The 144,179-nt window shown below is 40.5% G+C and overlaps 1 protein-coding gene across 4 annotated transcripts; it reads left to right on the top strand.

Moving 5' to 3' along the window:
- The first annotated feature begins 57,991 nt into the window (after positions 1-57,991).
- Positions 57,992-142,051, top strand: nlgn2b (neuroligin 2b). 4 transcript variants are annotated; one of them, XM_056247829.1, is made up of 9 exons: positions 57,992-58,760; positions 89,777-90,494; positions 110,336-110,389; positions 119,617-119,766; positions 132,009-132,194; positions 137,552-137,817; positions 137,931-138,084; positions 139,698-140,064; positions 140,175-142,051. In XM_056247829.1, exons 2-9 carry the CDS (start codon positions 90,008-90,010, stop codon positions 141,094-141,096), a joined length of 2,586 nt encoding a protein of 861 aa, XP_056103804.1. In that variant the 5' UTR covers positions 57,992-58,760; positions 89,777-90,007; the 3' UTR covers positions 141,097-142,051. The 4 variants fall into 4 exon arrangements, with proteins under 4 accessions (XP_056103804.1, XP_056103803.1, XP_056103806.1 ...); XM_056247828.1 differs by having other exon boundaries at positions 137,540-137,817; XM_056247831.1 differs by lacking the exon at positions 110,336-110,389.
- Positions 142,052-144,179: the final 2,128 nt, after the last annotated feature.

Raw genomic sequence — 144,179 nt, 5'->3', positions numbered from 1 at the left:
AAAGTGAGGACTATTCATGCCTTGTAAAGCATTTATAAAGGAGATTTAAAGGCTGTTAAATATTTCTATGTTCTGTATCACTGTGTTGTGTTTGTTACATTTTACTGTTTAGAAGATTGATGAGCCTTTAAATCTACTTTATAAATGCTTTACAAGGCATGAATAGTCCTCACTTTAGATTAGCTCACAAAATAGTTAACTGACCACTACTAAATGCTGTATTTACTACATTTACTTACACTTTCTAAGTGATCTTATGAATAACTGACAACTCTTAAATAACTGGTTTATAAATAATGCTATACTTCATTTAGAAATTATTAATTGATCATTAACAAAGTATGAAAATACAATTATTAAACGCATTATAGATATGCTTATAAATCAAGAAAAAAAGTGTTTATAGCTGTATTTATAAACTGCTTATTAATGTATATTAATGCTTTATAAATGATGAATTAACTGTTTACTCATGCTTAACAAATGATTAATAGCATGCAGTTATTATAAAGTGTTACCGTCCCTCTGACATGGAAGATGGGTTCTAGCTATTCATGCATGCAAAAATGTGTACACTTACAGACCAGTTAATATACGGTGATGCGATTTTGGAGTGGGATCATCTTTGCTGGTCCAGGAACAAGAATTTCTGTTAATCATTTTGTGGTTGTGGTTATGGCTGGGGTTAGGGACTTGTACAAGATTCTGATTTTAGCGGTAGTTTGTGCAAGGATTAAACCAAATGTTTTGAGATTTGGTATGCCAAATGTTAATGTTTAAGAATCTGCCTGTAAAAACCCAATCTTGATAACCATTAATCTAAAAATATCTGTCTCAATCCAGTAATATTGTCCCAACACTAAAGATGTTGATCTGCCTTAAAGATTTGTTTCTTGCACTCTCACAAAAATAAGTTTGCACACAAAAACATGCAAACACAATGTTTAGCAAATTAGCTCAAAATAAAAATATGAATAATTATAAATATTTGGAAACTTGATGTAGCTGAATTAATATTACCATCAGTTAATCTGTTCGTCCAGCGAACACTCAGTATTGATCGTCTATCAACTCTCAGAAAGAATATTTTTCATGGCAACAGAAAAATAACTTTCTTTGCATGTAGCTGTGATCATTGTTAAAGGGACGTTAATTTACAAAGCAGTGATCAGAATATCGCATGAATGTGCACAAAAGTAAAAAAAAAAAAACACGAACACATAATCTAAACAAACGCATACAGACACAATCACGCATACATGGGTAAAGTGAAAGTGAATGGAACCGAAAACAGAAACGGGAATAAAGCTATGGAAAAGAGTAATTTAACCATCTAAACAGAACCATCAGTTTCTTATTTCAAAGCACCTTGTTAATAGGGGTCTATAGCTCATACTAATCCTCTGTTTAGCTAGTTAAATGTACAATACTTGCAATGCCGGATGCAGTCTCAGGAGGAAGTCTTGATGATTCAGTAAGTTGATGGTGTTCAATTTGCAATCAATTTCTTCCATGTTGAACGAAATAAATGATGAAGAACTGTGATGTTAGCCTGACTTGAGGCCTCGAAGGAAAGGTCTGGTGGTCAGACTCACTGGCGTGCCTTTTTGTTGCCATTATAACCAGGGTTTCTGATCTATCTTTTTGGGGGGTTGTCACAGGCACCTTGTTTTGTGGGGGGGTGAGGGGGTTTCCTGGATAATTCATTAAATATAATGAATAATTGTGTGTCTGAGTCGGGTCCAGTCGCTACAATCACAAAGAAGTCTATAGATTATTCATGAGGGACCACCCATGACCATGATCTCTGAGCCAAACTGCTCTGTGATTATCATTGATTGTATGGATATGCAGTGCTAAGAAGTTTAAAATGTGCCTAGTGTAATTGAATCTGTCTTGGCTGTTTACCGTGTAGTGATAGCAAGATCCTTCCACAACATAAAAAAAGCTTTTCAGTGCAACCTCAATAAATCAGCTATTCAAGGGGCCAGTCAATCAATCAAATTTTATTTGGCAACCACACAGAAATCTGCTGCGGAGGCATCTAGAAAGTACCGGCTTGATTTACCTTCGGTTCAGAAATGACGTTGCCTCAACAGACAAGGTCACAATCCGTCTACTGCTGATTGTCAGATGACAACCAAAGTTCCTGGCCCTTAAGGAAAGGGGGTAAAATGGGGATAATTTAATTAGTATTTTCCAAAAAGCCTTGTAACCACATCTCCCTCTCAGTAGCTCTCTAAAGGAGTCAGGACAGAGAAATGTCAACTATTTTAAATTCCTATTTTACAAATAGTTGGCCACAAGCCAGTTGCCAATTTGATTTGTCAGTGCAGATATGTAAGAATAACAGTCAGATCATTTTGTTGAAAAGTCAGTGTTTTATGGAACTTTCTAGAGTTGTGTTCCTCTTGTACATAGATAATTCACAGAATATTTGTGTTCCCATTACTTACCACTGATATAACAGGATATTTAATACATGTTTGGGAGAGTAGGTTTGTTAAAATAAAGTATCCTATTAATAAAGTGAGTGATTTTTCACTACATGATCACCACATCATTTTCTAAGCAATTCACCATGAAATAATTGTGATTTTATATCTTGCTTGAAAGAATGTATTTTGTTGGAATACTCAAACATAAATTTCAGTCTCTGTCCCTATTCACTTATATTATATGGACAAGCCAGGGCTGCATTTCACAAACGCATTGTTAGCTAAATTGATCGTAGAGAACATTGGTGGCAGTGCTCTTCACGATCAACTAGGGCTCGTGATGCTTTTGGGAAACGCAGCCTACAATATTCTCCCCCTTTTTTCTTCTTTTGTATTTTTTTCTCCTGAATGGATAATGATAATAATATTGTTCAGTTTTCATTAGTCTACGCCTATCCTAGGCATCCAGTTCATGTTTTTAGGTTTATTTTGCTGATTTAAGAGTAGTTTCCGTCATGGCAATGGGTGTGTTTAACCTTCCCCTCCTTTCCCAAGCAATTACTTTCCACAAAGGTCTTCCTGACCTCCCTGACACGGACAACCCTCCTCTGTGTCTGCATGGCTAAGACCTAGCTGGCCCAGTTCTGTCTTTATGTCTCTCCCAGTACCTTTTCTCTTTTTCCGTCTGCCTCATCTCCTCTCTAGTTCTGTCTTTCTGTCTCTCTACTCTATTCATCATTGCCCATACAGATGACAGGAGGTATTCTTCCCTAATCCCAACTTCCATTATGTAAGCAAAATATCTCTTCCAATGTTTTTTTTTTTTTTCAGTTTCAGAAATGATATTTATAATTTGCATGACCTTTTGGTCAGGATTTCATTAGAGGAGGGGGATATGCTTTTAATTTCCATTTGCTATTACTATTTAACCAGACAAGCTTGTAATTAGGCTTGAGTCCTAAATGTGCTTCACTGACTTAAATATTAGTGATGTTTGTGTGGATTTTTGTGAGCAATTCCATTCAATTGAATGTTTTCATGCGTCCATGTGTGATTTGTTAATCATTCTCGTTCCATGACTCTTTAGTTGATAGTGGTTTAAGTCTCAGTTAGGAATATGTGAACATAAATTTGAAATTTATCCATCACATTTGATTGCACTCTTTCAAAAGGACTTGACTATAAAGAGCAATTGAATCGGTAAAGATCTTTAATGACAACATATCTCTCTCACTTCTTGCGTCCATTGGCCGCCAGACCCCCTAATAAGAGACTGATAATGAATTAGTCATTTAGTCACTGAAGGTGATGAATCACCAAAATGCTGTTGCATGCTGATTAACTTTAACAATCATGCTGGACTTGTATTATTTCAAAAGTGTTCCTCAATTGAACTGCAGAGAGGCCATGTATGAGAGAATTGTCCATTTTGATTTCATAGTGACTGTAATTTAGACATTTCAACATGAAGCATGTTTTTTAAGGTATTGTATTTTTGTGATAATACGATACATTTTTGTATTATGGCAAGCAAACAGTGTACATTCTTTATCTCACTCTAAAGGTTTCTACGCAGAGAGATTCACAACTTCAATTGCAATTTCAACCGATGGACCCTTGCCCAAGAACTGCTATCTGTGGATGCCCTGACTATTTACTGCAACTTTATATTTCTGTTATTATGATTATGTTATTGGTTAAATTCCAGATAGAGGATAACCACAGGGGAACACCTAAACTATGTCTGGTATTCTAACATTGTGTCCTAACCAGACGTGATGCGATAAGATTCCAGCGACAAATAAATTGTCTGTCCACACTAGAAGCGACACAACTGCGAGATGCGTCAAAATCAATCAAAACCCACAGCCAATCAGAACAGTGTGGGCGGAGTCTCCAAGCAAGTGCACAGCACCTGAGAGTAATCTTGACGGCACTCGCAAGAAAATGGATAAGTGCTATATAATCAAATTCACAAATATCACACCATTTAAACATTATTACAAATATATAGGCTACTAAAACTATCTTTGTCAAAGAATACACTTGTTTTGTTCACAGTTTGAACGTTCTTGTTTTCATTTGTTTAATTTCAAGGTCTGAAAAATAGAAACCGTTTCTTAGATAGAATCGTCACACGTTGGTTAGGACAAAAACTCTGATTAACATGGAAAAGAAACCTTTTATTGCGCGGCGCATCACGTGTAGTTAGGAAACGGTGTAAGGGGATAACATTTTATTAGATTCTTTAATTCTTTTTTTGGTGAAAATGCTACACCCTGTGTCTATCAGCATCTGCACACCCTAATCCTTCATTCACTTAAGAATCTTTAGATTCTCATTTTTTTTGTCCATTTAAATTTTCTGTGAGGAATTTAAAAGAAGAAAGTGAAAAAAGTTAATATTAAAGATCAATTTGCTCAGCCCTTCGCCTTTAGAGTGTATGATATCTCTGTTATCAGGGTACATCTAGAGAACTCTTTTATCCCCTCCAAACAACCTCAGCAAAATACTGATGGAGATAGAAGAGAGGAAGAAGCAGTTAAGTCCCGTGGGTGGAGATGTGTGTGTTTTGAATGTCTGTGTGTGTGTTTATATGTGTGTGTTAGAGAGAGAGAGAGAGGGTGAAATGGGGAGACGGTGGTGTGATAACACAGTGCTGTGTTGTAACTCAACATTTCTGTGATGTTTTGGTATCTAAGGTACCCAAATAAAGTAGCGCACCGGAGACAGACAAACAGATCAAGAGATATCATACAGCTCTGAGACAAAAAAGTAGAAAGAAAGGAAGAAAGTGACACTCTGAGACAGATATGTTGGATGTGTTACTCTGTGTACTTTAAAGCAAGTCTCTCAAACTACCAGCTTATTTCAACCATACCTTTATGAGAGGTTAATATACCCAGCATGAAATCAAAATTGACAATTCTTATATTTTATGGAATGTTGCAGTGCTTATAAATGATTTATCTTAGCAAATCTTTTTAATTTTTTAATTCATGTATCCTCGTAAACTTGAATGAAAAACATTAATTTCCCATCCCCCTCGCAACGACATCTCTTCTCTTATCACCTAAGAGTATACAACAGTTTGAGTTTAGGTGAATTTGAGTTCTGATCAGGTCTCTTAGACTATGCATCCTGTGACATAATGGTTTGGCTCAATGATGCTCAAATTCATAGAGAATAATGTGTGAAAATTAATATCAAAATTCAGTTGAATAAAACGTTTTTTTTTGCGGGTCTTAATTCACCCTTGGACAAATTAAGGCATTTAAAAGGTCTTAAATCAGAGCAGACAGTCTTGAATTCTTGAAGTCATGGCATGGATTGCAAAAAATGTACATCCTCCTCTGTATCTGTGTCCTGTTTTCCAATGCAAGTATCTAAACATCTTTAAATCAAGATACATTTACATTTATGTAAAATTAAGTCTTTAAAAACTGAACAAAATTAAGTGATGTTTAAAACAAGACCAAATATATGAATCTGTCAGTGAGTTATGAGAACTTTCCTTTTGAATTAAGCAGATTTTTTCTGAGCCTGCTGGCAGATACTGTATTTGTTCTTGTTTTAATCATAAAGTCACTTCATTTTGATCAATTTCACATAAAACAAGACTTTATATTTTGTCATTTTGCTTCTCCAGTAAATGCATCTTGTTTTAAGACACTTTAGACTGGAAAACTAGACAAAAATACTGAGGAAGAACATAACTTTTTTCCGATGTCATCAGAAGGTACAGTAAAAGTAATTACCATATTTTAGTGGTTCTGAGCAGGCTACTTTTTTTTTTCTTTTTTTTTTTTTTGTTAAAATGAATTAAAGTAACGAATATCTGTTGGAAGTTGTATTTTCAAATTCTGAAGTGTTGCTAATACAACTCATTGTGTTTCTCCATAGACATTTACATAAAAAAAAAAACCATATTGACGTATTGTGTTCCCGTTCAATTAATTCCTTACATTTTCTTTACTTGGTCTTAAAAAGGACTTAAAAAGTCTTAAAATTGCCTTTATAAAACCTGCAGAAACCCGGATAAAAGCATTTTGTTTTTTAGTTTCTGTCTTTTGACTTGTATGGGTGATTAGTTTATTCTGCCTTGTTTTTAGTTTTGGCACACAGCACGTATTCTCTAATCACTTTATTTTCCCTGTCCATCTAAAAAAAAAATGCTTTATTTGCAAATACCATATGTGAATTGTTTGCTGTGTAATTATTATCCACCTGCAAGGAGTAAATTGCAGTTCTCAAGGAATACAATCTCTGGTGTCACTACTAAACATACTGAGCAATTGTTAGGTTTGAAAGAATGGTAAGTCACTCAACTCCTGTCCATGCATCATTAGCTGTAGATAGCTGCAAACAATATATATTGTTGTGACAGACCCATCATTTGAGTTTGTAATGCTTGTCTTAGGCATGCAGGCTGCATAGTGTTTTAGAAACCTTTAGTCATCACAGAACAATTTACAATTGTAACCGCAATTGAAAGTTTTGCTGCATCTTGGTTGTCCAATAATTCATCATCAGTATCAAAGTGTCTTTGAAAAATATCTGTACTTTGTCATCAGAGATCATCAGATGACAAAAACAGACACTTGCCATATATTGGGCATTATGACACAGCTGGTATGTTTATGATACGTTTATTGCTTGCCTGTAGAAATGGATCAATCAGACGTCCAATAAATCAGTTTCCTCCTCAGCAGAAAGAGCTGAGGTTTCTCTTAAACTCAGCCATTCTACTACTCTCTCTTCTGTTTGCTCAGAGTCTGCTATGATGAATACTGCGACTGCGTTGCTTCAATTGTAATATAAAGCCTTATAATGGAAAACTGAATTTCTCTTGTTCCAACAATATAGGCTTAGATCTTTCTTCATGACACGATCATGACATTGCACTCAGTTGCATGTAAGGTATCTCCTAAAAAAAGCAAACTGTTTGGTTGCATTACATATCAGTCAGGCAGTCTCTTCCTGTCTGGCATTTCTTGGCCAAAGTCAGTTGCAAGGTGAAATTTGCTTAATTGATTCTACAGCCAACAAAAACATTCATTCTCTGTCACTTGTCAATCTCTTCAGGTTGCTTTCACGTCGACATTAATTTATTATAGTGATTTCTTAGCATTTTAATTAACCATTAAGAGTGAAGGGTATTGGTATATCTTGAAATATCTTACTGGTTCCCCTTGAAATGATAGTGTTCCTGTTGTTGTGAAATGTGTTCCTGTAGTTCAACGGGCAGAGCATGAGGCAATGCCAAGGTCACGGTTTCGATTCCCAGTGAATACTCGTATTGATAAAATGTATACCTTGAATGCACTCTAAGTCACTTGCTTGGCACGTCTGCCAAATGCTTGAATGTAAATTAAGGTGAATAGAGACAGGCAGTTATAGAAACATGTTTTGTAGATACCCCTCCCCCTAGAACACTAAGCTAGGGATAAAAAATGTGATGGAACATCTTTATTTAAAAGCATTAACAACACGCACACTCAGGCATGACACAAGCTGGATTGAAGAATGTGAAAGTGGTGGGAAATCCAGACCATTGCAAGTCTGGTCAGCATTACCGAAGGAGATTAATCTTCACAATAGCGCGGCGCATCAGATTGTTCATGGGAGTGCGGATGTAATTTGCTGTGATTGTGCAGGGCCTTAGCTTTAATGTGGGTTTAGACGAGAAGTTCACATCTGTCTAATCGAGTACAAGCATGACTAAATGCCACTTGTAAACACCGCCATGGTGCTCAGCTATTAATAGACGAAGGATGTTCTCAAACAGTCTAAAACTATCCGCCATTTGCTGAATGTCAACCACCCCCAATTTATGCTTTATTTTTCATTTAATTAAAACATTTGAAAGGTGTTATGTAAAGGCATTAGCCTGGCATGACGCAAAGCCATTTTTAAGTGAGATTTTTCAGAAGGAAATCGTGTCATAGCGATACAAGGTCTAAACAAACAGTAAAAAGAAAGTTGTAATGGAAATGATAAAGGACAAAGCATTATGATAGTGACAGTGCGAGGAAAAAATATTATGTACAGAGACTGCCACAGTATTGTGCTTGTGCGGTTATTTTTAAGGCTGATTCCAGTGAAAAAGCAGAATTTAAACTCTTTATAGTTGCACTCTCATTATAGTTGACGAATGTTCTGTTGCCAAAAAGTGAAAGATTTGTGAATCTTTAATGAGTTTGTAAAATCATCTGTGTTTGTGTGTGTATCATTATCACTTTTAAATGCTTGTTTAATCATCCTGTTATATTCTTATTTGCTCATACTTGTGCATTCTTTGTATACATTTTCTACATTATTATTGATTCCAGTATTACTATTTACTGTTGTGAATAGTGATGTCTCTTGTCATAAAGTTTCATTAATTTCTCATGGTACAGGGATACTTTCTCTGCTGGAGTGTCTATTAGCCTCAAGGTTAGTTGATAAGTAGTTGGACCCTGAATTCTTTGTTTTGTGTTTGCTATAAAGTGGGTGTTTTGAGATGATGTTGTTGAGTATTATGTGCTCTGGAGCATCTCTGAAATCACTTGAGGATGGCTTTTAGATTTCTCATAATAAAGAAGCTTTGCATCATCACACTCTGTTTGAAAATTAGACATAAATACAGAGGAAATACAAGTTTTTTTTTCCATGACAACAGGCTGAAAGTTAAAAGAAGAGCCGTAATGAGGACAGGATTTTTATGCCCAGTGTTGTGTAAATTCACAGGAAACTCAGGCCTGAATCCCCAGAGTGAGGTTAGACAACCTGAAACTCATTTATTCTCTCCGGCATTCATTTATTTGCTCTTTTTCTTTGATTCTGCAGTCTCTCTCTCCATCTCTGTCTCTCTCACTCCTGGCAGGGTTTTTTTTTTTTTTTTTTACTCTGACTCAGGCATGAATAATTCAAAATGACTGGGCAAATTCACCTGGCGTCTCAATTATCACTAATGTTTTTCCTCTGGTGTCTTTTCTCCTTAACCACTGCTCTTGCTTTCTCTACCACTGCTTCTTTCAGGTCATTCTTTCATCATTGTTCCCTGACCCCCTCATATCGTCCAAAGCTACCTCAGTCATCTGTGAGTCAGTACAAGATGAGCAGTACTTCACTTTCTCGTCTATTTCAACTCTGACAGCTTCAGCGTCTGGTCTCGTCTCCCCAGTCGTCCCACGCATCTGTGGACGCCCACACCAGCACTCTGCAGACACTCTGAAACTCAAAGGTGAAAAATAAACAGGCACAACACAGTATAAACTACATACTGTACGTACAGTACCTGTTCAGAACAACGAAACGGAACACTGCTTGATGTCTGAAAACAAGAGTTTGACAAAGTAGAACTTAAATCATTTAAATGCTCTTCTGAAGCTTTTTTTTAATTATTTACTTTAGGTTAAACACCAGGGAAAAAGTCAATTACTGGTAATTAGCCTTTGTGCTGAGTAAGAGTTTTTCAAACAGTTGCTACAGTGCCTGCGAAAATGTCACATTCAGTATTTGTCGGTGCTGGGAAAGCTTCTTTAAAAATGCAGCTTTCCAATCTGATACTAATCATTTAAAAACAGTTAGGCTTCAAGCATCTAATTCTAATACAGTACAGCTACCTGCAGCACAGCTATTTGAGGGAGCAAAATAATTTTGAAAATATAACTTTCAGATTATGTAATTTACCTTCAGAAGAGTTTTACCTGTACAAACAATGAGGATCTCATTTTAGTCAAAATGATGACACAGTTGCAAAAGCTGTAGTTAGTTGCAAAAACAATGCATGTTGTAAATGAAACCACAGAATTGTGATGCTTTCTTTTTTGTTTCCAACAGATTTCATGTTGCAATTCTTTTGCAACACTTTCTTTAAGTTTAACTTTGCGATGAGTTTTGGTTGCAATTTGTTATAAGGTGACATTGTGACTGTGTAATTATACAAAAAAGTACTTATATTAATTAACTACATTTACTTACTATATGGTTATGGTTAAGTTTAGGGTTAGTTACTTATTTAGTAACTGTATTTATGCATAATTTACTTTTATTACCATAGTAAGTATATGTAACATAAATATGTCACCCTAAAAGGTTAGTTCACCCAAAAATGAAAATTCTTTCATTAATTACTCACCCTCATGTCATTCCAAACCCGTAAGACTTTCGTTCATCTTCAGAACACAAATGAAGATCTTTTTAATAAAATCTCAGTGATTTCTGTCCCTGCATTGACAGCTACGCAACTACCGCTTTGACGCTTCAAAAAGTTCATAAAGATAGTGTAAACTAATCAAGACGATGTAAACTAGTTTTATAAATTGTAATTATAATTACAATTTATAAAACAATAAATTGTAAAAAACCAATTCTGAAGAGGCTTTTATCCACATATAAACATTCATCAACTCACACATCAGTTATCATAAACGGAAGCTCAAGCATGTTCGCTTGAAGTGCGAGAACCAATGAGGTTTGTTCTTGTGTGATACGCAGAACGTTTGAGCTTCAGCAAAAAACGAGGTTCATCCTCGTGTGTTACGCAGCATGTTTGAGCTTCCTTAAGAACCAATGAGGTTCATCCTTGTGTGTTACGCAGCATGTTTGAGCTTCCTAAGAACCAATGAGGTTCATTCTCCTGTTAGGCAGGGCGTTTGAGTTTCAGCAGGAACCAATGAGGTTTGTTCTCGCGGGGCAAGCATGTACGGTTAAGCCTCTGTTTGTGTTTGCTGATCAATGTTTATATGTGAAGAAAAGCCAAATTCAATCTGTTCATCATATAAAGCGATCGATTCATATGGATTAGTTTTACGATCTCTTTATGAACTTTTTGAAGCGTAAAAGTGGTAGTTGCATAGCTGTCTATGGAGACTACAGAACTGGCTCAGATTTTATTAAAAGTATCTTCATTTGTGTTCTGTAGATGAAAGAAAGTCTTGTGAGTTTGGAACGACATGAGGGTGACATGAGGGTTTTCTAACTTTTTTTTTTTTAATGCTTCTTATAATTAGTTTCTCTTTAGCGCTTCACTTTTCATTGTTTACTTCTCTGTGGCATTTCTTTAATGGGGAGGTAGAGGAATGTGGAGTGCCCACCTGGGTCTGCATTACTTGAAAGAACCTGTGGAAAGGAACTTTTCACACTTGTAACTAGAAGCAGGGTTAGCACTGCTTTTTACCTGAGGTTATCAAACTTGCTCCAGAGCATGGTTAGGGCTGCTTTAGCGGCACTTTGGAGGGTCACAGAAACACAGCGTGTTGTATAAACAGTTGGCTATGTTAGAGAGTTTGAGGGAAAGAAATGTCAAATGGTGACAGTAAACGTGACAGTCGGAGTAAAGAAGACACCGTTTCATTCTTATTTTGGAGTCTGAAAAGTCCATTCAGGACAAACTTGATAGTACACGCGGCAATATATAATATGAGGATGTGCAATGCTAGAGCCTTTATGTACACTGGTCACGTGCAGCGTTCGTCCAATCAATGACAATGACACTTAACCCAGGGTTTAGGAATGTAGTACAGTGTAAAACGTCAGCAGTTTAAAACCCAGGTTTAATTGTTACCCCCAGATAAATTATCAGCAATGTGAAATGTGAAGCAGGATGACCCAGGAATCCGTGTACCCTGGGTTTTTAATGACCCAGGGTTAACCATTTCAAGTGTGAAAAGCCCTAATGTAATACTTTTCATTTCTTTGTAATTCTTTCTGAAATTTACTGGCAATTTCTGAGTGTAGACTGTTTTAAAGTAAATCTTGTACTAGGGGTGTCCCCGACTAAGGATTTTCATAGTCGAATCAGAATCGTCAAGTCTTGCATATAGTCGACTAATAGTCGAATCGTGTGTGTGGGGGGCGGGTAGTTAACATTTTAAAGCCGCGATGTACAGAACATCACACAAAGATATAGAAGAAAATGTATAAAAACATTTTGGATCAATAAAACTAAGAAATAACTTAAATAACTGCAGAAAGGCCACACTGCAGACAGGATTTGCATTTCACATGCAAATCAATTAAATCAGCTAAACTGCCTATGCGAGCAGGCTCTAAGTACAGCGCAACATCGATGCACCGAAAAAAATAATCAATTAATTTACAGAATTAAAGTAGAACAGTATATACCTGTCTAATAAATAAAAATACAAAACGAAATAAGTCAGAATCAAGTCCCAAGAGAACAAATGTGTGCAAAATGCCTAAAGTGGGGAACATATATTCAAAACACAAGCCACAAATAGTTAAATTAGATAACCCTGAGTGATCAATAAATAAAATTAAAATAAAGTATAGCCAGAATTGTCAACTTTGTCTTTTTAACTGCAGAAACAACAATAAACGCTAAACTGGAGCGGCAGTCTTTTTAGCTAAACATGTTCACAGCATCCAAAAATCAAATTAGAGCCGGCTGAAATGTTTTGAAATCACTTGTACCCATACCTGATCGAGAAACAAAATCCAGTCTTTCACTCGGCCTGTGTCCGTTTGAGTCTTTTCAAATTGTGTGCGCGGATAAAATACATTCTAAAACGCTTAACGTGAAAAACGTTTAACGGCTTAATGTCCTAAGACAGTTATATTTAAAGATCAAATTCTGTACACACCTTATTAATAAAGCATACTATATAGCCTACAGAAAAGCAGATGAGCCCAGAATATGAACGCAACAAGTTTAATTACACGTTAAGCATTTTCCTCCCATAGAAAACCGTTATTATAAAGAAAACGTTACGTGACTTTCTATAGGAGAAACGCGTTGCGTTCATATTCTGGGTTCATCTGCTTATCTGCACATAGTATGGTTTCTTAATAAGGTGTGTACTGTGTGCATGCGTAAAAGTGCCCTTTAAGCGTTTTAAAAGCTTTTTTCACGTTAAGCGTTTTAGAAAGTCCCGAGGAAAACGAATCGGTTACCTAACGTAACCTCGGTTCTCTCTAGATGAGGGAACGAGTATTGCTTAAGCTAGCTTACGCTACGGGAAAGATTCATCTTTTCTGAGAAATTGAAGCCAAAAAATTATCCTATAATTTTGTATCCATTGTCAACGCAGTTCAGCTGCAGCAGACCATGAGCGGGCTAGCTAGCAGCTCATTGGTTCGCTCACAGAGAACTGCTTAAGCCTATGAGGAGACGCGAATGAACTCTCGGCCAATGAGAGTCTGACATGCTCTCATTGCGTCAGAGCCCGCCGAAACGGGCGTGGTCAGAGAGTATAAATATTGGCGTCCTAGGCTGTAAACTCTGGCTTTCATAGAATGAAGCGAGAACGCTAGTAGCACAAGCACGGCCAGGAACGCAATACTCGTTCCCTCATCTAGAGAGAACCGAGGTTACGTTAGGTAACCGATTCGTTCTCTTACGAGAGGTTCTCTCGTATTACGTAAGCTAGCTTACGCTACGGGAACACCTGGTCAACGCCGTGCGTGCTAAGCATCCACTATGAGTCCCAGGGGAGACCCCAGGGAACCCTTATGAGTGGGAATAAATATATGTACATGTGACAAAGGCCAGCAGAGCAGGCCGGAGATCGTGTAGTACATAAGCACATGATAGAGAGGGACAGAGCTAAACCGGTCTGTGTGAATACTCCCTATAGTGCAGCTCAACCAGAAGAGCTGTAACATACTAGACTGCTAGTAGTTTAGCCTGCAAGGCGGGAACTTCCAGATTGTAAAATCTGACAAAGGTGGAGGGGGAAGCCCATCCCGCTGCCACACAAATGTCATGAATGGAAATTCCGCTGGACCATGCCCACGATGAGGCCATGCCTCTAGTGGAATGAGCCCTGATGCCCAGAGGGCATGGCAGGTATTTTGATGCGTATGCGGCTGCAATGGCATCAACTATCCATCTGGATAGAGTCTGTTTAGAGGCGGCCAACCCTTTGGTGCGCCCACCGAATGAAACAAAAAGCTGCTCAGATCGTCTGACCGGAGCAGTGCGAGTAATGTATAATCTCAGGGCCCTGACCGGACACAGGAGATTAGAGTCAGATTCGCTATCGGATGCAGGCAGAGCCGATAGGGAAATAACTTGTGCCCTAAATGGGGTACCAATCGCTTTTGGGACATAACCATGTCTAGGTTTGAGAACGACTAAGGAGTCATTGGGCCCAAACTCGAGACAGGAAGCGCTAATGGACAGCGCGTGAAGGTCTCCCACACGTTTTACTGACGCGAGCGCGAGCAGAAAAACGATTTTGAGCGAAAGGTATTTGAGGTCCACGGTGTTTAGCGGTTTGAATGGGGGGGCTTTCATAGCTTCGAGAACTATGGAAAGGTCCCAAATCGGCACCGAAGGGGGGCGTGGGGGGTTCATCCTTCTAGCTCCCCTGAGGAAGCGGATGACCAAGCCATCTTTGCCCAGTGACGGGGTTCAACGAACACCTTGAGAACACCTTGAGAGTGGACGGGGACCTGCCCTTGTCCAACATCTCTTGGAGAAAAACTAGCAAGGAAGGAACCTCGCATGACCGTGGGTCCAAATTTCTGTCGGTGCACCATTTAGAGAACACAGACCATTTAGACGCATAGAGCCTTCTAGTAGAAGCCGCTCTAGCCTGCATGATCGTGTTTAACACTCCCTCTGGCAAAGCAGCGGGTAGTTGTTGATCACCCACGCATGTAGCGCCCAGCGCTCTGGGTGGGGATGCCAGATCGTGCCGCGAGCTTGGGAGAGGAGATCTGCTCTGACTGGAATGGGCCATGGGGCTGTCTGTGACAGCTGAGTGAGCTCCGGAAACCAAGTCTGACCCTCCCAACGCGGGGCTATGAGGAGCACCGAGTGGCGTGTTTCCCTGATTCTCTGAAGCACCTGTGGTAACAGAGAAACCGGAGGGAATGCATAAAGCGGGCGGCTAGGCCAGATCTGGGCTAGCGCGTCCTCGCTCTTTGATAAAAATATTGGGCAGTGGGTGTTCTCTTCTGAGGCGAAGAGGTCCACCTCTGCTCTGCCGAATATTCGCCACAGCTTTTGGACTGTAAGAGTGTGCAGGGACCATTCCCCGGGGGGAATGGGGTTCCTGGACAGACTGTCTGGACCGTCGTTCAGATGGCCCGGCACGTGCGTCACTCTGAGCGAGAGCAGGTGACACTGAGACCAAACTAAGATGCGTTCTGTCAGCCGGAAGAGATTCCTGGATCTGACTCCGCCCTGACGGTTTAGATAGGAGACCATGGCTATATTGTCTAAACGGATCAGCACGTGGTGACCGTGAATGCGCGGAAGCGCGTGAGCGCGTTCTCGACCGCCAACATCTCCAAACAGTTTATGTGGAGGAGGCTCTCTTGAGCTGACCAGGGGCCGAAGGCCGGTGAGCCCTCGCAGACCGCACCCCAACCGCGCGCGCTGTGTTGACAGACGAGCCGTCATCGTGACCGAGTCTAGCTCTATACCCAAGAAGGTGATAGTCTGACTGGGTTGTAGTGCGCTCTTTGTCCAGTTGACAGAGAGGCCCAAAGCTTTCAGATGGTCGAGGAGAACTGTACGATGAGACAGTAGCTCTCTCTGTGATTGTGCCAAAATCAGCCAGTCGTCCAAATAGTTCAGTATTCGCAGCCCCTGACTCCGCATGGGGGCGAGCGCCGCATCCATGCACTTCGTGAGCGTACGGAGTGCTAAGGATAGGCCGAACGGAAGGACGGTGTATTGATAAACCTGGCCTTCGAAGGCGAAACGTAAGAATGGCCTGTGAAGGGGATTTATCTGAATCTGAAAGTAAGCATCTTTCAGATCTAGTGAAATGAACCAGTCCCCCTGGCGCACATGCGCGAGGAGTTTTCTGATAGTGAGCAGTTTTCTGATAGGTCTCTTCATGAGAACTTTGTTCAGAAATCTGAGGTCTAAGATTGGTCTGAGGCCGCCGTCTTTCTTGGGAACCAGAAAATAACGGCCGTAAAACCCCGACTCGCTTATAGACAGAGGAACTCTCTCTATAGCCCTTTTGCACAATAGCTTTGCTATCTCTGAACGGAGCAGCATCACTGCTTCTGGGTTCACAATAGTTTCTAGCCGCGCTCAAACGTGGAGGGCGGCGGTAAAACTGTAAGCGATAGCCTAGCCTTATTGTGTTTAGCACCCACTGGGAAATTCCCGGAATAGCTTCCCACGCTTTGAAGCGTAACGCTAGGGGGTGAATGGCTACATGGTCCCCGTCGCTGCACATAGCGGGCTGCGTGAGCGCGCTCATAGTGTTTATGACAGCGGGACTTACACTCAGAGAGGAGTTTATGGGCCGTGTAACAGAGTGAGCAGAGGTGGGACTCGAGCTTATGCACTCTGAAACTCGAGCGGGTTGGAACCGCTTTATGAGAGTGGACTCTGTGTGAGACACGGGAACTGAAGTGCTTTTGTGTATGAGTGAACACAGTGTTGTGGGCACATTTTCTACACATGAGGCTTTTATGCTCTTTAAGAGATTTCTCTGGGTCGCCGTGAAAACGGCGTTTGCGCTCATGCAAGCGGGAAGGGAGACCGGCTTGGTAATGGCGGAGTACACTGCTGTAGTAGCCGCATGAGCGGCGACTAACAGAGGGCGAAACTTTGACGGCGGTCCGGCCGCGGCGGGAGAGCGCCGTCTTTTTCTTCGAGTGATCAGGTTTCAGCGCGATCCTAGGCCGAGCCCCCCGAGGAGGCGGCGGTCTGTGGCGGCTGTCAGAGCGAGAACGAGGGCGGCCGCCCTGGCGTCGCTGAGAAGTCTGACTGTGCTGAGCTGGGCGCTGGGGTGGGGCTCGTGCAGGAGGCTGGTCACGTGAGCGGCCTGCAGAGGAGCTAGTGCGACGAGGCAGAAAGAGATTCATGGCCTGGGAGGCTTTCTGCACTTCGGAAAATCGGTCGACGATACCCGTGACAGCAGATCCGAAGAGGCCGGATGGAGAGAGCAGGGCGTTGAGAAAGGCGGCGCGCTCAGAATCTCCCATGTCGGCGAGTGTGAGCCACAAATGTCTCTCAGACACACAAATGGCAGCCATGCATTTCCCCAGGGCTTGAGCAGCAGATTTTGTAGCGCGAAGGGCAATGTCTGTGGCGCTCCTCAAATCCGCGACTGGAGGGGGATTTTTTTTTTTTCGCTCTCGTCCCATTCACGAAGTATGTCACCCTGTAGTATCTGAAGGACGGACATGGAGTGAAGTGCAGAGGCTGCTTGGCCAGCGGCTGAGTAAGCGTGGGCGTGAAAGCTTGAAGTCGCTCTGCAGGTTTTAGAGGGAAGCACAGGTGATGAGCGCCATCTCGCGGAGGGCGGGCATAGATGTGCGGCGACCAGGTCCTCTACAGGGGGAATGGAGAGATAGCCCTTCTCTGCGGCTCCGTCCACAACGCGAAGTGGGGTGGAAGAGTCAGAGCAAGTTCTATCAGAGAGCGGGGCGTTCCAGGACTTCGTGAGTTCCGCGTGCAGTTCAGGCAGGAAGGGCACGGCCCGTTTAGTGGCGGGAGTCGAGCGCTGACGGAATTAGCTGCCGTCCATACGGTTGATGGTCTGCTCGGGGGGGGGGGGATCAATCGAGCCCGAGGCGTTCGACGGCCTGTGAGAGGAGGCGCACTAATTCCTCCTCGATTCCAGCGCGGGTCCCGGTGGATTCTCGGGCCGAGGAGGCGTGAGAACCGGACCATTCCTCACTGTCTGAGGCGAGAAGCGAACATGTCTCCTTGATGTCCGCGGCGTCATCGGAGGCGACAGAGCGGCCACTCGGCGGCAACTGTATGTCCGGAAGCGGCAGAGGAGGAGAGCGGGAGGCGACAGGCTCCGGCAGGATGAACGCTTCTGGCTGGGGTTCCGGCGGCCTCTGAGAGCGGCGTTTCTTCTTCCGCGGCGAAGTCAGAGGCGGCGCGGAAGCAACTTTAGTGGCCTGAAGTCGAGCCCGCAGGGTCGACAACGGCATGTCTTCGCAGAGATCGCAGCCGCCATTGGCGAGGGCGAGCTCGGCGTGCTCCAATCCGAGGCAGAGAGCGCAGATGACGTGGCGGTCTCCATCCTCGAGGGGAGCACGGCAAGAACCGCAGGAAGATTTAAGAGACATCTTGAAAAAGACGCTCGGCTCTTTTAGATACAAAATGTACAGGAAGTGTAAAAAGGATACAAATCCGTCGGATGGCGCTAGCTGGCAGGACGGCTGAAGGTGGCGAAGACGGCCGGCTTCCTCAGTCTCCCAGATGCTCGCTAGAGTTGCCTTTTCGACGACGGCGGCTTCTCTCAGGATCAGCAGATGCGTGTAGCCTCGCTGAAGAGATGAAAATCAGAGTTTACAGCCTAGGACGCCAATATTTATACTCTCTGACCACGCCCGTTTCGGCGGGCTCTGACGCAATGAGAGCATGTCAGACTCTCATTGGCCGAGAGTTCATTCACGTCTCCTCATAGGCTTAAGCAGTTCTCTGTGAGCGAACCAATGAGCTGCTAGCTAGCCCGCTCATGGTCTGCTGCAGCTGAACTGCGTTGACAATGGATACAAAATTATAGGATAATTTTTTGGCTTCAATTTCTCAGAAAAGATTAATCTTTCCCGTAGCGTAAGCTAGCTTACGCAATACGAGAGAACCTCTCGTAAGAGAACCAACTTGTTAACGTTGGCTGGCAGAAGTGCGATCATGGTTTCCTGATGCTAAATCCAGCCTTGGAGAATATCCTTTCTGATGGTGTGCATCCACACTTTATATTTTCTTATCCCAGACATTTTTAAAGATTTAAATCCCTGCCGCCAAGATGCTGCTCTGTCGGTCACGGATCCAAAGTGAAACTTAAATCTGTCACGGGGTGGTTGGATTAATTAGCGCACGCTAAATATATTTATTAAAAGCTTCTTTCTTTGCACATTTTTATTTACAGCATTATCATAATAGGCTGTATATTAACGTATTGACAGAAAACCGGTAGTTCTATGTGAAATCAGACATTGAGCACACTCATATAGCCAAAGTGGCATGATCCTCGTTTCATAACACCTCTGCAAAGATTAGACCGTGAGATTGGTAGTCGAATCTGGCTCCTCCTATCGAAGCATCGAATCTTTGACTATTCGGGGTCACCCCTATCTTGTACCAATGTTTTTTTCATTGAGTATTTATGGTTACGTTTGTAAGGATAGCATGGCAGAAAAATAAAACACCAGGTTTAATAGGGTTCAAATTAAACCCAATGCCTGGCAAGCTGGGTCAAACAGATGGCACCCAACATAAGATGGGTACAACATCCTATAATCCCTCATTCAGCTTCAGTGGGATTCTGTGGATTATGAGGCTCTCAAGTGTTGTAATAATTCACCTTTGATCCTGGGTGCAGAGGTGAAATTAATTCCCGACAGACTAGCAGTCAGTTTCCAGACTTTGTGTGAGTGTAATCTGTGTGAGAGTCTAGGCTGATATGAGCTGTCTATTAAACTGTTTGCAGAAAACCCTATGTTTCATAAACAATATCTCTTCCATCTCCTTATTAACAGGACTATTACATAACCTGCCATAAACATAATGTGAATAGAGTGTCCAAGGGAGTCACAAAACGGGAACAGCGAGCATCCTGCGAGGTCGCCATGACAGTACAGAGCCAGTGCAGAAACAGCTGCCAAGACCCTGAAATTTAATACTGTCATTTACTCTGCAAGCGTAAAGTCTATTAAATGATTTCAAGTTTGAGAAATTAATCTTATATTGCACACCATTTGACAGCTGCCTCATCTTTTTGCTCCTTTTGGCTCAGATTTCCATTTTAGAAGGCAATTTACTTGCGACTTATAAAATGGAAATCAAGGTATTTTACATGATAAGGTCCAATGCTTAAGTTCAAAGATTGGTACACAACCAATTGCTGAATTTGTGGAGAAAGAAATGTACCAATTTTCTGTCAAAAGATCACTCAAGATTACAGAACAAAGGCAGGATGTCCATTTTCAGCTGGTGTTTCTCTTTAAGGCTAGATGCTTTCCTTAATTGTGCTCCTTTTGCCCTTCACGTGTTGTGCCTGATATCTGATCACCTCTCAGATCCATTAGAGAACACCCACCCCCCTCTGTCACAGTCTATGAAAGAAAGAACACCCCTCATACACACCAGGAAAGCCATTGCCGAACAGACATACCAGCAGGGCCTGTGAATATAGATTCTAATACGAGATATTCAGATTCGATTGAAAAAATGCAAATAAGTCTCCAGATACTTAGAGCTCCACAAGAGTGCGTGGGTGAGAGATAGCTGCCATACTGCGGTAACCGAAAGAGAGAGAGAGATTTTCTCAAGGGCTTTTACAGGATGATTCTCCATCCTCCCCCTGTCTAAGTCACTTCCTGTTACCTGTGTATGAAGCCCTTACAGACATGATGAGGTGATTCAGGCTGTCAACCCCCCGCAATCTCCTGTCTCATCTGCTCACCACCAGCCAAAGTGTGTAGAAATCATTACATCACTTCACATCCAAAGCTAGACTTGGACACGCACTAAGGACACATTTCTGTCTGTGTCCTCAGAGTACCCTTTGGTTCAGCCCATGTGTGTATGAGACATGTCAGACTTTAAAACGGGTTATTTTTGGTTACTGATTACTTTTTAAAGCCCTATTCGGACAAGACTAGTTTTCTTGGAGGACGTTAGAGAAAATCGTTTTTCAAAGATGTACTTTGCGATTTTAATCTTTCTAGTTTGTTTTTTTACATACAACCTTTTTATAAATTCCAGAGGAAATTACTTAGTTTTTCGCAAACTCCGTGGTCCTCTGGCCATTTTAATATCAACGTCAGGTAAGACAATATATATAGATTTCTCTGTTCGTTTATTAAAAGCAGCCACTTCTATAAAATTATGTAAAGTTTACTCAAGGTTTTAATTATAACTTAAAATATCACACATTCCCACCTCTGTAATTAACACGGAGATGATATTTCCATACGGATACGTGATAACAATTGTAACTTACCCCTTTAAAAGAATACTTCTTCCCAAACTGAAACTTTTCCTTTTTTAAAAATATGACTTGTTGACTACCCTGGAACACACAATTGATTTTTAGTATAATTTCCAAAATTCTCTTTCATACAATGAAAGTTCAAGTTGAACACATCTGTCAAGCACGATATTCAGTGAATTAGTGTTAATTTTGTCAGCTATTTTTTTATGTAGTCTTAGTCCTGTGTCCAATCGTTTTTTTTTTTTTTTTATCATAATTAGTCAAACTTGTTTTGTTTTTGTTTAGTCTAGTTTTAGTTCATGAAAACAGTTACATTTTTCAGTTACAGTCATGCTGCATAATGGTTAAAGGGTTAGTTCAACCAAAAATGAAAATTCTGTCATTAATTACTCACCCTCATGTTGTTCCAAACCCCGTAAGACCTTCATTCGTCTTCGGAACACAAATGATGATATTTTTGATGAAATCCGAGAGGTTTCTGACCCCACATAGGTAGCAACGTCATTGCAGATTTCAAGGCCTAGAAAGGTAACATAGACATATATAAACAACATTAAACACTAAACCACAGCAGGACTTTAACAAACACTGAAAAAAATAATAAATCCAAGTTCCATTACAATTTCTAAATATTTGAATGCAAGTTCACTTTTTTTTTAGACCCACTATGAATCATGGTATTTTTAAGATGCTATGGATTATGATGTAAAAACCAAAGTACAAGAGTCTGGTAATCAATGGTATTCCCAAAGTATTATACAATTACCACCTGGTACCATGACCATGGTGCCACCATTTTTTTTGTTCTTGTTTTATTTGTGGTAGTGTTAACTAATGAAGTATTAATGTTTACTATAGTGAGACTTATAATGCTATTACCAATTTTGGAAATGTTAATGCTTTAAAGAGCCATTTTGGTGTAACAAGAGGTTTTCTATCATATCAAAGAAAGAAAATATCTTCTTATAGTGTTTTGGTACTACTTTTGTAGCCTCGTGAGACCATCCTGATCTCGCGAGCTTTCAAGGTTTCACTCGCAGATCAGTCTGGATACTTTCCGTTAAAGAAAATTTGGGAGCAGTTCACCAAACGAACGTCCAATCAGCGTTGGCTTTGAGGCGGGTTGAGGTGTGACGCAACGAGAAGCGCGTCAGTTCAGTCTAAAGAACATGTCGGCTTCAGCGGATGAAACTAGCATCAGCGTGGCTATCGAGCAAGTTTTATCGGAATTATTTCTTCACTGAAAGAAGAGCAAAACACTGCTCTGGAGGCTTTTCTCAGAGGAAAAGATACACTCTGTTAGTACGTCATATGCTTCGTTGATCTGATTGGTTAATTTGGCCCGTCTATCACCAACATAGGCCAATCAGCTAACCAGTATTTTCGCCCCTTACCAAAACTACTTCAACGGAAGGTTTCCAGATGGATATGCGGAGCAAATCCATCTGGCGGAGTCAGGTTACTACTTTTGCAGTTGTTGGCTAAATATTTTCTGCTTCCTTCCACACAATCTCACACAGCATACTCTAAAGCCTATATATAAGCTCTGCTGCCCACATTTATCTGTACCCAGAGGCACAGCTGTGTGAGTTCTCACACCAGTGCGGCAAGTGTACCCTCCAAGGGGAACACATCATGCCAAACTCAGTGTCTCAGAGCCGTAGAGGATAGACCACTGAACTAGAGTGATGGAAAATAGATTTTTTCTGCTTCTACCAGAATGGTGAATTCTTCATCTCATCTGTGAAGCACTAAGGAGAAGTAGAGAAAAAGAGAAAGGATGGTTTAGGGACAAGTGCCATCTTAAAGAGATCAAGTGGAAGAACGGAAAAAAAGAAAGAGACAGGAATATCCAGACAAATCATAATCCAGTTTCATCCAACATTACCCAAGCAATTTTACTTCAAAGCTTTAGAGGGCTGGCCAATTACTGCATATCCCTGCGTTTCCTCTGGATGTGAGAGAAATATATTATTTAAGAAATTTTAATTAACATCTCTCATCTCCTTATGAGGGCAAGTAGGAGAATAAATGCCAGTCACTTCTGCCCAGCTTTAAGACACATTATATTGCTCACACACACAAGTGCTCCTTCATTTTTTTAGGCCAATTACAGAGGGGCTGAAGTCTCTGAATTCAAGCCAAACCCTTTCAGAAAAACGAGTATTAGGCTGAAGGAACAGAAAAGGCGACACTGGCAGTCCTAAATGAAATATGAGGTGAGACCGAGAAAACAAGAGAAGGAAAGAGAGGGTAAGGGAGTGTTGTCACATCATTGGTTAGACGAATTATAAATTTACTACAGGGGTGAAATCACCTACATGCTAAATTAAAATGTTTAAAATGACTTTAGGGTGGGTGTGGTGATGGAAGATGGAAATAGTTATGAACCAGGACATTTGATCCCAAAAAAATGAATGAACAGATTTGAATATCCAACGCTTTGTGTGTTACAACAAATTCCAATTTTGGAGGAATACACTGTTTGTACTTGACATTAAAAACCATTTAAAAAGTGTAGTGGTGAGTTGTCTAAATGACTTCATCAGTCATAGTCAAATCAGTTACAGACATTGAAACAATGTCACAACACTCCCTGGTCTCCCCTACACCACTCGATTATAGCGTTTATTTGCTCGGTAAATCCCCGTCACCCTTCTTCCCTCCAATATGTACAGTAGCTGCAACATCCTTCATATGTTGCCCTAGAAACTATTAATACTTTTACTCTGTAAATGAAGATAAATGCACAAGACCAACAATGCTCCATAGAGAGAGGGAGAGAGACAGCATGATACTTGCAAAAAAGAGAGTAGAGAAAGAGAGGGGCAAATTAGGGTGGGTAGAAAACAAGGACAGAGTGAAAGATGGATGGATTACATTAGAAGCAGAGGGGGGAACACTGGCTGGCTCTGTGAAAAACACCTTGATAAACAGGCTGCGAACACCCCCACCCCCCAGCAAGGTGTCCTCCTAATGATTCCCATCCTGCACCTGCTGAGAGAACCTGAGTCATACTTACACACCACTGCAGCTGGTGCATGGAGAGAAAACCGCACAGCACAGGGTTTTGCCTTGCTGAATAACACCCACTATACCTATTCAATAAACATTTTATTGAAATAATTTAAAAAAATTTTAGAGGATAGAATAATTTTGAAGGTGCATATTTCATGAGAAGGTTCTGAACAGGTTACACTGCAAGTTCTTTATTTATTTAAAGGATAATTATCGATTAACAGTTTTAGAAAACAATAGCTATGGTTCTCTTGAGGGCATCAAATGTTATTTACATTTTCTGAAGCAAATGTGGGCAGTGTTTGCCACAAGCCTACACTGATGTGGGAGGTTATTTTGTCCATACAATGAAAGTCAAAAGAGTCCAGTGTGGTTTTGGACCCAATTGACTTTCACTGTATGGACAAATACAGTTGAATCATTCTTCAAAATATTGTTTTCTGCACAAGAAGGAAGACAGACAGGTTTGGAACAACTTGAAGGTGAGTAAATGTTGACAAGTTAAATTTTTGGAGGAACTATCCTTTTAAGTCTGATTACTTAGAAAAGTAATTGAACGCCTCTTCTCCACAAGTCGCATGATTTGAGGTATCATTCACGGGAATTGTGCACCAAACTGCTAACCCTAAGTATGAGCAATTGTAGTACTTGCTTCGGCAAGAATCAATAAATATTTTGCTTATAAACATGGTTTATATAGAGAGTGACAGAAAAACTTATCTTGCATTACATCTGTACATCTTGAGAGAAACTCCCATATATCAAGTGAGCGACTGAGAGACTATCTGTTTTGACTGTTTATCCCATCCTGTCTCTGAGGATTGATGGCCGCTCTGAATTCTCTCTGGGAATTTTGATCACTCTGCAAATATGTGGAGGCCATTTTTAACATCAGGCATGGTGCGATTGTAAAGAGAGAGAGGTGGAAGCAATTCCCCACACTGGAGACACGGCATAGTGAGTTATATAGTGAGTGAGTTAATTTTTTTGAGTTGTTAATTCTAGTTGAGCTGAATATATTTAACTTTTAAAGCAGGGAAATCTTAACGATTAAATGAAATCTAAATTATTGTAATATGTGGTAATTTGTGATTAGTATTATTGTCGTAATTACACTGCATAACTAAAATAATGAAACCAGACTTAAGTTGAGGCAGAATTAGAGACTATAGGCTGACTCTCTAGTGGTGTTTTGGAACTGTGGTGACACTTAATGTTTTGACAGCATGGTAACTGAAACATTGGCTGGTTACATAACTAGGACAGGCTGGTGGATCTGGGATGTCAGTGGGGACCACTCCCATCACATTCCAGGAAACTCTGTGTATTTAATCTGCTTATCATCAGCAGCTTTGTGCCATGTGTTTGTGTGTGAGTGCATCATGTTTGTCCCAGCCATTCCTCCAAACTCAAACATCCTTCCTCTATCCTGTCAGTTCTTTCATCTCTTTAATATATACAATTCCACTCATCGATCATCAATTCATAAACTCTTGGCCCTTCTATTTTCTTTGTTTTGCATCTTTAAATATTTCCATTATGCTCTGTGTACAGATTTAGCCCTGCTGTTAAATATTTTTATAATTTGACGCCCATTTGTGTTTAAACCAGGGCTCCGAACTGGTTCAAGGAATGAAAACAAAAAACGGAAACTAACAAAATTTTAACAGGAACATAAACAAAAGTGAAACCGAAATCAAGTTTAATCGTTCGGAAAAGAAATGCTTATTTGAAATGACCATTAACCGGTAAATAACGTTATTTTATCTTTCTGTTTTTTAATTTGGCAGTAAACCAAATGTGAATTCAAATAGTACGTCCTATGCAAATGTGACATTGACGCATCCAATGTGAGTGAAATGCCCGTGCTCATCTTTCAAGTCCTCATAGGTAAGTCGCTGGCATTAGCTTTTGGAACTCAGGAGTTTTTCCAAGGATATCTCACCAACCTTTAAAGTATTATAAAAATTAATGACAGGTAATATTCAGTGTGGTCTGTGTTTTGAAACGAGAAAAACGTCTGGTTATACTGTTGTAACCACGGCTCCCTGAGAGGCTGGAACGAGACATTGCATCAGCTTTGACACTGTGGGACCTCTGCAAATACTTACGAGCAGTATAAAATGCGGAGGAGCGACAATTGCTTCAGAATCTAGACTGAACGCTTGCACAGCTAATCGAGTGGCGAACACTGCGGCTTATGCAATGTCCCATTCCCGCCTGAATTAATGAATGAGGCATTTATATAGCGCTTTCATATGTACTACTGTACACCCAAAGCGCTTTACAACCACCACCAGTGTGCATCTGTGCCAGTGACTGTCAGGTCGACGAGGCCTTCACGTGATTTTCTAGTAGAGCTGACATTCAGGGTTACGTTTCGGTCGTGTCTAGGTGCAAGTGTCCCACCACTCTAGTGAAAACCAAGTATTTATTTGACATTGGCCGTGAGGTTAATTTTATTTATTTATGAACATGCAGATGTTATTATAATGTAACAAAATAACAACCAACAATAGAAAAAATCCATCGGGAAGTCGAAGTTTCAATCTTCGTCATCACGCTTATACAGCTACAAGGCAGTATTAGCTAAAATACCATGTTTGCATCAGGATGATTGAAGACATCTTTCAGGCAAAGAAAAGAAAAAAAAACGTTGTTTTCATGATGAATGGGAGAGGAAGTTTTTTTTTACAAATGTAGGCAAAAGATGTGTGTGCATAATTTGCGGTGCTAGCAACAGTAGAGGCTAGCAACAATAAACAGTAAAATATAATTCAAGATGGCGCCAAGGATGGCCGTCTCTGTGTGGAGCTCTCCAGTTGTTTTACGGTTTAGTTTGTCCTGTTTTTTGTTTTTTCCTATACAGGGATTTTCTACCAGGGATGAACTGCTAAACATTCTGCAGTACACACCACCCAATCTTCTACCGATTTTTGAGTATTCGGATGTTTTGCTTGACATTATAGTTAGAGGAGTAGCAGCAATGCTCGAGCTTTCCAAGATGGACAAGCGTTGGAAGAGAGCCGACGCGTTAGTCAAGCTCCGACAGCACGGCTTTGGAACTTCGCTGCCTAGTATTCATCTAGCGAGTCTCCGCTCCCTCCCCAACAACATGGACAAACTTCTTCTCCACTCCCGTACACATAAAAGAAGTCTGTCCCGATCTAGAAGTGCTCTTTATTCACTGTAAACCCATCTACTTGCCGTGCGAGTTTTCATTGTTCATTCTCGTAAGTTTTTACATTCTTCCGCAAGCATGTGCGAGTGCAGCGCTGCAACTGCTGGCTGATCAGATCACAGACACAGAGCAAGAACACCCAGACTCTCTTAGTATTATTCTTGGGGACTTTAATCAAGCAAACCTCACCCGCAAACGGCCAAAATACAGTCAACACATTACATGCCCCACCAAAAACAAAAATATTTTGGACCACTGCTACACCACAATAAAAGATGCGTATCGCTCTGTCCCTAGAGCAGCTTGAGGACTCTATGATCACTGTCTTGTTCATATTCATCCGACTTACTGGCATAAACTTAAATCTGCCAAGACTGTAGTAAAGCCTCTAAAGAGATGGACCAACGAAGCAGAACGGGAATTACAAGCCTGTTTCGAGTGCACTGATTGGAGTGTTTTTGACTGCTGCCACCAATCTGGATGAGCTCATAGATTCTGTCCCATCATACATCATTTTCTGTGAGGATATGTGCATTCCTACCATGACTTATTTAACATACAACAACAACAAATCATGGTTCACAGCGAAACTGAGATGGCTTCATCAGGCCAAAGAAGATGCCATACAGGAATGGAGGCAAAAATATTTTACAATCAGGCCAAAAACACACTGACAAAAGAGATTAGAGTGGCTAAGAGAAGCTACACTGAAAAACTGTTTTTTAGCCAACAACCCTGATTCAGTGTGGAAAGGCCTGAAAGACATTACAAACTACAAGACACCATCCCCCAACTCTGCAGGGAATCAACAACTGGCCTCGGATTTGAAGATCTCAGTCTTACACCTTACACCCACTCTGATGATCTCTCTACACAACCATCAACCCCTCCAGCAAACCCACTTTCCCCCTCCGGCACTTCGGGTCTGTGAAGAGAATGTGTCAGAAGACAAGGAAAGCACCAGGTCCAGACGGTGTTTCACCAGCCTGTCCAGCTGGCTTTCATTTGATCACAGATCTTTAACAAATCATTGGAGCTGTGTGAAGTCCCTTCCTGCTTGAAACGCCATCAACCCCATCCCCCCAAAGAAAAATTAAATCACAAGACCTAGTGACTACAGACCCGTTGCAAAACTGTAGAGATGCTTGTGGACTTTAGGAGAACCCCCCCCCCCCCCCCCCAGCACTCTCCCAACTCACCATCAACAGCAGCACTGTGGCAGCAGTGGAGTCATTCAGGTTCCTGGGCTCTATATCATCTCTCAGGACCTGAAGTTGGACAATTGTGAAAGACTCCATTGTGAAAAAGTCCAGCAGGGGTTGTACTTCCCTCGCCAGCTGAGGAAGTTCAACTTGTCACAGGCACTGCTGATGCAGTTCTACTCAGCTGTCATTGAGTCTGTTCTATGCACTTCAATACCTGCCTGGTTTGGCTCAGCTACTAAATCAGACATCGGAAGATACAGAGAACGGTTCGGACTGCTGAGAGGATTATTATTGCTCCCCTGCCCACCCTCCAAGAACTATATACATCCAGAGTGAGAAAGAGGACTCAGAAAATCACTCTGCACATCTCACATCCAAGCCACTTTCTCTTTGAACTTTGCCGTCTGGCTAACCCTACAGAGCACTAAGCACCAGAACAGCCAAGCACAAGAAAAGTTTCTTCCCCCTGCAGGCAATCTACCTCATGAACAGTTAAATGTTCTCCCCTTTGTGTAATGATAACTATGTCAAATATCACTTATATTTATTTGACAATACCCTACCTCTTCTTCTATTCCATTCTATTTGTATATAGCACACACGTACATACAAATTTGTCTTTTGTGTTTATATATATATATACAAAATATATCACCAAAACGAATTCCTTTTGTGTGCAAACATGCTTGGCAATAAAGCTCTTTCTAATTCTGATTGTTATAACCTATGAACCTTTTAGAGATAAATACGGTACAAAGATGTTTCTTTGAGGATACTGCCCCAGTGACAAGATGTACCCCTACAGGTTCAATATGTGTACATAATGAGGATATTGAAAACAAGAGATGAGTGAAAGCCCCTTATAGCATACATTGCATTTCACTCTTTGTGTCATGTGCTGTTGTCAAGGACAATTAGTTGACTAATGCATATAACTACTAAAAGTTATTTAATAAATGGCAAGAGTATGCTTCTCCAGTATTTCCACAAGAAAATAGCAGTAGAAAAGTTTATTTTGGATATTCTGAATATGTATGTATACAAGGATGTTTCAATGGCTGTGGAACATGTAAATCTCTTTTTTTGGAATTGAGGCTTTACCAAAATATGGATAATCACAAAAATGATGTGCATGTTAGCATGGTCAATAAGAGAAGCAAGAGAGGGAGCGTTAGGGGAGATGGAAGAATGAAATACAGGAGGTGCCGAATGGTATGCATCTGGCCCCGAGGTGGAGTGAGCAGGGCCTGGTTTGTGCTGATTGTGTGAAATAACATCCCATATCCACACGTATTAGAAAAGAGAGAGAGGATGGGATGGAAAAGCCAGTCCAGACTAGATCAAAGCTTCCAGAGCCAGCAGGACCAGAGCGCAGACACACAGTCTCAACCATGTCCTTAAGGAGAGCAACTCCATCCCCAATCTTTCTCACTCGCTCTCTACTTCCTTACTCTCCCTTCTCTCAGCCTCACTCCTGATAGTTTTACTCAAAGCGTGACTATCTCCAGCAAACAGAGCTTCCAATGGATTAGGACAGAGTGAGAGAGAGGGACAGAATAAGAGAAAGTAAACGAGAGGTATAGATGTACAGAGCGCTGTGAAATGCAGCATGCTGCTGCTGCCCTCTGGTGACTCTTGTTACAGCATCACAGCTGAGCGGCACCTGCATAAATCAATGAGATGGATGACTCAACTTGTTCATTTGATTTAGATTATTCTTTTTTTTAATGATTCATCAGTGACTCTAATCATCAGGACTCTTGGGGCCGACAGATTCTCTGATGGGTTCCGAATTGGTTGATTTGGCAGGTGTGACGGGCATCTGGTGCACTAAGGAAATGGCACTGATGTGCAGTAATTAGAAAGCCTGTGATTTCTCCTGCGAGTTCCATCAGCGTTTGTATTCCCTCACTTTATGCTACTGCCACTAAGGAGGGAGAGAATGACAAGCCTTGGGGAAACTAATCAAGAAACTAGGGAAAGAGTCTTACTGGAATTTGAGAAAATCTGGAAGTGTGTGCGTGTGCGTGTTACCAACTGTCATAACAAAGTTGCACCTGTATGTAAAGGAGATTTGCTGAAAGGTGTTTTCTCTAATCAAACTGAATGTGATAATTAATTGCCGAATGAAAATGTTGTGAAACTGCAGTTCATTCCACACTCACTCCTTCCTTACAAGAGCCTGAGGCTCCTAATTAAAACCTTGTTAAAAAAAGACATTCTGTCTCCTGCCAGCCTATTAGAAAGACCCTGCTGTCTGTACAAACTCAGATTAAGGTCACATGTACTCCCTTAATTCACAACAAACTAATTCTGTTTTCAAAAATCTTGACTAGGGTTCCCAGCAGAGCCTCATAAATTAAGTTACAGCTGTTGCAGGTGTGCTTGTCAGTGACAAAATGATTGACTCAAGGAAAGGCCACAGTATCATAATTTTCCTTTAATATTTCCAGCGTGGTCTGCATTTGGATCGTTTAGCTCTGCAGTTAATCATTTTAAAGCTTGAACCGATTTGTGCCTACACTCAAAAAAATGATATGTTGGCTTTACTTAACTTTTTTATGTAAACAGGTTCCACCGGTTCCACATAACTATGTTTCGTTAAATAAACATAATATGTTCATGTAACTTCAACATCATGGAATTTGGTCATTTTAAGCGACCCAATTAAACTCTGAGCTAATGAGTTAATTAAGTGAATAACTGAGTGATGATTGAGCATTATTGAAGACACCTGATGTTAACAATCAGAATCTCTGAAGGAGAAAACCGGAATGTTTAAGTCACCATTATGGAGATAAGTATTTGTTTTAGTTGGGCTCTTGGCCATTAACTTATTAACATTAGATTTTGTTTGGTTGCTGTACATGAGTTATAACAGCCAGATGAACAATAAACAAAGGTCATCTGATGGTGTTGGTTGTGTTTTAACATAATCATTATTTCACAATCATTTGACCTGAGTCACTGAACTTATATTAAACCGAATTTCTGAGTTAAGTTAACCTTTCAAATAATAGCAGCATTGTCATTGTAGAGCACACTATTTTTAGACTTTTCAATGAAATTCAAAGGATCAAATCAATAAATAAAAAAGAAACTTCCTAAAAAAAATATTTTGAGTAGGCACACACAGACATCAAGAATCAGCCTGTGAATCTCAACAATGGTGACAATTATAAAGCATGTTGCAGTGCATTCTGGGTGCCACCAATCAAAACTCATTCATGGCTCCCATCATGCATTGCTGCATGAATAAATAATGAGCTTATGATCTGTTTGTCACCATTGCTGAGATTCATATGCTGATTCTTGATGTCTGTGTGTGCCTACTCAAAATATTTTTTAAGAAGTTTATTTTTTATTTCTTGATTTGATCATTTGAATTTCATTGAAAAGCCTAAAAATAGTATGCTCAACAATGTCAGTAAGGTAAACTTAACTCAGAAATTGGGTTGAATATAAGTTCAGTGATTGAGGTCAAATGATTGTGAAATAATGATTATGTTAAATCACAACCAACACCATCAGATCTCCTTAGTTCATTGTTCATCTGGCTGTTATAACTCATGTACAGCAACCAAACAAAATCTAAAGTTAACAAATTAATGGTCAAGAGCCCAACTAAAACAAATACTTATCTCCATAATGGTGACTTAAACATTCCGGTTTTCTCCTTCAGAGATTCTGCTTGTTAACATCAGGTGTCTTCAATAATGCTCAATCATCACTCAATTATTCACTTAATTAACTCATTAGCTCAGAGTTTAATTGGGTCGCTTAAAATGACCAAATTCCATGATGTTGAAGTTACATGAACATATTATGTTTGTTTAACGAAACATAGTTATGTGGAACCGGTGGAACCTGTTTACATAAAAAAGTTAAGTAAAGCCAACATATCATTTTTTTGAGTGTACTGTTAAATATATATCACATACTAAGACATACAGTTAGTGCCCTCAGCTGCAAAGCCATCAGTTCCCCTCCAGAGTTGCTAGAGGGATTCTCACTGATTGCATTTACATGCTCAAGAATATACCATTTATTATCAGACTGTGGTCATATTCTGCTTATGTACAGTATGTCATGTAAACCCATTAAACCAATTGGCATAACCGGACTATACCCAAATTCTGGCTTCTATTATTGTGAATAAGACTAGTTATGTAAATACCCCTTTATTTTATTTCTTCTGTAACAGAATGTTCAGTCTGTTGATGTAACAGTAGTTGTAAATAACCGAGCTGTCATAAATTTTAAACGAAGAGGAGTTTCAATTTGTTAATTTTTTTTTACAGTATAATAATACAGTGATACACTATAAACAGTGTTAGCATAAAATTGACAGTTACCATTTTCAACCCCAAAATGTAGCAGACCAAGAGCAACTCAACTGCTGTTGGAGAGTTTTTGTGGCATTGCATTGTGTTTTTGCCATTACATAGTTTCTGGCATTGACAGAATTTTCATGTCTAGAGGGACATGAATATCTTAAACTGATACGGAATCAGAGTTTCCATACAGTTAACAAGACCAGTGAAAGAAGAAAGAGAAGAGAAAGTGTAAGCTCTACAGGGTTTCTCAGCTTAGATTTAAATCCTTTAACAAGATTTCTCTAATCTGGTTACTGTCTTGGTTATGGAAAATTTTCATTGAATGTGTGTCTATGGGCCCTATTTTAACGATCTGAAACGCAAGTATCAAACGCGAAATCCAAGTAACTTTGTGGGTGGATCTCGCAAATCTAAAATGGGTTGGTCTGAAGTAGTTACATAACTCATAGTGTGGTTTGGTCGTAACATGCAATAAACCAATCAGAGCGTCATCTCACATTCCCTTTAAGAGCAGACGTGCTTGTTCCATGGCGCATTGCTATTATAATGGCAGATTTGCCAGGCGCACGCCAGGAGCGGTTCACAGCCGAGGAGACCGACGTTCTTGTCAGGGACGTAAAAGACAGAGAAGTGACATTGTATGGAGATGGGAGAAACCCACCCAAATTAGCTTCGGTTAAACAGGCGTATAATTATTTGGGTAAATGTGTATTTATGCCTATTTTTTCACATCTTCATGGACACCACAATGATTTCCCTCGTGTGGTAATATTTTTCCTTGTAATTATGTATGGTTTGCAAAAATGGGAACTGCTACGTCTGTGTAGATGAGAGAAGCGTTGTGCACATGCTACATTATGGCCAAGCATGCGCCCTTAAAGGGATAGTTCACTTTGAAATTAATTTTTGGTATGTTTTAGCTTACCTCAAGGGCATCCAAGATGTAGGTGTCTTTGTTTCCGCAGTAGTTTCAATTTTGATATTTTTAGGTCAAACCGTTCTTGTCTGTCAGTCGTATAATGCAGGTCTATGGTCACCACCTCAAAGAGCATGCACAGAGAAGTCCAAATTAAACATGATTTAATGACTCGTAAATGTAAGTACACATTGATGGCCTAAGAAACGAGCAGTTTGTGTGAGAAAACGAACAGTATTTATATTGGTTTTACCTCTTGTAGTAAACACAGCCACGTCCAAGTGATCTGAGGGCGCGGGCGCTTCGGTATTTTCCGGCAAGCGCCGGAAAGCGCCGGAAGTGATCTCTCGCGCGTGTACGTCACTCATACAATTTTTTATTTTTTTTATTTTTTATTTTACGACGGTTTAAACATCCCGGATAAGCGCACATTAGTACCATTTCAATTAGCCGTCTTACCTACAAACTCTGTTCTGTGTAAACAATGAGTGACGCACACGCGCAAGAGATCACTTCCGGCGCTTGCCGGAAAAGACCGAAGCGCCCGCGCCCTCAGATCACTTGGACGTGGCTGTGTTTACAAGAGGTAAAAATGATATAAATACTGTTCGTTTTCTCACACAAACCGCTCGTTTCGTGTCTTAGGCCATCAATGTGTTTACGAGTCATTAAATCATGTTTAATTTGGACTTCTCAGTGCATGCTCTTTGAGGTGGTGACCATAAACCTGCATTATATGACTGACAGACAAGAACGGTTTGACCTAAAAATATCAAAATTGAAACTACTGCGGAAACAAAGACACCTACATCTTGGATGCCCTTGAGGTAAGCTAAAACATACCAAAAATTAATTTCAAAGTGAACTATCCCTTTAAAAAAGCATCTGAATGTGCCACTGACTTTAGACTAGGTTTTTCCTGGTCTGTGGCGGAATTGTTTTCTGAAACTGCAAAATAGCACCAGGGAAGCGCAAGTTCATTCCCTGATTTACCGACGTGCGTCTGTGAAGGGAAAAGTCTGCTGTGCGTCGGGTGCCAAATAGGAACGATACATGCGTCGGTGTACAAAGTCATTTGCGCTGGGTGCAAGATAGGGCCCTATAAATATGTGTGCCTGTGCATTAGGATTCATAATGCATTAATGTTTTGATACCAGGATGAGTGTGCTGCATACATTCCTGATTTAGATTTATAGTTGAATTTATTCATTTTCATTCTCTCGTGTTTTATTTGACTTAATATACTTTAATTATGCTTTATACAAATCGTTACAAATTGTTTTAGTTGTACATCTTATTTATATGTAAGAACCTTATTTATATACAAAAAATAATCATCAGGGTTTTTTAATATATAAATATATGGCAATGCATGCCTGTTGTGGTCCTTGGCCCCCCTTTATTTGGTAATGCATACTCTGTTACAATTCAATCCAGATTCTGCTAGACTCTATAGAGAATCCACTGACCTGGGTTTTCACAGCCTCTGATAAATCCTCTCATATTTGTTATGGCAATTAAATTGCAAAGTGATAGGAGAGAGGGAGGGTGAGAGTGAGTGAGAAAATGAAAGGAAAGACAGAATGGGAAATGAGGTGAATGTCCCCACTGAGTGAATCTCCTTTTTCTCTCCTTTGAGAAAAAAGCCCCAACATTCATTGGAAAAGATCCTAAGAGGCTTACAGCTGTCATTCAAGTGATATTGCGAGAAAAAGGGAATTAGACACGGAGAGGGGGATAACGAGTTTGAAGACAGTGGGGAAAAAAGGGGGGAAGAGAATTTGCGTGGGAGGGAAAGATCTTAGAAGTGGAGCACTCGGCAAGATCTGCGAAACGGCACCACCCTCAGGGGAAATGCTCCAGCTATAGTTCAGCTAAAATTAAATTGTTTACTCTCATATTGTTTCAAACATATATGGTTTGGCTCTAATGTGTAACACAAAAGAAGGTATTTATCAAAATGTTCACACTGCTCTTTTTCAAACAATGACAGCATGGCTTCTGGAGACCTCAAATATAGTTATTGGATTGTATGGACTTTTTTGTGATGATTTAATAATGTTTTCTTTTTCTTTTTGGAGCTTCACAGCCCCTGGCCATCGTCCACGTTCGCTATATGGAAAAGAGCAGGGGGGGGGGGGAAAACAACAACTTTGGAATGACATGCTGGTGAGTAACGATATTTTGTAGTGTACTGTTCCTTTAAATTATACCAAGGTTGTTTGTTGTTTGTTGCTTGTTGCTTGTTGCTTGACTCACTCTCCTCTAATAACCCGGAGCTCCGGAGAACACAGACATACTGAGACCCCTATGGTGTGATGTGGAGCAAGACCTTCAATTGACTAAAAAAATCAATCTAGCACATATATTAAATGTAATGAGCGAGGGAGGGGAGATAAACAACTTTGTCATTCATTATAAATGATTATCTTTTTCATTTGCTGGGCCGTTGTTAAGCTAGTATGTTTTGCCATCGCCATCATTACCCCTCTTAAAGGGATACTCCACCAGTTTTTCTTATTAAACTATGTTATTCCCTTAACTAAGACGAGTTGATACATACCTCTCTCGTCTCAGTGCGTGCACTATATCGCTCTGTATTGCCGCAAAACTATGTTAGCACTTAGCTTAGCCCATGCATTAAATATGGGCCAAGCAGAGAAGCGACCAAACACTTCCACGTTTTCCCTATGTAAACACAGTTACTCGAGTAGTGTAACTTGACTGGGCTGGTGACACAAAATAAACCGTTGCGCTTTTCTAAGCGTTTAAAATTGATGACTATATTATATGGCGGAATACCATAACAAGTGCTTTTGAGCACTTCGACTTGGCGCAATAATATCTTCACTCGTGAAAAGTCCCGGCTCCCGCTTCCTCTCCCCCTCCCTCTGACATTTCCGTCAATACAACCAACATGACTTTTACTACCTGTGCTGTGCTATTAGCAAACTGTAGATCATTTGCAATGGCGGACTTTGTAGATGATTATGACTTCTTTGTAGAAGACCCAGAGCCATATCTGTTTGAACCCGAGTACACGGAGGAGGAATTAGCTCTTATGGACCGTGAGAGGCAAGAAAGATATGATCCAGAACAGACCGGAGCTGGCGAAAGACCACGGGCAAACAGCAATTGGTGGTGCAAGTGTGACTGTTGCGAACAGATGCCGACCGAAATTGAGAGCCTGTGCTAACTAAGCTAACTAGCTTCCAAAAACCTGTTACTTCGTCAACTGCGCTCGAACTACTACTACCGGCGCATGTCACGTTGGTTGTATTGACGGAAATGTCAGAGGGAGGGGGAGAGGAAGCGGGAGCCGGGACTTTTCACGAGTGAAGATATTATTGCGCCAAGTCGAAGTGCTCAAAAGCACTTGTTATGGTATTCCGCCATACAATATAGTCATCAATTTTAAACGCTTAGAAAAGCGCAACGGTTTATTTTGTGTCACCAGCCCAGGTCAAGTTACACTACTCGAGTAACTGTGTTTACATAGGGAAAACGTGGAAGTGTTTGGTCGCTTCTCTGCTTGGCCCATATTTAATGCATGGGCTAAGCTAAGTGCTAACATAGTTTTGCGGCAATACAGAGCGATATAGTGCACGCACTGAGACGAGAGAGGTATGTATCAACTTGTCTTAGTTAAGGGAATAACATAGTTTAATAAGAAAAACTGGTGGAGTATCCCTTTAAGTCTGTTTGAACTTTTTTTTTTTTTTGGATATGAGGTCATAAACTCTTTGAACAAGATAGCAGTGCTTTTCTCTTATCTGTCACGCATATGTATAAGTATATCTCCCACCCTGTCTGGTGTCACTTTCAAATGGGTTCATTATTGAAATTCTAGTTATCTTGAGACATTGTGCATGTGTAGATAGGTTGTGGAAAATATGTCTGGGGAAAAAAGGATCTGTGTCTTTGCTGTAGCTGTAGGCCTGTCTGGTTTAAATTAAGCTGCTAACAAATGCTTGTATGGGTGTAGAATTGATTTTAAATGGTAAAAGCATTTGGTATGACAATTGTATCTGTTTTGTGATAATGATGAGTAGTAATCCAAAATCAATTAAACTATGTTCTTCCCTCTGGCTATAAGAATATTTAAAGGCAAGAGATAAACTGGCTATTTTACGATAATTACCAGCTGGCTACATTATTTGCCTTTTTACTAATTAAATAAATACTTGCACATTGCTAAGAAAGAATAGTCCATTAGTATAGCAAATGATTAGCCTAGCAACAAGACAATACTTTTTTTTTACGAATTTCACTTACACTATATGTGAATAAGCTGCATTTTTTTATGGATTAATTTGATAATGTAGAAAGTATAACATGTCATATACTCTTTTAAATGTTCTCTCTTGCCAATATGTTGTTCTTCCGATAATTTAATTTCATCGCTTTAATTAGGAATGCTAAGGTTCAAGCATCTAGGTGCCTTGTATTAAATTAATATGGTCTATTTTCTTCTACAGGCAGTAGTCATAACAACTGCTTTGAATCACAAGATGGCGACAATTAGTTATTCTAACATGCACTCATCAGTGAAAGAGGTGAAAATAGTGGTAAAGTATTCTGCTCGGTTAGTCTGTATACAGAAATATTTGACTGGTCAATGACCCAATTGTCTAATAGTCCACAATTGTATTCCAGACAGCAATAACTATATTATTTTCTGGAACAACTGGTAATTCATTGTTTGTTCATTTACAACTGATTATTATTATTATTATTATTATTATTATGTATATTATTATATATTATATTATACTTTTTTTTTTGTTCCACAGGCCAAAGAAAGTAATACAGGTTTTAAACAAGGGTGAGTAAATATTGCTGTTCCTTCCATTTGATATTTGAGACCATGTTTTTAAATATAATTTTATTAATATATAGTTAAATTCCTGTCAATTTTATTTGACTAACTAAAAACACATCAGTATTTTAATAGCCTGTCATATTCACTAGAGGGCGACATTTAACCGTATACGTTCTAGTTTTGTTGTCCAAATGGGTTTCAGATCACCTCTGTTTAGACTAGCTTGTAATCCAAGCTAATAAGAATTGTTACAAGCACTGCATTTCGACCTTCATCTGCAAAAAAAAAATCAAAATAAATCAAAACTCATGCACACAGGTGAATTTCTTACAGATATATGTGTGTATATATATGTGGGGGTGAGGAATGAAAGGAAAGTGTGTGTGTGTGTGTGTGTATGTGTGTCATGTTTGTTCTCATGAAAGACATAATTGAATTATAGCCTATAAAGAGTAAATCATTTCTAGGCTATGATAAAGTACATTTCTACTCTACAGTTGTTCTGTCATTTAAAAATATGAAAAATAAGATATGACCATGCTTGTTGATTAAGTGCAGCATACAAATACCATAGACATGTATCATGGTTTCTTTCAGGATATTTGCTAGTGTTTTAGAAGACCATGCACATGGTGCGTGAATTTGGTTATATTTTATTCCCACGGTATAGCCTATACTACATTACTATGGTATACTACAATACATTGTGGCACCACCTTTCTGAATTTCTCTCACACAGACCTAGATACAATTTGATCGAATCCTGACCAGTAATTTAGATGTAGCATCAGTGCATCTGCCACGTCACGGGGAGCTCATGATGCAAGATGAAAAGAGGACTGTTTCACTTTGACGTTTTTCCTGACGTCATGCCGATGCAGATCCTCAAGGCAGGAGAAATGTTTCCCCGTAGAGGCGCATGTCCCAATCATGTTGATTAATTAATTAGAGCTGGATGAGAGTACTTAAAGCAGCAGCACTGAATGTAAATTCAGTACAGACAAAGCGTCAGTATGTGAAAACGTGAACATAAGGGATGCTACAGCCACCGGAGGTAGTGCTAAGAATGGCAATCAATCTGCAGTAGCTGTTAAATGTGAGTGTGGCAAGCTGTTTTTACATTTATTGCTTAAAACACCTGTCAAACTCTGCTCCTGGAGGGCCACTGTAGCTCTAGCCAGCTCCAAAACACCTGCCTGGAAGTTTCTAGTAATTCTGAAGACCTTGATTATCTGGTCCAGGTGTATTTAGTTACAGTTATTACTAATTGCTTTGTATCTTTCTTTCTCAGTTTAATCTATTTATTAGATACTAGTATTTGTTATTTTGCTACTTAGACTTTTCCTTCCAAAATGTTTGTTTGTAGCGGCAAGAAAACGTATTTGTTGTCTACAACATAAAGTAACATCCGTGAATGTCACTCACAAACATTAGCAACCAGTAGTGGGAACGCCCTCCAGCGAACTAACCGCCAGCCACTGGCAAAAAAATAAAAATTGCAACATTTTCTTACTTCTGATTGCGATCTAATGTGGATTTTGGTGATATGAGGCAGAAATATGTTGTTTGTAGCATTTTAGAATAAGCCAATCGCTACACCTGCTTTAATTTTGTAAACATCCTTTATTCTTATAAAAATAGCCTGAATCACATTAAAATCACACATAAATCATATGCTATCCAATTTTATGCAAATTAAATATCTAAAAAAACACATATATGTATTTAATCTCATTTTAATAACCAATGTCTTTGCTACTGACCTTCAATGATCCAATTCAACCATACTAATAAGCAAAAATGACTAGATCTAGGGGAGAGCCGGGACAGTTAAAACACTTTTTAGATCAACGTGGTTTTCTAAGATAGGTTACAGATAGATTTTTTTTTTTGTGATCAACAACTCACATATGTGTTCTCTTAGTATCATGTGTTATTCGGTACAAATATAGAATGATTTAAGTAAAAATTTACTTGGAATGGTAGTTGTGCTTTGTTTCAATCGTCCCGCCTGAGCGGGGCGATTAAAACACAGGGTTGGGACAGATGAAACATAACAGTTTAAACGGCAACTATTCATCTAATGCTTGTTTTTATGACCAATACCTGACAAGTAACTTATGTACATATTGTTACAAACATATTTTGTAATTTTTTTTTAATTTTAAGGTTCATATTAACTATTTTTGTTCTGTCACCCAATAAACAATAGGCAATAAGCCTATGCACATTTTGCATAATCTTTCTAATAGGCTATTTTGACGAAGACAGACAAATCCGTTTTCATTTTCTTACATTTCTTCCTTGAGTTATATTGAGTGTTTGCTAGTTGAATAGCCTGTTATTATGAAGAAAACGAGGTCAACCGGAAGACGATAAATTATATTTATTTATTGAAGATTGGACAATTGATGATTATTAAAGAGATAACGTGTTGCGTAATTGAAAATAAATTTGCATTAAAAAAAACACAAGTCTAGGAACAGTATATGAATCTATTAACTGTATAGGCTAAATAACCATAACCATCTATGAACAGCGGTTTTCCTATGTGACCAGGTTTAACTGCTAGTTAAACCTGCTTTGCCCTTAAACTAAAAAACTCTGATATTGTACACTTAAAGGTGGGGTAGGTAGAAATTTTCTAAAAAATCTTTTTCCCAAATTTGTTTAAACTGTCTATATACCAAGACATAATTAAAATGTAAGTACTCTGAAAAAGAAAGTATAAAAATCGAGTGTCTGTAGTCCTCTCAGTGCTGCAATAAACACAGCTACTTATTTAATTCACTCCCACCCCCTCCCGTCTGGCCTCCTTACAAAGCCACGCCCCCAAAACACATGAACGCGCGATGCCGACCGCGGCTCAGCTGGAGGACGCGTTTACCAGCGCCGCGGAGAGGAGCGCAGTGCATGTAGTGACATGTACCTAACTTTATCATTTTGAATATAAACAACTGACATGGCTGGTAGTACTCACTATCAAGCTAGCATATCGATACTGGCAGGGGCGTTATAGACCCATTTTACTGGGGCACGTGCCCCAGTATAAATCTGCTGTGCCCCAGTAAATCTGAAGTTTGAGTTTAACAATTTATTTCATTTGTCAGTGTATTTAATATAAATTATGTTATAGGCTTGTAAAAGCAACGCAGTTTAACCGAAACAGAAGCTGACCCACGCGACAGAAATCCGCGCGCGTCTGTTTCCTAGCAACAGCAGCGCGCACACATCGGAGCACACCGAAGTCCGGTGTTGGCACGCGAGGTAGGCTATGAAAACATGACGAAACAAAAGTTTCTAAATAATACCAATAATCTTAAAAGTAAAATTGAGTCAGAGTCAAGTGATTGACCGTTTTGCCAAAATGAAGCATATAGGCGGTAGCCTACAGTTTAATGCTCAACAAATAAATCAACTTAGTTTGGACTTGGCTGGGGAACTTTGTTTTCTTTTAGAATATACATGCTCTTTATTTTATATAGTATATATTAACTCTTTATTGATTTATTGAAATGATGTAATTGTAAATTCTTGAAAAATATAAAGGCAAATTATTCATTATTATGTAATGTAGAAGAATGCAAAAGTGCAAGAAAGTTTTCTCTCCGTTTTCTATTTTCATGCCTTTTATGGCACAAAAAAAAAAAGGAATTCGTGTAACATGATTTTAAAGCTATTGTTATCCAATTTGTTGGCATTCAAACACCTTACAATGCACATATGTAGGTCCGAGAAATCCAAATTTTCTCGGGGGAGCATGCCCCCGAACCCCCCTAAGTTACTCTACCCAGCATGGTGTTTTTGAAACAAACACATTTAATTTATCTATCGGTAAGCCCCGCCCTCCTTAGTTACGCTTGCTAAGAACGACAAACAATGGGGGGCCTGTGCCCCAGTAGAGCTTAATGTCTAGCAACGCCCCTGGATACTGGTAATGGTAAAGTTTAAAATATATTGAGTTTGATTCGGTAACGAGCTAGTAACATAAAAACTAAAAACAGCAAAACTAAAAACAGGTTGCATTGATACACGATTTCCCGTTACCATCAGTTACACTGTGATGAAGGTGAATTTCGTGTAAGATTCATAACATACAGGTCCTTCTAAAAAAATTAGCATATTGTGATAGTTCATTATTTTCCATAATGTAATGATACAAATTAAACTTTCATATATTTTAGATTCATTGCACACCAACTGAAATATTGCAGGTCTTTTATTGTTTTAATACTGATGATTTTGGCATACAGCTCATGAAAACCCAAAATTCCTGTCTCAAAAAATTAGCATATTTCATCCGACCAATAAAATAAGTGTTTTTAATAAATAAATAAAAGTCAACCTTCAAATAATTATGTTCAGTTATGCACTCAATAGTCAATACTTGGTGGGGAATCCTTTTGCAGAAATGACTGCTTCAATGCGGTGTGGCATGGAGGCAATCAGCCTGTGGCACTGCTGAGGTGTTATGGAGGCCCAGGATGCTTCGATAGCGGCCTTAAGCTCATCCAGAGTGTTGGGTCTTGCGTCTCTCAACTTTCTCTTCACAATATCCCACAGATTCTCTATGGGGTTCAGGTCAGGAGAGTTGGCAGGCCAATTGAGCACAGTAATACCATGGTCAGTAAACCATTTACCAGTGGTTTTGGCACTGTGAGCAGGTGCCAGGTCGTGCTGAAAAATGAAATCTTCATCTCCATAAAGCTTTTCAGCAGATGGAAGCATGAAGTGCTCCAAAATCTCCTGATAGCTAGCTGCATTGACCCTGCCCTTGATAAAACACAGTGCACCAACACCAGCAGCTGACATGGCACCCCAGACCATCACTGACTGTGGGTACTTGACACTGGACTTCAGGCATTTTGGCATTTCCTTCTCCCCAGTCTTCCTCCAGACTCTGGCACCTTGATTTCCGAATGACATGCAAAACGGAGCAACAGTCCAGTGCTGCTTCTCTGTAGCCCAGGTCAGGCGCTTCTGCCGCTGTTTCTGGTTCAAAAGTGGCTTGACCTGGGGAATGCGGCACCTGTAGCCCATTTCCTGCACACGCCTGTGCACAATGGCTCTGGATGTTTCTACTCCAGACTCAGTCCACTGCTTCCGCAGGTCCCCCAAGGTCTGGAATCGGTCCTTCTCCACAATCTTCCTCAGGGTCCGGTCACCTCTTCTCGTTGTGCAGCGTTTTTTGCCACACTTTTTCCTTCCCACAGACTTCCCACTGAGGTGCCTTGATACAGCACTCTGGGAACAGCCTATTTGTTCAGAAATTTCTTTCTGTCTTACCCTCTTGCTTGAGGGTGTCAATGATGGCCTTGTGGACAGCAGTCAGGTCGGCAGTCTTACCCATGATTGCGGTTTTGAGTAATGAAACAGGCTGGGAGTTTTTAAAAGCCTCAGGAATCTTTTGCAGGTGTTTAGAGTTAATTAGTTGATTCAGATGATTAGGTTAATAGCTCGTTTAGAGACCCTTTTCATGATATGCTAATTTTTTTAGACAGGAATTTTGGGTTTTCATGAGCTGTATGCCAAAATCATCAGTATTAAAACAATAAGAGACCTGAAGTATTTCAGTTGGTGTGCAATGAATCTAAAATCTATGAAAGTTTAATTTTTATCATTACATTATGGAAAATAATGAACTTTATCACAATATGCTATTTTTTGAGAAGGACCTGTATACGGTGTTCCCTTTCGAGGGAACTTCCGCTGCGTCGAAAATCGACACTAAGGGGAACGCCTTCAGCGTGACGCGTCTGAAGCCTGTATGGAACTAGTCCAATCTTGATTGGTGCTGCGTGATGACGTCACTCGTGACGCCGCATGTGACGGTGAACCGGAAACTATAAAAGGACACCGGCAACATAATGGCGCCAGCTTTCTGATCTTCAGCAAGCGTTCTATGTGACTGTGTGTCTTATTTGGTGTTGTTTGTGATTGTATATTGTGAGAGATGGCAGCTAAGAAGCAGTTCAGACAGTGTGCGTCCCCTTGTCCACGCTTTTTGAGCGAGGGTGACACACACTCGCTCTGTGTTGTTTGTTTGGGAATGGAGCATGCACAGGCTGCACTCGAGGGTGCTGTCTGTGCAAACTGTGATCTCATGCCCATGAGTACGCTCCGTTCCCGGCTGTGCCTGTTCAGTGAATCAGGACAGGCATGCGTTCCCCGGGGATCGGGTCCCGCGTCTGCCGAGGCAGCGCGGCGCCTGCATTCCTGGGGATCGCAAAGGGATCTGGTTGGGGATGTTGAGACGGCTGAGGCCATTTCTCAACATTCATCAGCCAGTTCCCATGGTCCCGCTCGCGGGCCGGGAGCCCGCCCTGCGGCTTCTCCCGCCCGTGATGAGGACCAGATGCTCGAATTGTCTGCCTCTGAGGAGGTGGATGATTTGAGCATCGGTGCAGGGGAATGTGGGGATCTGCCACCCCATTCTCCTGCATCTGAGGAGCTGCTGGAGGTTGTGACTAGGGCTGTGGCCAAACTAAACATCAGTTGGCCACTAGAAGTGCAGGAAGCGACAGTAAAAAGTAAACTCGATGAGCGCTTCCTGCAAACCCAGTCACAACCTTCACGCCGGAGTCTTCCATTTTTCCACGATCTCCACACCGAGGTGTCGAGGTCGTGGGATAAGCCCTTCTCCTCTCGACTTTCCAGCCCCAATGTCAATATATATTCCACCATAATGGGGTCGAGAGAGATGGGCTATGGGACGATGCCTCGGGTTGAAGAGACTTTTGCATCTCATCTCTCGCCCGAAGCTGCATCGTCCCTGAGGGCTCCGGCGCTTCCCTCCAAGCCCTGCCGTACAACATCGGCCTTGGTTGGGAAGGCATATATGGCGGCAGGTCGGGCTGGTGCATGCCTGCACACAATGGGGCTCCTGCAGGCGTACCAGGCCGACCTGTTGAAAGAGGTGGACGATAGCGGGGAGGTCGCCCTCGACGATATTCAAGAGATGCGTCGAGCGGTTGACTTGTCTCTCCGTGCTACTAAGGAGACGGCCCGTGCAATCGGCCGTTCTATGGCAGCCTTGGTAGCAACGGAGAGGCATTTGTGGCTGAATTTGTCGGGCGTCGGGGATAGGGACAGGGCCTTCCTCCTCGACGCCCCGATTTCGTCTTCTGGCCTCTTCGGCGACGCAGTCGATACTGTCGTCGAGAGGTTTCAGGAGACAAAACGACAATCAGCCGCATTAAAACAGCTAATCCCCCGCCGTCGTCCCAAGTCGCGTGGGTCTGCTGCCAGGGGGCAGTCCCACGAGGCGGCCGCCAGCTCCTCCCACATGCAACAACAAAGAGAGAGTGTTGCTTCTCGTGCTCCCCCGAAGAAGGCTTGGAGCCAGAGGCAACACTCTCAACCGAAGTCTTCCCTGCCGAAAGCGGATCTGAGGACGGTTATTCAGGCGAGGAAGGCTTCGTCGAAGAGGTCCTGACGTGTTGCGCAGGCCTCTGAGGGCGTTCCCCCCCGCGATCGAGTGTCAACAACTCGCTCCTTCGCGGAGCCCTCAGGAAATCGATGTATGCTTCCCGCCGCCAAAGGCGCTTCGGGACGCATCGGTTTCCAGCGAACGTAGATCGCAGTGTCCACCCGTAATATTGGTGGCCCGGTCGAGTTCGCTTCCTCTCAAGAGGCCTGCAGAAGAATTATTTCGGTTAAGACCTGCCAGTCATCTGCTTCAGGTCACCGAGGTTTTAAATGTAACACCAGAGGTCAGTCTCGAGAGACTGATCCCCCTAGTAGAATATTTAGACACCTGGAAGGGTCTTCCAAATATATCTCAGTGGGTCCTGCATATAATAGAGAAGGGCTACAGAATCCAGTTCGAATATCGCCCGCCAAGATTCAGCGGGGTCGTGCACACACTGGTCAGCTCCGAGCAGGGTCAGGTCATGGAACAGGAAGTTCAGTCCCTCTTAGCAAAGGAGGCCATAGAGTATGTTCCTCCTCAAGAGCAGGAAGCCGGGTTCTACAGCCGGTACTTCATAGTTCCCAAGAAGGATGGGGGTTTACGTCCTATATTAGATCTCAGGGTATTGAACCGGTCTCTGAGGAGATACAGGTTCAAAATGTTGACCATACCTATTATCGTAAGTCAAATCAGGTCCGAGGACTGGTTTGTAACGATAGATCTGAAAGATGCGTATTTCCATGTTTCCATCCTTCCGCAACACAGGAAGTTTCTAAGGTTTGCTTTCGGGGGAAAGGCTTACCAATACAAGGTTCTTCCGTTCGGTCTAGCACTGTCACCACGCACCTTCACCAAATGTATGGATGCTGCTCTTGCTCCTCTCAGACTTCAAGGCATTCGCATCCTCAATTACATCGACGACTGGCTAATTCTAGCAGAGTCGGAGGTAGTGGCAGTTCAACATCGAGATGTTGTTCTGCACCATCTAAGGTGCTTGGGACTGAGACTCAATGTCAAGAAGAGTTCATTGACTCCTCTGCAAAGGATTATGTTCCTGGGAGTAGTTTGGGACTCACTTACGATGGGGGCACAGTTGTCTCCTGCTCGTGTAAATTCCATCTTGACCACAATAAGGAGTTTCAGGCTGGGCCAAACCATCACTGTCAAGCACTTTCAGAGAGTGCTGGGTCTCCTGGCGGCAGCGTCCAACGTGATTCCTTTTGGCCTGCTGCACATGAGAGCCTTACAGTGGTGGCTCAAGACCAAGGGGTTTTCCCCGAGGGGGAACCCTTTTCGCATTATCAAGGTAACGCGCAGATGCCTTCATTCCTTGATAATGTGGAAGAAACCTTGGTTTCTCTCCCTAGGTCCTGTGTTGGGGGCACCGTGTCAGCGAAAAATTGTGACCACGGATGCTTCCCTAACAGGCTGGGGTGCGGTTATGGAAGGCCGCTTCACCAGGGGGCTTTGGAAAGACCACCATCTGTCTTGGCACATCAACTGCCTGGAGATGTTGGCGGTAGTTCTGGCTCTCAAGCACTTTCTTCCGGACCTCAGAGGCCATCATGTTCTGGTACGAACAGACAATACGTCAGTGGTCTCCTATTTAAATCGGCAGGGGGGCCTGAGATTGCGCCCTCTATGCAGACTGGCGCACCAGGTCCTCCTGTGGGCCCAGGGCAAACTTCTTTCAGTCAAGGCTATGTTTATCCCTGGAAGCAGCAATGTGGGAGCAGATATTCTGTCGAGGCAGGGGCTGAGGCCCGGGGATTGGAGACTCCACCCAGAGTCGGTGGAGCTAATATGGAAGGAGTTTGGACAGGCCGAAGTGGATCTATTTGCCACTCACGAGAATTCTCACTGCCCACTCTGGTTCTCCCTATCGCATCCAGCTCCCCTGAGGGGGACCAGCTCGTAAATACTGGTCTCTCAACTGAGGTTGTGGAGACCATTTTAAACTCTAGAGCCCCCTCCACGAGGAAACTTTATTCATTAAAATGGAACGTTTTTAACATATGGTGCAGAGAACTTCAGTTGGACCCAGTTAACTGCCCGGTGGCTTCAGTGCTGGAGTTCCTCCAGAGTCGCTTCTCTGACGGGCTCTCCCCGTCCACGCTTAAGGTCTATGTGGCGGCCATAGCTGCCTTCCACACGCCTCTAGGGGTGGGCACCTTGGGGAGACACCCACTTATTGTTCGTTTCCTTCGTGGAGCAAGGAGGATGAGGCCTGTCGTCCAGTCCAGAGTTCCCTCTTGGGACTTGACAGTGGTCCTCGAAGGGTTATCCTTGGCCCCTTTCGAGCCCTTGGATGAGGTGTCTGAGAAATGTATGTCCTTTAAGGTGGCCTTCTTGCTGGCAATTACGTCCCTCAAGAGAGTTGGGGACCTGCAGGCTTTATCGGTTGCTCCCTCGTGTCTCGAGTTCGCTCCTGGCCGGGTAAAGGCCATTCTCCACCCTAGACCTGGCTATGTGCCTAAAGTGCCGACAAATGTGGCACGGTCTATAATTCTTCAGGCGTTTCATCCTCCACCGCATGTGTCGGATGAGCAAGCTAAGCAACATTTATTGTGCCCGGTCCGAGCCCTGGAGGTCTATACTCAGAGGACCCTGGGCTGGAGAAAGTCAGACCAACTTCTTGTGTGCTTTGGGTCAATTAGGAAGGGTTCTCCTGTTTCTAAACAAACTATCAGTAGATGGATAGTAGAGGCTATATCTTCTGCTTACGAGGCGCGCAGTTTGCCTTCGCCTCTTCTGGTGAAAGCCCACTCGACTAGAGGAGTGGCTTCCTCTAAGGCTCTACTGTCAGGAGTTTCTCTTCAAGAGGTCTGTGATGCCGCAGGCTGGGCCTCCCCTCACACCTTCGTAAAACATTACAGTCTGGATCTGCCCTCTACACCGGGATCTCAAGTTCTCTCGTCTTGAGTATGCCAGATTTCATACCAGGGCGTTTCTCTCAGAGTGGCGCAGTGGGCATTCGTTCCCCTTAGTGTCGATTTTCGACGCAGCGGAAGTTCCCTCGAAAGGGAACGTCTCGGGTTACGACTGTAACCCTCGTTCCCTGAGAAGGGAACGAAACGCTGCGTCCCTCGGCCACTCCTTCGCGCTCCTGAGAACGACTTGCTTCGACCAATTGAAAGCTGGCGCCATTATGTTGCCGGTGTCCTTTTATAGTTTCCGGTTCACCGTCACATGCGGCGTCACGAGTGACGTCATCACGCAGCACCAATCAAGATTGGACTAGTTCCATACAGGCTTCAGACGCGTCACGCTGAAGGCGTTCCCCTTAGTGTCGATTTTCGACGCAGCGTTTCGTTCCCTTCTCAGGGAACGAGGGTTACAGTCGTAACCCGAGACGTTTTACATGTAAGAGCTTTCCGGCTGGAAAGCCCTGCCGATATTGACTCTCGTCTGACTTCTTGCTTTATCCAAAGACTTTTTGGTCATAGCCTTTTCAAATACTGTCTTCCTTTTTTGCCTGGTTTTCCTTTGCTGACTGTATGCAGGTAACTGGGAATTTTGACTGCTCTTTCTCTGCCATAATTGTGATTCTTCTTAAATAGAATGTTGGGTTTAATTGGTCGTACAATGAGTTCTACTATGTTGTTAGTGTCATGAATTTTCACATGAATAAATACATATATCAGCCTGATGTAGGCTACATATGTACTGCAATAGTCCAGTGGCAGAATTTTTGCCAAGCGTGTCGGAGGTTCTGGGTTCTAATCCGCACTCGAATAGTTTTTTTTCCCCTCATAAAAAACGATTATGTTTATCAGTGGTTGTATATCAACAAGCAGGGACACGTTTGTTTGCATTTTTTTTGCGATTTCACCGGAACGAATAGAATCTCCACAACGGATTGAAGCGTGCGTCCGAGTGAAGACATTGCGCTAGCCACAACAGAACACTGTATCCGGACCGCGCCACTGATCGCAGAGGCAACGAGCACATGATCACTTGATTAAAAAAAAAAAACACACGTTAGCTAGATCGCCTGCTAGATCGATGTTTTACTTGTATTGGTACATCCGTACCGTGAGATGTTTCAAAAGTGGTGGGGACAAAATCGACCCTGGCAAATAGTGGTGTGGACATGTCCTAACCCTGTGCCCCCATCACTGTCAAGCACTTTCAGAGAGTGCTGGGTCTCCTGGCGGCAGCGTCCAACGTGATTCCTTTTGGCCTGCTGCACATGAGAGCCTTACAGTGGTGGCTCAAGACCAAGGGGTTTTCCCCGAGGGGGAACCCTTTTCGCATTATCAAGGTAACGCGCAGATGCCTTCATTCCTTGATAATGTGGAAGAAACCTTGGTTTCTCTCCCTAGGTCCTGTGTTGGGGGCACCGTGTCAGCGAAAAATTGTGACCACGGATGCTTCCCTAACAGGCTGGGGTGCGGTTATGGAAGGCCGCTTCACCAGGGGGCTTTGGAAAGACCACCATCTGTCTTGGCACATCAACTGCCTGGAGATGTTGGCGGTAGTTCTGGCTCTCAAGCACTTTCTTCCGGACCTCAGAGGCCATCATGTTCTGGTACGAACAGACAATACGTCAGTGGTCTCCTATTTAAATCGGCAGGGGGGCCTGAGATTGCGCCCTCTATGCAGACTGGCGCACCAGGTCCTCCTGTGGGCCCAGGGCAAACTTCTTTCAGTCAAGGCTATGTTTATCCCTGGAAGCAGCAATGTGGGAGCAGATATTCTGTCGAGGCAGGGGCTGAGGCCCGGGGATTGGAGACTCCACCCAGAGTCGGTGGAGCTAATATGGAAGGAGTTTGGACAGGCCGAAGTGGATCTATTTGCCACTCACGAGAATTCTCACTGCCCACTCTGGTTCTCCCTATCGCATCCAGCTCCCCTGAGGGGGACCAGCTCGTAAATACTGGTCTCTCAACTGAGGTTGTGGAGACCATTTTAAACTCTAGAGCCCCCTCCACGAGGAAACTTTATTCATTAAAATGGAACGTTTTTAACATATGGTGCAGAGAACTTCAGTTGGACCCAGTTAACTGCCCGGTGGCTTCAGTGCTGGAGTTCCTCCAGAGTCGCTTCTCTGACGGGCTCTCCCCGTCCACGCTTAAGGTCTATGTGGCGGCCATAGCTGCCTTCCACACGCCTCTAGGGGTGGGCACCTTGGGGAGACACCCACTTATTGTTCGTTTCCTTCGTGGAGCAAGGAGGATGAGGCCTGTCGTCCAGTCCAGAGTTCCCTCTTGGGACTTGACAGTGGTCCTCGAAGGGTTATCCTTGGCCCCTTTCGAGCCCTTGGATGAGGTGTCTGAGAAATGTATGTCCTTTAAGGTGGCCTTCTTGCTGGCAATTACGTCCCTCAAGAGAGTTGGGGACCTGCAGGCTTTATCGGTTGCTCCCTCGTGTCTCGAGTTCGCTCCTGGCCGGGTAAAGGCCATTCTCCACCCTAGACCTGGCTATGTGCCTAAAGTGCCGACAAATGTGGCACGGTCTATAATTCTTCAGGCGTTTCATCCTCCACCGCATGTGTCGGATGAGCAAGCTAAGCAACATTTATTGTGCCCGGTCCGAGCCCTGGAGGTCTATACTCAGAGGACCCTGGGCTGGAGAAAGTCAGACCAACTTCTTGTGTGCTTTGGGTCAATTAGGAAGGGTTCTCCTGTTTCTAAACAAACTATCAGTAGATGGATAGTAGAGGCTATATCTTCTGCTTACGAGGCGCGCAGTTTGCCTTCGCCTCTTCTGGTGAAAGCCCACTCGACTAGAGGAGTGGCTTCCTCTAAGGCTCTACTGTCAGGAGTTTCTCTTCAAGAGGTCTGTGATGCCGCAGGCTGGGCCTCCCCTCACACCTTCGTAAAACATTACAGTCTGGATCTGCCCTCTACACCGGGATCTCAAGTTCTCTCGTCTTGAGTATGCCAGATTTCATACCAGGGCGTTTCTCTCAGAGTGGCGCAGTGGGCATTCGTTCCCCTTAGTGTCGATTTTCGACGCAGCGGAAGTTCCCTCGAAAGGGAACGTCTCGGGTTACGACTGTAACCCTCGTTCCCTGAGAAGGGAACGAAACGCTGCGTCCCTCGGCCACTCCTTCGCGCTCCTGAGAACGACTTGCTTCGACCAATTGAAAGCTGGCGCCATTATGTTGCCGGTGTCCTTTTATAGTTTCCGGTTCACCGTCACATGCGGCGTCACGAGTGACGTCATCACGCAGCACCAATCAAGATTGGACTAGTTCCATACAGGCTTCAGACGCGTCACGCTGAAGGCGTTCCCCTTAGTGTCGATTTTCGACGCAGCGTTTCGTTCCCTTCTCAGGGAACGAGGGTTACAGTCGTAACCCGAGACGTTTTACATGTAAGAGCTTTCCGGCTGGAAAGCCCTGCCGATATTGACTCTCGTCTGACTTCTTGCTTTATCCAAAGACTTTTTGGTCATAGCCTTTTCAAATACTGTCTTCCTTTTTTGCCTGGTTTTCCTTTGCTGACTGTATGCAGGTAACTGGGAATTTTGACTGCTCTTTCTCTGCCATAATTGTGATTCTTCTTAAATAGAATGTTGGGTTTAATTGGTCGTACAATGAGTTCTACTATGTTGTTAGTGTCATGAATTTTCACATGAATAAATACATATATCAGCCTGATGTAGGCTACATATGTACTGCAATAGTCCAGTGGCAGAATTTTTGCCAAGCGTGTCGGAGGTTCTGGGTTCTAATCCGCACTCGAATAGTTTTTTTTCCCCTCATAAAAAACGATTATGTTTATCAGTGGTTGTATATCAACAAGCAGGGACACGTTTGTTTGCATTTTTTTTGCGATTTCACCGGAACGAATAGAATCTCCACAACGGATTGAAGCGTGCGTCCGAGTGAAGACATTGCGCTAGCCACAACAGAACACTGTATCCGGACCGCGCCACTGATCGCAGAGGCAACGAGCACATGATCACTTGATTAAAAAAAAAAAACACACGTTAGCTAGATCGCCTGCTAGATCGATGTTTTACTTGTATTGGTACATCCGTACCGTGAGATGTTTCAAAAGTGGTGGGGACAAAATCGACCCTGGCAAATAGTGGTGTGGACATGTCCTAACCCTGTGCCCCCATCACTGTCAAGCACTTTCAGAGAGTGCTGGGTCTCCTGGCGGCAGCGTCCAACGTGATTCCTTTTGGCCTGCTGCACATGAGAGCCTTACAGTGGTGGCTCAAGACCAAGGGGTTTTCCCCGAGGGGGAACCCTTTTCGCATTATCAAGGTAACGCGCAGATGCCTTCATTCCTTGATAATGTGGAAGAAACCTTGGTTTCTCTCCCTAGGTCCTGTGTTGGGGGCACCGTGTCAGCGAAAAATTGTGACCACGGATGCTTCCCTAACAGGCTGGGGTGCGGTTATGGAAGGCCGCTTCACCAGGGGGCTTTGGAAAGACCACCATCTGTCTTGGCACATCAACTGCCTGGAGATGTTGGCGGTAGTTCTGGCTCTCAAGCACTTTCTTCCGGACCTCAGAGGCCATCATGTTCTGGTACGAACAGACAATACGTCAGTGGTCTCCTATTTAAATCGGCAGGGGGGCCTGAGATCGCGCCCTCTATGCAGACTGGTGCACCAGGTCCTCCTGTGGGCCCAGGGCAAACTTCTTTCAGTCAAGGCTATGTTTATCCCTGGAAGCAGCAATGTGGGAGCAGATATTCTGTCGAGGCAGGGGCTGAGGCCCGGGGATTGGAGACTCCACCCAGAGTCGGTGGAGCTAATATGGAAGGAGTTTGGACAGGCCGAAGTGGATCTATTTGCCACTCACGAGAATTCTCACTGCCCACTCTGGTTCTCCCTATCGCATCCAGCTCCCCTGAGGGGGACCAGCTCGTAAATACTGGTCTCTCAACTGAGGTTGTGGAGACCATTTTAAACTCTAGAGCCCCCTCCACGAGGAAACTTTATTCATTAAAATGGAACGTTTTTAACATATGGTGCAGAGAACTTCAGTTGGACCCAGTTAACTGCCCGGTGGCTTCAGTGCTGGAGTTCCTCCAGAGTCGCTTCTCTGACGGGCTCTCCCCGTCCACGCTTAAGGTCTATGTGGCGGCCATAGCTGCCTTCCACACGCCTCTAGGGGTGGGCACCTTGGGGAGACACCCACTTATTGTTCGTTTCCTTCGTGGAGCAAGGAGGATGAGGCCTGTCGTCCAGTCCAGAGTTCCCTCTTGGGACTTGACAGTGGTCCTCGAAGGGTTATCCTTGGCCCCTTTCGAGCCCTTGGATGAGGTGTCTGAGAAATGTATGTCCTTTAAGGTGGCCTTCTTGCTGGCAATTACGTCCCTCAAGAGAGTTGGGGACCTGCAGGCTTTATCGGTTGCTCCCTCGTGTCTCGAGTTCGCTCCTGGCCGGGTAAAGGCCATTCTCCACCCTAGACCTGGCTATGTGCCTAAAGTGCCGACAAATGTGGCACGGTCTATAATTCTTCAGGCGTTTCATCCTCCACCGCATGTGTCGGATGAGCAAGCTAAGCAACATTTATTGTGCCCGGTCCGAGCCCTGGAGGTCTATACTCAGAGGACCCTGGGCTGGAGAAAGTCAGACCAACTTCTTGTGTGCTTTGGGTCAATTAGGAAGGGTTCTCCTGTTTCTAAACAAACTATCAGTAGATGGATAGTAGAGGCTATATCTTCTGCTTACGAGGCGCGCAGTTTGCCTTCGCCTCTTCTGGTGAAAGCCCACTCGACTAGAGGAGTGGCTTCCTCTAAGGCTCTACTGTCAGGAGTTTCTCTTCAAGAGGTCTGTGATGCCGCAGGCTGGGCCTCCCCTCACACCTTCGTAAAACATTACAGTCTGGATCTGCCCTCTACACCGGGATCTCAAGTTCTCTCGTCTTGAGTATGCCAGATTTCATACCAGGGCGTTTCTCTCAGAGTGGCGCAGTGGGCATTCGTTCCCCTTAGTGTCGATTTTCGACGCAGCGGAAGTTCCCTCGAAAGGGAACGTCTCGGGTTACGACTGTAACCCTCGTTCCCTGAGAAGGGAACGAAACGCTGCGTCCCTCGGCCACTCCTTCGCGCTCCTGAGAACGACTTGCTTCGACCAATTGAAAGCTGGCGCCATTATGTTGCCGGTGTCCTTTTATAGTTTCCGGTTCACCGTCACATGCGGCGTCACGAGTGACGTCATCACGCAGCACCAATCAAGATTGGACTAGTTCCATACAGGCTTCAGACGCGTCACGCTGAAGGCGTTCCCCTTAGTGTCGATTTTCGACGCAGCGTTTCGTTCCCTTCTCAGGGAACGAGGGTTACAGTCGTAACCCGAGACGTTTTACATGTAAGAGCTTTCCGGCTGGAAAGCCCTGCCGATATTGACTCTCGTCTGACTTCTTGCTTTATCCAAAGACTTTTTGGTCATAGCCTTTTCAAATACTGTCTTCCTTTTTTGCCTGGTTTTCCTTTGCTGACTGTATGCAGGTAACTGGGAATTTTGACTGCTCTTTCTCTGCCATAATTGTGATTCTTCTTAAATAGAATGTTGGGTTTAATTGGTCGTACAATGAGTTCTACTATGTTGTTAGTGTCATGAATTTTCACATGAATAAATACATATATCAGCCTGATGTAGGCTACATATGTACTGCAATAGTCCAGTGGCAGAATTTTTGCCAAGCGTGTCGGAGGTTCTGGGTTCTAATCCGCACTCGAATAGTTTTTTTTCCCCTCATAAAAAACGATTATGTTTATCAGTGGTTGTATATCAACAAGCAGGGACACGTTTGTTTGCATTTTTTTTGCGATTTCACCGGAACGAATAGAATCTCCACAACGGATTGAAGCGTGTGTCCGAGTGAAGACATTGCGCTAGCCACAACAGAACACTGTATCCGGACCGCGCCACTGATCGCAGAGGCAACGAGCACATGATCACTTGATTAAAAAAAAAAAACACACGTTAGCTAGATCGCCTGCTAGATCGATGTTTTACTTGTATTGGTACATCCGTACCGTGAGATGTTTCAAAAGTGGTGGGGACAAAATCGACCCTGGCAAATAGTGGTGTGGACATGTCCTAACCCCCCCGTAAATGACGCCTATGCTGGTGTGAAAGGGCCATTACATTTGCAAAAAACAAACAAACAAGCACAGATGAGAAAAATTAATGGCAAAGCAATGCAAAAGTACTTAACTTTTCATAAAAAGTAACTAAGAACGCATTTAGTCAGGGCCGGCGCTCCGCACACGCACATCACGCGCTGCGCGTAGGGCACCAAGTGCTTGGGGGGGCACCAAAAAATCTGGGTCGTGAAAAATCATCACAATAGGCTACTAGTATAAATAACAAATAAAATATGTCTAAACCATGTTAATATACAAAAGCAATACAAAAGTAATATAGGCCTAGACCAAATTAGTCGAGAAAAAGGTGAATCTCCTTTTTCGTCTCCCTCTGGTGCCCCCCCTTCCCCACCTCCCAGTGGTCTGTTCGATTATGCCTCAATCAATGTCAAATTTGGCAGACACCGATCTCAGACATGGCCTCGGAAAGGCACCAAGAGTCGGGGGCGAAAAAAGGAAAAAGAATAGACAGCGGGATGATACTCGCGCGTCGCTTTGCAGGTAAGACAATTTTTTAAATAAAAATATTAGTTTTGTAGCGCGGGCGCCCTTGCGTCGTGTATGCATGTCCAGGGGGCGTCGCTAGTAGTGCAAATGAAATGATCCGGGGCTTTTTTAGCCCTGCATGTTGAATCTTTTATTTTAACGGGGGTCCGGGGCTTTCTCCCCCGGATAATTTTGAAACTTGGGCTGTTTAAGATGCAGTTAGTTTGTTTGAGAAGAAAAGGAAGACCGCTTAGATACGTTTTTTCGTTGTTGTTTTATGCGGATAATGCGTTCATTTTCAAGAGGTTCATAGGCCAAGGCCCAAGGGCGACATCTGTTGGTGAAACTGCAATTAGAAAAAACAAAACAAAAAAAACCCACAATCTCAGTGTTTGTATATTTTCATATTCACAGAGTTGTCAAATTATTAGGGCTGGGAAAAGATTAATCGCATCCAAAATAAAAGTTTGTGTCTACATGATATATGTGTGTACTGTGTATAATTATTTTGTATATATAAATACACACACATATGCACGTATATATTTAAGAAATATTTGCATGTATATACTGTATATATAATTTATATTATATATAAATTTAAATATTTTATATATAAATAACAAATATTTCTTAAATACATACATGCAAATGTGTATTTATATATATATGCAAAATAATTATACACAGTACACACACATATATCATTCATGTAGACACAAACTTTTATTTTGGATGCGATTAATCGCGATTAATATTTTCCCAGCCCTACAAATTATGTACAGAATTATTATATTGTGCTTCATCAGACTAAGAAATTCTGAATGGTTGTTATTCCTTGGGTGGGGGGGGGGGGGGGGGGTTGGGGGGGGGGGGGGGCACCACCAAGCATTTGTGCTTAGGGCACCCAAATGGCTAGCGCCGGCCCTGCATTTAGTTACATTTTTAGGGAGTAATGCAATATTGTAGGCTAATGCATTACTTTTAAAAGTAACTTTCCCCAACACTGGTTAGGATAGGGACTAATAGCAAAAGAACAAGTGGACCTAGTATCCAATAAATAATTACTAGAGAAACTGATAAATGTATTGTCAATATCGGATTACTTTGAAGACTAATTAGAGAGTAGGCTACCTACCCGAGAGTAGGCCAAGTTAGTTTAGGCGATTAAATGTTAAAACGGCTTGCCATAGCTTGTGCGTGTGTAAGGGAGAGAGAGAGAGAGAAAGAGAGAGAGAGAAAGAGAGAGACGGACATCGGGATTCAGGACTCCCGAATCTTGACAGCTGTGGGTGAAGTACGGAATGGATATCTGAGAGGCATATACATCGTCATTGTTCGCGAGTGGGAATACTAATAACTATTATCGTCATTATTATATCCTTGTGAGAGAAACGAAAAAAAAGAATCATAATTGTTTGCCCACTTGCTCACACAAGAAGAGGACTCGTTTGTGAGTGAGAAAGACTGAGAGCAGATGAGAAGTCGTACCACCGGATGGTTTTTATTATTTGGTGTCTTTTGATGCACGAACGGACTCTGAAATGGGTCGCCATGACGACAGAGCGCTGAGTTAGCGGCTAATGCGTTATACGCATTTGTTTCTGTTATTGTTTTATTTTATCATTTCCCTATCTCCTTTATAGTGCTAAAATATGTGGTAACCTCGCTGTCAGAAGACACGGGTGTTGTCAGATACAAAGAAAGAAAAAGGAGGAGGAGGTGTTAAGAGGTGTTTGTTCCCCTTTCTTTTTTTCGTTTATCAATTTTCCACTACGCTCCTTCCTTTTTATGTCTTCTTTCCTTTCTTTCCGTTTTTCTTTTATTGTTTTGGGGACACGGACTGGCGCGAAGAAGGTAAATTGATGTGCGAGAGCATGCGACACATTCATGACGAATTACCTCAGAAAAAAAATACCGATGGCATAAACACCGGCTTCAGCACTGAAGTACGAATAATCACCTGGAAAGAACCGGAGACGCATCGACAACAACCCTTTCATCGCGGTAAGCACATTTCTGTTGTCTATTGTTATATTACATTTATGTATATTTGCATGACATTTGCGTGAAACTCGTCTGTATCGGTTTGGCGCACCGCTCACGAATGAGATCTCTAATTAGAAGTGTTGAATAGGTGCGCTTTGGTCAGGCAATACCGACTGGCCTGTTTATAAGAAATAGAGATTTTATGATTGACACACTTGGCCAATATCCGCATATCCTACTATTTTATTCTGCCATGTCTCATCTGCTTCAAAGAAAAACGACGCGTTCATCAGATCTAGATCAAATGATCTCGACGCGACTCTGTCGCGTGGCCTTTACCGGCCATTTGCGCCTCTAATTGCATCCATCGCTCGTCCCTGTGGCAACGTGGGGATTGATTTATTTTTGCACCTGATAGATAATGGTAATGCGCCTTGAATGATGGCAAACATCCGCAACCCACAGACTTCCCATCGCCTGTTAAATGTTTAATGGCATTTACGTAAGTGTGAGATAGGATGGAGCGAAGACAACCCACCTAACCCAACTGCACATCACGACGCCCATGCACACATAGGTATGGAGGTGTATAGAAAGCCATGGCTCACATAGAGGGGCACATTTATATGCTGTGGTGGTTGGGCAGTGCTCTGTCAATGGCAGAATTCAGGACAGACAAGGAGTCCTCTGTTCTCCTGAAGGCTGAGGATATGCCCGTTCCTCAGCCCAAGTGCTGGTTTATCGGTCTAATGTCTAATATGACCTGGTGTAGATCGTTTAGTGGTTCTGTCTGCTGTCCTTGTATAATGTAGCAGAGGTGAGTGTTGCTCAAAGCTTTCCGTTCTTTGCTGGAGTTCTGCTGCAGTCCCTCACGTGGATTGAGGAAAAACTAGTAGTTGATTTCAGAGCATGTGTCTATGTGGAGCATTCGGCCTTGAGCCTTCATGTGAGCTACTGTGCACATCCATCATACTGCCTTTCATAAAATAAAAAGAGAAAACCCTCTGGTTGGTGACCCACTCAAAAGAGGACAAAAAAATCTATGGAATTATGGCTGACAAGAGCAAATATTTAAGGATGGGTCCGATCTTTTGATAATTTGCGGAATTTTAGTCAAATTCGATATGTCAAAATGCTGTCGATCATTTTGACAGATAAAAAATAAGCTAATAACTTTCCGGAAAGAAAAGAAAGTTTTAAAGTGTCTCGGACCAGCAGAACTTAAGTGATGATTTTGGTGGAAAAATTGTAATTCTATAAGTAATTCAATACAATATGTGTTATCATATTGTATTTAATAAGCTGACCATTGTGTTTTTTACATTGCAAGAGCAGAATACAAAGAAGCCACAACAAAGCACTTGGTAAGACTAATGGAACATTTGTTATATTAGTCACCTAAAAATACCATTCCAGTCAGATTGGCAGATAATGATCATTTGTTCCACAACCTTGGATTGTTAGGGTCTTGTATTGTTTGCTCTATTCATCCCTCCATTTAATCATCTTTATACTGCACTCAACTGAATGCCCACTTCAAACCTGATTCGGAATGAGTTTTACAATATGTTGATAGATGGATGAAGCACAGCCAGAATGCCCTGAAGTCAGAGCAAATGGTCTTCATTATTATGAGCGGAACAATATAGAGTGCTATATACTGTACCCAGGGCTGGATCATTTGTGACGTAAGAGGGATGGAGAAGTGCTTGTGTTTCAGGCTGGCCCAGGCCTCAGAACAGGTAAATAATGAAGAAAAGTGCAGTGTTAGCTTGATGTAACCCCCTCCATGTGCCCTTCTGTGCTGCCTGTCGTTAGTGTGTGTATGCCGTCTTGGGAAGCACTCACATGCACTGCAGCCTTATTAAACTTTAAAATTCTCTGAGCACTGGGCAAAGCTAAAAGAGATGGGTTTTAGACTTGGCTCCTTTAAAAGGGGGTTTGTGAATAAATCAGAAACATCCTTGTTGTCTTGTGTTACTGTCCGGTCCATGATGGACAGTTGTAATTTTGAGAACAGAACAATGGTTCTCGATTCAGAGTATTTGACTTATTCACGTATGCAAAAGAGTGATAATTATATTAAGAATTCATGATGATGGTAACAATGTTTCCCTTTTTTTCACTCCAAGGAACATCGAAGGTCAGCACGTTTTTTTTTGTTCATTCACACATGCACAACAGTATTTGTCAGACAGTATTCTGTGTCCATGCGGAATTTATTCGAAAGCTTTCATCTCCCACAAAAGACCGACCTCTGCCTAGTCTTGTAAACGCAGTGTCAGTGAAGTTGTGCTAAAATACAGTTTTTATTCAACATTTATCTCTTCGTCCTAGGACACAGCATTTGAGCATGCAATTGTCCAGATAAGCATTTCTGAATGTTTATGCATCACAAAAAAGCGAGCGTTATAAACCATCGGTCTCCTTGAAGTGTCGCACAACCCTTCTTTTCCATCTTTCAAAGCGGCCATGACCTGTGAGTTATCAACGGTTGATTTTCTGCAGCGATGTCTGATCGCAGTACACGCTTTCTGAACTCCGATGTGTTGTTGTAAAGTTGCGATTGTGTTGGTTTGTGTGGCCTGATGTGCTCAGACATCTGTGTGCCGTTATCTCTGTCCCAGCATGTGCAGTGAGATCCACTCACTGTAGACAGCAATGCCACAAGCAATGAATCATCGGCTGAACCTGACAGCCTCCCCCCGTCTAGCTCTAGATTTCAGCCTCCACACATGATATGTGGTGCCCGTTGCCCTGACAGAGTCCTGCCGTTGTTCTGAGCTGTAAATGCACTAATAAAGCTTCCGTGCTACAGGAATCTCCTCTCATAACTTTACCTGGAGCGGAAAGGTGTGTACCTGCAAGAAGGGAGCACCTCGCGTACCTTTCAGAAGAGTGCTGAGTCAGGTTTTCCTGCCTTTCCTACGTGACTAATGCAGAGACATTTTGTTAGAGAAGCTCTGGACTGACTTTATAGCTCTCTCAAATAATCCCTGTCCTTTAGAAGTCTGGAATCCACAGATAGACATGCTAAATGCCACATCTGTGTTCTATCTCGGATAGCAATGAAAAGGCCGGAGTGTCCACTCATCTTGAGTTTTTGCTCAGGTCTGAAAGAACCTGTAATCCGTCAGTAAGATATATTTTTTTAGGATGGGTGCTGAGCTTTAAAGTTGCCTAGAACATGGCGCTCCCTCACTCTTCAGTGCGCTGCATGAATCTGAAAGGAACTGGGAGATGTAGAAAATGAAGAAAAAGGACCAGAGTGAAAGGAGAAACACACAAGTGAAGTCGGCAGCTCAGCCTGTGGTTTTCGGGGAATAACTGCTTTTTTAGATGACAAGTTCAATGAACATTTTGGTGGGAAAACAGATTCATGTCACTTGGAAAAAAAGACCGATGCAGTTTTTCCCTGCTGTTCTGAAAACTGTATTTAATTATTCATTTGTTTGGAAACCCAAATCACAGCTGGGGCTACATTGCAGCTTTAGAGGAGTGATGGAGGTTCATTAGTCGTGGAAAAACTCCAAACAAACCCGCCAGTGACCGGATCAGACAGACAGACAAACGGTCGGTCCTTTTCCGCCCAGTATTCCTTGATTTAGTCAGAATCCGTTCTGTTAAGCTCTCTGGTTTAGTAAAGCTTCTGTGCACTTTAAGTGTACTGCCTTCTTTCATTATCTTACCCTAATGGCATAAATCCAGCGTTACGAATTAATTACAGAATGTAAAATGTGTCCTATTTCAGGCACAGTAAGTTGCCCTGAAGGTGAGCATCTGGCTTTGTTGCAGTGTGTTTTTAGAGTGGAAACTGCACCAAAAAATTATGTTGAATAGTAGGAGTTTGTCAAGGGTGTATGTTTAATGACTCATCCGCCCGGTACAAGAAGACTCAAGTGAAAGGTGACACTCTCCAACTGATATTGACATTATGCAGGTTCATTTCAAGCCAATTATGGACGAGGTGATGATTGTAAAATTGCGTATTGATCTTGGGTTTTAGTGTGGACCCTCCCGCCCTTGAGTGTTAAACATAGTCGAGTGCTGCCCAGTGTAATCACATCAAGAAACCTCCCCAAGATTCCTCTTCACGCTTCCTCTCTTCATTCTGAATGTTGATTGTCTTAGTCTCTCTGCAGCATGATCTGTTTCCCCCTCACCCCTCGTCTTCAATGGTCGAAGATTCCCAGACTGTGCCCACCAAGCTTCGAGAGATTTAAGAGACTTTTGAAGTTTGGAATATGGACCTACATGCAAGACGAACCGTCTGTTATGGTCTCATGCAAAAATGGAACTAAGATCCTCCATTTCTATTTGTGTAGATCCTGTGGCCCTTTTAGGATGTAATGGGCACCAAAAATGCTAAATATATCCTGTAGCAAGTTCAGTTGTCTTCGTTTCTCTATGTATCGCTATCAACATGAGTACTACTGTATGTGCAGCTGTCGCCTTTCTACGAGGATTAAAAGCTTGCAAAAAATTAAGGCCAGTTTTCGTTTTGTAGTTTTGTAATGCTGTTATTTTGTGTCACTCTCAATATGTTGGCAAACAACTCTTGCACTTTTCCATTTATGCTACAGATGGAGTGAGCGCAAGCTGCTCTGGCAACTTTTTTTTTTTTTTTGAAAACAGGCAGTAATGACAGGTGCATTGGATGGTGTGCGAAAATATAGTAGCATTTCACTTCCAGATCAGCTTGAACAACTAGGCTACTTCTTATCATGCGTGCCATCACGCAGCAGGCGTTAATGTCTCCTGTGTTAATGTGAGAATGAAGAATAGTGGCATTATGAACCTGTATTAATAATGAATACTAACTATTGATTATCTTCATGGTTGAGTCATTTGTCTCAGAATGCATCAATTGATCAGTTAACTGACTGAGAGCTCATCATCAACTCGAGCATTGACATTCAAATCCAGCAGAGATTTGATTTATTTAGCATGTGTTCAACTTTGCTGTGCAATATTATTTATGCATTCCCTCAGATTATATTATATGCTAAAACGATCAGTTTAAACTGATTAGAGAAATTTAATCTACAAAAGAGCTTTCGAACATGCTCTGGTGTTGATGCTGAGGAATTTGAGATTTAACTGCATTACTTCTCATTTGACCTTTAAGTCGGGCTATAGAACTAATGGCTCCATAAATTTGTATTCAGTAAAGTGTTAATGTGCCTTGTAGACTTTGGGTTTATTTTTAACAGGCAGCCAAAATTCCATGTGTTCAATTGTCTAGTGTCTGAACATTGTTCAGTCGTGTGTAAGAATCATTAAAATGACCATCGTATAATGCAAGAAAGGTTAAGTGACGAGAGAGAAATTGTTGCACACAGCAATGTTTTGTGTCGTCGGTGCATCTAAATGTTGCGGAAATTATAGCCCGCTGTATACAAGTAATGCAGAATGTTTTGTGACAGAAGCAACTTGGGAAAAAAAAAGATTTCATAACTCTCAAAGCTGGCCAGCCTGGCCATAGACGTTTCAGCACCTCTTCCTAGCTGGACAGCGCCAGATTTAGAGCAGGCATGTTGATGGGCCAGCTCCCGAAATTAAATGAAGCTGCCTAGTTTCTCTTGCTGCCAGAATTGCATTTGATTGCTGCACAACAAGTCATCACTTAGAGTACAGCATTAATTTTTTTCTGGTCACATTTGAAGTTCATGAACAGCGTGGCTTAAAATCTGAAATCTTTCTCTGCGTTAGGTGATGTAGTTTTTGGCTCTTCACTTTGACTATAAAGAATAAGTCTAGACAGACTCTTGGCTTTTCAGTCCCTAATATCTTTGCTAGGAATTATGTCTCTATTTCTTGATTACATGAACAGAAACCGCCTTTTACCAAAGGTGGGGTTTTTTCCCCCATCCTTTTCTTCACTCTCTCTCTCACAACCCATTATTTTGAAAAGGAAAGACAGAATAGCTGAAGTCCCAAAAGGCTGATAGCATATCACCATGTTAGCAGAGGGATCACCCATGTACTTCAATCACTCTCATAGCTACTGCCATTAAACCAGGCGTACAGCATGGGTGACTGACAGCCCTGTCTCTGAGGGAAACAAATCGGGCCGGGCCAGCCTCCCGACCCCCAATCAATATGCCAGCCCAGCTGGGACCAGTGCCACCAATCACTCTGTCTGGAGAGGGACGGAGACAGACAGGACGCCCGAGAACTTGACTCGTGCTGTGTTTAGTGGTAACTGTGTTGAAAGACAACATGGCTGAGAAAGTGTCCAAACATCCCCTGAGGACAGGAGTGTGATGTTTAAGGCAGTAAAGTACACCGTTACAGTTCACTGAGTGATGCTCATGTACAGTGAGTTGAATTTCTCTTCTCTTTACAATGTATCTCAATTGTACACCCATAAACTAAAAAGCTAAGCAACAAAAAAAGACATGTTCTATATTGCATGTCAGTGGTTGCTGATTTTTTTTCCACCTTAAGTTTAAAAACACAATGTTACTGTTAAAGCGCTCATCTCTCTCCCTCTGGCCTGCTACTTGTAGCGAGTGGTGATTTATAAAGCCATGGAGAGGCCGACGTCCCCCTCCAATGGGGAGCGTCAATGCGTAATTACTTTGGAAGATGGATGGGCCCCATCCAGGCTGTCCCAGACCCTGAGTTAAATCACAGCCCCCCCCCCCCCCCCCCCTTTCCTCAGGGTTCACAGACTCTCACAGGAACGGCCAACATCTCAGCAACGTGCGTGGCTCTGTTTCACCTGTTTCTATTGGTTCTCACCCATACACCTTCTCCTCATGCGCCTTACATCCATCTAACAAGACCAGATGCCAGAGATCAGGTTCATTTCGCCTCTGAGGGTGAAAGAGAGAGAGAGGGAGAGAGAATTGAACGAGATGTGAAGTAGGTGCGGAAGATAGAGCCCATAGAGAAGTGATGTGTAGACATAATTTTGGACACATTTAGCAATCCCCAGCTGACTGTAAAAACCTCAGATGTGCAAAGAGTCAATTCATGATTATAAAGTAGCAACTTCCCTTACCAAAAAAGATATTTCAGAGAATATTATGCCATTGCCATTTGATTAACACTTTCATACATCATGGTATTTAAACAGTACTTTCCACCTTAGTTTGCAATGTGGAAGTAAGCTATTTTCTGTGAATGTCCGAGACTTTAAACTCATTAGCTGCTATAGGTAAATAACTAGAAGAGTAACAAAGTTCAGTAAATGGTAAAACAATTTTTGCTACAAACCAGTGTCTTTATGAATATAATGATGCATTGAAATAATAAGATAAGACAATACCAGTTTGCAAAATCAAGCAGCATAATGGGATGTTTTTGTACAGTTAAAATAGATGGAAGTGGATGGCACTGGACACTGGTCTTACATTAAAAATAAGGTGGATAGGGTTGGGTTTTTTGATGCCAAGGACCCCCAAAATATGTTGATTCTTTAGCAATGGAAAATATAAAAGCAGTTATATATAATTTACACATAAAACCCCAATTAAAACTTGCATGTCAAATATAACTAAAACTGTGAAAAAAATGTTTATATTATCCTTTGTATTTATGCATTTTATTTGATATTATCAGGAAAATGTATTATATCTTATATCAATTAAGTTAATCATTTTATTTATTTAAATAATATTTTACTATTAATGTTTTTTTTACAGAACTATTCGTTCGGTTCACATGACGTCACTGTAGCTTTACGCCGCCATCTTGACAACCCAATAATGCCTGCAACATGTTGTGCAGTTGGCTGCAACAACACCCGAAAGAGGAACGCCGAACTGGTATTTTATTCTATACCAAAAGAAAAGGATAGAAGAAATGTATCATATTGTATGAATTTCTCATATTGTATCATGTCTCATCTTTCTGTGCGCACACACCCGACGCGTGCAGCCATAGAGCCCTATACAGCGCGCGAGTAATGAATTGAGCTCTGTTTCATGTCTGAATGGACAAATACACACAGCATTATGTTTAAATTTCCGTTTTGGAGAGTATTCACGTAAAATATGTCGGTTAGAGAGAGAGAGAGAGAGAGAGAGAGAGAGAGACGCGGCCGGAAAAATTATCGAGCTCATTTTTTTTATTGTGCGATTTATTGAGTATCGCGACAGGCCTAATCCAGATTAATGACTAGATTAATGAGCCGCGAGCCGTGGCTAACAACTGGCAAGCTACCAGCTGAGCCACTTAACTAGCTAACAACTCGACCTAGTCAGAGCAAACTACCACCAAAATCATACATTTGATTTTTTTTTATAATACCAACATTTCCCATAATTAAATATAAATCCTTGGTGGCCAGGTGCCGCACTTTTACGTCTTTTACCCATCCAGCAACAGCTGATACGCGTCTGTACTCTTGAAAGCCTTCAAGCGATCCATGGGGAGGGGTTATGCACAAGATATATATATATATCTATCATGGAAGGCAAATTGGGGCAAGTCTGGGGCAGATAATAAAGGACAAAAGAAAACTGGGGGTAACAAATAAGGATCGGAGGCTAAAATTAAAATTGTATCCATGTATCTCTGTCTTTCTCTCTCATTCAAATGGGCAGTTTGGGCGGCCACCGGGCGAGATCGGTCGTCAATATGGCGGCGTTCTATTTCTAGTGACGTAGGTGGCATCTATGAATAAGGTTTGTTCATTTTCCATCAAATAATACATATAATGGATTTCCTGATTTCTGTCTTTAGGGGGAAAAAATGGTATCAAATTGGGTGAACTGAAGTGTAAAAAATAATTTCCTTTCCTCGCAACCCTGGATCTAGTTAGAAACCCCCAGCTGTAAGGTACCTCAAATCATTGTAGCGTCCAAAACAAGTAGTGTTACGTTTTCATGGTTTGGCAGATGCTTCAATCCACATTTTATCAGTATGTACTCAGGACCTTTAGCATAACGGCGCCATATTCTACCAGTTTAGCTTCAGGAACAGCGTACAAAAAACACCATTGTATGTTTTGTAATAATCACCTCTCTAACTGCACAAACTCTTCGATTTTTAAAATCTGCATAATAAGCACGGAATTCGTTCATACGGAAGTGCACACAGATGCAAGCATGTGCCACTGGGGAATTTGGTCTTTTTAGCCAAAGCTCTGTCTTCTGAACTCGTCGGTTGGGGCCAGTTAGCTTGGCTAGCAGTGAAGGTTTAATCCCTCCCTCAGAAGGCTGTGGGTGCCTCTAAACAGAAGAGAGTGGCCTCAGGAGACTGCAGCCTGGCTCTCCTCTCCCGTCTCACTTGCTTTCATGTGTCGGTTAACTCGCTGAGGTGGGAGGATCGGCGAGGGGTGCTGGCGAGGGCTGGAGCTGCTTTTTAAGTCGTGGATGTGTGTGGGGTCTGCTGGGGAATTTGGCATGACTGTCTGCATGTAGTTTGGCAGGCCTATACTGTACAGGGGCTGGATTTAATGATGCCAGAGAGAGAATTTGATACAAAAGACAGAAAAAGAGGAAAATCTGTGTTTGTTGGTGCATAGACAGTCGACTTTCAGGCTTCAAGTAAAGAGTTTTCTTGGTGAATGCTGGTTGCATCAATGTATAACTTAGTATAATGCTATAAATGTACAGTATGCTGTATGTCTGTCTGTGCCTCCAAAGCCTGGATTTAATTTTATTCGATTAAAGGAATTTATGGACTTTAATCGAGGTAGACAGCATTTAATCGAATGAAAATGAAATCCAAGTTTTGGAGGGACAGACATACTGTGAGTTTTTTTTTTTTTTTTAAATAGTGATTATGATTCTCCCATGATAGATAAATAAACAAAATAGCATGTCATTTAATTGAGGTTCTGACAAAATGTTAATTGCTGTAGTCTATTTAAAAATATTTAACTAATTTAAAAAAATCGGTTTGAATTAATGATTCAATGACTCATAAAGACTTCACTTGTTTACTGTTCAATGACAAATGCATTTTTTAACTGAATTGTCACTGGTGTAGCAATGTAATTACCGGTATACAATCTTGAAGCGTTGTGTTAAAATTTGAAGTATTACTGTAAGTTACTTTCAGAAAGAGAATTTTGATTGCTGCCTCTTCAATTGTATATACCTAATAATAGTACATGATGTGCAGTTAGGATTTGATAATCTGTTTTATGCATGTTATAGTTAATAGCTAGCTAAAAGTTATAGCTTTACAGTTATAACAGCACAAACACTGTTTCTTTTCTTTTTTTGCGCATAAACAGCACTCTAACCGTTTCACCGTATGTATCACTCCGCTTGCGGTTAGCGGTTAAACATGAGATTAAACATTTGGTATATTAAACGGGCGATCGTTGGTCTTATTAATCTATTACTTGTTCTAGAGCAAATCAATTTTGGGTTAGGGGAAAATTAAAGGAGAACTCCGGCGCAAAATGAACCTCGGGTGTAATAACACATTGGTACAGACTAAATCATTCCCTGAGATTTGTTTTCATGATAATCGAATATAAAGAGTTTTATCTCTAAAAACAGTTTAGCTTATAACGCTAGTATATTGGGCATCGAGTAAGCAAAAAGAGATCGCTAGTTAATACCATTAACAAGGCTCAAATTAGCCCCACACTAACACGGCAGCATAATGAGTGTCCTTACATGCAAACCGAAGCATTGAGAACTTTGTAAGTGTATAGACAGTTTAATAAGAAGATACTTTACACAGACAGTACAGTTAGCGCATACAGACAGGAGCCATCTTGAAAAACAGTCTCGATCAGTCGAACCACGAAGGTGAGCGAACAGTACGTGTAGATATTGAAGATAAGATAAATTATATTTATTTTTTTATTTTCTCTGTTGCGTTCAGTGCTTCTCTTATGCGCTCAGAGCTTTCTTCCGGAAACAACGGACCATATGAGATTCCAAGTCACAGTTCAACTCACGTATCACCGTGTTCGTGGTTTGACTGATCGAGGCTGTTTTCTAAGATGGCTGCTGTCTGTATGCGCTAACTGTACTGTCTGTGTAAAGTATCTTCTTATTAAACTGTCTATACAATTACAAAGTTCTCAATGCTTCGGTTTGCATGTAAGGACACTCATTATGCTGCCGTGTTATTGTGGGGCTAATTTGAGCCTTGTTAATGGTATTAACTAGCGATCTCTTTTTGCTTACTCGATGCCCAATATACTAGCGTTATAAGCTAAACTGTTTTTAGAGATAAAACTCTTTACATTCGATTATCATGAAAACAAATCTCAGGGAACGATTTAGTCTGTACCAATGTGTTATTACACCCGAGGTTCATTTTGCACTGGAGTTCTCCTTTAAGTTTCATAACTATTTAGGCTGTATTTCACTTGAATCCTGTATCCTGAGTGCCTGAATCCTGAGTGCTGCTTATAAGTTTGACTGAATTGTTTGCTTGTGTTTATTTCATATTGTCTTTTATAATGGCAATTGTTGTTAATTTTAAAATTGTTGTTCAATCAATATTATTCAATATAAATAATATGCCGTATTTGGTATTGAGAAAGGATTGTGATATGGACTTCAGTGACAGTTACATTATTACGCCATTAGATGGCAGCAAAGACTGTCTTTATGATCGAGTCAGATCAAGGAAGTTGTTTAAGCGCTGTCATGGGAAGCTTTCCTCAGCGGACATTCAAACTGATTTTTTGGATATAATATTATGGACATCGACCTGAAGAATGAATGCTATATCAGATGCAGGTAATACACTCGTTTAGTCGATCTCTCTCATAATACCATAATACTCTAGCCCTGCATACAAAAAGCATCAATGAAGTGACTTAACGTTCCTTCGTTACTAAGTTAGTTCTAAAGTGACGTTTTAGAATTAGTAACAGAGGCTTGGGCTCAACTGTCAAACTGTCAACTTGAGATTTGAATCCATGGTGGAAGGAAGTAGTTCTGCATAAAAGAGGGTTTTTAAAGACACTCCATTGTTGTTTCTTATTTATTTACTCACGTGTGCCGTCAAACTGTTGTATAAACGCAATATCACACTCGTAGCATGCGATATGGCTGTATATCAGCACGCTGTGATTACCTACGGCCGAATCACAGCCGTGCTGATATGACAGCGATATTGCACAGCTACTCGTGTGATATTGGTCATATAAGGGATAATCCATGGCTAGCTGTGCATTAAAAGCTATTTTAATGCACCAGGTGGAGGCAAAGAATGAGCCGACACGAAGCCTCCACGGAGTGCATTTGAGTTTAATGCACCTGCTTATACCATGGTTATTTGCCAGCATTGACAAGTTAAAGCTGTCATTGATGTTTGCAGTGCTAAATTTGACTTGAAGAGATAAAATGGCGATTATTTTCGTCAGCTAGCCTACGTCTTGTTAGATCTAGCACGGAGATAAAGTAGTGCGGTATGGTTAACCTTATTTGATTGAATTATAAAATGTACTTGAATGAATTACCCTATCGAGAGAAAGAGAGAGATATGCGTGTGAATTACCTGCATCTGTTCAGCAATGATGTTGTGAGTTGAATTACTTCAAAAACAGTGATGTCACCATCACCTCCTTGCTGAATAATATAATGCAGCGATTCAGTAGCAGCATTCAAGGGGGCAGCATTCGGTGCTCCTGAATGTTTCCGTGTGTGCGCGCAGCATGATCTCTGATCTCTGGTTGTAAGTCAGTGATGTGTGTGTGTGTGTGTGCTTCAATAAAAGCAGCGTATTAATATAGAGCGGTGATTAAACTGACTTGGAACTACCTGTGCATTAAACGGTTTTATTGCACACCTTCCTACCAATCAGAATTGTGTGTGTGTGTGTGTGTGTACAGAATATGTATACATTCTTAGGCACAATTTCCTAAATTAATTCTGTCAGGTGCTGAAAATAAAGGGGGTTCTTCCATTTTATTTAGTAATTTCCATTTATGTGAATGGTTAAAGTATTATCAGGATTTTTTATTTTATTTTTTTAACAAACTCTGACACATAAATGCACAGTACTATGAAAGCAGAGGTTGTTTCAGAGAATGAAAGAGACATCTATTCTCTCTCTCTCTCTCTCTCTCTCTCTCTCTCTCTCTCTCTCTCTCTCTCTCTCTCTCTCTCTCTCTCTCTCTCTCTCTCCCCCCTTCTCTCTCTCTCTCTCTCTCTCTCTCTCTCTCTCTCTCTCTCTGTCTCTCTCTCTCACACACACACACACACACACACACACACGCTCACATACAACCCACACAACGAAACAGGACAGTTTGTCCTCATGTGGTGTAAAAAGGTGGGATTGAAACAAATTGGTGTAAAAGGACTTAATAAACTAAAAGGCAGTGCTGTGAATAAGCCATGAGTCACAGCAGTCAGCTGTAGGGTAGGCGTTACAGACCAGACTGACTAATGGAAAACATACAGTTTTATTAAAGGGGTCATATACTTTTACAAGTTGATTGTACTGAAATGTGTTTTGGCAGTGCCTGTACACAACCATCCTATAATGATAAAAATCCATCCAGTGTTTTTGTTTTAATCTCTTTATTAGGGCCGGGACTCGATTAAAAAAATTAATCTAATTAATTAGAGGCTTTGTAATTAATTAATCGAAATTAATCGCATTTTAATTGCATAAATATTTGACCTGAGAACAGTGAGAAGTAATTTTTTTTCACATGGATTTTTAGTATACCATTGAATAATGACTGAATACATAAGCTTAAGCAACAAAATATTGTTTATTTTTGTTCAACCAAGTCCAGGAGACCAGTGCGATTTTTGCCATTAAGTGTAGCAATAGCATATTGCTACACTACACTAATAGCAATAGCGAATTCCTTGTTGCATAGCTTGCACACAACCATGCTCTTATCGACGCTTCCATCCGTTCGTTTTTTGTAACAAAATTTCCCATCCACCGGCCAACCAAAGCGATCTCGTCAGCTTCTTCGTCATGAACGCTAGTTGGTGCGCCAGTATAATCGGTCCGCCGAAACTCATCCAGTGAGAAACGTTCCGCGGTGCAAAAATAAGTGCGATTAAAAATATTTTTTTGTGTAATTAATTAACGCGTTAAAGTCTGTAATTAATTAATCTTAATTAACGCGTTAAAGTCCCGGCCCTACTCTTTATATGTTTTCCCGTCTCAAATCGAGCCGTTCGACTGTGTGACGTCACATGGTCGGACGCCCCTCCCACGATTGTTGATTGACAGCAGCGTTTCAACACAGTTTCATAGTCCGCCATTGTTGTTACGCTGGAGCAGAATGGCGTCTAAGCGATTGTGATGTTCTGTTCTTGGGTGTAATAACGAACACAGCCGTCATTTGATGTTCCTAAATCCGAACCGTTGAAGATGCAGTGGGCTGAGTTTTGTTTTCGAAGGGAATGTTCCCCACGATCAAGTCAATGCGTTTGTCAATGTTTGCACGAATCATTTCTCACCAGACTGCTTTATAAACGAGGATCAGTATAAAGCTGGTTTTGGTAAGAAGCTGCTCCTGAAAAAAGAATCAGTACCAACTATTAATATGTTCCCTCTGCACCTCCAGAAGAAGTAAGTGTAAAGTTTTATTACCTTTAGATTAGATTGATCAATTAGATTAGATCAATAATTAGATTATTATTATTGATAACCTATATCAATCTTTGCAAATCGTGGAAAAAAGTTTTTCATGACCATTAGTTGTAACGTCAATCTGTCAATGAACTAACGTATACATCAGTAAACACATAGCGTTCGTATCTCACTACTCTACCCTGCCAGTACATACAAAAATAGATCAAAGTGTTAACCAACCATTCAGAAACGTCCTGTTCGAGCCTTAATTGTCGAACTTCTTTGCGGCCGTCATCTTGTTCCGGGTCCGACTCCGGTTCAAATTGATACGGTTGCACAGATGTGTCCTAAGAGACTCCCGCTGCCATTCTTACTCCAAAATATACCCTAAACTGTTGTCAAGGCAACACTCCACGTGCGTTGTGTCAAAACGCCCGCAGAACAGAGGGGTGGAGTGAGCGAAGCTCATTATCATTTAAAGGCATATGCACTGAAACGGCGTGCTGAAAACAGAGCTGTTTTTGACCAGGTAAAATTAGTGTTTTCTTAAAATTCGAATGAGAATTTTTAATAAAAGTATATTACAAAGTTTTCATTTAGACCCTAAACATTCATATTAACTTGTACAAAAATGGCATTATATGACCCCTTTAACTTAACGTCCTCACTGAACTCTTTTAGCACATTAGGTAAAATTCTAAGGTGAAATTAAATTAGTAAATTGCCAAATGTATTATTAGAAACTATACGTAATCTGATTTGTATTTATCTGTATGTTTTTCTCTAAATAAAAGGAAACTGGTTTCTATGGTGATATATTGATTGTCTGACCAAACAGGTTGAGATGTGTTGTTGTGGGGGTTTTTTTCTCTCTTTTTTGTTTTTCACACCTATCTGTCTTCCCGCTGGGTCGTGTCCTGAGTCTCCTTCATTCATTCATCAATAGCTTCTCCTCCTGCTTCGTTAAAGCCTTCTTTAATGACTTTTATTTGATTATTCATGAGTTTGTTTAGTTGATTGTTTTTTATCATGCTGTGACCTGGGGGGGGGGGGGGGGGGGGGGTGCATTTTGGGAAATAAACCCAAAGTGTTCAAACAGGCTTTGTGTAAAAAGGAATACTAGCACACTGTTCTAAATATTGTATTGAGAGTATTTATATTTAAGTTAGATATATATCCTGCTCAGGTATATACACGCACTATAAGAAGCTACAGTCAAACTGCCTTTTTCATGAAAAATGTAAAATGTTTTGCGTACACTCTGTATGCATACACAGTATGCTAGGGTAATGGAGGGCAGCTAGTAAGAGCTGTGCGAGTAAACCTCACTTCCCGGACCTCAAGAGTAGAGCACTACTACTGACACTAGAGGATCTTTAGCGTCCTTGTTAGTGCGCCTCCCATGCCGGAAACGCCGGTCCGAATCCTGTTACATTGTGGGATACATTGTTCCGCTTAGTATGCTCTGAATACTTCAGTATTTGACCCAAAATTGGGTCATTTTTTAGAGTGCAGGTCCTGCCAATATCCAGCAACTTCGCAGAGCCATTGAAGAGGAGTGGACCAACATTCCACAGGCCACAATTACCAACCTGATCGCCACAATTACCAACCTGATCAACTCAATGCAAAGGAGATGTGTTGCACTGCGTGAGGCAAATGGTGGTCACACCCGATACTGACTGGTTTTTGGATTCCCCAATACAGTAAAACTGCACATTTTAGAGTGGCCTTTTATTGTGGCCAGCCTAAGGCACACCTGTGCAATAATCATGCTGTCTAATCAGCATCTTGATATGCCACACCTGTGAGGTGGATGGATTATCTCGGCAAAGGAGAAGTGCTCACTAACACAGATTTAGACAGATTTGTGAACAATATTTGAGAGATATCGGCCTTTTGTGTACATAGAAAAAGTCTTAGATCTTTGAGTTATATACAAAATATAAAAATTATAAACAAAAGTGTTTTGTTTATAATTTTGTTCAGTGTAGTATACTGCATTGATAGTATGGGCAGTATGCAGTTTCGAACACAGCCTTATCCATCTTCGTTTATCTTCTTTCTGGCCAGACACTTGCTCTCTTGTTTTTTAGGGTGTATGGAAACAGTTTAGTGTTATCACAGTTAAGCCGGACTCTTCCAGACCCGTATTAGCTCTGTCTCGCACATACAAAAATACTCGCACACCATACTTTTTCAAAACTATTTTAGCAGGCTGAACAGAGGGAATTGTGGGATAAGGCTCTGAACTCACAAATGATGACAGTGCAATGTCTCAGAGTAATTATGGGGTCACCCTGAAATTAACACAGAAACATGAACTCCCATTCTAAAATGATTGTTCTCACGGACAGCTTAACCTCCAGCTCCAATGGCGCTGTCAAGAACAGATCAGCTAAGAATAGATTTAGCCGCAAATCATTCCAGACTTCCCTCAGTCAGGGCATTAAAGTTTGGAGTGGATTAACTAGGAATAGATTAATAAAGAATATCATTTAAAAAAAAAAAGTTGAATTACCCCATACTAGATATTACTATAAGCCAGCATCAGGGAAGCTACTTTGAATCTAGCTTGCTAAGCTACATGCTGCTCATAATTTAAAGGAGCTAAACTAGAGTCAAGCTGCCTTTTTGAAAAAGGAGATACACTACACTACAAGCTGCTAAGAAACAGTAGCTAACTACACTGAAGCTACTTAAGGGGCCAATATCTTTTTAAACATAACTTGTGATGATTATTTCTAACTTAATCAGAGCCACATTTTGGCTCACAAACAAAGATGGAGTTTTGAATAAATAAAAATTATAATTGAGTTGAAAACATGATGAACTGCTGCATTTAGCTAAGTATTCTGCTATAATCAATTCACTCAAATCAATGACTTTTTAATCAGTTTTATGGAGTTTTTTTTATCTGTTCTACGTATTGTCCAATATGGGAGAGCACATTTATGAGAGCACGTTTGTTTAGCTCACTCTGCAGTAAAGCCACATGCGCACTACGATGTAATGTTAGACATTAAAAGGGTAGCATGCAGTCCCGCTACACCATAAGTAACATGTTAAAGTACGCTCAAAATCAAAATTTACCTTATTTACTTTGTTTGTGTACATTACTAGTCTGTTTTGATGACAGCTGAGCTACAGCTAAGTTAGTAGTAGTGATACTTTTAAGGCTAATTCACACTGCAGTGACGTTGGCATTGGATCGTCAGTGCTTGTTTTTGCAGAATGAATATGTTGTCGTTTGTTGGGACATTGAACGTTTGAGAAGTGACATTCTGTAATTTAGCTACTCCCTAACACTGCTGTTAGCAGTGTCATTTTTATGCGTGTTCGTTTTACTTGAGAATTGTGCTGGAAGTTTATTTACTGCACATTATGTTTGGACATATGTTTGTGTGCTTTTTCTGAACACTGAGTTATTTTTTCCCGTGTTGACATGACAGCTAACATTGCACAAATAATCCCATGTGTCTTCTTGTAGGGTGTTCTGAGCTTAGTTAACCGCCGACATACCCTGGTGGACTGGCCGATTCTGACAGCCTGGCCAGAAGTCATGTCTACAACTCCAGTGGCGGGACGTCAGGGTCTCGTGGTGGCCCATTTGTTCAAATGCCACCGCTCCGATGTGCATTTTCACACTTGGCTCTGACCATTCGCCCGGCTGAACACACCCCCGCGTCTGTCCAAAGGGCCGTTACTCCGTCAAACAACCATCCTCTCTGCTGTGACAGCAGGACAGAAGGTGCTGTGGGCACTCGTTGCTGACACAAAGTTAGACAAGGCTGTGGGCACCGTGTGCACAGATGGACCTGGCCCAGCTCAGTGCCGTTCACGCAGAGATTCCCAGCACAGATGAATTAATGCCAGATATCACATTCATGCGAGAGGAATGGCTCATTATTAAAAAGTGCTCCAGAACAATCCATATGTGATTGAGATCACATGTGTGGTCATTGCTGCGCTTAAGGGCATTTAGACCCCCACCTCGCCAGACAGGAGCCAGGCTGCGTTATTGGCTACTAATGTACAGGCCACGAGAGCTTCATGTCGTTATTAGAGACTTCATCTCAGCCCTTTAGTACTCTGACTCAAGGCCTCTCACTTTTCATTTTGAATGACTGTCTGTGACATTTAGCTCGGTGTCCGAGGTGGGTGACATGTTAGGGGCCCAACATAGGACATAACTGGTAGTTACGATAACTATGAAAGGCAAAAAAATGCAATATTCATAATCATATGTTATTAATACACACAAATTCATGTTGGAGAATATCACAGACATGGCTAAAAAAAATGAAGTTAAAGATGAATTTGACAGTTAGAACCCACCCATGATCTTGTTATCATGACTTGTTTTTGGCCACAATAACTGTATTAAAAATCTGATATTGTGAGAGCCCTAGATAGAACTCAACATAATTCAACATTTGATAAAATCCGTGTAATTTGACGTGAAATTTTCTTATCTTTTCTTTTCTTTATCGAATACTTATACTTAGTTTATATCGAATACCTTTACTTTTACTATGAAAATTCTGTCATCGTTTACTCACCCTCATGTTACAAACCCGTAAGGCTTTCGTTCATCTTTGATACACAAATGAAGATATTTTTATTTAAATCTGAGTGATTTCTGTCCCTCCATTGACGCAACTACCACTTTGACGAGATTGAAAAACTAATCCATATGAATTGAGCGGTTTAGTCCAAATTTTCTGAAGAGGCACGATCACTTTAAATGATGAACAGATTGAATTTAGGCTTTTACTCACATACTGTATAAACATTGATCAGCGAACATAAACAGAAGCTTAACCGTACATGCTTGCCACACGAGAACAAATGTCTTGTGGAAGCTCAAATGTGCTACGTAACACATAAGAATGAACCCCATTGGTTCTCACACGTCAAGCGAACATGCTTGAGGTTGCGTTTACCATAACTGATGTGTGAGTTGATGAATGTTTATATGTGGATAAAAGCCTAAATTCAATCTGTTCATCATATAAAAAAAAATTCTCTTCAGAAAAAATTATCTAAACCAATAAATTCATATGGATTAGTTTTACGATCTCTTTATGAACTTTTTGAAGCGTCAAAGTGGTAGTTGCTCAGGCTGTTAATGGAGGGAAAGAAAGCTCTCAGATTTCATCAGAAAGATCTTCATTTGTGTTTTCGAAGATGAATGAAAGTCTTACGGGTTCGGAACGACATGAGGGTGAGTACATTTTTGTGTGAGCTATCCCTTTAACGTTTCTGCTGGAGGATTTAAAAGGAACTAGAGAAGGCAAAAAGCAAACAGAACTATTAATTAAATATATATATATTTTTTTTTTTTTTTTACTTAATGTAATATACAGCATGGGCAGTTCTGGAAAGGCCAAAACTGAAAGAAATAAAATGAAAAGAACAATTTCTTTCAACCAGTTCATGGAAATGCACCAGACATCACATTGATATTGAACTCCTTGAACACATTGAACTTCTGTTATCATCAGCAACCCTGAACCGAGCAACCTTTGGTAATGCCCATTAGCTTGTTTAGTTTATGATGAATGTATTTGATGTGGTTTGCTGACTGATCGATTTGTGCCATAATAGCTAATGGAGTCTTTCACTATTAAGAATTTTACATGTAGCTAAAAAAGCATTTTCCATATACCCCATGTCACTAATTGGTACTTGACTGTCCCCCTGCAGTTGTCAGAATCGTGCTGTTCCCTCCAGGGTATTGTTTGGTTTAGGCGGTGCCAGATCCTCGGCAGGAGATTGTAGATGATGTACAGCAGCGGCTGATGGCTCGGGGCAGGCGGTCACACCTGGAGGTGATAGTAACCACTTTAGACTGATGGAGAAGGTTGGAGCCGTTACAGGATCACGTAGTGAAGTGGTGCTAAATTGTGAAGACTGAGACAGCAGTTGTTATCCGATGCTGTTTGTAGATGACAGAGGTCGGACCTAGTTTGGATTTTACAGCTGGTAAATGGATAATGTTTAGATAACGGATTGAAAAGATAAATGGCAATTAAAATTGGAATGTTTATTATATTATAAGAAAGAACATCATATAAATAGATTTTGACATTTTATGAAGAAACCATGAGTAGTGCCTGCCCGAGGTAAAGTGATTTCATTTATTTTCAGTAGAGAATAGGGATCTGTGAATGTTTTTTTTTGTTTAATTTTAAAGTTATGTCTGTTTGTTTTGGGGGATGTGTGGACACAATGATTAACTTGGAAATGATTAACTTTTTCCTAAAAAATAAAGAAAAAAAATCCAAGTTAGACTTTCAGAATTTGGACAAGACCCCCAGTGGCATGTGATTGCTGTGGATTTTATTATTGAATTCATTGTATTTACTTTATTATTTAATTGAAATTGAATAAATAATCTACTTTTTTTTTAAATTACTATTTTTAAACATCATTATTCATCATAACCTACAGGCCAATTGAGTGCCATCATTTAATCGTGTTTCATAGTTTGCAATTATTGAATAACCTTCAACTGAAAAAAGCCGGGATCTGTATAATTCATAAAACAATTATAGTGTACAGTAATTCAGTTGAATCTCTTTGACTGATTCGGTCGTTATGCTATTTTCAACTAAATTGTAAAAATGTATTCCATTACATTTAGGAAGAATATTTGATTCTGTATGTATGTTACATGAATGACATCTTTTCAAAAATATGAATCATTAAAAGTTATATCAGCTGTGTTTTCTTGTATGCAGCAAAAATCAGTCGGGATAAGTTTACTTCAGGATGCTTCTTGCTTCAAAAAGGGGGTAATTTTACATCAATTGTGTAAATTATCAAATGTTGTGATTTATTTCCCTTAATATTACGTTGCATAATGCATCATTATCGTGTACACACGAAACACACACTGTTCTTAAAGGACAAGTTCGGTATTTTACACTTAAAGCCCTGTTTTAAGATCGTTTCTGATGAAATAGAACAGTTAAGATTGAAATTTGGACACATGCTGCTGGCCCGAGAATTTTCGGTTTCTGTTGTTGCACCCCCCCCACCTCCACAATGGTTGCATAGGTGCACTGGAACAATCCTTCATAAAACGAATTAAACTTTAGTTTACAAAGACGTGAAACTCACCGAGTGGTCTGGGGTGTTCACTGATATGCTCACACAAAAATCGCTGCAAAAGATGCTTTCCAACAGGTTTTATCGTAGTTTTTGTCCAACTCACTTGACTTGGACAAAAACTACGATAAAACCTGTTGGAAAGCATTTTTTGCAGCGATTTTTGTGTGAGGTATCGTCCTACATCTTACCCTAATAGTAATGTTAGTCTTAGCAAGGACGAGTTTTATGCTGAAGTACAATACTTGGCAAACAGCACTAAAAGAGCATTATGATGTCATGAAAGAAAAATTATTTCGGAGAGAGATGTATGAATCTCTATATCTCATTGCCTTGGATTAGAGACTTCGCCCTTTGAGCCAGTTCAGGGTCACTTTCATATGGACTGAGCAAATGCTAAAAATTCTGCTTGCAATTCAAATCATCTGTACGTGCCCTCGCAGTTTTTTTTTTTTTTTTATCAAGCTCACCTCAAGAGTTGCATTAATCTCTTGAATCTGCTGAACTAAAATGGATCTGAGCCCAAGCCCGCTGCTGAATGCATCAAGCGTAAGGACCCGAGCTGAACGGGAAGTGTGCATCATAGTCACTTACTGTAGTGGACGGAGAATGAGTGGTGTGTTATTTCAGCTCACAAACACACAGTCCTCTCAATTAGGATCCTTTTGCATGTCCTTCTAGCAGTGAGTGCTTTATTGGCAGGTCCAGTAGGACTGCATTTGCTTCGGAAAAATCTTCTTCAAACTACTGAGGCATCCGTCAACAAGATGCAGAAAGAGGGGCGTACGTTTTTTTTATTTACCGTACTCACAGACTTACTGCTGCCCCTGAGGGGCTAACCTAGCCCACACGCAGCTAATCAACAAGGGCTTTGCGTGGGCTTCTTACACTCAGTTAGGCCATTTCACATACACAAACTCACAAGAAAATGTCTGTGAGTGATTTATGAACTGACCATATCTAGTTTTATCAATAAGGCTCTCCCTCAGAGAAACTGTGTGTGTGTGTAACTGTGTGTTTTGGATCACCGATTGCATGCGGCCCCCATAGCATTAGGAAGTCCCCTGGTGTCCTTACAGGAAATGAAATATGTGCGTGTCCTAACCAATCGATCGAGAGCATTTTAGTCGTCTTTGGTGTTTTGCAGGGATAGGCGACTGAGTGAAATATCAAAACATTTAGTTGCTACTGTAACGACGGCTCGATTGCCATCAATGCGTCTCATTTGAGTTTGTCCCATAATATAATACACTTGTATAATATAGATACTATGTGGTGCTTTGCACAGTTTGTGCTTGAAATTTCATTTTATTAAATTAAAGTGTAAAAAAAAATCCATTACAAACTATGTGCAAAGTTCCACATAGTGTCTCAATTAATAGTTAGTAAAAAAAAAAAAAAAATTCGGTTTAAGACTGAGTTTATCACATGTCACATTGCTGTCACTTTCTGACATGTCATGTCAATTGCCCGTTAGGACACAATTTGACATACCATTTAGTATCTGAAGGGTGCATTTTGTCATGTCAGAGATCTTGATCACATGACTGGGAGACATTTTCACTAGCTTACTGAGCGTATATCATAACAAGGACCTGATCTTGATGAGCTCGGAAACCTTTTACCTGGGGAGCTGAGGGAGCATGCTGTCTTTTTCTTGCTGTCTTCATACACTCTTGATTTATTACCACACGCTGCTGGTGATGTAACAGCGCCTCAGCAGGTTATTCACGTATCTGTGTGGCTGTGTATTTGAAGGTGGGGGGTCAGCTAAAAACTACATATTTATGAAGTTCAATTGCAGCCCCACCAGGCGAGGGTGAATCTTTGGCCTTAATTGTGTCTCATTAATATTGATAAGATTAGGATATTTTGGTGTTCCAACACACCCATCTACACGCAAGCAAAAATAGGATCTTCTTAATATTGCAAGTTCCTCTAAATGTAGCTTACAGATATCATCTCTTCTGATGCTCGGTTAGGTTTCTTTTGCTATACATTTTCAAAATGTGTGTGTGTCATACAGGTTTGACATTACATTTGGGTGAGTAGCCTAAATGATGACACAATTTTCATTTTTGGTTGACAAACCCTTTAAGCCAATGTCGCTCTAGGGGAATTTAATTGGAAGTCTCATTTTCATTGTGATCTTTGTGGTGATATTAGTGACAGCAGCTGTTGATATTGCAACAAAGATTAACAGATTGTAATTATATGCAAATGAGCGACGACTACCAATAGGAGTGGAGACAGTGAATGGGCTTCTGAAACAGTTGGATGATGCACTCAAGTAGGAACAACTGCTAGGAATCAACTGTACTGCAACTTGGCGGCATCTTAATGGCCTAATTGTAAGTTTCTTGGATGAAAGCATTCTTTAAGTGGCTACTTACAATACATACTACTTCTTACATAAATGCTTTTCTTTCTTGCTGATGGTTTTAAGTGCCATCAGTGACTTTGGGGTTGTTGATATCAGGTGTCTAGACTTGTCTACGTTTATGCACAAATTTCTTGAAGTATTTTGAGCTGAAATCATAAGCCCCTTTCACACAGAGATTCTGGAAAATACACGGATAATTTGTCCCGGGATCGTTTGATTTTGGTTCATTCACACTGCCAGTGATTTTCCAGAATCTGTGAGTGCGTTCACACACATCCCGTAAAGACATGTGACACGCGTCGAAAACATGTTGTGGTACAAATGTTGTGGCATTTTTTTCCAGAGTCGGTCGTACACTAACGCATCGCGTACCTTACGTTCCACAAAGCTGGCGAACGTTCTCAGCTTCAGTGTGGATAGTAAGGAGCTCCCGGGTCTCTGCTTCATTCCAGTTTGCAGACATTTTTTGTTCTTTCTTTGTTGATGACGAACAAAAACTTTCTTCTAAGAGCAACAGTCGCACGATAACTACGTCATTGCGATGGCACGTGCGTCATCACTACGACCAGCGTGTTTTCACGTAAATGCGTCTCTATAGCACGCATTGTGTATTATCGTGCAATTTATAGGCGAAAATGAGTTTTTACGTGCATATGATACGCAGTTTTCGTGTGCATTTGATATCATTTGCGTGTAATACACACGCACCCCACACCACTAATTCTACCCAAACGTATAATACACATGCACCCCACACCACTACTAAACCTACCCTAACCAACCCATGCGTATCCTATGCACGTAAAAACTCATTTTCGCGTATAAATTACACGATAAACACACTGCGTGCTATAGAGACGCATTTAGTGTGATCGGGTTGCTACGACACACCCCTTACGGCATTGGTCATTGGTCGACAATAGCCATTTTACGGCAATTTCCCTGGATCAACGCGCTGTGTGAAAGGGTCAATAGTGACGTGTCTCTGATCCTAAATATTATGGTATTAGATGCTGTCACTGTATGTTGTAATTGAAATTGTTTTTATCTTTTAGTGCAGAAACATTTGGTTGTGAGCTCTGGATTTTGACACATGTGTCTGGTGTTGCGTTAAACCCAGAGTATCTTCCTCTTAGTCAGGTTCTCCTGCTGTTGGTGATTTTCTACTCCAGGTGTTTTGTGTCCAGGTTTGGTGCCGCTAGGTTGATTAGATGTGCTTTGGTTGCCATGGAGATGCCGAGTGCTTGAAGAACAGCATACGCTGGATGATTCTGTCTTTGCTCTTGACTCTTGATTTCTTTGTAGAATCTCTTGCGAGGATGATGCCCAGATGTTCCACTAAGATAGTTTCTATTTTGCCTGTGCAAACGTACATATTTTTCCTCAGCTGTTCAGTTTGGCTGTGTGTTCTTTGCGGATGTGCACACATTTACTTTAGCATACATTTGCTTCTCTATAAAGTCTCCAGGCTTTGATCAACAGAATGGATCAGTTTGCTCAGGGCCTACGAGGAGACATTTACTTCATTCTTGAATTTGTCGATGTAGATCCTGGGACAACGGTTGTCATTTTAAAGTGGTTCTACAGCCTTCATGGTGTCCAAACTACACTCACAACTCCCACACAGATTGGCATTCTGCTGTTGAGAAGTCAGCCTACATCTTTACAAAGGTTTTTTTTTTTTTTTTTTTGTCTGTTGGCAGTCAAACTTTTTATCTGGTCCTTAAACCCCATCTGACAGTCTCTTTTTTTTAAAACACTTGCAGCTATCTTGTTTTTATTCCACAGATTTTTGCAGAATTCAGAAACCGCTTTGAAATTGTCAGGTTTTCCTCTAATTTGGATGTCAAAATGTAAACAGACATTTAATAAGCCGGTAAAGACATCTAAATTACGAGCGGCATTGGGCTAATGTGACAAATTGGGCTGTGTAAACCATTTATAAACTTTACCTGATAAAAGAACACCGTTTCCTCCGAGAAGGCAAGGGAGGCAGTGCCTCCTCAAAAAAAAATAAAAAAAAAATAGAATAGAATGAGAAAATAATCCATATTACAAAAATAAACCGTGCAAAATTTGTCATTGAAAAGTTTACTGTTATGAGGGTGAGGAAGGATGAACCCAATAGCAGACAGTAGTCACGGCAACACGATTTATTAGACAAATAACCGGGAAAACAAAGCCCACGAGGGGGCAAAACAAGACAGGACTGATGACGACTAACTAGACTGAGACAGATAACTATAGGGACACAAATAACCCTTACAGGCAATAGCGCAACAGGACTAAAACTCTTGACAAGATACTCACAGACTCTGACAAAGGTTTGACAAGGATTAACACTCAGGTAACAATCACAATGAACCGACCAAAAGACAGCAGATACAAGAGGATTAAATAAGGAGACTAATCAAGACATAACAGGTGACATGAGTGAAGCAATAAAGACTGAATCAGGATAACAAGGGGGCGGGGTAAAGAGACGAGACAACACAAGCACATGGCCTTGACAATTGGCCATGTGCTTGTACACAAAACATTGGTTCTGTCATGATCCTGCCACAAAACCAGGAATAATCAATAACATGATGGCAGAATCATGACAGAACCCCCACTTTAAGGAGCGGCTACCAGACGCTCCTCAAAGGGACACTAAGCACAAGACAAGACGGAACGAGACATAGACAAAAACCAACAAAACATGGAAAACACTAAAAGCGGCATACATGAATAAACAATAACAGGGTTGGGGTGAAACATCAAAAACAACATACAAGGCAAAGGAGGTGGAGGAAACACAGAGTTCATGGGGGGAGGTCCAGGGTGGATGGGAAGACTGGGGGTCTTGGGTCCACGGGATGAGGGCTGAGGACGAGGACTCTGGGCAGGTTTAGACGGAGACACACGAGGAGAGGTCTTGGGGGAAACAGTCCGGGGCTTAGTGGAGACAGGAACGAACGGTGAAACAGTCCGGGGACTAGTGGAGACAGGGACAAACGGGGAAACAGTCCGGGGGCTGGTGGAGACAGGGACGAACGAGGAGACAGTCCGGGGACTAGTGGAGACAGGGACAAACGGGGAAACAGTCCGGGGGCTAGTGGAAACAGGGACAGATGGGGAAACAGTCCGGGGGCTGGTGGAGACAGGGACGAACGAGGAAACAGACCGGGAATTAGCAGCAACAGATTCAGACGAGGACACAGAGGATGCGGAACCGGGACTCCTGACGTGAGACATAGCAGGCAAAGGGGCAGGACAGGGTGCAGCAATAACAGCGGTAGGCTCGGGTGCAGCGCTCACAGGGATAGGATCAGGTGCAGCGCTCACAGAGACAGGCTTGGGAGCTGAGGACAAGGCAGGACAGACAGGGGGTTCAAGAATAGCGACGAGACGAGACAGGTAATCGGAAAGGGTCTTGGCCGCAATGATGACGGGCATCTCCTGACGAGCTGAAACTGCTCGCAGAACCTCCTTAGCGGCTAGATCGGCCGCAACTCTCTCAGCGGGCTCTGGGACAGCGCTTGCTGGAGCGGCTCATGGACGGCGCTTGCTGGAGCGGGCTCATGGACGGCACTTGCTGGAGCGGGCTCATGGACGGCACTTGCTGGAGCGGGCTCATGGACGGCGCTTGCTGGAGCGGGCTCATGGACGGCGCTTGCTGGAGCGGGCTCATGGACGGCGCTTGCTGGAGCGGGCTCATGGACGGCGCTTGCTGGAGCGGGCTCATGGGAAGACAGAGACGAAGGACAAGAGGGTCCCTTCCTCCTCCTCTTCCTTCTGGGACGCGGAGCTGATGTCACAGCTGGACTGGTGATCGGCAGAAGAAGCGCAGCAGGGTCCATGACTGGAAGTGGGAGGGCTGTCTCAGGCAGGGAAGACTCCGTCGCTGAAGACTCCGAAGCAGACTCCCAGGAAATCCGTCTCCCTCGTTTTCCACGGAGACTTGCGGGTGTGGATGAAACCTCGGGAGAAGAAACGGAGAGAGCCTGATCCCCTTGAGAGATGACGGCCAAAACACGACCCTCCGGGATCACTGGCAGTGTAGCGGGAGATGAAGACCTTGTAGCACCCTGCAGCTCCCTCCGTGACAGACTGTCCACCATACTGTGGAACGGGCGGCTGACCAGTCTTTCTCGTTCGGCGAGAGGAGGAGGGACGTTGAGACCCGCGATGAGGTAGCGGTTGACCAGGATCTCCGGCAAGAAAAACCTCCTCTCCTCCACAACCTGGGCGTACTTCCTCAGGGTCAACCTACCCTGAGGAGGGAAAGGAAGCCTGCCTTCCAGGCTGTCGGCGATGGCCGACTGCCACCATCGTTCGGGGTCTGACGACTGCAGAGTAGGGTAAATAGGCGCGCTGTCTGCTGGGTTCGGTTCTGGTCGGTTCATTTTGTTATGAGGGTGAGGAAGGATGAACCCAATAGCAGACAGTAGTCAAGGCAACACGATTTATTAGACAAATAACCGGGAAAACAAAGCCCACGAGGGGGCAAAACAAGACAGGACTGATGACGACTAACTAGACTGAGACAGATAACTATAGGGACACAAATAACCCTTACAGGCAATAGCGCAACAGGACTAAAACTCTTGACAAGATACTCACAGACTCTGACAAAGGTTTGACAAGGATTAACACTCAGGTAACAATCACAATGAACCGACCAAAAGACAGCAGATACAAGAGGATTAAATAAGGAGACTAATCAAGACATAACAGGTGACATGAGTGAAGCAATAAAGACTGAATCAGGATAACAAGGGCGCGGGGTAAAGAGACGAGACAACACAAGCACATGGCCTTGACAATTGGCCATGTGCTTGTACACAAAACATTGGTTCTGTCATGATCCTGCCACAAGACCAGGAATAATCAATAACATGATGGCAGAATCATGACATGTACAAGTCACTCTTTTTTTTTAAGTAACACTCAGCAGGTACAGCAGGACGCCACATCTCTCTTGCCTCCCCTGGCCTGAGCCCATTGACTTTTAACAGACCCCCTAAAGCGTGCGGTGAGTTAATGAGAATGAATGGGGGAAAGTCAAATGAGAGACGCCATGATTGGATATGATTGGTTATAGCGATTAAATCCCGCCTCTTGTTTACGTGCGCATTACGCGTGTCAGTCTGAATGAACAAAAAGGATGCCGTTAATGGGAAGACTAATTAAAAAGTAAGTAAACAACTCAGCCATTTAGATAGCAACGCTTTATGTCAGATCAAAATCAAACTTGAAGTGGCCTGAAAACATGATGACTGTGTTTTTTTTTTAATGAGAAATCAGCTTGGAGAAATTAAAGATACATCTCCGTCTCTGTGTTTATCGAGCATGTCTGATGATCTGAAAATAAGTTGACTATTAATAAGAACAGCTAAACATCAGTTCGCAAATCAAATATATTGTTTAAATGGTTTCTGCCTTTAGATTTATACTTGGTTTTAATAAATAGAACAATCATAAAAATAGAGTTTTTTATGTAATGTAAAGTAACATTTTCATGTTTATTTAACCAGGAAAATGTGACAACATTAAGTTTAACTGGGACATAAATTTACATTTGATGTATTAAAAAACAACTGAGGACTTTGCCTCATTTCAGAACACCACTGCATGCCACTGTTTAATGCAGCAACACATTTTTACCATATTTACATCCATGCCACATATTTCCCTGCACAATCAGTGTATTAATCTTGTATAAAAAGAAAAAAGTGTTTTGCTTCCACATGGCTTACTCATGATTTACTGCATGTTGTGTGTGTGTATAGATTGTAGTTTTACATACTCTTCATAACAGTATTGTTATTGTTACCTAAAATAAAATGCAATAATTGAAATAAAGCTGAAATAAAAGAAAATACAAATACTAGACAGAAATGTTAACTTTACTAGAAATGTTGCTTTGGCACCTATCTGAAATAAGTTTAAGTTGAAATACTAAAATGACTAAAACTAAAATAAATTAAAGCTAATTCAAAAAGTTAAAAAATAAAAATGTCAAAAGCACCCCTAAAAAACTACAAAAACTTAAACTAATATTAAGCTAAAAATATAAAAGCTAATTCAAAATATATAAACAAAACCTATAGTAGCATATAAATGATACTAAAATAACACTGCTTTCTAGTGGATGCTTCTTGTATGCCTATGTTTTTAAGCACAGATACATGCTGTCCACTGTAGATTATTCACTCTGTAAGCAGTTTCCAGGACCAATCGTGTATGATATCATCATTCTTGAATCACTGATTCCTGGTACACTATATGACTCCAGAATTAAGTATCTCATTATGGGTCGATTTTAAATTGGTCTGTCTCAGTACACCCAGTCCCCGTTCATAACGTCTTTTTATGCCAAAATGGCGGTAAACACTTCTCCTTGCGTTCCTCGTAGATCATTATGTCATGTGGTTAATTCCCGCCTGTAGATGTATGTCTTTAGCTTAGCAGCGGGGGGAAGGTGATTGTGTCACAGACTGTCAGCGGCAGACAGTCATTACGCCCAAATGCCCCCATCTACTCTAGCGAGATTGAAACTAGCACGGCTAAGTCAAGTGGAACGGAGGGGAGGCAGGAACCAAGAATCTAGAGCATCAGCACGTCGGGGGGAACTTAAAATGAACACACTTGTGCTGTCATCTCCTCCGAGGAAGTCAATTAAGCAACACACTCAGTATTTCACACCCCCCGGTACCCGAGCGTGAATATGTGTCGCTGTTGCGCACCTCTCAACGATGTGACAGCGCACTGGAGATAGAGAACGGCCCATGGTCCAGATATGCATCTGTAATTATGCGCCTAAGAGAATACTCCAGAAAAAGAAGATGATATTTGAACCAAGATATTAAACAAACATTAAGAGAAAGATTATATGCAGTGGAACAAATGATATTTAATTAGATTCATGTTTCACATGTTTATGGTTGATATGATTTTTAAACCTCAGGCAATACTGTAATTACCTTTTATTGTGTTTGATAGTGTTGGTATGCATGTTTTACTGTCTGCAGTTAATGATATCTGTCTTTCTGCTTCTGTCTCTCTCTCCCTGTAGGGAACTAATGAGCAAATCGCAATAGAAGCGCATGTTGCACTAACATCAGGATGAAGTTCTTTACCGCTCAGTGTCAGCAGTCTTCTTCTTTGCTCCACTGAGGATACACACACCCTCGCTTCTGCAAATTTCCTAACTTTCGAAATCACTGGAGCAGCCTGAAACTCTTCGCCCTTATCCGTTTCATTCATAGTTACCCATCGCTGGGGCACCACTCACCCCAGGCGAAGCATGTCATTGGTGGGCGTGGCACAATTGCGGCGGGAAACGGCCCGCTCCTGCCCGCGCCGCATATCTGACACTTGCCTGGTGTGGCTGCTGGGCTTGGCGCTGCGCCTGGCACTGTCCTCCTGCCAGCGGGCAGACCTCACCGCCGCCAAGCACCCTATGGTCACCACAGGCTACGGGAAGCTTCGGGGCGTACGCAAGGAGCTGAACAATGAGATTCTAGGCCCGGTCGAGCAGTACTTGGGCGTCCCCTACGCCACCCCGCCAGTGGGCGAGAGGCGCTTCCAGCCCCCGGAGGCACCAGGCTCCTGGCAGGAGATCCGTAATGCTACCCAGTTTGCACCAGTGTGCCCTCAGAACATCCACGGAGTGCTGCCAGAGATCATGCTTCCCGTATGGTTCACCGACAACCTGGATGCAGCTGCGGCATATGTACAGAACCAGAGCGAGGACTGCCTTTACCTCAACGTCTACGTACCCACAGAGGATGGTAAGTTTCATCGAAACATACGTTTATCTGTGGAATGTTCCATTCATGCTCACTCACTACAGCCTAAACATATTTTCACCCACACAAAAACGTACATTCGCATGCTCACCCTTTCTCGGTGCGATAAGGAAACGAATCACCTGTATTCTTCTTGTGCGATTTTGTCCTTTTCCTGGACTTACTGTAGCAGTGTGTTACAGAGAGTTTGTGGAACGTAAAACAGAGGCTTCAAACTCATTATACCTCCAAATAAGACACTCTTTTCATATAACCCGTTTTCCGGACAACCTTGGGATCCTTCTCTTTTTGTTCTCCTGTAAAATAAGCTAATCTGTTGCTCATGATCACATGCAGGGTTTAAGTTAGATTAGTTGCATTTAGTGCATACAAAACGGTAGTTGCCAGAGCTAAAAAGAGCAAGAACTCCTGTGAGCGCGACGGATATTTAACATGCTCCAGTCAGTGATTGTTACTGAAACTGCACAGGCAACAATCTGAGCATGTGCTAAAGTCTCTGATAAATGGCCTCGCTGCAGTTTGTAAATGGGTTGTGCAGAGACTGCTGGGTAATGTCTCACTGTGCCAGCTCTCAAAATGGGTTGTCATAGTCATGGAAGTGTGGCAGGCAATGTGTGTTTGTTCGAGAGATGAAAGCTCTTCAACGATGAAACCATATACACAGGAGGTCTTCTAATGCTAATAGCACTTTTGCGTTTTAGCAACTCTGTACTCTTTGAGTGTGTTAATGTGCCTGTCCATTACAGTGAGTCAGTAAATCAGTCTTCCTTAATTTGTAGATATACATTCACTAAGTGCTGTAGATTGCAGTTGGATGATGCATCCATTGCAGGAGCGATTCTAGGATTTCAGTCTTCGAGCAGCTCAATTGATGTGGCTCAGATAGTGATAGAAGTTTGAATCTTGCTCTAGCTTTTTAAAATAAATTAAAATAGGTTGCCTTTGTTATATCTAAATCGCATTATGACATGTTAGTTCTCTTTTCATTTTTGTGATTCCACTGGAACAGATATCATGAAATATCTTTTGAGAAGTTTGAGATTTCTTTACAATATTTTTCTTACGAGAAGCATAAGTCTTCATTTGCTCTCCATTTAATCTCATTCGGTCTAAATTGCGACATTAAAATATCTCATTTGTGCTTATTCTTTCCTACCAACTCTTTGAAGTTTTTCAGCTGTATGTCCACATGTAAAAATCATAAATGAGAATGAATGAGATAGCCTATATAATTAATGATTCTAAATTTAGCTCTAAGAGAAATAGCACACATTAAACTTAGGCCATGTCCACACTAATACGTTTTCGTTTGAAAACGTATATTTTTCTCCACGGTTTGGCCTTCCATCCACACTGAGACGGCGTTTTAAGTCAATGAAAACTTGGCTTTTGGAAAACGCTCTCCAAAGCGGATAAATTTGAAAACGCCGTTTTCGCGTTGTAGTGTGGACTGTGAAGCCGGAGGTATTTGAAAACGATGACGTAAGTTTAGTCATGTGATCCATGTTGTACCAATAGATATTCATGTTTACCGGTATTGTGCCTGTTATGTGCCATTCACTTTCACACTGTTGCTAAAATAGGTTACTTTGCACACTCTTCATATCACAGTCCTGCAAAGATGACAGAAAATGTCCTCACATTTGCTGTCCTGCGGCAAAACATGAGAGCGGTTGCGTTTTAGACCAAACATATGGTGACTGAGTGCGACCTGGACGCATCAGTGATGGTGAGATATTTTGCTAAATAAAATTATCATGTTAGAAGAATTGCGCGATAACTTTATTATTTATTTTTCCATCTCGGTGAGCTTTTGTGAGGTTTCACGCATGCGCAGTAAGGTGAATTTAGAAGTTTCTCATCTACACTGAAACGTTGGAAAATGCCTGAAAATGCTAGTGTGGATGGAGAGCGTTTTTAAACGAAAACGCAGTTTTCAAATGTATCCGGATTAATGTGGACGTAGCCATAGAAACATCCGAAAGTGTTATATGCACACATGAGTTGAAAGAAACAGCTTCTGTGTACAGAAATATTTCTTCCCTAATAAGAGATAATAAGCAAATCTGGGGCCACATAACAAGAGAAGATATTTTTTCATAATTATGAAGATGAATTGCATTTACTCACAAGGGAATGTGCAAGCATTTGTTTCATGTGTATACAGTTGTACTACACACTGCGATATTCTCACAGACAGCAATGCAGTGGATCTGCAGTGTGCGTGCAGACATATGACATTTAATGCTTTAGATGGGACATCTTTGCCACCTTTGCAGTGTAAAGATGGGTCTACAACATTAAAAGAAACACACAAATCCCCTTTGTTCACAGAGAAACAATGCCTCCACAGTAGGTGATTAATGCATCTGACAGTGTTGTGGAGGTGTACACACGTTTATATGTGCTAAGCGCCGCTGCGTTGCTAGTGAGACTTATCAGAAAATCGCCCAGCACACACACTCACTGACGGGGATTCCTACACAGTCACCGCACTGAGAATCATTCACAGGTTTGGGAGGGATTTCATGGATCTGGTCCTGGCACCGTCACTGCATTTCAGTTCAACATTTGGTGGGTGTTTAGTGTGGGACTTTTGGACATGTTAGTGGGGATGTGAGTGTAGTTTACAGCCGGAGGATTAGAAGAAACTGTAATTATCTCATCTCTCTCTCTCTCTCTCTCTCTCTCTCTCTCTCTCTCTCTCTCTCTCTCTCTCTCTCTCTCTCTCTCTCTCTCTCTCTCTCTCTCTCTCTCTCTCTCTCTCTCTCTTTCTCTCTCTCTCTCTCTCTCTCTCTCTCTCTCTCTCTCTCTCTCTCTCTCTCTCTCTCTCTCTCTCTCTCTCTCTCTCTCTTTCTCTTTCTCAGGCATTTTCAAACTTTCTGAAAAACTCACAAATATGATGATCCTTTTGCAAGGGTTCTCCTTCCTACATCCTTATATGCTGAGTGTTAAAAATCAGTAAGCATAAAGAAAAATGGTTGCCTTTTATTCAGCATTCTACTAAATATGTTTTAATTTCTACAATTTTTGAAAATATTAAAATATTTACTTTATTCACTCAGCATGATTTTTTTTAACAACTCAATTTAATTTTGATGAAGCTTAAATTTTGTAATTATTAGCTATAGATAGATAGATAGAAGTTTTCTCTGCACTTCATTCTGGCCTCTAGGTCCAGCTCAAAATTATTGAAGCTAATCATAGAGGTTTCCATTGACAAGCACCTTCTCACCTCTAATATTCTCCTGTATTACAACATAAAGGTTATGATTCTCTTTTTGAATTAGAAATTTAACTAATTGAACAAATCAGCCACAGTTAGCTTAGTCATTTAATGTCATTAATACTTAATTGGAAATGCTACGTGCAGAGTTTAACAGGCGATATTGTTTAATTTTTATTACAGTGCTTGCAAGGCAGCATTACATTGATATTCCTAAATATTTAGGAAGGATTTCTCAAATAATGAATTGTCTGCTGATAGAACTGTTTATTTGCACATTCTGTTTGCGCCGTTTAGCACCCGATAGTGCAATTGTTTGGTTTGCCTATCTACTTTTTATCCATCTCTTCAAATTTCTGCCATTTCAGCTCTGATCACTTAATGTATAGACTTAAAAAAATGATTTTTTTGCAGTGTATTTAAATACTTATCCTAAATAATCGTTAAAATTAAGAGTGTGATCTGTTTTTTATTATTATTATTGATTAAAGGTTGAAAATCTTTCATCTCCACATTGTTAAAATCTCAACTCAAAATCTAGCCAAAATCTCAACTCAAAATCTAGCATAAATCTCAACTCAAAATCTAGCCGAAATCTCAACTCAAAATCTAGCCGAAATCTCAACTCAAAATCTAGCCAAAATCTCAACTCAAAATCTAGCATAAATCTCAACTCAAAATCTAGCATAAATCTACGTTTATTTGCTTACTGAATTGTGTTTGGCCTTTCCTTTTTTTACACTGAAAAGACTGCACAGAAGTCACATTATGTGTGTTGATTCTAGTGCGCATCTGGCAGAAAACAAGACTTGAGTGTCATGACAAAGCCAAAGTTTAAGGAGCTTTTGTAATGTGGCATTTCATTTACGCAGAAACAAAGCATAAACCTAAATTCACCTAAAATGTAACTCGACTCATTATTTGCCGTACAAGCACTGGTATTTCCTTCAGGCATGTGGCATTTGAAAAAAACGTGATGTACGACTGTGCTTCAGAGGCAGAGGTGGGGCCGTTTCTCGGTCACGTCGGGGGAAATTTGATTTCATCCAGACTATTTTCGTCAAGCAGATTGGAGTGTAAAGCTCACTTCTCCTCATTCAAGGCTGCGCTCCAAATAAAAAATCCCTTTAATACAATCCATAAGGTGAGCAGCTAAACAAAAGGATGGTAACAGTCCAAAAGTCAATTGAAGCTTGGCTGCATTATATAAATGTAGATTCAGTTAGTGGCACTGCAGGTTGGGAGAACGTTGCGTTGTCGGCGAAGGTAAATAAATAAATAACCAGTTGGTCGACGCTGCAGAAGAACTATGTAGTCAACTGCTTTTGATGCAAGAACAAACCTAAAAAAAAAAAAAATGCTGCTATTTCTGCCATCCTAGCAGCTCTTGATCAGGTGAAAATTGGATCAGGATTCTTCTGCAGGGGGAAAGAGAGATGGAGAAAAAATGGAAAGGCAGTAAGGGAAGTGTGTGTATATAAGATGCATACACTCATATGCCTATTGTCTTCTTATTCTCTTCTAATTGGCAGAAATAAGATTTGCTCTATTGTTTCTTTGAAAGGAGAGGTTTCTGCTGCTGATGGTGTGGCTGCGTGTGATAGAGATGCTGAATTATGGCCTGCGCTGATCAATATTCAATCAATGATGCTGGTGATTGATGACCCGGCCGTGACACACATGCATACACGCACTGGACATGCTCCTCACACCCCTCATCATTATTCTAATGCAGAGCTTTTGAATAAACGTGCCCAGAATTTACAAAATGCCTTCAAACTATAGCCCGATAAAAGTGAGGAAATTGGCGGAATCTCACACTAATTTCATAGACAACGTTTCCGATATGACAAGAAGTCTGTTATATCAGTTAGAGATTTAATCAGGTTTCAATTTGAAAACAATTTAGGAAAGATGGAAAAACTGCAAATTAGATCTCTTTAACTCAGTATTTTTTTCTTATTTAGAAGTTGAAGTAAAATTATGTGGACAGTCATATTCGGTTAAAATGACTGTTTTTGAAATTATGTAAAATACATTATTATGGTTGATATTCATATAATATTTATTATCAATACATTTTCTTAATTCACCCTCCGTTGACAACTTTTTTGGACCCTGCACCAAAGTCTTCAATCAAAAATTATTGTAAGTCAAATAGTAATTTGACCATTGAAACCAAGTCGGCATGAAATTAAAATCGACAGTTCTTAGTCTGCAATTTGGAATATTAATATTGCAGTATTTATTATCATTTTTCCGTGCACATCATTATTTTTTTTAAATTCATGTTCCCTCATAATCTTTAATCACATAACTTCCCCTCCCTCTTGCAGCGACATCTCTTCTCTTCTCTGCTGACGTGTTTACTGGCATGAGGGCGGGACAACCTGTCACTCACATGACATCACAGCAATAGCAAACCACAACCGTCCAATCAATTCCCCATGGACAAAATCAAGTATCGCCCTACTTTTTTTTTTCTTGTTCGAGAGGCCATTTCACACATGTCACAATAGGGAAGAAAAGACTAACGCAACTTCCCTTTCATGTCTATTTTAATGCTAATTAAAACGTTCTCATCTAATTATTCCAAAATCAAACTGTTGTACAGTAAAGACATGAAGCTAAAATTAACATATTCCATTCACGTCATTACTGTACAATTGTCTCATTTGCTTCTATTTTCATTTCTCCCAGTGATATTATTAAGTATAAGACTTGTTCTTGTTCAGAAACTAATGAAAGTCTTAACTTTCATCATGGTGGTTGTAAGAATTGAAGTCCTGCCCTTTATATAAATAAGATAGGCCTAATCGCTTTTTGGTCAGTTTACTTTAGAAACCATTAGCTGACAAACACAGTTTTTTTTTTGCCTGATTTAAGCTAAATCGACATTGTAGTCAGATTTTATTGTTGATTATTGAAACATAGCCTAATCTTGACAACTTTTTTTTGGAGATTTCGATCTTTCTATATTGCACAACTACTAGAAAATAGCTGCCTGGGGCTGTTATCAAGATGGCCGCCAAGTGAACTGACTTTTCCTTACAGGGACTTTTCCTCCAAAGGAATTTTAGTAAAAACATCTGAAACAAAATGAATGCGTAACTGAGAGCTCCACTAAAAAGAGCAAAAATCTTTTGTGTTAAATCATGTGAATGTTTGAATTTGCATGTTATGATAGCTGTGGATCGGCCTGCTTCACATTTGCAATGAACTCTGAACTCATGCTGTTCACCAACAAACAGTTTCACAACCATCCAGCTGTTCAGAAAAGCAGAACACACAGCCAAAAACGCATCTGAATCTAGAACACTGCATTCATGCAGCTTCTAAGTGTGTGTATGTGTGTGTATTCATACAATGTGACAGGATCAGATGTGTTTGTATTTGTCTAGTCAGTGGAATCTTTTGAACCCAAGCCCAGGGCAGATCAGATATCAGCTTTATTGATTTGTTTGGCCGCAACCGTGTTGTGTGTGGTGGTTTAAGAGCTGTGACACTGTCCACCTCCTCACAGTGCACGACAGCTGGAATACCTGATATAAACATCTGCATCACAGCACAAACACCCATGTAAATCCATTCACAGGCATACATATGTGCCTAAAGCCTCTTTGCCGCAATCATATCATTTAGGGTGACATGCACACACACATAGTGTAAACAGTCATTTCTTACTGGGACAAGGGTTGTAACCAATGCTGTGGATCATGACAATCTCCTGCGGGCAAATCTCCCATTATACTGTCTCCCTCTCTCTTTCTCTCCCATATTTTTCTTTTCCCCCTAAGTATAGTACAGTTCAGCTGCATGAGAAAAATTGTCTTGTTGTTTTCCCTATCGAATCACTCTAAACAACTAGGGGCAATTCAGTAAGAATTAATTGTGGCCACTGATACCCGCACTTATTTCTTATGCAGCACTTATGCTCTGTTTGTGTTATTTCACCGCCTGATTCACTAAGGCCCCGTCTACCAGTTCTGTCCTGATTTCTTCGAGGGGAGGGTCTATTGGTGGTTAAATGTATGTTGTTGTTTGTTTTGTTTTTTTCAGATCGTTCAATCTAATGGACAAAATAAGCTTGCGCAATTTACAAACGCGCCCTAAGACAACGGAGTAACATACAGAGAGCAGCAGCTTTAGTTTCTGCTCTGACAGCCACAATACCACACGGAACCCTGTGTGTGTGTGTGTGTGTGTGTGTGTTAGAAATCAGTGGTGAGAGAACATCGTGATTGGTACGTTTTTTTATCTCCAAACCAAACTTGGGTTTTCAGCCGACAAAGCTTAAAGGGGTCCTATTATGCCCATTTACGAAGTCTTGATTTTGTTTTTGGGGTGTACTAGAATATGCTTTCATGCTTGATTGTTCAAAAAACGCATTATTTTTTCAATTTTTTACATTATTACAGCTCCTCTCTTCCCAGTCTGTCCCGAACTCGTCGTTTTCGATGAAGCCCCTCCTTCCGAAATACGAAATGTGCTGTGATTGGTTAGCTGGACCAGTGTGTTGTGATTGGCAGCGCTTTAGCGTGTGTTCGGGAAATGTCCCGCCCCTCCATAACTGCGTTCTCCTCTAGTGTAAATATTAAGGATGGCTGCAATTTCAAAACGCTAACAAGGATCATCCAGAACGGATTTCATGCACGGACTTTGCAAGCATGGATTTCACAGGACATTTCAGAGTGGAATGTTTTCTTATGCATTATAGATACAATGTTATCCACCATTTAATCATGATATTTGTAGGAAAACTATGGGAAACAGTAATCGATCCCAAAAACATGGCTAATTTTCCTCAGCCTTACAAAGCGAGAGCTTACAAAAGCTACAGTAAACACTATGTCAACACCAATGTTGACTAACAGGCCAGTGTAGCAACAACATAAAACTTAAAACTAGAAAATGCAACTACAAATAATAAGACATACTTACAAGTTGTTACCAACAACTGATTGTCCTGACAAAGTGGAAACCTGCATCGTGGTTCTGGAAGCTGTTCTCCGTCAAATGTGCAGCGCACAGATACACATCGGGATTATAATGTTCTGGAACAATATTTAAAATACATTTTAACAGAAAGGTCAAAGAAATAAGTTGTGGAAAAAACGGCATGTCTTTGATATAGCAGCAGCTGGAAAAATATTGTAGTCCAAACGAGCTGTTCGTTGTAGTTCATGAAAAGTGGATTCTGTTAAATAAAATGTCTCCCTTTGGAGTGGACTTTGAGCTTTGTAACCTTACAGATCTTTTTTATGCTCAAACAGCAACATTACACACTAACTAAAGTTGAAAAAGTGAAAAAGCATAATAGGACCCCTTTATATCCCGTCTGGCTAGAGTGCTTCCCATAATGTTTACGCATTAGGTCAGTAGGTGAGTCTTTTGCGGCTGTTTGAAGCGTTTACACAATGAAAGCATCCCTGTCGAATGCATTTTCGACTACCTACCTCTGGAAGTGGGGACAAGCTCAAAACGCTTTAGACCCTGTTTACACCTGTATTTATCGTAAACTAATACCAGGTGTAAACAGGGCCAAAATGACCCTCAAATGTGTATCAAAATCTGTGCTGAACGCTTTTTCCACTTTTGTGGGTCATGAATGAGGTGTTGTTTTTTTTTGTTATTATTGTTTTTTAAGGTAAACCAACTCTATTTAGGACCATTAAGATTTTTATTTAGCATTGCAGAATGCTTTTCATGACAATTAATCATATCTCTGCCCAAATTGTCATAACTAGAATGTAACATGTTTTGTTGCGACTTCTGTGCCACCTCTGCAGTGCAAAGATGAATTAGTGATCTATCATTTGATTGGGTAACAGCTCTATATAGGGCCAGATTTACTAAACAGGGCAATTTAGTGTGAGAGTGCAATCCCATAAAAGTGCCAATGGGAGTGGAAAGTTCAGCGCGCAAATTTAAAAAACTCAGACGTAGCCGGATCATTTCCATAATGACCAACGTAATCTACCAAGAGCAGCGCAAATTAGCATCTCGTTTAAGACATGCTTGTTTTGGGTGGTAAGTAAGGGCACAAATACCAGTAAATTGACTAGCGCAAACCTTAGTAAATCAGCTTGAATGATTCGTTGCAATACTCTCCTCTCATATTTTTTTTGTCTGAAAGGGAAACTGCTACAAATGCATATGCAATAAGGTCAGCTGCAAAAATAACTGTCCACACCTTTTCAGCGCTAATATTTCACTGCGTGTCTTTAGTAAATCCTGACAGTAGTTTTTTCCCGTCAAAAGAGGGTTTGCGCTGGCGAAAACTGTTAGTAAATCTGGCCCATAGTGTCTTATTATTATAACTGTATTTATTGATTAAATATAAGACATTTCTATGGCAGTGAATGTGGATTTTTCGGAATAATTTGAGGAGTGCTGGTGTGGTCTTGGTCTTGACTCAGTCTCAACTCCTCAAAGGTTTGGTCTCGACTTGGTCGAAAACACACTCTGGTCTTGGTTATTGCTTTGTTCTCGGTTTAGGTGGTCTTGACTACAACAGTACAATCTGGTCCCAAAATAGCATTCGTGTTAATAGGTATTGCTCACCTAAAAAATGTGCTCACCCAAACCTGTATGAATTCATTTTTTTTCCTGCAGAACAAGATATTTTGAATAATATATTTTGACTAATGTTTCAATATTTTTGTCCATACGATGAAAGTCAATGCTGTCCAAAAAATCGTATTTTATGATCTACAGAAGAAAGCCATAAGCATTTATTATATTTTGAAAACAGTTGTGTACAATTGTTTTCAGTTTTCTTTGATGAATAGAAAGTTCAAAAGAACAGCATTTATCTTAAATAGAAAGCTTTTGTAACATTATACACTACCATTCAAAAGTTTGGGGTCGGTAAGATTTTTTTTTTTTTTTTTTTTTGGAAAGAAATATATACTTTTATTTAACAAGGATGCATTAAATTAATCAAAAGGGACAGTAAAGACATTTATACATTTATATAACAAAATCTTTTTATCAGAAAAATGCTAGGCCTATTCTTTTGAACTTTCTATTCAACAAAGAATTCTGAATAAAAAATATACAACTGTTTTCAACATTGATAATAATAATAAATGTTTCTTGAGAAGCAGATCAGCATATTAGAAAGATTTTTTAGGGATCATGAGACTGAAGACTGGAGTAATGATGCTGAAAGTAATGATTTGTTTAAAATGTATTTTTATTTAAAAGCAGAATTTCTCTCAAATATATTTCAAGTAATAATACTGTAATTGGAAGTATGCTGCTTTTAAATTGTCATGACTCATGTAGGTAATTTCATTATGACATTTTTTTTATTGCTTAAAGTCTTGACAGTTTTATGCAAAATACTACAGTTTTGTCATGAACAACTTTCGGAGAGATTGTAATGGATATGGTAATGTTTAGGGATGCGTCGCGATCTTCGAATAGTCGAACGGCGTTCGAAATTTGATCATAAAATTGCTTATTCGAATATCGTTATATTTTTCGCGCAATTCCAATGTGACATAATTGACGGCGCGCCTACTGTCACAGATCGCGCAGCAGGGTATTTTCCTGTCAGGGACACAAGGTATCACTAACATGAATGAAACCCCCTCCTGCGCGATCTAGGATACCAGTGTTTTATACATAGTGTAAACAAACAACAGAAGAAGAGCATTGTCGTGACCGTTAACTCTGCGCCCAACAGAGGTGGGTAGTAGACTAACCTTTACTGTCTATGGTAGTAACCGTCTATGGTAGTAACAAAGTAGGCTACATTTACTTCACTACGTTGGGCGACGTTCCTCTCGTTACTTTATTTTAATGCAATGTTGTTAAATGCGTAGTTTATTCCAAGCGCGCTGTGCCTTTTTTATGGGCATGAGCGATGCTCCATTCACAAATGAATCACTCTTTTGAGTCGATTCTGTTCAAAGACTTCATCAAACAAGTTGGCAGATTCGGTTCGATAATCAGTTTGAATGATCTGTTCAGTTCCTCGCGCACTGAATCGTCTGAAGCGCTTTCAATTCACACTCGACACAGAGTCGTAACAGGAAGATTTAAGAGCATCAAGAGCGTTGGATGAAGTGGCCGTGGACCTACAGTTTAGTCTAGTGAAAGCAAATCTGCAAATGCATCATATTTTTGCCAGCAATGAAGATCTAGTTGAACATCTTCGTATGCTGTCTGTGAATGAATGATTCCACAGGATGATACATTCTAGTTCATTTCATTCAGGTAATACATTTTACAACCAAACAGATTATTACTCGACGATAGCACTACAAGTATGATGACATTATCCGTTTTTTGGACATATACATTCATTTATAGGCTACATTAAATAAGCTACCATTGTCCACAGTTTATGAAATGAACACCCGCCATCCCGCGGTAATGTGTGTGTATTGCGCAGTGGCATCACACGAATAGTTTTGATTGAAACTAATTTGTTTAAAAAGTAGGCTTTTGCAGTAACAAGGCAGGTTTGCATAAAATCATAATGACATTATTTTTTTTATCTAACGAGCATCTGGTTTGGCAATGCAAAAACGGACTGTCGTGCTTATTGTTTTTTTCTTCTATGTTAACTACCGGTATGTTAAAAAAAACGACGAAAACATGTTAATTGTTCGAATAATAAACAGTTTGTTTGATGACAAATCGCTAAAGATGAAATTGGCCTCCCTTTCTGTCATTGTGAGTGCGTTTATTTTTTTATTTATTTTTATTTTCAAACGATAATCAACTTTTGCTCCTCGATTTTTCGAATGCCATTTTTGGCAGAGATTCACATCCCTAGTAATGTTAATGTAATGCCGAGACTTGCCACTGCCAATACATTCACAGACATTGCTGTGGGCATGTAAGACATGCTGCTGCTGTACATGTAGCATACATGAAAAAACCCCGTAGCAGATCTATACAGGTGGAGCTGGGGAAGCTGGAGGGTTTCTGGAAGCGCGCTGCAGACTGCTAACAGTAACACTACCGGTATTTGAATGTTGAGCAACAGCAACCAATGAGCTGCGCTAGATGACGATGTGATCCCTGCCAAATTGAGTTAAGGACCTATCAGCCTGTGCCATATAGAGTTCCATGCTAAAACTTGGTACGAATTAGCAACCTTCAACTTCCTCGCACTTTCATTATTTTGACCTGGACATGTTCTTGTCAGATTTCACCCCTATGATATTCTTGCCCCTAGATATGTCTTGGTTCTCTCCTTCAACCTGTTTTATTTTGTGCTGGGCTAAAATGTCTGATAACTTATTGTAATAGCATCTCATCTCACTAAACCATACGATATAAGGTATCACTTGCACAATGCATACCTAACACCATACCCGTTCAGCACTTACTGTTAGGGGTTTGTTTTGAATTTGGTCTGAGCAAAAGTGGTAGTGATGTTTGCCGTAGCACGCACCACTAACAACATGGCAGACCCTCTTTTACTGTGAAAGGTCTATTAGAGCCAACAGCTCTACATAAACGCACACGTCTTTTAACTCCAGCTGTGCTCTGTGTGGGAAGGCAGCTGTATTCTCATCTAACTGACTGTGTTAGCCTCTGCCACAGTTCTGCCTCTACCAAACACCCAGAATCCTCCATTTTTATTACCGGTTGGACGAGCGATTAGCATCCATACGCTTTATTAAAAGCTATATTTCAGTGCACAGCATGATGCAGCAGACGCAGACAGCACACCAGCGAGAGAAAGAGCGAACAAGAGATAGATAGAGCTTGACAGGAGAGAGAGAGAGAAAGAAGAAGAGAAGGATGACACTTGTTTGAGTGGGAGCAGCTGGGAGATTGCTAGCAGTAACTGAAGGTTTATGTCATGGAGACATGGACGGTCTTCTTCTCACTTGCCCAAAGGCGCCAACGGCAAAGAAACACAGCTCCGCACACTCGTACGCACACGCGTGCCCGATGACCTCATTTTCACAGAGCTCTTGGAGACGATTACAACGGTGATTCGTCCCTCTCCCGAAATTTCACTGAAAAACTGGCCATTACATCATGTCACTTGAGGCTGCACTCACCTCCTTACTGGGGGACTTTTAAAAACAACATGAAATGGTTTTCGCAACCCATTTAGCTTCCGTAATGTGACATTTTTGAGTGAAACGGAATATTTAGCTGGAATGTCGATGTAAGGTAGGGTATTGTATCCATTAGAATTTGATTTGATGTTGAAAAGTGGGCTATTATATAATGGTTAATATGATTGTCCATGCTCACATGGTCTTGGTTATGTCCATGGTCTGTATCTTAATACCTGGAGAAAGCTATTTGTTAGCAAGTGTCAGTAAAAACATTTATGATGTTACAAAATATTTCTATTTCAAATAAATGCTGTTCTTTTGAACATTAATAAAGAATCCTGAAAGTTTCCTCAAAGATATTAAGTAGCACAACTGTTTTCAACATGGATAATAATTAGAAATGTTACTTCAGCACCATATCAGGATCATGTGACACTGAAGACTGGAGAAATGAAAGTGCCATCACAGGAATAAATTACATTTTAAAATATATTAAAATAGAAAACTGTTTTGGCTTATTGTGATACATTGTTTACTGTATTTTTGATCAAATAAATGCAGCCTTGGTGTATATAAGAGAGGTGTGTATAAAAATATCTTCCTGAACCCAAACGTGTGTTTGTGATTTGACGTGTAAGCGCTGCTCATGGATGCACAGTTGTGCACATAATTGTTTTTGAGCCAATCACCTAGCCCTTGGCTTAAAGTCATTCATGGGGCCGGTTGCATAAACATAGCCCTTATGTTAAGACTGTGTCTTAAGTACTAGTATGACCAACTAGCCTTGAGTCAAGGGGCAATCAGTCTTACTTTCTAGTATCAAATTAGACCAATCTACCTTTTTATCTAACTAACTTGAAACAGTTATGAACCGTCTTAAAGAAAAAAATGTGATAAATAAGTTGTAAGACTAGTTTTAACCGTTTATACAACTGGCTATGACATGAAAGGCAGCAGACAGAGAAACATGTATGTCCATTCCATGCCTTTAAGATCCTTCAAAACACTGCTAAAACATCTTCTGGATATTGTCTGGAAGTACTTCTGATTTCTATGTTGCTTACAAAAAACATTTGTCAGAATACATGGCTACTTTTAATAGAGCGGTGCACAGATATAGATTAAGCATCATAAGTTAGCATCACCCTGGTTCTCTTGACAAAAAGCCAATTCGAATTTTTCCATTGGCCTTTGGATTATTGCAGCAAATAAGCTCTGTTACCAACAAAAATGTATGATTCTTACACATTTTATCATCACATCAAGATAATCTTCACAAATCGACACAACTGAATTTTGAGAATACAATAGCCAGAAGTAAAAAAGCTAAAGTTGGGCTATAAACGAACTACACCTCATTCGCATGACTTTAACGTCACATTCGCTAAGCTTCCAACAGCTCTTTTAATCTTTATCTACTAGTTGGAAAGTTTGAGTTTATAATGTGATGCAGAATAAAGTGTAAAATGTCTCGAGTTTGTGTTAACCACAAACCTGTCCTTCAAATTTCCACTCCACATATTAAACATCAATTTTGTTCTGATTGGCTGTGATGAGTATGGTGTGATTGAGTTGACCAATGAAATCACTGTGTATGGGGTTTGCATTTAACTGGTTTTGGGTACAATAAATCACCCGGCACCTGTCAAGACAAGAAAACAAGATATTTCATTTGTCGTGCGGTGTCTAATTCTATAGTGTTGTGCTGGTTAGCCCTGCCCACATCAAAATCTCATTGGTCAAATTTCACTCCATATAGCTGCACTTCAAACATTAAATATTCTCTGATTGGCTGAGATTGTGCAGTATTTTTTCTTTCAGAGTGGACAGACAATATACAGTCGGTGAAAACTGGACATGTCATGCCTGGTTAGGACACAGCGTTAGAGTTAATACAAAACAGAATGAAAGTAACTGCTGTAGCTATTGTTTAATGGCTCATCCAGAGTCTTTAATGGAGGGGAGATATATATTGAGCACATGACATCAGCCCTTCAAGGCAGATTGCTTTCATGTATTGTTTTTTCTAGGTCTGCTCCCCTTGCAGACAGTGAGAGGAAGACAGAGAGATAAAAAAGCAAAAAGAGAGACAGAAAATATACTGAAACATCTCTACACGGCAAGCCTGTCAGGGAGGACAAACCTGCTGGTTACACTGGGATGGCGTACTGCCGGGTTTGCTGTCACACACTACTGTCAAAAAGTCCCAAATACACACTCGCTCGCATACAAACTTTCTCAGAAAGAAAGTGTTTACTGCACACAAACTGTTCGGCGGCCCAACATGCACACTCGAAACCCGCTGCCATCTCTCAGACTGGGAGTAACGCCACGTTCACGGAGCCTAGTTTTCCCTTTCCGACTGTCACCGCACCAGGCGCTCACCAGCCCACGTACCACCCAGGACTCATCCCACGTAAATGATCTTTCCTCCATTTTAAGTCTTCATTATCATGCTTTCCGTTTTTCTTCCACGCCGACGGCATATCCCATGTCTTCTCTTGCACTTAGAGGTGAATTCTGGGCCTTCGTTTTAAAGCTGGTGCATCGTCTTCAAAGGCCAGAAGGATTAGGTTTCTGGGAAAAGCCTGAGCCCTAATGGAAGCTGTAGACCATATAGACGGAAGCAGTAACCAGTAAAATAGTGAAAGCTTGATCTCCAAATGCTTTAAGCGTCGATAAAGTGCTGATGTTGCTGAGACTTAATCACACACACACTCTCGCTCCATACTCCCATCAACCTGTCTCCTGCTCTCCAGCCTTTACTGGAAGAACTGACCTGAGATGGAGAATTGAACTGAAAATCACGTCAGCATTGATCGAGTCTCGAAGCTTAAGTGCAATTCAGCTGGAGATTCAGCTCAGATGAACATGCAAGAAGGCGCACACACTCGACAACATGAGCAATAAGCATATGTGTCATTAATTTTAGCGTGGATGCTTAAAGGCCCCAATATACGCATGACCGAGTTCTTTTAGTTCTTCGTTTAGGGGTTAAACGAAGTTCGGAATACGTGAGCAGCGATTTACTATTAGCGCACATCCCGTTTAGAAAAATATATGCTGCACGCTTTACTCTCAATAACAAAATAAACAAAACTGAGAATATAGCAAGCATTTTAATAAAGCATAAGAAAAGCATCCGATCATAGCATCGTGGATATGTTTGCACGAGCCCTACGGCACTCCAGTAAAGTCACGTCACGTTATTTTATATATCACTTTATATAATAGATAGCTTAAAACCAAGCAGTTTTACAGTATTAAACATCACAAGTATAACTTCATTTTCTACTGTAAAGCAGCTCTCCAGTGCGTTTTCACTCACAGATGTCCGGAGCCTCCGCGCACATCTACCTATTACTTAATCGGCACAGACCAATGGTAGTAGGAAGGTGTTTAGCAAGCTGTTTCGAAATGACGTCACATCAGTTTGTTTTTCGATTTCGCTTGAAGTAAATCGGCACTTAAAGGGATAGTTCACTTTGAAATTAATTTTTGGTATGTTTTAGCTTACCTCAAGGGCATCCAAGATGTAGGTGTCTTTGTTTCCGCTGTAGTTTCAATTTTGATATTTTTAGATCAAACCGTTCTTGTCTGTCAGTCATATAATGCAGGTCTATGGTCACCACCTCAAAGAGCATGCACTGAGAAGTCCAAATTAAACATGATTTAATGACTCGTAAATGTAAGTACACATTGATGGCCTAAGACACGAAACGAGCGGTTTGTGTGAGAAACCGAACAGTATTTATATCGGTTTTACCTCTTGTAAACACAGCCAGGTCCAAGTGATCTGAGGGCGCGGGCGCTTCGGTCTGCGCAAGCGCCGGAAGTGATCTTTCGCGCGTATACATCACTTATTGTTTACACAAAGATTTCGGAAGTGTTACCTTTCACTGTGAAGATGTAAACATATTTAGATATACAGGAAATCGCAATGGAAAATGATTTCGATATATCAACAGACAACGTTGAATTTTCTTTTTGTTTTTTTGGAAGAGATCACTTCCGGCGCTTGCGCAGACCGAAGCGCCCGCGCCCTCAGATCACTTGGATGTGGCTGTGGTTACAAGAGGTAAAAACGATATAAATACTGTTCGGTTTCTCACACAAACCGCTCGTTTCGTGTCTTAGGCCATCAATGTGTACTTATATTTACGAGTCATTAAATCATGTTTAATTTGGACTTCTCTGTGCATGCTCTTTGAGGAAGTGACCATAGACCTGCATTATATGACTGACAGACAAGAACGGTTTGACCTAAAAATATCAAAATTGAAACTACTGTGGAAACAAAGACACCTACATCTTGGATGCCCTTGAGGTAAGCTAAAACATACCAAAAATTAATTTCAAAGTGAACCATCCCTTTAAAGGTGAAGAATGTAATTTCTGTTTGGTGCCACTAGAGGCACAGTTTTGTTAATAAGAGTTAATAAACCATGAACCAAACCAACCAGCTACGAGGTGAATCACAACATTACAAACTTTTGATTTGGAGCAAAAAAGTATTTGAAAATCAGACAGGAGTACTTAACGGCATTAATGAGGGAAGCTATAATCAAATAAAGCATTGTAAATTAAAAGTGATGTGTACATTTTAAAGATTTAAAGATTAAACAATATATTTTATGTTTATTGAAAAATATGCATACAAATATTTTAGTTAGACAGTGTAGGGAAACTAGTGCTTCATGGGAGTGAGCAGGCTCTAAAAAGTTCTCTGGCGAGATTTGTTTGTTTTGATTCTATGACTGGAGTATTCTGTGTATTTGATTCTGTGAAGTATGTGTGCATACAGTATGAATAATAGTATGAAAAGTAGACTGTCGTGTCGCATTGTAATGTGATCTGCTTCATTAGCTGCATCACTGTTCCTCGCTATTTACAAATGTAATGACTCTCCTGTGGCCTCACGCTTCAGAGTTTCAGTGCAAAGAATGCGTCATCCAGGTATTTTTTGCCTTTGGTTTTATGAATACTGTGTATTCGGGCATCCTACACATTTGAAATGCTTTTTGCATACATTCTTTTTGCATATTTTCCCCATATATAGTATGTAGAGCTGTATTCAGACTTTGATGGGACATCAAACTACTAATGGCTTACTTTTAGTTGTCTCTGCACTTGTGATAAGAGAAAGTGTTACATTCCTTGAAAACATGACACTTTCACTTTAAATGGAATCGTTAATATGTGTGTGCGCTTTAAGAAAAATCAGGTGGTGAGCAGTTGAAGGGAGTGTTTTATGAGAATACAGTCGTGCTGCTGTATATATGTTTGTTGGACAATCTGGGTGAGGATTACGTGCACAACAATGACAAATGGGGTTTGTGTGTGTGTGTGTGTGTGTGTGTGTGTGTATGTGTGGTCTACTGGTGTGGAGAGCCTGTGTAGCAGATAAACGGTAAATAAATGGAGACGATTTCTATCTCGTCTCTTACAGGCCCACCGCCAGTACTGAGGGAGGGGGTAGGGGGTCATGCTGATAATACTCATTAATGTCTGTCGCCACACAAACATTTAGCATTTAACCTGAGTTAGCGACAGATGCTAATGTGTCTCGCTGCACCAGATCCAGTCCTGAAGAAGCCAGTGAGAATGCACTCATGAAACTAGGATTTGTTTCATCGGGGTGAATAAGACCGAAAATGAGAAGAATTTTTTTAATTTTTATTAGTGTTTGTGATTTATATATATGTAGAATTACTGAAAATGATTTTGAGCAACACTGTTATATATACATTGTTGCTGGGAAAACAAGGATAGAGAAGAGACCATGTCAAGTTTGTTGTCATGTTTTTTACATTTTATTTTGTCCCATACATTCACTAGTTTTACCAGTTTCTCTGCTGTGTAAAAAAAATGCACAACAGTAAATTTGATTTTGACTTCAAATTTCACTTTGTACCAGATGCTAATATTGTTTGGAAATTTGAACAGATAAAAAGTTCATTTATTGCTATAAATGAATGTCCTTGGCGGATGCTTTCTTAAGAAAATTACACAGCAGGTTGGCTGGTTTGTTTGTTTGTAAGACAGAAAAAGAGAGATCAGCAGTCTTATCCTGTGAGGGGGAGTTACAGTCCCATAGGACATTAAGACGGAGGACTCCTGAGGGCCATTGCACTAAACGCAGCTTTGCTACAGTGTTTCCACATGTCTCATCACTTTCTCTCTTTGGGCACAAAGAAAGATGGCTGGACATTTGTCATTGAAAGCCTGGCATGTTGCGAATGAGTGAATGTGGAAGGGAAAACTGAGGAAGAAAAGAGACAAAAATAATATCGCAACTGCTTGTAGAGATGTTAGAAAGTGTCACACCACCATCAGTTTCTCTCTCTTTCTCTTTCTCTCTCTATAAGTTTGTTGTCTGTTTTGTTCTTTTGCTTTGGCTGCTGTTTTTGATTCTTCTTTTAAATTGGGACACATGATCTCTAGTTTGTCATTTTTCTTGTTTTGCTGTTTTGGAATTTTTTGCTCTTTTTGTTTAAGCGCAGTAAAATCTTTTTGAATTTTGTCTTTTCTCTTTCCCCCCCTTTTTGTCTTAACCCCAGGTCCACTCACAAAAAAACATGATGAGTCTTCGATGAACAGGCCGAGGGACGAAGGTATTTTTCTTGCATGTTTTTCCCTTTTTGTCTTGTTTTTCAGACTCTTTTTGGGGGGGGGGGGGGGGGGGGGCGGTTGTAATATGTGCCATAATTTCTCTTGATTATTTCGTCTTGTATGTTTTCGCATTTGTTTTAGCTCAAGTCACAGACACACATAGATATGCTCAAGCATACATGCACTTATTCATGCACTGCTGATGTGGTTATTTGTGCTGCATATGTTTTTAATCTCTTCTCGAACCAAATGATTCTTACATCATTTCATTATAACAGGCTTTTATTTTAGGAATAATGTCCCGTCGACGGTTATTAAGATTTCATTATACGTCTTGTGTCCTTTTTGATGAATGGCAAAGGATTAGCTAGAAATCAATAAACTACAAATCCCATCAGCCCCCTGTGATTTAGTGCAATTTCATTGGCCGACATGCATCCAGCTGAGAATGCAGTAGAGTAGCTAATAGACAAGAGGCTGGATTTATTGAGTAAAACTGAGTCTAGATGCTGAATGTTCTAATAGTTTTAAAAATGACTTCATATTAATCTTATATCTTAATATGCCCCCGATTATATGAATAAAAATGTCACAATAATTGCACTAATTTTATTGCTTAAATTTTGATAATAAGAAGGAAGTTGCAGACAAATATGTATGTGTTTACAGCATATACTGTGTGTCTGAACACATTTGTGTTTGTTTGAGTGTGTGGGTGTCTTTGCAAATGTGTGTGCATGTCGATCATTCCACGTAACACTCTTTCACAGATTCCACAAAATGTGTTTCTGTTGTGTTGGGAAAAAAAGCTGGCAGCTGTAGTTGCCAGAAATTCACTGTAGAAATACAGTGACAACATTTGGTGCCTGTATATTTAGCAGTTTATGACATGCTGTATATCTTTTACCGATTTAATTTACCTATAGGCAGTACTTAAATCTGCTTTGTATTATAAAATATATTCTCATCAATAATGCAAGTAATAAAAGTAGAGGGTCACATGATGGCAATGAGTTCATAAAAATTGGCTTTAACATGACACCAACATGTAGACAGTATACATTGTTAAAATAACTAAACAACATCAAATGTAGAATATGTACATATAAAGAAAATACAAGTTGGGAAAATACTAATATTTTATAATTCAATAATTTCTTTACTTTATCCCTTTAAGAAGACAATACATGTACTTTTAACAGTAGTTCATCCAAAAATCATTTACTCACTGTCATGATGTTCCAGACAAGTATATGACATTCTTTCATCTGAGGAACAAAAAAAAAAGGATTTTGAAAAATGTGTTTATCATCTTTTTTTCTTTTTCTTTTTTTTTACGAATCGGGACTTCAAGCTATGGAAAATCACCAATAAAGTAGTCCATACAACCCATGCGCTATATTCCGAGTCTTCTGAAATGTATGTTTCTTTGTGTGAGAAACAGACCCAAATTTTAAGTAGATTCACTGAAAATCTTGACATTTGCCCAAGTTCTGACATACTTATCTTAAGAGAGTATAAGAGAGTTCATAGAAGTAACAACGTCCATTTCATAAGCATATCATAAGTCTTTTGACTCTTAGTTTCCAATGAATCAATTGATGCAGAAACCTTTCAGTTCAGTGCACACACATTCCTTCTTTTGTGTTCCACTGAAGAAAGTCAAATTTGAACAACAGTAACAGGTGAGTAATTGGTCATTTTCCTTTTGGGTGAAAAAAAAATATGTATATGTATGTATATATATATATTTTTTTGGACTGAGAAAATTACGCCCCAAAAATTAATTTATTATATTATTTATTTATATCCATTATTGTGTTGAATGAGAAACGCATTAAAGTAGCTTTAGAAAGAAATGTTAAAATGTTATTTTAAATTGTATTTGATTCAACAGAATTTATTACACATAAACTTTTAAGCTACAACAACCATAAGGCCATGAAGGTGAGTAAATGATGACAGAATTATCTTTTTTGGGTGAACTATATCTTCGATGTTTTGTTTTTTGTTTTTGTTTTTTATATGGAGACATGAAAGAAAAAAAATGAAATGGTACTCTAAATAAGAAACTAAAACTGCCAGTAGGTGGCGGTAAATGTCTTAATGAGCAAGTGATTGAGTCATTCATTCATTCATTCGATTAGTTCAAAGAGCTGATTCATTCTGGAATTTAGTTTGGAGCTGTATTATGGCTCTTTTTATGAACGGTTCACCCAATTGATTAGTTCAAAACGTGGATTAATTCGGAAACACACAACAGTTCTGCTGTGGCATATAGGCAATATTTTCGTTTGCAAAATTGAGTAAAAACAGACAATATTGTCTGAAATAACACAATATTATCTTTAATGAACTGTTGTATAAAATTAGTATCACATTTGCACTCGTGCTATTTGGGATAAAAACAGCACTTATGTGATATTGCGTTTGTTCTTTCTTTCTTTATTTGTTTATGTTCCCGAAGGGCAATTGGTTTTGCAGCAAGACCAGCATACAAAAAAAAGACAATTTACAATACATTAAAAGTAACATAAAAAGCTACACAAGACAATTCACCAAAGCAGTCTTTGCCTTCACACTAAGACTGCCATACCAGCATAACAAAGCGAATGTTAAATGGACGCAGTATAAGATTTGTAAAACAAAGTCATCAAGGACCTATCAACGTTAAACTTGCTGGCCCTTTTTCTTTTTTTTTTGGCCCGTCTCCACATTGCAATTAAAATTCAACTTGTTATCAATCACACATCCCAGATACTTATATGATTCCACAACTTCAACCTCCTGCTCTTTAGTGGTTGTTCTCTTTAAGTCAATTTGATTTCGCCTGAAATCAATAAGCCTGTCCTTCGTTTTAAACATTTATTTGCAGGAATGCACTGTCACACCACTGAACAAAATCTCAATAATAATATAGTCAAGCAATATCACATGATATAAATATGAGACTAAGTCATTCTAACTGCATTCTATAGGCTGGTGCGGGTACATTAAATGTGTTTAATTTTAAAACGATATTTTTTTACATAGCTAATTGACAGCCCTAATATATATAAATATATATATATATACACTCACCGGCCACTTTATTAGGTACCCCATGCTAGTAACGGGTTGGACCCCCTTTTGCCTTCAGAACTGCCTCAATTCTTCGTGGCATAGATTCAACAAGGTGCTGGAAGCATTCCTCAGGGAGTTTGGTCCATATTGACATGATGGCATCACACAGTTGCCACAGATTTGTCGGCTGCACATCCATGATGCGAATCTCCCGTTCCACCACATCCCAAAGATGCTCTATTGGGTTGAGATCTGGTGACTGTGGAGGCCATTTTAGTACAGTGAACTCATTGTCATGTTCAAGAAACCAATTTGAAATGATTAGAGCTTTGTGACATGGTGGAAGTAGCCATCAGAGGATGGGTACATGGTGGCCATAAAGGGATGGACATGGTCAGAAACAATGCTCAGGTAGGCCGTGGCATTTAAACGATGCCCAATTGGCACTAAGGGGCCTAAAGTGTGCCAGGAAAACATCCCCCACACCATTACACCACCACCACCAGCCTGCACAGTGGTAACAAGGCATGATGGTTCCATGTTCTCATTCTGTTTACGCCAAATTCTGACTCTACCATCTGAATGTCTCAACAGAAATCGAGACTCATCAGACCAGGCAACATTTTTCCAGTCTTCAACTGTTCAATTTTGGTGAGCTCTTGCAAATTGTAGCCTCTTTTTCCTATTTGTAGTGGAGATGAGTGGTACCCGGTGGAGTCTTCTGCTGTTGTAGCCCATCCGCCTCAAGGTTGTGCGTGTTGTGGCTTCACAAATGCTTTGCTGCATACCTCGGTTGTAACGAGTGGTTATTTCAGTCACTGTTGCCCTTCTATCAGCTCGAACCAGTCTGGCCATTCTCCTCTGACCTCTGGCATCAACAAGGCATTTCCGCCCACAGAACTGCCGCTCACTGGATGTTTTTTCTTTTTCGGACCATTCTCTGTAAACCCTAGAGATGGTTGTGCGTGAAAATCCCAGTAGATTAGCAGTTTCTGAAATACTCAGACCAGCCCTTCTGGCACCAACAATCATGCCACGTTCAAAGTCACTCAAATCAACTTTCTTCCCCATACTGATGCTCGGTTTGAACTGCAGGAGATTGTCTTGACCATGTCTACATGCCTAAATGCACTGAGTTTCCGCCATGTGATTGGCTGCTTAGAAATTAAGTGTTAACGAGCAGTTGGACAGGTGTACCTAATAAAGTGGCCGGTGAGTGTATATAAAGCTTTTACTGGATAGGTAAAATTAGTACTTACTACTTTCAAAAAACGTCATTTAAACAGTGTTGTTTCATTAAAAATGAAATAGTATTATAGAAATAGTTTTATAGTATTCTATTTAAAATGACTATCATTCTTTACTGCATACATGTCTGCATGTGCTGGGCTCGCACTCGTTGCGTTGAGTTCTCGGATTTTGGGCGTCTCTAATTGCAGAGGTTTAAATAGAGACACTGCCAGCTAATCCAATTTTGCGTCTCTGAACACGGGAGAGAAGAGGAGAGGAAACGCACAGCAGAGACGGAGGAAAAGAGAACGACAGAGAGGAGAGATGAAAAAGGAGGAGGAGAGGGGGAACACTCAGATCCCCAATTTGAGAGCATGGAGGGGGAGAGATCGCTAAAAAAACTGTTGTGATAAAGACGAGTATATGATGAAATAAGATTCATGGAGCTTTGAAAGTGAGAGAGGATGTGTGGGCGGGAGACAGGAACGAGAAGGGAGAGGGATGGTCATGGTGCAAAAGGTAGCGCGCTTGCTCACGACACACGAGAGAGGCGCTGGCTCACGGGGACCCGGGTTCGAATCCGTCGTGTCCCGATCCCTTTCCCATTCCCACCTTCTCTCGCTTTACTTTCCTGTAAATAACGTTGAGAAAAGCCCAGACGGAAAAGAACAAAAGATAGAGAGTGAAGTCCCATAACGAGAGCAGAGAGGCAAAGATGAAGGCAAAGAGTTGAGGAGAGGGGGAGAGAAGAAGGAAAAGCAGGAGATCAGAGAGAAAGGGAGGGGGAGGTGCGGCATAGGAGAGGAAGAGAGAGATGCAGGCTTGGAGGAGGAGAGACAGAATAGCGTTCTTGTATTTTGAGGATGTTTTGAAGCGAATAGGATACTAAGGCCTCTGTTGAAAGGATCTGGGCGTTGTGCTTGGTATCTCTCTCTCTATTTCGGACTTTTTCCATCCCATATTGAGGCTAATGCATTGCATACGGTCTCTCTCTCTCTTCCTGTGTCTCCCCATTCTTCCGTCGCTCTTACACACACACACACACACAAAGATTATACTCACGGATTCGCAAGCAGGGTTGTCCCAGATAAGATGTTTGTGGATTCTATGTGCTTCTCTGTGATGCATCGCACACAAAAAATATCTCAATACTGCAGCAAAAAAAAAAACGGCTTGGAGAAATCTCTTTTTACAGCGTCTGATTCTACACTTTTTTCATTATTATTGACATTGAAGGGATAGTTCACTAAAAAAAAAATCATATTCAGTCATTATTTACTTACCCTCATGTAGTTCCGAACTTGTTTTCTTTCTTCCTTGGAACAAAAGCAGATGTTTAGCTGAATGTCCAAGCTGCTCCATGTAATGCAAGTGCATGATGGGGATCAGAGTCCGTTAAAGCTTCAAATAGGCTTTATAAAAGCAGTCCACACATGACTCGTCTTCTATAAGACTATATTCCAAGTCTTCTGAAGTCATATAGATTGTGTGAGGAACAGACCCACATTTAAATGTGCTGAAAATTGCCCTAAACATCTGGCTTCATTCAGGCTAGGAATGACATGAGCATGAGTGAACTATTTAATATTTGCATATATGCGGCGAAGCCGATAGCCTTGTGGGCAGCGCTTTGACATCTAGCGCAACTGAGTTCTGAGAACTTTAAAAAAAAAAAAATCAAATTGCATTGAATCATGGGGGTTCATATTGAAATCAATTGATTTTGCTTTTGTATCTTGGAAGGTCTGAGTTCAGTTTGAGACATCTTTAAGATTTCTTCCGAAATACACTACCGTTCAAAAGTTTGGGGTCGGTAAGATTTTTAAAAATAGAGAAATCTTTTGTTCGTACCAAAGCTGCATTTATTCGATCAAAAATACAGTAAAACTGTAACTCTTTTCTATTTGAATATATTTTTAAATATATTTTATTTAATTTATTTATTTATCACATGATCCTTCAGAAATAATTCTAATATGCTGATTTGGTTTGAACATTTATTATTATCATCAATGTTAAAAACAATTGTGCTGTTTAAAATGTTTTGTGGAAAAACAACTTGTTTTTTCTTGGATGTTAAGAATGTTTATGGGTGAATAGAACAGCATTTATTTGAAATAGAAATCTTTTGATCCATTTAATGCATCCTTGCTGAATAAAAATATTAATTTCTTTCCTATAGGCACCCAAGTTGCCTTACAGTGACACAAAAAAAGCAGTTCCATCCTGATAAAGATTTCCCATCAGCTGATTGGCTGTTCACAGCACTCAGCCATAACAGCACACCTGACCCACACGGTCCTATCTGATTGGCCGACTCATTGGTGTCATTGCTTCAATGGCACCAATAAAACATAGACTTTACCAAGTAACTCTTGCACTGAGGGTGTGAAACAACACACATCAACACCAGGAAAAATCTTAACAGTCTAATATTAGTCTTGTGTGTATCTGTGCGTCTAAAAGAGATACTCTGGGAAAATTGAACTTGTTTATATTTCCATTGGAAAATCAGTGGTCTCTGTATTCAAGAGACCCAAGCAATGTGTTTATACAAGTGCCCATACTTGTGCACGAGCATGTTCATGCATGATCGCACATAGGTGTGTGTGTGTGTGTGTGTGTGTGCTGAACAAACAGATGTGCTCAATGTATCATAAGTGTGTGTTTATAAAGAGGTGTGTTTGTCTACAAGCAGAGGTGTTTGTGTGTGTGCAAAGATTTAAGAATAAAAAGTGTGTGTGTGTGAGTGTGCAGTCGCTGTAATGCGTTTGTAACCCGAGATTCAGGTGGTGATGCAGGCGGGCGTGCAAATACGTGCGTAGAATTTGTTTCCGTGGCAACAGGCATGAGTGAGTCAGTGCTGGTGAGCTTCTATTAGACAGAGAGAGAGAGAGATGAGGCAGTTTCCATAGCGACTCAGCATCACAGCTGCCTGTGTGTGTGTGATTTTGTGTGTCCGTGAAAGGACCTTGGTCTGTGTAACTTTTATTTTATTCTCTTTTGTGTGCCGTTTCCTTTTCACATCTCGATCTCTTCCTGTCTCTCTCTCTCTCTCTCTCTCTCTCTCTCTCTCTCTCTCTCTCTCACTGCCACTCCAGCATTCTCTCCCTCTCTCTCTTAATCTGTCTCACTCTCGCTTTTATGATTTCTCCCATCTCTCTCACCCACACTCTTTCTTTCTCTCAGACCCCCCTCCTTCTCTCTCTCTCGGGGTAAACAGATGTCGTGGTAGTTATTTATGTTTCTGCATGGTCTGGTTTTCATATGAATTATCTACAGCGCTTGCACACCACAGAAGCACTGGCTAACTGGACATCGCTGACTGCCCTCACACACACCATCGCACTCACACACACAAGCATCTCCGAGAACATATGTATATATGCATGAGCATGTGCAGCTCAAACACACCGCAAGAGAAAAGCAATGGGGAGCAACCTGTACCAATAAGCAGCATATATAGATGTGAATCTAAAAGAGACAGAATAAACCAATCTGGACACTTGAGACGGGGGAGTTTGGAAGGGTCTAAGGACAGAGAAGGTACCAATGAAGCACACGAGGGAACGCGAAAGGTACCAATGCAGCACCTAGACTTGAGATGGTGGAATTGTTGAGAGAGTCAAAGCTCTGTCAGAGCCGGTCTGACCTATCAGAGCTTTTTGTATTCCAAATGTACAGAGGAGAGAGAGGGAACGCACACAGACTGTACTAACTGATACAGAGATACATCAGAGCAACTTTTGGAAGAGGAACAGACAGACTGTGCCAGCAGAGTGCAGAAATGATGAGCCAATCCGAGGCAGACCGTGCCAAAAGATCCCAGAGTGTGAGGAGACGATTGAGGATATGTTCGGAATCGTGTACTAATATACTATTTCTGCAATTTACAGTGTTTGCATTTGTATACTCGGATGACCTCCTAAAGTTGCCATTGTTTGCAGTATACAGCAGAACATATGGTACTGTGTACTGTAATGCAGTGTGCTCAACTTGACCTTCTATTTTAAAGAGGTGACAAGTGAACTGGAAGCGATATCAAGCTCTGTTTTTACCATCTTCTTCTTGACTCATTATTCGATCTGACCGTCAAATGGAAACACATTGCACACTGTGTAGTATGCAGTAAACAGAACTCTAGTGTTCAATTCCTAACATATCTCCTGTCTAAATAAGGCAACTGCACATTAAAATGCACCTTATTCTTTTGCCAAAGATCATTTCTGCTTAAAGTTTTAAAATGCTGCAAAACATTTTTTCCAATCGTATGTTTCAATTGAAATGAATGCATTAATATATGGTTCTATATATGTGATGTTATATACACTACCATTCGAAATGGATTATATTGTCGAATCTTTATAAAGATTTTTATTTCAAATAAATGCTGTTCTTTTGAAATTTCTGTTCATCAAAGAATCCTGAAAAACGCTTTCCACAAAAATATTAAGCAACTGTTTTCAACATTGATAATAATAAGAACTGTTTCTTAAGCACCAAATCAGCATATTGGAATGATTTCTGAAGGAAGTATTCTGATGTGACAGAAGTAATGGCTGTTTATTTAAAGTTCAGAATGATAAACAACATATTACAATGTAAAAACAGTTATTTTAAATTGTAATATTTCACAATATTACTATGTTTGATTAAATAAATGAGTCTTTCAAAAACATAAAAACATTGTGCTGACCCCAAACTTTTGAACGGTAGTGTATAAGAACTATACATTTATTAATTGAATTGTCAATTAAAATTGTGCATGGTTGTAAAATAACAAATATGTTATATATACACTATATCAAGTGCATAATATCAGGCTTTATCACTAAGTAGATCAGTACTGGTCATTTTACAATGAAGCTGCAACATTTGTATTGTATATTATATGTTGCGCTCAAAAGAAATGTATGCATGTTTATGCTTTTCACAGATATTAGAGATCGTCGGAAGAAGCCTGTGATGTTGTTTATCCATGGTGGTTCGTACATGGAGGGGACAGGAAACATGTTTGATGCAAGCGTTCTTGCTGCCTATGGAAACGTAATTGTTGTCACTATGAACTACAGATTAGGTGTTCTGGGTAAGTACAACGTCGTCTTTTTTATTATTTTATTGCTGCTGCAGCTGTTGTTGTCCTGTTATAGTTGTTGTTAATTTGACTTTTTATGTCATTTAAAGGAGAGTGGCACATTTTTGAGAATGGTCTGCCTGTTCTTTTTAAAATGGCAATAGGGACTGATAAAATTGATATAAAATGCTCCAAAAATGAAATAAAAAAAGCCCCATAAAAATGTCAATGTTTGCTGAAAATCTAGCAAATAAGTCACGTTGCACCAGATTTAACATCAGTAAAGTCCAGTATCATTGGTTCTCATGCCAAAGCCTCCACAACATGTCTTGACATGCCAGTTTTGAATGCAAGTGCAAATGAGATTTGAGCACTATTGTGTTGCTTCAGAAGACTTGCGGATAAATAATCCCTTATAAATTTCCAGTGTAAGCATTTGTGCAGTTTTTTTTTTTTTTTTACATTTGTAATATTTAACTTGAATATAAATTGAATATTCACGTTCACATGATATTTAACTTTCACATATTTGAAATTTAAGTTAATTCAATAAACATTACGGTAAGTCAAAACTTGTAAAATGGTATATTATGCTTTAGAAGGATTTCTGCATTATTGGACTGGTTTTTCACTATAAAGGAGACATTGGCTACTTTCACACCGTCAGTTTTTGGGTTTGACAAATGCATGTACCTACAGGAATCTCGAAATGTCCCGTTCAAACCAAAACTTCCCGGAAAGCAGCATATCGAATACTGTCTGTATGAACGTGCAACGGCGGTCAAATCCACATTCACTTACCAGTGACTATAATATCAGTGACATCCGTAAAACTGAAAAGCCTTAACATATTTGATACGACAAGAGTCCAATCGAGCTGCGATTTCATCCATCAAATCTTCATTAACCGACAGCAGTTTTTATATCTGGGTGCGAGAGCGGAGCATTTGAGTCAAATGTATAACACAAAACTGATAGACTGGATCTAAAAGCTTCAGAAAAACTTCTACAGCTTCTAAAACCGTATTAAGGACTCAAATACAGGCCTGACCATCATTTCTGTTGCTGTGTGAATGTGGCCTTTTTTCTGAGAACCTAAGAATGTTGAAAAGGTTGTAGTGAAAAGAAAGGCGGGAAGTTGTAGTGGCGGTTCAACTGCATAAAGCTTGGTTATTGAATTATAAATATGTTTTTTTGTGAATTATATGAAACTATCAGAGAGGTTTAGAAGAATATTGATTCAATCTCTTCATTTTGAGTGTATTTTTGAGTCATTAGCATCTAGATGTGGTGTTCTGCTCTACTTCAACTTTAACACATTAAGTGACCTCATCTGAAATAAAAGAATTACAGTAATTTAATCAGGAAGAAGAAACAGCCGAAACTCTAGAAGTGGAGTGTTTTTAGCAAGAATTACAATAACCCAATCGGGGAGAAGTAAAAGCCTATATTCCACTTTCAGTGGCACTAAACTGTAAAAAAAAAAGACCCAATTATGACTGCATTTCCGAGCTGTTAGTAACAACGCTTAAGTTTCAAGCTTGGTTTAGGTGTCATAAAGATTTTGTGAGGAAACTTTCACGCATGGTGTGAGAGAACTGTGTTTGGGCCGTTTCTGCACTGCATCGTGTGGGTTGAGATTACTCTCTTTTTCCATGAACGCATAATGAATGCAGAAGGCCAGAGTGAGTTTACCTTCAAGAATGACGAATTGAATATAAATCTAAACAGACTAAGAAGGTAAATGAAACGGTTCCCTGTGGAGATGAAGTGATCTGAGGGAATCACAGTCAAAGTTGTTAGTGGAGTGGTTTTGGCCTGTGTGTGTAGTGTGTTTATTTAATACAGTGATCAAAAGCTTCTCATATCGGCTGGGGTGCTAATAATAATAATAGAGAAGAGAGGTTCCATGTTTAGGATATTTATGTGCTATGAATACTAGCATACGGCGCTGAATAAGGTCTACAATTTTTTTTTTTATAAAAAGTATGGGACTAACTTTTTAACACTATGCAACATTTTGGTGACAAGACTTTACAAGATTTTTTTCATAAGCAGAATACACATAATTTCAACCAAACATTCATTGTAATCCAGTAGATTTAAAATGCTTAATCCAAGAAATAAAAATAGTCGAGGCATGTCTTTCCGATTGGTTTTTGAAAAAATTAAACACCAGTGTTGTTAAATAAAACTATTAAAACATGTTTTTTAAATGAAAATAAACTAATATTATATAATATATACATTTTAGATTTAAAAACCTAATGTAAATTAAAAAATGTTGTCTTGGTAAATAACTGAAATAAAGCATGTTTGGTTTAAAGTACTTAAATTACGAACTAAAACTGAAATAAAAATGTAAAATATATATACTTCAACTTAAACTAAAATTAAAATGAAAACCGAAAATATAAAATTGAAAACTCGTAACTTTAAAACATGAAATAGCAGATTCATATGCAGATTCATTTTGCAAATTCATTTCTACACGATGCTGGGTTGTTTTAACCCAAATTTGGGTCAAATATGGACAAACCCAAATTTTGGGTTAAAAATGTAATTTAAAATTTTAACCCAACTTCAACTTTCACTTTCAACTGTACATTTTTTTATTACATTTTTAACCCAACATTTGGGTTTGTCCATATTTGACCCAAATTTGGGTTGAAACAACCCAGCATTTTTTAGAGTGTACATTCAACTCTCCTTCAGTGGACTATTGTTACAATTAGCCATTGGATCTGGTAATTGTTTCATGAGGTGGCGATTTCGTGTGAATTTATACAATGTGATTTGACTTTTTAATTATTTATTTACATAAAAAATGTCACACGGAGTAAAAAAAAAAAAAAAAAGAATTAATCCGAGTTTGTTTTCCAGTTTAAACTGATTTACAGAGATGAAGTCAAAATTGCTAACTCTAAAGCTGTTTTTGATAATGAAATCTTTAGCTCTCGTACTTGCAAGTATTACTTAAATTTATACCTCTGCAAATTTTATAACTCCAGCATTTTTTGTCATATTTGTGTAAAAGTTTCTCAGCCTGCAAAAAAAATCAATAATAAAGGCTATTACTTTTGCCTCATCACATTACAAATGGAGTGCAGTGCACATACTGCACATTTTTTTTACAAATCCAAATATTCTATGCATACAGAATATGTGCACAACGCACACAGTATGCATACCGCAGCATTAGTATGAGTATGTTGTATAGCCCACACTGTATAAAATGAATACATTAGAAACAAAAATACATGTACGCCTCCCTGAAAGGATGCAAAAAGTACGATTATTAGCATGGGTGAGGAATTTTGGTACAAATAAGAGTAACCCTTCAGTGAATTATCTGTCTTTCTCTCTATTCTTCTTTATAAAGGTTTTTCTATAGCGGTGAAGAGGATTACGTGTTTGTGTCTTGCCATTCCAGTCCCATTGGATGATTGGATTGGATGAGGCATTTTCAAACAGGAAAAAAATGCACAAAGGAAGTGAAAAAAAGGGAGAGAGAGAGAGAGAGAGAGTACAGTGTTCCGCATCATAAAAGCAGGTTTAGCACAAAACCGGACCCTTTATCCAGCTCCCATACGCACAGACACTGTCAGAACTGTGTGAGCTATATGCACATGCACCTTTACACAGCGAAAGAGAGATAAAAGGAAAAAGGGCCAGAGAAAGGGGGAGAGGTGGAGAGAGAGACAGAACAAGTGAAAGAGTGGAGACAGAAGGGAGAAATGTGAACAAGCTAAAAATAACCATCAGAAGTGCCTTTTTGTATCTGCAGTGAAGCAGAGAATTCATTCAAACCAATGCTAATGCAACTCTCTCTCACACACACACTCACAGCATTTGTTTCTGGATTCTGACCCGCACAGGTTCTTGTGTTTTCGAAGCCGTTGCGCAACTATCTGAAATTCCTCACGCACACTCTTGAGGAGGGGGTGGCAGGCCAGAGAGAGCTACGAGTGCTAGTACACATGTGCTCTGAGTACTGCAGCAGGTTAGCTGCGTTAGCATTAGCGCTCTGCGAATGTGCAAGTTTTCTCCAGATCTGAGGCGCCCTCACCTTCCATCTCCTCCTCCGCCCAGCTGCCCCTCTGAGCTGCTGATTTGTGTACCACAACCATCTGCTCAGACTAATTAACTAATTAACTGATTAATGAACTCTGGGGAAGAAAGAATGCGCTGTCAATGGGCCTTGCGGGTTAGCTCCGTTTTTCTTACCAGGGCCTAAGAGTTTCCTGCGTTTCCCTGTTCGCATTACCCCCTCACCTCGCTCACTTTCTCTTTCTCGGCATCTTCCAGTTCTTCATCAAATCTGTCCTATTTGAAGGAACAGATTACCCTAATTAGGTTCCTAATTCCACACGAGTCTTTATTTCAGCAGTTTTTACACTTTTTCCGCCATTCGCCACCAGCTAGCACAGAATTCCCGAATTATGATTCACTCACTGCCGTGCACCTCTCGAAGATGTTTGCTTTGAGCTATATTTATGTTTCTGAAACCCGCTTTTAATTTTTTTGATGTGGCCGCTAATCGCGTAATTATAAATGCAAAGGGAAACAATGAATGTTTGCAGTGTTGCTTTCTGAGAAGTGGAGGAAATTATTTTTGGAGATGTAAATGGCACCTCGGAATGAAGAGGGCACATTTTCATATTTTTATACCTGCAAAGGGTAAAAAGCAGCGTTGAGATTTAGCATGATTAACTACACTTGTTTATTTATATTTCAGAGTAAATGATTACAAAGACTAAAGAAGTCGTCAATGCTGCTATTTGGCGGGAGTTCCACAATCTCGTAACTATTTTACGTAATTTGTATTTGTATCCCAATTGTACTTATGCCCCGCTGATGGGTAGGTTTAGTGGTGAAGCTTCGTGTTTATTTTCTTCTTTAAATTTATATTTTTGTACAAATGTATATAATATCTGGACCAAATCCAATGGCTAATATTGTCGAAAGCTAAATCTCATCTCTTCGCCATCACTCTTCTTTCAGTAGCAGTACGTCCTCTGGTAAAACAGGCGGTTAGTTGTCTGTAGTCTGTTGTAAGGTGCAGCCATGCAGAACGCAGAATATTGTTTTTATGTTTGTGGGATATTGATGTAGCCTAACAGCGGGGCCCTGCGAAGCACAGCTGATTAACTATTTTACTATACTTCACCAACCAATATGCTTGTTTTAGATTCAGATATTTCAGTGAGAGAAACACGCTTTCCTGTGAGGAATGGAGAGGACAAATGGGGTTCTGAGGTTCTGCTTGACAAGACCAAAATCGTAATTTAGGAATTTAGTCAATTCGCAAGCAGGAGTTTGAATTGAATTAGAATGACAAGAAGAGGAATGTAGTGAACACAGCAGTGGACTTCTGTCTAATGCGTCACTTGTTTGGTGTTCTGTTTAAGGTTTTCATCTTGTCATCCTGCTTATATAGTTTGGCTCCAAGGACAGGTCAATTAAAGCATTCTGGGGAATTGTGCGTTCCTCCACAAAGGTCCTTAGAATTATTTATTGTAATTAGTCATTTATAAAATATATTGATGAATAAATATATTAATAAGATGAAGAATTATTTGTTAGAGTCAGATTTAGATGATGTGTAAGTTTTTTTTATGGTACAATACATTATCTTAACCCAGTTTATTGTTCATTGACTAGTAAGACAATCATGGGTTTATCTCCCCCTAAAGTGTACACATTGAGTCACCATCAAAACTTTAGCACCTTTTCCACCCTCGGGCTGAACAGTTCTAAGAACGCTAAGGAACGGTTCCAGCAGAGGTCGCATTAGACTTCCGCATTGTCTGTCATTTTGACGAACAGGGCTGTAAAAATTCCATCATAATCTATTATTACCCGACAATTTAAATTTTCACAATTGAATGATAATAAGCCATTTAATAGGCTCTGTTTTTGTTCACATTTTCATTTTTATTCACAAACGTACAGGACAAGCATATAGGCTAGATTATGCATTTATTTATTAATGAAGAGAAAGTTGAACAGAGACTGTGCGTCACTTTTCAGATTTCATCATGAATGTTTGTCCAATAAATCGCAATAAGCTTTTTGCTTTGTTACTTTTGATATTAAACAAAGTCTCAGCTTTCAAATTCAGTCTATTTTATCACAAAATTCAACCAATACTGTTTTGATGCCCTTTAATGTGGCTCAAGTGATCACTGTAGCCCGTCAGTTCAGAGAAGCGGAATAAACATCGTAAGAACGAAATAAACATCAATGAATATCAAAAAAATATGTTGAAAGATACAGTCCAACTTGCCGAAATCTGTATCTCATGTAATCGCTCAATGTTAATAAAACAGCTTGTAGACAATGTCACGTAACTCAGAAAAGCCATTTGTTGACCATTAAAGGGATAGTTCACCCAAAAATGAACAATTCTGTCAGTAATTACTCACCCTCATGTTGTTCCAACCCCGTAAGACCTTCGTTCATCTTCGGAACACAAATTAAGATATTTTTTATTAAATCTGAGAGCGGTCTCACTCCTCCATAGGCTTCTATGTAATTGAAACTTAAATAAAAAGTAAATAAAAACATCGTTAAAATAGTCCAAGTGACTACAGTGGCTCAACCTTAAGTTTATCATGCGTCGAGAATAGTTTTTGTGCGCAAAAAAAACGACTTTAATTCAACTATTCGTTTCTTCTATGTGGGCCTCAGAGTGAGTTCACGTAGTGTAACAGCGCAGCACTACGTCAGAACGTAGGCTCACTATTGGCCAGCATCACACTCATGACCAGCGTCGGCCAATAGTGAGCCTACGTTCTGACGTAGCGCTGCTAGTCACCAAGAGCGCACTCACCACCAAGTGGACAGGAGCGAGAATTACAGTTACAAGTTACAATACATTGCTCTCAGTGTAATCTGTCAAAATGACGGACGGCTTTCTGATTTTTAAGCCTCCGCTAAAAAAATTCTGTCAATGGCAGAAAAGTTTTGGTTAACGTGGCCTCTGGGTTCCAGTTATATTTTTGAGCTTGGTTCGGCATGGCATGATTTAAAAAAAACTTTCTCAGCCTGGAGTTCTCAGGTTCTTAGCTAACCGTACTGAACTGTGCTGGTAGAAACTGTGTTTAGTGACGTCGTCATTCATGATTGGTCACTTGTCTTTTGCCTGGCTACCAGCTTCTCGGTTGCTGGCCAAGCGCACTATTTGAGCAAAGTTAATGCAAGTGGCTACTGTAGGAGGCGGAGCCAGAGGGTGTTTAGCTGGTGTGGGACCATGACTGATTCATACATCGGGGGGGAAAAAATCAGCTTCGGGTATAGGGGTGCACACTAAATTTCGCTGCATTTAGACCTATTTTTTACAGTCTATGATTTAGACCTTCAAAGATTAAACAGGTCATGAACACATCAAAGCGAACGGGGCATTGCGATGCAACGTGCTTCAATACAACATCATCATCCACACATTCAGAAAGACACATGTTCAAGTTTATAATGTTAACTTTGACATGTCCAGTGTCGACAACCTCAAACAGTTGTGGCACGTCATGTTAAAAAATATGCCTGGTGCAGATATGTTGCATGGGTTAATTATTTAAGCGAGACGCTTGCGTTCGATCGCATAGCAACACAGCTTAAAGTATTCCTAATATGTTGGACCTTTTATAGATAGATAGATAGATCTATCTGTCTATCTATCTACCTATCTATCTACCTTTTCCCCTGCATTGCCCTCTCACCTTCTCATCCCTCTTTTACTCTGGCATGCAAGACTCTCTCTCTCTCTCTCTCTCTCTCTCTCTCTCTCTCTCTCTCTCTCTCTCTCTCTCTCTCTCTCTCTCTCTCTCTCTCTCTCTATCTCTCTCTCTCCCTCTCTCTCTCTCTCTCTCTCTCTCTCTCCCTCTCTCTCTCTCTCTCTCTCTCTCTCTCTCTCTCTCTCTCTCTCTCTCTCTCTCTCTCTCCCTCTCCCTCTCCGATCTGCCGTTCGGTGGAGTGGTGCATATGCATGAGTCCAGCCCCAAACTGCTGCTCTCAGCACCAAAGTCTGCAGGAGATTCAACTCAGCACTCAGCTCACAGTGAAACTTACCGAGCGAATCAGAGCGGTGCACGGGGTTAGACGTTTGACTGATCATTTTGCTAAATTGTAATATGATATTTCGTTACACATATGGACGCAACCCGTAGTTTAGGATAATCACTGCATTTTTGCAACATTCACCATTGTGTCTGCACACTCGCAAAACACATCCCTTTGAAAGAAGTAGTGGCTGGTTGCCAGGCAACAGCAAACAGCGCTACAGAAGGAGGTTAATTTGAAGACAGTCAAACCCACCGACCCTCAGCAACCAGTTCCTGAACACCGTTTTCCCATCGATCAGCCTTTTGTGTGCTGCACACACAGACTTCCAGTCATCTGACAGACCACACAAGGGTTCCCACTCATCCAGGTGCACAGATGTTTACATGCTTACCTCTGAACAGTAGGTTTAGACAACATATATGTATGTACTTCCATACTGCTATTACTATATCTGATGCATGTATATTGTGCACAGTGTGCATGTATATTGTGCACAGTGTGCATGTATATTGTGCACAGTGTGACATTTTTCTGTATACATGGAATTCCCCTGCCATGACCTTCTACATTTGCCATAAAGTGCAATATGCAACTGTATGGTATACCGTATCCCACAATGTAACTTGCTTGACTGCTTATATAATCAGACTTGACAAAAGTTCATGGTTTTTTTTTTTTTAACAAAATGGTATAAATGTCAAAAAAAAAAAAATGTTTAACCAAAATAGCTACTGTTAATTTAAACATGCATTGTGGAGAGGTCATGTGACAGCAATAAAGCATACTACCGTCTGCTGTTGCAATTATAGATTTTATTTCATGTTGTTTAGTATACAGTATATACTGAGCAGGATGTAGTTAGGACTATGTGATTACCAGTGTTATTTTTGTATTATTTATATAGTTATTAATATTTTGAATTAGCATTTCAGTTTTCATTTAAATTTTTGTTGAACTTTTTTTTACTATTTTGTATGTGCTTTTGTTATTTTTGTTAGTTTTTTATACTACTATTTGGGTTTAATTTATTTTAGTTAAGTTTTAGTTTGTTCAGTTTAAGTTTTTATTTTTCCAGCTAAAAATAGTCATTTGAGGGCTTTAGTGCAGGGTTTTTCAGCCAAGACTGCATTTCTAAATTTCATCTAATATTTATAATTTCAATTAACATTTTAGTTTGGTTTAACAATAATAAACCTTGCTACAGCTGAATTATGAATATAGCAACCGTTCCAAATGACATACTAACAATCTAGTTACTGCATATGGAAGGTTAAGTTGAGCAGGTTGCATTGTGGGATACAATACCCAGTGAAGTAGGTCATCTAGCTATCCCGTGCCTACAGAAATGCGCATACTGCACAAAGTATGCGCCACATTTCCGAATATAGCCACAGATTCACAACCTCTATGATTCACACTCACCTAATATGAAACTATTATAAAAAGACCTCACGTCCACACTTCCCCCTCTAATTTGCACTACAGTTGTATTTGTAATGCACTCAGTGACTTCACTCATCTTTAGGGACTCGCCTGTGGTGGCCTGATCTAGCAGTTTGATGAATACGTAATTTGTCTCGTTTTCTAGGGGTTGTCCTTGACTCGTGAGGCCGACGCTTAGAATGTGAGTTAGCACACATCCAGTTACCTGTCCTATTAATGTCGTTTAGACGAAACGGAGGGCTATGTTCACACCACAGCTGAATGTGGCCCATATTTTGTTTTTAAAATCGCCTGAATCTTCAGTGGAAATAAAACCGATATGCATTTGATGTTTTGCGATATAACTTAAGTGTTTAGTCAGGGTGGAATTTGTGCAAGGAGGCATTAAATTGATCAAAAATGTATCATAATTTTACAATTTTATTTCAAATAAATGCTGTTTTGTTATATACATATATATATATAATGTTTCCTGAGCACCACATCAGCATATTATAATGATTTCAGAAGGATCATGACACACAAAAGACACAATAAAAAAAAATGTGCATAATAAATGACATTTTAAAATATATTAAAACAGAAAACAGCTATTATAAATTGAAATAATGTTTCACAATATAAATGTTTTACTGTATTGTTGAATCAAACTTTTGATTGTGAAGGTGGTATTTCAAGGAATGGAGCAAAAATATAGGCTGTATTTATTTAAAATATAGCATAAATGCCAAATCCGTGGAATTTTGTCATGGAAACAATTGCAACAGTTTAGAATAATGATGCTCTCGGTCATAAATACATGCTACTATTTTTTATAGCATGTAAAAGAATGTAGCAGAGGCTGTGATATCCTTTAAAACAATGTCATTATCATCTTTTGGGACTTTCAGACGTCAAAAGCTTTTTTTTAACATCTGTAATGAACATTTTCAAAGAGCTCTATTCCTGTATATTCCTCCATCTATGACACACGGAGAGAGCCTTTTATATGTAGAGGTGCCGAGTTTATGATCTGTTGTGTGTTGTTTGTGATGTGATGTGCCGTATGTTGACGCTTGTCGTCTTCCTCACAGGTCTGACTCCTGAAAACAACATGGCAGTTTGTCTTTTTCTCTACTCGTCCCTCTTAGTTTCTTTGACTTGCTCTTTTTCTCTAAAACACACACACACACAGTCACACTCACTGGCTTTTATATTGGGTCTGAGGGCACGTAGCTTTTAAGCATAGGTCTATTTTTATCTCTTTTTCCCCTTTTATGTCTTTTCCCCATTTCTTTTAATATTCCAGTGGAAGCCTATCTTTCACAGTCTGAAGAGTGCTTTCTTAGACATGTGAAATATTTTTTTTCTCTCTACATTATCATGTTTTTAGTGCATCACCAGTTCAGTTCGAGTAATAAAATAGACAGTCTTACATAAGCTCTTTAGTTCTCATTTACACCGTGACTCGAGAGCCACATACGGTCCATTTTAATGAGCAGTAGCATGTATTATTTTTAGAGGTCCATTATGGTATGTGGGCTTCCTATTTTAAAGTATGTATGTGTATGTGAGCAGTGAGCACTTAAGCTTCTGCTAACCAAAGAACAACGGGTTCAAATGTCTAAACTGGCTAATCGGCTAGACCCGTCATAAAGATGGACTTGACAAGATGATAATAAAACTCCTCTCACCAGCAATGATAACCGTTAATGCATCAAACCCACCCCAGCATCCCTGAGGTACTGAACATCACAGATGAAAATATGTTCTGCTGAAGCGTTCATAGTGCTGTAATTTTAGACACATATGTTTTTGAGCAATTATAAATAGATTTATGAACTAGCAGTGGGATGATTAGAATCTTTTAAATCATTTCACCGTTCACCAGTCAAAGATTCAGTCATTGAATCATTCGCTTAAAAGAGTCTTTTAAAAACACTAATGTACTGTTTAGTTACTGTATACTGTGCCAGAGTAATGCCTACTGTTGTTTTCTAATGTTATACATCGATAAACATGCTCTTTTTTAATAAAAGTTTACTCCAATCTTATGAGGGAAAGTGTCCTAAATCTTGACATTAAAGATTGTGACGTTCTGCTAAGGCTTTCATAGAACTGTAATTGAAGAGACTTACTGTGTTTTCAATTTTTAATAGATTTATGAACTGGCAATGCGGTGATTTGAGTCTTTTGAATAAGTTTTGATTTTTTTACTCATTTGTTCAGTCACCGTTCCTGTTGGCAACTTCACAAGTTGGCGACCACTAAGTGGCCCAAAGGATTCAGTCATTGAATCATTCACTTAAAATGTTCTTTCAAAAACACTAATGTACTGTATACTGCGCAGTATAAATTTAACAATGCCTACAATTTTTTTACATCAAATAATGAGTTTGAGCACATTGCGTTGTGGAATACAGTAAACAGCTCCTCCGGTAGATCATCTGTTAACACAGTAACATGCAAAGTACAGGACTTTGTACAAGTATATCATATAGTGTACAATTGTTATTAATGACCAATTCAAGTCTTTTGTAAACATTAAAATGATTCATTCCAAATAGGAACAGGAAGTTCCAAATGAACATGTCTAATTAAAGCTTTAGTCCTCTGCCTCATTTCATTCTTTCATTTTACTAATGCACTTTGCTCTTCTCAGGCTCAGATTGCTTGCTCTTGATCAACATGTATTGATCATGCTGTTTTTATTTTGCTCCACACTGTCTGTTATCTTTTCTCTTGTCTAACTCTCTTGCTCCCCACAGGTTTTCTGAGCACTGGAGATCAGTCTGCAAAGGGGAATTATGGGCTACTGGACCAGATTCAGGCTCTACGTTGGCTCAATGAGAACATCGGACACTTTGGAGGAGACCCAGAGAGAATCACCATATTTGGCTCCGGGGCCGGAGCCTCTTGCGTCAACCTTCTCATCCTATCCCATCATTCTGAAGGTTTGAACCTCCGTAGCTGTTGTAACGAATCACACAATAATAATATACATAAAATGTATTTAAGGGGGCCGGAAGGCCAATTTAGCTCAAAAGGAATGATTCATCGATTTGCAATGAATCTTGACCGAATCACTATGGAACCGAGCAAATGACTCGTTTAGAGTTCATTTGAACGGGCCGTAATTATAACCTTGGCAACAGATATGAATATCCAATCTATAGTGAAACACTATGTATTAGCAAGGTAACTTTAGATCGACAGTACAAGACATTAAATGTGCAAGCACAACACAAGGCAAATATCTTTTCAAATATAATGACGACTTTATTAACTATTCTAAACACATAAAACTAAGGTCTAAACACAATCACACACACACGCATTCATACAAGGCGCAGAGGAAGAGAGAGAGAGTGAGTTTTCACGTGAGATGCACTTTGTAAGACATGACCTGAACGAACCACCAAGCATTAATTTAAACCTTCGTTTCTTAGACAGGTTATTCAATTTACATTTAAAGCACCAGTCAGTTAGAGTCTGGAGTAAGTTACTTGCTTGTCTTTGTGTTGCTCAGGGAGTTCCGTTTTTGCGGTGCTTCGTCAAAGGGGTTTCCCGACCGGGTCCGTGTGGCTGGTTGTCTTTGAAGTGCCTGGATGGAAGTTTCTGAACAGCCGGTCACGTGTGGTTGGCAGGCGAATAAGAGTCTTTACAGTTTGAAGCGCGTTGCAGGAGAGACGTTTAAACGAACTTCGCAGCAACTTAACTTTGAACCGAGACTTTTACGAAAACAAGAAAATAAAGGAAGAAATGAAAGTAAGACGAGTTAGATGGCTTGAATGAGCTGTTTTAACCCCGATCTTGATGGGTTATTTGTCTGCTGGTCTAATTTGGTCTGGTCGATGTAGAAGCGTGCGAACACGCTCTTTGGTGTTTTCAGAGAGAAGCACGAACAGGAACACTCTCTTGCTGTTGCTAGAGAGAGGCGCAAACTTAGTTCAACACCGAACCGAACTCAAAACCCCGAACTGCTCTCTGAACCGAATTTCTTTTTCTAACTCTTACTCTAACTCCTTTGTTCGGGTCTTTAACTTAAAGTTAGTCCGACCTCTTTTGGAGAATTCTGACCAATGAGACAATGGCATCATTTTGGGAGGTGGATCGAGTTCCTAGTTATCGTTATCTGGGATCTGCTTGGGTTCCAGCACTTAGCAGAGAACAAGAGACCCCAGTTTAAACATTATAGATTATTATAATCATACAAAACATTTTACACAGATTTCAAACAAGCCACCTTTTGAATTAAAGACATACGATTCTTTTGATTGGAAGCACGATACTCTTTCATCCATACACACAGTTATATCACAATTACATGATTTATATGTGATCTACGCATAATACAAACATGAATTGTAGGAACAACAAGAATTATGATGTTTGATTAAGTCCACGGAGCATTGTTCTGCGTGAGTTTTAATTGGTTTGATATGTGAAGTCTGTAAGTCTCTCACGTTCCGTGAAAGCGTGGTCTGTTTTACATCGCTGTCCTGCTCAGCAGTGGTGGTGCTGAGGGAGGTCAAAGGTTGTCAGGCCCCTTGGTGGTCAGGCCTGTTTCACCATTTTTGAGCAGCTTTGTCTTGCTTAAGGATGAGACAGTGACAACGTTCTTCCTGTTTAGGCTTATCTCTTGGGCCATAAAAGTCTTCTCTGGGGGGTTTTCTAGACAATTTGGAGCCAGTCTTGTGACTTTGGAATGTGGTATTCAGATCCGAAATGCTGAATCACATTTGAATAAATCCCATGAGAGATTAGAAAGATTAATTCGTGTTTGGTTCATCCTTAAAGTCTCTACACTGTGATCATCATCAATAAAGAGCTCCATAATTTAAAGGAAGGTCACCCAAAAAAAATTACTCTTTTCAAAATTTACTAATTTTAGGATGCTCATTTGTGTCTGGCTCTATTCATTTATTTAGTAATGCATTCGAAATTTAATGCATACATACACTACCATTCAAAAGTTTGGGGTCGGTAAGAGTTTTTCTTTTCTTTTTTATAAATTAATACTTTTACTCAATAAGGACTCATTAAATTGATCAAAAGTGACACACATTTTATAACGACATTTATAACATTCAAGACATTTATAGACATTTACAACGTAACCGACTGAGGTGCCCTTAAACAAGGCACCTAACCCCCAATCACTCCCCGGGCGCGGCAGTGAATGGCTTCCCACTGGGTGTGTGTGTCAACGCTTTGCAGTGTGTGTGTTCACTACTCACCACTCCTAATGTGTGTGCACTAAGTTGGATGGGTTAAAGAAATGCAGAGGATAAATTCAGAGTATGGGATACCATACTTGGCCTTCACATGTCTCTTTCATATTAGAATGATTTCTGAAGGATCATGTGACACTGAAGACTAAAGTAATGGCTGCTGAAAATTCAGCTTTGCCATCACAAAAAATAAATTATAAAATATATTAAAATAGAAAAATATTTATTTTATTGTAATTGTATATCACAATGTTACTGTTTTTACTGTATTTTTGATGAGCATAAGATACTTTTTTCAAAAACATAAAAAATCTTACTGACCCCAAACTTTTGAATGGTAGTGTAGAGTGACATGAATACACCTCTTCTATGATGAGATTTTTTTTTTCATTTCTATATTAAATTTTAAATTTATATGGGGTGGCATAAAGTCAAAAACAACATAAAAAAACTGTCCTGATATCATAATAAAGAGACAAGCCTCTTTAAAAGAATACAATTCTTCAAAAGTATACATTATTAAGTAGTTTGACAATCTATTATTCTATTATTATTATTATTTTAACATGTCTGCTTCACTTTTATTAATATTTGAAAAGCAGTATCAAGGTCAGTAAATCTCTTAAAATATTCTTAAAAAATGAGAGGTTGCAAAATATGCAAAAAGTCCCCAAAAATGGATATTTTGGAATTAATAATTGAATTCGTGGCTTCTGTATAAAACAAAACATTTACTTTGAAAATATATTCTGTTCTGTACACTCACAAGGTGTAAACAAAACGTATTACTTTTTTACATCACATGATATTTTAGAGAAATTTAAACTTTCCTTGAAAATGGTATAAATGTTTTTATAAAACGGTTAGTTCCAATCCTTGATTCTGATTGGTCAATAGCTGTGTTTTATTCACGATAAAACACGGCTATGACCGCTTCACTACACAACGGTTCTATGTATCACTACACAACACCCCTGATCTCATTGATATTGTTCATTGAAGCTAGAGGATAGTATTGTGAGAGATCGAGTAAGCGAGTGTACCAGCATTTATAGTAGACACCGCATTTTCCTTCAGGTCAGTCCTATATTCATAATAAAAAAATAAAAAAACAGTTTGAATGTCCGCTGCAATATCTTGTCCTTTTAACAGTTAAGGGGATTTCCCGTGCCCTAGTCATTTGTCAGTGGCGTCCTTTTTTTTCGTGTTCACAAGTTTGAGTCCTTTCAATGTAAAAGTCTTCTCTACTGACTGACTCACTCATAAAGACAGTCTTTGCCGCCATCTAATGGCGAAATAATGTATGTAACTTCTGTTGCTGTTTACGATCAGGGACTATTTTTTTCAGCAGAAGGAAGGCTTTTAGTGATTTTACTTCATGAAAGTTGCATAGATACATATTTTTCGGCTTTAATATTTGTATTGTGTGGTTTTACCACTTTATAAAAGGTTATTCAGGTTATTCAGTAAAAAGGTTAATAAGCACAACGTGCCCTTCAGCCGTGACTTATTCTCGATACAGCACTAGCCTCGAGAACCTTATTGCTTACTTCAAAACCATATAAAACCAACATCAGTAGAAAGATTACATTTCTAAGAACATGATGTGTGTTTTAGAATCATTTTTTCTTTCTCTTTATCATGGATGCTCTCATTTGCCATTGACCCATTGACTGACCCTCAGTTCATTTAAAAATCTGAATTACTTTTGTATTTGGATATTTGGAACTGTTCTTTTAAAAGGTTTAAATGAAATTTCTGTCATTAATTACTCAACCTTATGTCGTTCCAAACCCGTAACCCTTTCGTTCATCTTCGGAACACAATTGAAGATCTTTTTAATGAAATCTGAGAGCTTTCTGTCCCTCCATTGACAGCTACACAACTACCACTTTCAAGGCACAGAAAGGTAGTAAAGACATCGTTAAAATAATCCATGTGACTCCAGTGGTTTAACCTCAATTTTATGAAGCATGAATTTTGTAACGTAAGTAGTTAATGACAGAATTAAAATGTTTGGGTGAACTAACCCTTTAAAGTCTTTAATCCTTTTATGCTGTATGTTTTTACAATGTTATTCTATGTTCTGAATTTTTTAATATACTGATATATTGTGCGGCTGTGTGAAAGTGAGACTGATTTTTGGCACTGCCTTGCGGTGTGTGTGTGTGTGTGTGTGTGTGTGTGTGTGTGTGTGTGTGTGTGTGTGTGTGTGTGTGTGTGTGTGTGTGTGTGTGTGTGTGTGTGTGTGTGTGTGTGTGTGTGTGTGTGTGTGAGAGAGACTGATTTATACTGCTATCTCGAGATCACACGTGCATCTGCATTTGATGCCAGTTTATAATGAGTGCTGTGTGATAGAAATGGAGAGATGTGAGACAAATTTATAATGAGCAGCATGTACAACTATGTGTGTGTGATGCAGAAGTGTTGGACTGCAGCTGAGCTGATTCTTAATTGATTTCATAGGGAACTGGAGCTGGGGGGTCTTGTAATGAGTATTGTGTGTGTGTGTGTGTGACTGGGGGGGGGGGACATTTTAATAATTAATAACAGAATCTGCAGATGAAAACCGTGGGACACTTTACATAACGGTGCAGCAGGGTTCTGAAATCCAAGATGGTTTCCTCATGCTCATCCAGAGCGTTTTCGAACACTGATTAGTTCACTTTGTCTCACTTTCGTTCAAGTGAATCAGAGTTTCTACCTGCCCTATTTAAAACTCACATTAAACGAGCCCCGATTTGCTGGTTCATGTTGTTATTGGTTACACCCCGTTGAAGACCAGCATGAGCTCAGAAAACTTCCTCCATGTTAGCACAGTTCCAAAAGTCCACATTGTAAATCTGGACCTGAGTATGCATGACACATTATGAAATCAAATCTGATTTGTGTTTTACAGAACTGCAAAAAATGATGGAAAAAAGTTCCACTGTCTTTCCTTGTGTGATGATAAAGATATTCAGTGGCTTTATCTTGCTCATGGTCATGGGACACTCAGTGTCCACATTGACTCACTCACATTATAGCCTGCTATCTGACTTTTCTTAGTCATTGCTTATATCTAGCCCTGGTTTCAGGATTGTTCCAGAGGGCCATTGCTCAGAGTGGCTCCGCCATATCCAGCTGGTCAGTGAACTACCGGCCCCTGATGTACACCAAGATCCTGGCCAAGAAGGTGGGCTGCAGCTACAGCGACACTGCAGATCTGGTGGACTGTCTGCGAAGGAAGAGCTTCAGGGAGCTGGTGGATCAGGATATCCAACCTGCCCGTTACCACATCGCATTCGGACCAGTGGTGGACGGAGACGTGGTGCCCGATGACCCTGAGATCCTCATGCAGCAGGTGTGATTCTGGACACTGCAAGGTCCCAGAGTTTAGAGTGATCCCAGAGTATAATCATGACAGTTCATTAGCGAAAGTGAGTACTGTGGGTGACATTTGTGCAATGTCCTCAGGGGGAGTTCCTGAACTACGACATCCTGTTGGGGGTGAACCAGGGTGAAGGGCTGAAATTTGTAGATGACAGTGAGGGTGAGGATGGAATTTCAGCTGCTTCCTTTGACTACACCATATCCAACTTTGTGGACAACCTATACGGATACCCAGATGGTGAGTTGCACTATAACAGGTCAGTGTTTGCGCTGCCATTGCCGCCACTGAATCAACAGTGAGAAGAACATCAAAAGAAACTGTACTGTTCACCGAGTTGTATGCATTCAGAATTATTTATGTAAAAAATATATATCATTTGACGATTTAAGAGAAAGTGCAAAATAATGGCACAATTATATGGATTTCTATTGCATTGCAAATGCTGGCTACACTCAAAAACAAGCATAGAGACTAAGCATAATTTGATTCCTGAGTACTCTTATAAATCAGTTCATTTTAATGAACCACTAATACAAACTTACCACTTATTAGTTTGAATCACTCTGACAAATCCTTGAATAATTAAACTCACTGAATCCATCAGAGCAGTTACTGAGTTAACATCTGACCCCAATGCCTGTTAAAAATATATCATGTTATTGTGACACACTAGAAAACTAATGTAATTTGCTGGGTAGATTACTTACAAATTGTAGTCCATTACTGAATACAAATAACATGAAAAAAATTGTAGTTAGTAACGTAATCTATTACACCAACACCACACATTTTAAGTTATATATTTCGACTACTTTTAGATTACTTTTAATCTAACTTGTTTAGAATATTGATTTTAATTGTATAATCTTGTGCCACACTGATAAAAAATACAAAGAAAGAAAAGTTATTCAATTTTGTGACAACATGAAGCGCATTTCTCTAACTTGGGAAGGAACTGCAGGGATTCATAAATTTATGAAAAGCTTAGTTAATTAAATCATTAAAAAGTTAAATTATAAAAAAAATAAAACCAATCAAAATAAATCACTTACAAAAAAAAAGATTAAATGTTTTATTTGTTTATGCTGGGTGGCATCTCAATTCTCCTTGTACCGGTAATTATAGTTGCCTGACTAGTGGCCGATCTGAGTGCAATTCCACAAAACTTTTGAGAAAGGAAAAGATTTTAAAAAAAAAAAAGAAGAAGAATTAGGGAGAATCAATGAATTGTGAATAATTTACTGCCATTTTGTAAATATTAAGTAATCATGTAATCAATAAAAAAAGTAACTATTCTGATTGAGTTTTTTTTTTAAACATAATTTAATCGAATTGTAAGTATTTATTTTTTGGAATCTGATTACATAATCATATATTAAGTTACTACCCACCCAGCACTGAAAGGTATCTATCTGTTAGTTGTATGTTAAACTTGCAGGACCATTTATTGCTTCTGTTGTAATTTAAAATACATTATTTGTCATATTTACATATTCAACCAAAAGTATGTTAATAAAATGATTTTGTAGGATTTTTAATCAGGCACTGAATTGAGTACCTATTAAAAGTTATTTGAGTCAAAAGATTTGCTTTGTGCTCCAAAGAAGATTCTCCAGGATGAAAAAAATCTTTGATAAATGTGCATTGAGTACACATCAAATGACACAACACATTCTTTTAGCGGTTGTTCAAGGTAATCAGTCTAATTTTACCCCTCACCTTGGGTCTTTCTGTCTCATTGTCTCCTATATTGGGTCAAGGTGCCCTGCTTTGTGTGACAACCAACTCTGTCTTTCATCATCCAACATCCATCTTTTTCTCTCTTGGTCTCTCTCTCTGTCCCTTCTTAGGTAAAGACATATTGCGGGAGACTATAAAGTTCATGTACACAGATTGGGCCGACCGTGACAACGGTGACATGCGGCGGAAAACTCTACTTGCACTTTTCACCGATCACCAGTGGGTGGCGCCAGCAGTGGCCACAGCTAAGCTGCACGCTGAGTTCCAGTCCCCCGTTTATTTTTATACCTTCCACCACCACTGCCAGACGGAGGCGCGACCTGAGTGGGCAGACGCAGCACATGGTGACGAGATCCCCTATGTGTTCGGTGTTCCCATGGTGGGCGCCACAGATCTATTTCCCTGCAACTTTTCCAAGAACGATGTCATGCTCAGCGCTGTGGTGATGACGTACTGGACCAACTTCGCCAAGACGGGGTGAGAGTTCGAATTTGTTCATTCAATGAGACCAGAATACAATTGCCATTTCAATTTACAATTACAATTGCTTCTCCTGTCCTGACTTTCTTTCAACTTTTTTTTACCAGTGATCCGAACATTCCAGTGCCGCAGGATACCAAGTTCATCCATACTAAGCCCAATCGCTTTGAAGAAGTTATCTGGACCAAGTTCAGCTCGAAAGACAAGCAGTACCTCCACATCGGGTTGAAGCCTCGCATCCGGGACAATTACCGTGCCAACAAAGTTGCCTTCTGGCTTGAGCTGGTTCCTCACCTGCACACCCTCCATGAGGAGATCATCACCTCCTTAACCACACGACTGCCGCCTGGCGGCCCGCACCGGCCCGGCTGGAAGGGCACGCCCCAAAGTCCAGGCACACGCTCTACTCGCCATCCCACGGTTTCGACATACCCACCCGACCCGGACCTGGAAGGTTCCGAACAGCCTCCTGAGCGCTTCCCGTTCCCGAGTGACACGCGGGACTATTCGACGGAGCTGAGCGTGACGGTAGCAGTGGGTGCGTCGCTGCTCTTCCTCAACGTACTGGCGTTTGCTGCGTTGTACTACAAACGTGACAAACGGCACGAGCTGCTGCAACGGCGCCATCGTCGTCTCTCGCCCCAGCGTGGGGCGGCGCCGGGTATCGGCATTGTGGGGGCTCCGCCCCATAACGACCTGGCACTGAGCCAGGAGGAGGAGCTAATGTCCTTGCAGATGAAGCAGCAGAGGGTGGAGCTCGACCACGGCACACCCCTTCCAACACGTGGTCTCCTCGGCGACCTGGAGCCCCTGAGACCACCCGTGTGCCCGCCAGACTACACTCTGGCGCTACGGCGGGCCCCCGAGGATGTGCCACTCATGACGGCTAACGCACTTTCCATGATCCCCAGCACCATCACTGGCATGCAGCCCCTCCATGCATTCAACACTTACCCCCCTGCCCCTGCACCAAGTGCTGGGCACAGCAACAACGCCCTGCCCCACCAGCACTCCACCACGCGAGTATAGTGACCCCTCTGAGGGGACCAGGCCCCCCAAACGCATAGGAACACAGACCTCCGGTACTAAGAGTGGTGCTCTACACGAATACTGTCCAACCCACCGCTCCTGTCCTTTTTAAGTCCACTCCCAGCACACACTGTTTCTCTCTCGTTCTTTCTTGTTTTACTCTTCCTGCTCCTCTTGTTCTTGGATTGAGTAGCGGAGAAGGTTTTGGGTGGAGAAACGTCATTTTCCCCACTCAATACAGCAGCTATCCCCTCCCCTGTTTTCTTTTTTCTTTTCTTTCTTTTTTTACTCACGTTACATTGCCGTCTTTCTCTTTCTTTTCCTTTTTTTCTTCCCTGACAGTCTTCTGCTCTTCTGTAGCTGTTTCTAGTCCCCCAAAAAAGAACAGTTTTTCCTACTTCGGACTGTTTTATAAATCAAGAAAACATACGTGTATAATATGTATTATTGATAACCTTATAAGGCTATGAATGAAAAAAAAGATTCTACTATCTAATTTTTACCAGCATTCTTGTGCCAAGTACTGTGATCATCGTCCAATCAGACGCAGTCTTGTGGACGGACGTGGAGAGAATCGCCTGAACTGGATTTATTCAAGGAATTTGCAGAATTGAGAAAAAAAGTGCCAAATTTGTTTTTGTTTTCTTTGGTCTCTTTCTCGTTTTTATGTTTGTTTTTGCTTTTTGTTCTGCACTGTCACTGTTATTTGCCTATGGGGAGAAATGAACAACTAGATACAACTACTACAAATATATATATATATATATATAAAAAGTAAAGATATAGAATAATTAAATTTATACCTTGATTGCGCTTTGGGAAATTTGCATGATTTATTTTTTAAGAGGAAAATGGATATCTTGAAGAGAATTTGTTCCGCATTTGAGATTCAAGACTCTTGATTATTTGTCTTTTTATTGTTGTCTTTTTCTGCAATAGTCTTCTCTCTCTTCCTCTCTCTCTCTCTTTCTTTTTTTTCTCTTTTTTTTCTTACATCAGCTATATTTTGTGCACTTCATTTGGAGATTCTTTTCCCTCTGTAGATACATGGTCGTATCCGGAAATGAAACTGATTCTTGACGATAATAAAGAGGATAAATAGTTCCCTTCTTTTTTTCATTTATAATTATGGAAGCCGTACCACAAAGCTCATCTCAGAGAGAAGGACTGATCAGATCCATGATCCTCTCCTTTCTTAACCCTTTTATCTCTCTCCGCTCGAATAGTCCTCTGTAGTTACCCGCGCATTACGCCACATTGAGTTAAGGAACATTCGCTGTCGCTCTTTCTCTCCGTTTCGGCGTCAAGACTTGGACTCTGCTGAGTTGGACGTCCAGAGCGACGGGATCAACACCTGCGCCTGTCCCCGCACAGCTGGAGTCTCTCCGTATCTCTCTTTTATCCAGAGCCCAAGAGAGCTCATGACGTGTCCAGAACATTCTTCCCCCTCACTGACACTGACCTTTGAGTGATTATCTCAGTTTGAGCTCACTTGTCATCAGGCGGACATCTTGTTATATGCCCTGTCACAAGTCCCCATAAGACCTTCTGATTCAACCTCTCACTTCTCAAAGTTTTTTTTTTTTTTTTTTTTTTTTACGAAATCTCTTTTTCAGGGTGCCGAGAACGAGAGGAAATGGGAGATGGGCCGTTTGCATTCGCGCGTGTGTGAGGAACAGGACAGATGTGGCCTCTAAATGAGCTCTGGAGACTGACTCTGGAAGCTTCATACATCAGGTTTGAGCCACGGTGACGGTCAGAAACTAAACACACTACCGTTACGCAGCCTGAAGAGGTGCACTACTCTACAGTGGACGAGGCATCACTCCTCGCACCACTTAAATATACATTTCTGATCCATAACGCAAGCAACTGTGCACACCGATCTCATCTCCATCCATTTTTTGTTCTCTCATTGTCTTGTTTTTGGAGTTTCTTGTCGGTGGGTGGATGAAAAACACACAAGACCACTTTCTGTCATGCCATGACGAAAAACACAAGATGCAAACTGTACATTTTTATAAGTGTAAGAGATGACATGGTCTTTGTAAATATTTTGTTTATTGTTGGGTTCACAGCCAATCGTATCCACTGTAAAAACAGGTGCAAGCTCATTCATCCAATCACATCCCTCCTGAAGACCCTATTAGATTTTCATTTGAAGGTTTACAGATATTTTTGACAAAAGACATTAAATCGTAATGAATGTTGAGGGAAGCGGGAATGAAGCGAATCCACATTAGAGCATATATTGAGTCAAGAATGAGCGCATTTGATGAGAATAATTGCATTTGGAAGTCAAATTTGCTGCAAGGCCCGACAATGCGGCGGACAAAAGAGTCGCTGGCTGCATCTGATTCTGTTTCATTTGAAAAACGGAGGGTGGAACCGATCAGGCTCTAATCAGAATATTTAGTTGGAGAGAGTTAAATGAGAAAGTTTATTTGGAGAAGCTCGTTTTATTTCCACGTACAAGGCGATAGGATGCAAATCGCTAGAGTCAGCCGTTTTTTTTTTTGTTTTGTTTTTGGAGAGGCCTGCTGTTTGAGTCATTCTCCTGGGTGTTCTTCATTACGCTTCAGTGGACTAAATGACACTGTGGGGTGTTTGTTTTCTCTTACCTGGTTGTAAGTTCTTAGAAATGTAATGTTTCCCAAACCATTGGAGTTTTGTTGGAGTGAAAGTGGGATTTCACAGAGTTCTGGCTTATCTCTTTGTTGTGAATTTGAGCTGCATATATTTCAAAGTAGAGAATTTAAACAGTTCATATTTTTCTACAAAATAAAGGGAGAGAGATGATTCTACCGGCAACTGACAGACATATAAAGCACACTCTCACCAGACATACATGGTGATACTTTTTGTCTGGGTTGCCTATGTATTATAGAGGATTTAAAGAAAAAAATACTGAGAAACACAACTGTTGAGTATTAATGCTTGGTCGCCAAAAAAAAAAGAAAAAGACTTGCACCTGTTGAGTTTCATTTTGTTGAATTTCAGCAACGTAAAAAAAGGCTTGATGAGGGGACTGTGTGACCGCAACTGGTCTAAAGAATGAAATTCATATTTCTATTTCCTATACA

This window comes from Rhinichthys klamathensis, unplaced genomic scaffold, assembly GCF_029890125.1.
Source record: "Rhinichthys klamathensis goyatoka isolate OS25496 unplaced genomic scaffold, OSU_Roscu_1.1 h1tg000050l_1, whole genome shotgun sequence".
Taxonomy (NCBI): Eukaryota; Metazoa; Chordata; class Actinopteri; order Cypriniformes; family Leuciscidae; genus Rhinichthys; species Rhinichthys klamathensis.
Note: the sequence above shows the minus strand (reverse complement) of the source record. Positions and strands in the feature narration are given on the sequence as shown.

Excerpts from the sequence above, each read along its gene's own strand:
- nlgn2b (XM_056247828.1), top strand. The coding sequence starts at position 90,008 with ATGTCATTGGTGGGCGTGGCACAATTGCGGCGGGAAACGGCCCGCTCC. Across the intron at positions 119,767-132,008 it reads CTACAGATTAGGTGTTCTGG|GTTTTCTGAGCACTGGAGAT; the intron begins GTAAGTACAACG and ends TGCTCCCCACAG. Across the intron at positions 140,065-140,174 it reads ACCAACTTCGCCAAGACGGG|TGATCCGAACATTCCAGTGC; the intron begins GTGAGAGTTCGA and ends TTTTTTTACCAG.